We start from the raw sequence: 144,179 nt of genomic DNA on the forward strand, positions 1-144,179 counted from the left end.
GGCATTTTTATAGATTGTCACTATGTTTAGACTAGAATATTTAATTATTTTAATCAGAACCAGAAGCTAGATTGTAATCATACTTTCAATTTTATTTTTTAATCTCTTTCAGTTGAGTTACATTCTGGTTCTGAATAATTTAATCTTTCCATGGTAATTTACCAAGTTAACTATGAACACATGAGTATTTTAGTCACATTATTTGATAAATCTAGAATAAATTAGGTTTTAGGATAGACATCTGTTATACAACAACTTGCTCATTAAAATATTTTACTATTTTTAAATGCAGTCACAAGTAGCATGATTTTTATAGCTTGCTTTTTAATTGAGGGGAAGGAGCTTTGGATTTGGAGTTAGAAGCCCTGGATGGAAATACTGACTCTGCTATTTATTGCCTACAAGACCTTAGACAATCCCATCACAGTTCTCAGCCTTAGTTTTTTCATCAGTAAAATTTTGGTCAAGATAACTACAAGATCCTTTCCAGCTCTAAATTATGATGTAAATTTAAATAATTCTTCAACTAAAACAAAAAGCATTTTAGTTTTTTAATTTATAATTCTATCACTAGAGAGAAGAATGAACTATGATAACTTTAATGCATAGGTAAAATTAAAAAGAATGTATTCTGCAATTAGGAAAGAGAGGAAAGGATCATATGATTATTATTTTTACTACATAGATATCTTAAAATGGCATAAATAACTTCAAACATTAATGCCACACACATTTTTATTCACCTAGTGTGTATAGTTTAAACCTGCCAAAAAGGAATTTACAGTAAATTTAGGGTGTCCACATAAATACAAAAATGAAAGAACTCTTGAAAGTCAGTGTTAATTCATGGTAAAAGGAGCAAGAGGACAGAATATTTGCTTTTATTCTTCTACACTCTCTCTCTCATATGGATCATCCTTTCATTCCAATATCTTTATAAAATCCTCACAACCCTGTGAAACAGGTTATACAGACAATATAATACCTATTTTACTATAAGGAAGCTAAGATTCAGAGGAACTGTGTGTTTTTACCCAAATCCAGAGAGTTATGAAGTTTTTCATAAAACTTAGGATGCTTTCAATTTTTGATTTATTGATCAGGTCAGTATATTACCTTTCTTCTATTGAACACTTCCAGTAACAAAGAAAATCCAGTTAGAAAAAAAAATCAATACAAAATGGTCAATGCAATATTGTCTTCTGATTCCTCTACTTTTCTACCAGAAAAAAAGGAGATTTGTTTAATTATCTGTTATTTTATTATTAAATTTTTATTAAAGTTATTCAGATTTGGGGGCCCTACTGTACCTAGTAAGTGTATTATTCTTAGTTTTGTCTTCTTTTTATATGACACAATTAAGTTCCCACTCCACCCCCCCCCCCTGAATTTCTCATATTGGAAATATTTTGCAGTTAAGTGTTATATTCCTATACCATAGTTTGTTTGGCTATTCCTCATTGAAAACCCACTTTATTTTCATTTTTTTCCTAGACCCCAAGTCTTCTGACTCCACTGGAGGAGGAGGAAGAAGAAGGAAAAGTATGGAAATATTCACAAATATCACTTTGTCTCAAACAAATCATTATTATCCACATTAAATAGTTAAGGTAATTAAAGCAAAAGATGTTAAGTTACTTGACCAGAGTCATATGGCTAAGTAAGTAACTGGTGGGATTTGAGATTGCATTTAAACTCAGGGCTCCCTGAAGCACAGATCTTTAACCACTTCACCACTTAGTACTGCCTTGTGTTCTAATAATGTTATTTCCATCATAACACCTTACTCTTATATCTATAATTAGTTTCCTAAATCACAATAATTTGGGGGAGGGGATTGTTACTGCATAACTAATAACTCTACTCTCTTTTCTGGAATGGGGTGTGTCCCATGTAGCCCAGATCCTAGAACACACTGGGAAGTAAGAGGTTGAAATTAAGAAATCCTTTGAATGAGCTTGTGTAATCCTCAAAATTGTCCTCCTTCTGATCTCCCATGTTTTCTTTTTTGGTAGTAAGGGTCAGAAGAAACCCTATTGCTAGTCTTTTTCTTCCTCCAAGGATTCGAACCTCCTCTCCCCCCCCAAAAGAAATATACAACATTTTAAAAGCAAAAATAATAGTCCCACATTGATCTTGTCCAAAAATGTATGTCTCAATCTGCATTTTGAATCTATTACTTTTGTTTGAGGATGTTGGTAGCGGGGAGCACTGTCATCAGTACTCTGGAATCATTAAGTAGAATTCTTAAGTCTTTCAATGTTATTTTTCCTTACACTGTTGTTATCATATAAATTGTTCTCCTGGTTCTGTTCATTTCATTCTGCATCAGTTCCTACAAGTTTTCCCAAGCTTCTATGAAGCTGTCTCTTTCATCATTTCTGTGATGCAATGATTTCCCAACATTCACATACCATAATTTGTTCAGCATTCCCAACTTACCTCCACCTCCTTAAATTCCAGTTCTTTATAATAATTCCATTTCTTTTCTTTTACTCTTAAAGGTAACACATTTAAAAATAATTCCCATCAATAAATCAAGAAGGCACTGAGAATACAAGAACAAAAAAAAATCCCTAAAAATCCCAACCACTAAGAAGAAAAATGTCCTTGTCTCCAAGAAACAATATCCTATAGGGGAGACAAAAATGTACATATATTATGTATATCCAAATAATGCTAATATTAACAAGCATGGTATGGAATACATACCATCTGACAGGTTGGGGATGATGTTAATAGGGCTGGGATACTCTCCCTGCTTAGAGATCTGTCTTTAAGTTTAACCCTGTCCTCTGTCCACGGAAAATAGGGTTTTTTAGTTTTAGGTTTTTTGTGGGGGTTTTTTTGGCAAGGCAATGGGGTTAAGTGGCTTGCTCAAGGCCACACAGCCAGCTGCCCCTGTCCACAGAAAATGAAGAGAGAAATGAACCAGACTTGGCGCCCCCCACCCACAGAGCCTTGAGAAAGGAAGGGAGAGTAGAATACTGATCCTAAATTTAAGGTAGGGGTAGGGAACCTTTTTTTTCTGCCAAGGGCCATTTGGCAGAAATATAAAAATCAGTCCCAGGCCATACACAATTATAAATTTAAAAATTAGCCTGCTGGGTGGCTAGGTGGTGCAGTGGATAGAGCACCAGCCCTGGAGTCAGGAGTACCTGAGTTCAAATCTGACCTCAGACACTTAATAATCACCTAGCTGTGTGACCTTGGGCAAGCCACTTAACCCCATTGCCTTGCAAAGACCAAAAAAAAAAAAAAAACCCCTAAAAATTAGCCTGCTATATTTGGCCAAACATTTAATTCATCCCTAAAAAGTTCCTTCTCTACCACTGGCGATTACTGGTGCTGGTCTAAGGGGTGCTTCCGGCATCGAGGTGGCGCCCTGCGTAGAGCGCCCGCCCTGGAGCCTGGAGGGGGCCTGGGTTCGGATTCGGCCGCAGACGTGTACTCAGCTGCCCCCCATCTTCCTGATTCGTCTCTGGCCACTTGGACCCAGACGGCTCCGGGGGCTGATGACACCCTCTCATTAAAAGCAATCTCTGGTCGTGGCCGGGTATCTCCGTCCCAGGAGGAAGGACAAACAAGAAGCGCCGATCCACGCGGTCGCACAAATCTCTACGCAGTCGCTCTCTAGGTGAGCACGCCTTCCGGTCCGGATCATCCAATCCGAAGGGCTGCAGGGGGCACCGTGGGGCTTCATGGGGATTGTAGGTTTTGCTCTCACGTTCTCTCCGGACCACTATGGGAATAAAAACATCATTTCCCGGCAGCCCCTCCTACTACGAGGGGCGGGAGGTGGGCGGGGAAGAGCCCCGGGGCGGGACGAGGGGGAGGAGCCGAGGGCTCTTCCCGGCCGCCTCCCCCACGTGGAAGCGGCCGGCCGCGGCCGGTGGCCCGTCAGGATGCCCAAGGGAAAGTCGGTCACGAGCGGCCGGCGGCGGGAGCGGCGGGAGCAGAAGAGTGCTGGCGGTAAGGGGTAGCGAGGAGGGAGAGCCGGCCCTCTGCTCGCCTCCGCCGGGCCCGGGACCGCCCGCTCCTTCAGCGTGGCTTGGAGGCACGGAGGCGGAAAGCCGCGTGCCAGGCCCCGGCTGCCAGGCCCGGCTGCCCGGCCGTCGGGTGGGGCGACCCCCATCTCCAGCTCCCGCCACTTCCGGCACGGCCCCCGCCCCGCCCCTCCCCCAGGCCTGGGGCCGGGGTCCGCAGCTGGGAGGGGACCAGCCGCCCTCGGCTCCTCCGCGGGCCCCAGTTTCATGGAGGAATATGAGGCCGGCAGAGGTGAAGGAGAAGCCGAGGCCCACACCGATCCGAGCCTGGGTCTGCACTCGGGCTCCCGGGCCCCTGCCCCCAGTCCACGCGTTGGGAGTCGGGGGGCGTGAGTTCTGAGCTCCCCCCTCGTCTGGGGCCTGTATCTGTGACTAGAGGGGGCCGGGCTGGGGGAGTTGGCAGTCATGTGTCAGGACCCCCTCTCTGCCGCGTACCCTCTCTAAAGGAGTCTCTCGGGATCTCAGTTTCCTCATCTGTAAAATGAAGAGGTTGGACTAGATAATTCCTAAGGGCCCTCACAGCCCAAGTGTGATTTTATATGTGCAGCATGCCATCGTGGATGCAAGTATGTACTAGAATTGGAAATAAAGACTCCGGACATTATGTGCAGCTTTTTTTATCCATCATTTCATCTTTTTTAGTTTAGTTTAGTTTAGTTTCTGCAAGGCAATGGGGTTAAGTGGCTTGGCCAAGGCCACACAGCTAGGTCATTATTAATTGTCTGAGGCCAGATCTTTACTCAGGTCCTCCTGACTCCAGGGCGGGTGCTCTATCCACTGCTACACCTAGCCGCTCCCATCATTTCATCTTTTCTCTTTCTTGTTGGATGTTTCTTTACCTGTGAAGTGATAGGTGGACTAGGATCAGATTCCTTCCAGATCTGATGATTTCATAATTCTTTCTAATCACATTCTCTTATGGTGTTAGAGCTGAAAGAGAAACTTTATAGAAGACTTAATCCAACACTTTTATTTAATTGTTTTTAAAAATACTGACACATAGGGGCAGCTAGGTGGCTCAGTGAATAGAGCACCGGCCCTGGAGTCAGGAGGACCTGAGTTCAAATGCGGCCTCTAGCTGTGTGGCCTTGGGAAGCCACTTCAACCCATTTGTCTTGCAAAATCCTAAAAAAATAAAAATAAAAAATAAAATAAAAATAAAAATACTCACATATATGGGATAACTTGCTTGGTGGGGGAGAGGAAGGAATACTGATATAAAATAGTCATCTATAAAAACTGATTTTTTAAAAATAGTGATACATTTTGCTTTTACATTAACTTTGTCCATTTATATTCCTTCCTTCCTTCCCCTCCCCTACCCAAGGAGACATCCTTTTTTGTGTTTTATTTGTTTGTTAAGAAAGATTTTATTTATTTTGAGTTTTACAAAATTTCCCGCATTATTGCTTCCCACCCCCCACAGAAGGCATTCTGTTAGTGTTTACATTGGTTCCATGTTTTACATTGATCTCAGTTGAATGTGATGAGAGAGAAATCATATCCTTAAGGAAGAAAAATAAAGCATGAGACAGTAAAATTACATAATATAATGGGTGTTTTTTTCCTAATTTGACAATAACAGTCTTTGGTCTTTGTTCAAAGTCCACAATTCTTTTTCTGGATACAGATGGTATAGGAGACATCCCCTTTATTTATTTTTTTAGTTTTTGCAAGACAAATGGGTTGAAGTGGCTTCCCAAGGCCACACAGCTAGAGGCCGCATTTGAACTCAGGTCCTCCTGACTCCAGGGCCAGTGCTCTATCTATTGTACCACTTATCTGCCCCAAGACATCCCTTTTAACAAAGAATAAGAAAGATGAAAAAAAATTCAGTAAAACAAGAAATAAACCAACTGTCTGACAATTTATACAGTATTTCACACCCATAGATAATCCCTTTTCTCTATAAAGAGAAGTAGTGCTTTTGGGGGATCAAGCTTAATTGTTATAATATTAAATACTCTATTTAGATTTTTCTTTCCATTTACATTATTGTGGTCACATATAATTTTGCAGTAATTTCCATTTTCCTCATTATATATTTATATTACTTGTTTCTTAGGGAGTAGTATTATTGTTCCTTTATATTCACTCTTTTTTTAGCCATTTTCAAAAAAACAAGTAGATTTGGTAATCATTCCTCAAAAAGAGATGCTTCTAAATATTTCCCATATCATTTAGCTTTTTGGAAGTATCTTGCTCTCTCCTTTTCACTACTTACTTGAGCCAATGTTTGGTAATAATGTAAACAAAATCATAATGGCAACCATTAATACAATTATACAGAGTATATCAACCCCACAAAATACTCCTCAGGGTCTTTCTGTTTGTCAAATCATAATCTCTGTTTTCCAGCATTTGGGGTGATATAGATTTCATCCTGTAGTAAAAATCACCCTTTTTTGGTCACTGATTTTTTAATCAGTGCAACCCTTTGAATATAAATGATATGATGGCATAATTTGTTGTATAACACATTTGGTTTGTTGTTTCCTATAGGTGTCATGTTTAATACTGGACTTGGACAGCATATTTTGAAAAATCCTCTCATTGTTAATAGCATCATTGATAAGGTTTGTATAATTTGAATTTTATTGAAGATTGAAAAGAAAGTCAAAGTTTCTTTAGTGTTTCTTTTAAAGATTGTTGCTGGATACAGTGCTTTATGTTTCATATGCTGATAATATTTGCTATCAAGAAGCTTACATTCTAATGGGGCAACAACATATACACAAAATAGGATTGTTTGAAGAAGGGTATAGCATTAACAACTAGGAAAAACTTCTTTGGTATCTGAGTTGACCTTAGAAGGAAAATAAAAATTTTGCGATGTGTTATCCAGGTGTGGGGTATTTGTGTAACTACACAGAAACTGGAGATGAAATGTTGAGTTTGCAGAACAGTTAGAACTATTTTGCTGGAATGTAGAGATCATGAAAGGTAATGAGTAATTTGTGAGACTGTTGAAAGATAGGTTGAAACAGATCATAGAGGACTTGACCTGGATAAAGAGTTGTTTATCTTAGAGAATCAGGAGCCACTGGAGATTTTTGAGGAGAGGAACACAGGTAAACTTTTGGTAATAGCAGCTATGTAGAGGGTGGAAGGGAGAGAAAAGGAGACCATTTAGGAGGCTATAGCAATGGGCCAGATGAAGGTTGATAAAGTTCCAAATTCATAGTGGTCATATGAATAGAGGGTAGACAATTATGTAAGGGATGTTGTGGAAATAGAATAAACAAGATTTGGCAATGGGTTGAGTTGGGAGAAGAATGAGACAAGGATAATTCTAACCTTGTAACTTGAGTAACTGGAATGATAATATTGTCTTTAATGGAAACTGGGATATTTTGTGACTTTTTGATGTTACCTTCATTTGCATGGTTGTAATCGTTGTGCATGTTATTTTTTTGGTTCTGCTTTCTTTACTCTGTAACATTATATATAAAGGTTTGCATCATCAGTCATTCGATACATATTTATTAAGTATCTACTTAATTATATTAGGTTTACAGTAAGGGGCAATAGAAACACCCTACCCACAAGGAGCTTCCTATCTAATGGGGGAGATAATATGCAAACAAATATATATGAAGCAAATTATATACAGGGTAAATAAGAAATAATTAACAGGGAAGGCACCAGAATTAAGAGGAATTGGGGGTGACTTCTTGTGGAAAGTGGGATTTTATCTAAGATTTAGAAGAGGTTAGGATGTCATTGATTGGAATGAAGGAGAGAGAGCATTTCAGAAATGAGAGATAGCCAGAGGAAATGCTTGGAGCTGGACGGCTAGGTGGCGTAATGGATAAAGCACTGGCCTTGGAGTCAGGAGGACCTGGGTTCAAATCCAGTCTCAGACACTTAATAATTACCTAGCTGTGTGGCCTTGGGCAAGCCACTTAACCCCATTTGCCTTACCAAAAAAAAAACAAACCTAAAAAAATGCTTGGAGCTGAAAGATGAAGGGTCTTATTAGTGGAACAACCAGGAGGTCATTGTCATTGGATTAAAGAGTGTGTGATAGGGAATAAAGTATAAGAAGAATGGAAAGTTAGGATGGAGCTAGGTTATAAAGGGCTTTGAATGCCAAAGAGAGCATTTTGTATTGTGCTTGGAAGCAATAGGAAACCCTATAGTTTATTGAATAGGGAGATGACATTAGACCTGTGTTTTAGGAAAATCATTTTAATGGCTAAATAGATTTGCACATTCAGAAAAAAAAGGGAAAGAACTGAAACAGGCAGACCCACCAGCAAGCTACTGCAGTAATGGAAGTTTGAGGTGATGAGGTACCATAGACTGGTGGCAGTATCAGAGAAGAGAAGGGGATTATTCCAGAGATGTTGCAAAGGTGAAACCTACAGACTTTAGCAGCAACTTGAATGGGGAAGAGGTGAGGGGGTGTAAGAGTTCATGAAGATTCCAGGATGACTCTTCAGTTGTGAGCATAAGGACTGAGAGGATGGTGTTGTTCTGTACATTAATAAGAGGAAAAGGTAGGGGAGGGGAGGTAAAGTTTAGAGGAAAAGATAATGAATTTTGTTTTTGGACTTAATGAGTTGAAAAATTAGACATTCATTTCAAGATTTCTCATAGGCAGCAGGAGATGCAAGACTGGGGGGTCAGCAGAGAGATTGGAGCAAGAAAGGTAGAATTAAGAGTCATCCTAGAGATGATAATTAAATCCATAGGAGCTGATGAGATCAACAATTAAAGTAGTATAGAGGGGGCAAGAGAAGAGAGCCTAGGGACACCTACAGATAGAGGGCATGACATGATCTGGAGGAAGATTCAGAAAGGAGAGAATAGGAGTGGTCAGATGGTTAGGAAAGCCATGAGAGAATGGTGTGCTTTTAAAAAACCTTTTAAAGAGGAAAAATCACAGAGGAATCATCAACTCTGACGAAAACTGCAGGTTTCAAGGAGAATGAATATAGAGAAAAGGCCATTGAATTTGGCAATTAAGAGATCATTTATAATCTTGGAGAGAGAAGTTTGGGTGAAATGATAAGTTCTGAAGCTGGACTGTAAGAGGTTAAGAAGAAAAGTAGAGGAGAGAAATTGGAGTAACCTAATGTAGATGGCCTTTTGAAGAAGTTTTAAGGTACAAAGGGCAGAAGAAATACCTGGCAATAGTGAGGCTGAAAGGACCAAGTGAGATTTTTTTTCAGGAAAGGGAAACAAGAGCATGTTGTAGTAGCATGAGCAGTAGCAAATGGACCAGTAGAGAGGGAAAGATTGGAAATAAAAGAAAGAATTCAGGTGACAGAAGGAGCAGTCTGTTGGAGGAAATAGGATTGAATAGGATCACTCAGACATGGTAGAATTGGTTATCTTTTCTTAAAAAGCAATGTTTCTAAATAGTTCCCATATCATTTAGCTTTTTGGAACTGCATGTTCCATCCCTTTTGCTTTTTACTTGGGCCATGTGTGATAATAACAAAGGTAAACAAAATTTTAGTGGCAACCTTTAATAATATAATACAGAGTATAACACTTTTTTTGATAACCTCTCTGAGACTCTACAGGGTCTTTCTAACTCTTTATCAAGTCCTTCTCTAATGCCCCACCATGCCTATGTCCTAGTATATCCTTTTCAACCTGGAAAAGCTTCATGTTTGGATCTGGTAGCAAGCAGTTCTTGTTGTCCTAGGGTCAGCCTAAGTTTGGACAATCTTATTATTGTTGTTTTTTAGGTTTTTGCAAGGCAGATGGGGTTAAGTGGCTTGCCCAAGGCCACACAGCTAGGTAATTATTAAGTGTCTGAGACCAGATTTGAACCCAGGTACTCCTGACTCCAAGGCCGGTACTTTATCCACTACACCGCCTAGCCGCCCCAGGAGAATCTTATTATCAAGTTGACTGCATTTGATAAACATTTTTGACCGTAGCAACTCATAAACCATTTATTAAGTTGTTGTAGGTGATTTGTGTTGGTAGTAGAAATGTTTTCACTTCATCACAATCAGATTTTTGAAGTAGGAAGTAGATTTTTATGTCAAATTATGATTTGAGCCCAGTGGCAATGAATGTTGAGCTTTGATAACCAAGCTAAAATTCCCTGCAAGAGTGGGGTTATAAAGTCACTTGATAATTCAGTTTTGTACAGGTTAATACAAAAATGATGTAACATGATTATATATACGTATATCTTAAATAAAGTTCTAAGATTTTTATCTTTATTTTTAGGCTGCCTTAAGACCAACAGATGTGGTCCTAGAAGTTGGTCCTGGAACTGGAAACATGACTGTGAAACTACTAGAAAAAGCTAAAAAGGTCTGTGTTTTCAAATTTAAACCTTTAATTTTAAATTTTGTACATTTATTTTAACATTTTACTTTTAAACTTAAACATTTTGGTCTTAACAAGGACTATTTCAGCAAACTGTATCATATTTTTCAGCTTTAAAAAACTATCTTTACCTTGAAAAGATCATTCCAAGTTTTTTGTTCTGAAAATAGGCAAATATAATATACTTATATGTTATTGGTACCTTATACTGCTATATAAATAGTAGTTATTAGTATTGTCTTCATCAAGAGTATTAGCAGGACAGAAATCTTGTAATAATTGTAATACTAATGAGGAGCATTGTTTATTCACACCGTTCTGAGCCAGATTAAACAGTGTAGTGCTTTTGTAATTTTCTGGTGGAATTTCACAAGAATAATAATTGTTTCTCCATTTTTATAATTTTTTACATTTCATTTTTTAAAATACCTTTTTAAAATTTTAAGTTCCAAATTATCTCTCCCCTCTACTCACTGAGATGGCAAGCTGTACATGTTAATACCCAGTATATGTGTTAAGTCTTGTAAAACATTTCCATATTAAGTATATTTTTTAAAAAAGCAAGAAAAATAAAGTAGGAAAAAATAATTCATTCTGCAGCTCAGAGTTCATCAGTTCTCTCTCTGAATGTGGATGTCATTTTTCAACAGGAGACCTTTGAATCTATGAATCATTGCATTACTCAAAGTAGCTAAATCTTTCACAGTTGCTCTTTGTTTCAATGTTGCTTTTCCTGTTGTGCATAGGCTTTGCTTGTTTCTGCTCATTTCACTTTGCATTAATTCATATGTCTTTCGAGGTTTTTCTGAAAGCATCTTCCTCATCATTTCTTACTGAACAATATTATTTGGTCACAATCAAATGCCACAACTTTTTCAGCCATTACCTAGTTGATAGGCATCCCCTTGGTTTCTACTTCCTTGCCATTGTATAAATAAGTAAACTACAAAAAAAAATTTTTTTTTGAGCATATAGATCATTTCCCTTTTTCCTTTGTTCTCTTTGTCATGTAGATCTAGTAGGGGTGTTTCTAGATCTAAGGATAGGCACAGTTTTATAGCCCCTTGGGCACAGTTCCAAATTATTCTCTAAAATGATGGTTGTTCACAACTCTACCAAACTTCATTAGTGTCCCTGTTTTTCCACATCCCCTCCAGTGTTCATAATTTTCCTTTTTCGACATATTGTCCATTCTGATGAGTGTGAAGTAGAGTTGTTTTAATTTTCGTTTCTCCAATCATTAGTGATTTAGACCATTTTTTCATAGTTTTGATTTCTCGTTCTGAAAACTTACCTGTGTAAAGTCTTTATTTTTAAGGATACTTTTAGGTACTTTGGGTGGGTAGGTGGGGGATGAAGTACAGTGTATATGAATAAAAAAGTATTTTGGAAATATTGAAATAATGAATGCCCAATGACTAGTCCATGTTTAACTAAATATATTTTCTTATTATTTCTTTGTTTGCTCCAGGTAATTGCCTGTGAACTTGACCCACGACTAGTAGCTGAACTTCATAAAAGAGTTCAGGGAATGTAAGTATAAATAATAGGAGTTATTAGTTTTCTCTTCTGTAGTTATATTTGTGTAATAAAAAAATTTTTTTTCTCCAATTGTCAGGCCCCAGGCAAACAAACTTCAAGTAATGGTTGGTGATGTATTGAAAACCGATTTGCCATTCTTTGATGCATGTGTGGCAAATTTGCCTTATCAGGTATGCCTAGTGTGGTTGCAGACAAATAAGTAAGTTTTGTTTTGAATTTCCTAGAGTCTCATCATTACTCTCTTTTGCAGATCTCTTCCCCATTTGTCTTCAAACTGTTGCTGCATAGACCATTTTTTAGGTATGTCAAAAAACTGAATTTCCAGAATATTTTAGAAAGACTGAATGCTTCTGCTTGATTTATTTTCAATGTATTCCTCCCTAAAATGTAAGGCAAATGCTGTTGAAGTCAGAGAAAGTAGATAAATGCCCTTTGTTTTTCTATTCTTCCCATTCTACTCCTTAGTTCAGGACCCCATTTCCTCATCCTTGGACTATTGGAGGTTATCTCCTAACTGATTTTCTTCACTTCTTTCCTGGAATTTAGTTTAAATAAAGTGGTCAAACTAATTACCTAAAATATAGCTCAGAGAAAACTATTCTTCAGTTTAAAATTCTTCCAGATCTCTCTACTGTGACTTGATAGAAGTAGATACTCTTTAGTATATAAGCCCCTCACAAGGAGGGGTTGTTTGCCTTTTTTTTGTGTGTCTGTTTTCCTAGCATCTGACATTATACTCATATACTAGGCATGAGTGGTCTTCACAATATGAAGCAAAACTTACCTTTTCATTTTTCTTTACTATTGACTCTTTTATCCATACCCAACATTTTAACCAAATTAAATTACTCTTCCATGAAGGTTTTCCTTTCCTAAAACCCATTCCTCCTGAGCTAGAGAAATTTCATTAAGAAATTCAATATGGGGGCGGCTAGATGGAGCAGTAGATAGAGCACCGGCCCTGGAGTCAGGAGTACCTGAGTTCAAATCAGGCCTCAGACACTTAATAATTACCTAACTGTGTGGCCTTGCGCAAGCCACTTAACCCCATTGCCTTGCAAAACAAAAACAACCTAAAAAAAATGGTTTTGCTTTTCATAGGAGTTATTCTGGGTTTTTTTTTTAAATTTCCTTTCTCAGCTTAGAGGGGAGTAATATTGTTCTTGCTTTTAAATTCACTTCCAATGCCTTTCATCATGCCAGTTTGCCCCTGTCACACATTTGTCAAAATCAAAGATTGACTCTAACTGGTCTCCCTGTGGTCACTTTGCTATTATTATTGTCTTTGCCAGCTGTATTTATTCATCCCTCGAGGCAAATTATCACTTCAGTTATGGTTTTCTTTTTTTCTTTTTTTTTTTTTGCAAGGCAGTGGGATTTTAAGTGACCTGCCTAAGGTCACTGAGGTAATATTAAGTATCTGAGGCCTGATTTGAACTCAGTTCTTCCTGGTTCCAGGGTTGAAGCTCTATCCACTGTGCTACCCTTAGCTGCCCCTAAATTGGTAATTTTCTTTCCAATATTTTAATTTCTTTTCCATTTGTTTTTTTCCTCAAGCACTTATTTCATTAATAAAAAGATTTTTGACTCTTTAGGAATTCTAACTGGGTTTGTGCCTACACTATATTTTTCTCTCAGGCTTTGCATGCAGATTATTTGGAGTCATTATCTTCTGGGTTTGTATCTTGAGTTTCTTTGTCACCATAGTAGCTCATTATTGTTGGGATATTTTTGTTTTCTAGCCTATTTTCTGACTTTGGACTTAATGTTAGGGTCAAGCTCTGTGCACTTCTGGAGGGAAATGTGAATTGACTCTGTTGCTGCTTTCCAGAATCTGAGGGAGAGGCAGGGGACCTGGAAACTTTGAATGCTCCTTAAGTGGTCTGATATATGTTAAAGTTTGGCTCTTGCCCCTGACATTTGAGCTCTTCTAGTCCCTGACCTGGGTTTAGGGCTGAGCAAGAGTAGAATGCGGCCTTGTCAAACCATCTAAAAAGTTTTATTGGTTCAGACTTTAGACCCCTCTTTGAACTAGAATTTTTCCTCTCTATTTATTCCTTCACAGGCTGGGCTAAATGATGGAACCAAGACGGCCCCCACCCCCACCTCACACACATACACTTTTGTCCTGGGTGCTTGAGTCATACTACTGCTTCTTCTGAATTTCTTCTTTCTTAATACAAGGCCCAGGACCTCCCTACCTGGGAACATCACTCTTGATGTTGATGATGATGATGATAGGTCTCCTTCTTAAGTGTACCCTGGATCTGTGAACCAGAAATGGGTAGTGAATGGGTAGACTGCTAGTTGGCATCTGTTCTCATTGAAATGCCCTGGTATGGGTCAGGTAGTATCTCAGAATGGAACCTCCTTTTGTCCTGTACACAGCCTTTCTTTGTCCATTGGAGTTCTTCATGGGGGCAGTGTGGGCCTGGGCTGACCTCATTCCCACTCTTCAGACCCTTCTGTCTCTCTGCCGATTGAAGCTCCTTGCATTTGCCCATCAATATATCTTCTGGTACATTTTCTAAGCCTGTTTGGAAGTGTTTTGAGGAGGAGGGCTAGGCTGCTTTGATTCCTGTTTCTCTTGACTTTGCCCCATAAATAGCAAGTCATCTTTTACCTCTGGACTTTACCTTGTCTGGAATGGACTCCCTTGGCTCGGCTCTGCCTCTAAGGATTCCTTCCTCACTTTAAAACATAGATGTCAACTAATCCATAAGGCCTTTCCTGCTTTCTTTGCTGATCCTTTTTTTGCCTTTGAATTTCTTATGTGTAGCACAGTTTCTTGTATATAATGAATGAACATTTTATTGAATGCTATTTTTATAGTTTTGTATTTTTAATTAAAAAGTGGGCATTTTTCTTCTCATTTTCTTTTCTTTTCAGGTGTGCTATACTTATGTTCCAGAGAGAATTTGCTCTCCGTTTGGTTGCAAAACCAGGAGACAAGCTATACTGTAGACTTTCCATTAATACCCAGTTACTAGCACGAGTGGATCATCTGATGAAAGTAAGTGAACCCTGGGAACAAATTAGCTTGATTGCTTCATCTAAGATTGAGTTTCTGAGTACAATGATTTTGGTCTGTAAATAAAATGAAGCTTCTCATTCATTTTGTGATGAACAGGTTGGGAAGAATAATTTCAGACCTCCACCAAAAGTTGAGTCAAGTGTGGTAAGGATAGAACCTAAGAACCCACCACCACCTATCAATTTCCAGGTAAGCTGAAAACAAACGCAAGCCCCTCAGCTGCACAAGAGCCTAGGGCCCTCATTCAGAAGGAAATTGTAAGCAGATGCCAGATCTGGTAACATTAAGAGCTATGTGCCACTCATGCTCACTAGGAAATTCAGGATTTGTACAAACTGAATTGTTAAACCTTTTTATTGGAACCACATTAATTTTGAAAATAAATAACTTCTGAATGACTGCTTCTGTGGATTTTGGTTCTACCTTTTATTACACATTTGCATTGCAGTTATTATTAGCTAGGGAACATAACAAGGTTTTTTCATGGAGAAAGTATAATAAACTGCAGGTTTTTGGTGTACGAGAACAATATCAATCTGTTGCAGGAATGGGATGGTCTAGTGAGGATCACGTTTGTGAGAAAAAACAAGACTCTGTCTGCAGCATTTAAGTAAGTGCCTTCTTTGTGTTTCTAATTATGAGGTATAAACAACTACTTTATAGTATATAATTCGAGATACTGTTCAGGTTTTTCAATCACTGTGTAATTTTGAGGGACGTCTGAGAATTGCTAAAAATGGACATACTTTGGGAGTCACTGGTTCTTGGCCTGCCTCTACCACCTCTTCTTGAAACATTCTTCTCTGCCAGAGCTCCATATCCTGTGGTTTTTAACATAGCACCAACATGTTTTTGTTGCAAAGCCTCATGTTTTAGCTTGAAATGAAATAATAAGTGTGAGGAGGTTACTGGTATTTCTTGAAATATTTCAGGTTGCATTTGTCCCAAATAGTACCTTTGGGGGTGGGGGTTCAAAGGCAATGTGGTTAAGTGACTTGCCCAAGGTCACACAACTAGGTAATTATTAAGTATCTGGGGTCAGATTTGAACTGATGTCCTCCTGACTCCAGGGCTGGTGCTCTAATCATTGTGCCACCTTGCTGCCCCCCCCCCCCCATGGTACCTTTATCTATCTATCTATCTATTTAGCTATTTATTTAGATTTATTCTATTTATTTATTTATTTGAGGTTTTTGCTAGGCAGTGGGGTTAAGTGGCTTGCCCAAGGCCACACAGCTAGGTAATTATTAAGTGTCTGAGACCGGATTTGAACCCAGGTATTCCTGACTCCAGAGCCGGTGCTTTATCCACTGCGCCACCTAGCTGCCCCCAAAATGGTACCTTTAAAAAAAGTTTCATTTATTATTTTTCTTTTTTAATTAGTTTATTAAATGAACACAAATATTTTTGTTTCCCCATCTCTTCCATTGGGATTCATTTAGCAGATACAATGAAGAAAACAATTATAATTTTTACAGATGACATAATTATATTTATATATACCTATATAAATGTACTGTGTGTATATTTCTAAATTGGGTATATTTCTAAAAAGGTCCATCCTTTAATGGCAGGAAACAGATAGTATGTTTTTCCACTGGTTCTCTGGATTTATCATTGTATCCATCAGTATTCTTAAATCTTTTAGCGTTGTTTCCACAGTGTTGTTATTGTATCAGTTATTCCTGTTACTGCTGAATTCACCTTTCATCAGTTCACAAAAGTCTACCCTGGTTTCACCAAAACCACAAAACAAGCATACTTTTAAGCCTTGTTTCCTTTATTCTCTTTGTTATTATAGAGGTATCTGCTGTGTAAGAGAAAATTCAGTGGATTTGGAGTTAGGATGCCTGGGCTTGAATTTTAGTTCTTGTCACACATCTAATAATTTCACTAGCTACCTCACTAGGATGTTTTGAGGAACAAATAAAATAATAAATGTGGAGTGTGGCAATGTGGGGTAGTGGAAAGAACATAGTGTTTGGATTTAAAACACCCAAGTATAAATCCTAGCTCTACCACTTAGTGACCTTGAGAAAGTCTGCTTTTCCTTAAACCTCTGTAAAATGAGGTATTGGGTTAAATGATTTCCAAGATGCCTTCTAACTCTCAATCCTTTGATTGTTCATAAACATTTTGTAAAGTATTATGAAAACGATAGTCATTATTAATATGTGTGAAAGTTATATCAGCCATCTAAAATACAACCAGTTTGGTGACTTCATTAATTTAAAGGTGAAAACATGTAAAAGTTTTTACAAAAGCATAATATATGTTACCTTTCACTAAATAAAACTATAGAGAAAGAAATCTGTTGGAACTCAAAAGATAGCAATTGTGTATTAATAACATTTTGTATTGCCATAGGTCGAGTGCAGTGCAACAGCTTTTGGAAAAAAATTATCGAATTCACTGTTCAGTCCATAGCATTGTAAGTAGAAAATGTTTCTTTAGTGGTCATAGACCATCTTCTATGATGCAACTGTCTTTAGGCAAATTGTCTTTTAAATGTAGCAAAGCATTATAGTGTTTATCATCACTCACTGTAAATATTTTAATTTTGTTCTAGTAGGTTGATGCAGCTGTAATTATATAGTAATATATTTAGTTGTGAGCCAAAACATGCATTTTCCTTGTCTTTTTCATCTGTTGATTACAGTTTACCTGTAAGTGGCTTCAAAGTTTCAGGCTAGAATATTTGTTTGTAGATGTAATGAGCTTATACAGTCAGCATGTTAAACAAGCTTGTATTTTTTAAAATTCATTCAGTGTTATTCTTTGATATAAAATTATACTTTAGAAGTATAGAAATGCATTTTATCTAGAATTTATAAATTATTTCCATTTTAAGTATACATTCAATCTTCAATGGTGTGACTGAGTCTCTTGATATGGAGCTAGTAGAACCCAGTTAGCACCATAGAATCAGAGAATTTGAATTGGGAGGGATTTCACTGGACTTCTCATTATAACCTATTTTCAAAGATTCATTTTCTCTCTATAGTATCGCAAATAAACTAAAAGTTCTTTCTGACTTGCATGAACCTCCAAAAAAGAGTCAGAGTGGCTGCATTGCAAGATACTGTGTTGATTTATTCTGCATCCTGTGTTGATAGGCAATACCAGAAGATTTCAGCATTGCAGATAAAATACAGAAAATTCTAATGGATACAGGTTTTAGTGACAAACGGGCTCGTTCCATGGACATAGATGACTTCATTAGGTAATTACATTTTAATTTTTTTAAAATGGCTTAGACACATTTACATTTCTATACCTCCTGATATGTTCAGGTGCTGACTTTAAAGGCCATTGGAGAAGAGTGACACAGGAAGCTACATGGAAAGCCTATTGCATAGGACTTGCACTGCATGGAATAGTATTTGGTGTAATGGATGGAGGCTGCCTAGCCCCAGCACACAAGATTTATTCAGTAGCCAGTAAAGAAGAATAGTCAGAGCCAGTAGATAACTGCTGGATTAAGGAATTACATTTTAACTGACTTTCATTCATAATTTTTTGGTATTCCTTTAGGAACTTAGCAGTTGGAGGATGCTAAGGTGGCAGCTATTTATTTACAGTATTGCCTTAGCTGAGGTATAGGAATTTGATCCCAAGGAATGAACTCTTGGGCTTTCTCTATCTTGGTGCTCAGGAAACCGAGCCAGAAAGATGGCAGTCCCTGTGGTCTAGAGCTAGCTGACCTGGGTGGCTGTTCACTGGGCCACCAAGGCCAGCTCACAGCAGTCAGAGGGAGGCATGGGTGATCCTCTTATCTGGGTAATTCTGACTGAAATAACTTTTGCGTGAATCAGCCATATAGGTTTTGCAAATGAACAGTTGTGTTAGAGAAGAATTTTGCCCTTAAGCAAACCAGTAATTGTCTTAATTCCCTGCCTGACTTAGCTTTGGTGACAAATACAAATGGTGATAGTTATAATAATCAAATGTTACATTGTTTGTTGATTTGAGTGATGCTCTGGAATTGGATGTTAATTCTAGAAACTACCTAATAAGGTACACTTTCATCTTTTAGCAAAAAGTACTCATTTCATTCTCTACACAAAGTTAAAAAACTGGACCCAGGGGCAGCTAGATGGCACAGTGGATGGAGCATCAGCCCTGCAGTCAGGAGTCCCTGAGTTCAAATCCGGCCTCAGACACTTAATAATTACCTGTGTGGCCTTGGGCAAGCCATTTAACCCCATTTACCTTGTAAAAACTAAAACAAAAAACTGGACCCATGTTGTATGTACCCTAACAAGAGCTGGCATTTCCATAGCACTTTTTCTGTTTATAAAGCACTAGATATTCCCACTGAATTCTCATTCCAAATATATGCTAAGTATTAGAGGTGTTATCCCTACTCTGCAGATGGAGTAGGCTTTCTTACCTTTCTTGTGCCTAGAAAGTGGCAAATGCATGTTAAACCCACGGTTCTCCTAACTCCAAAAGCTGTTGTCTTTCCATCATGCCATCCTTTTTTTACAGTTGCCAAGAATAACAAGAATAATATTCTTCCTAGCCATCTGGAAGTAGAGCATGAAAATGGAGGCTTTACATAGTTGTTTGCTTGTTTTGTGTGGTTTATTGGAAGCCCTTGAATGACAAGTATTGTCTCTCACCTTTTCCTAGTACATAATAGGCACTTCATAAATGTTTGTTGACTGACCTCAGGATCCACCAAAGCTCTTGTGCAACTAGGTGGTGCAGTGGATAGAGCCATCTGCCTGGAGTCAAGAAAATCTAAATTCAAATGGGGCCTTAAGTCCCTTGTTAGCTGTGTGACCCTGGGCAAGTCACTTAACCTTGTTTGCCTCAGTTTCTTCATCTGTAAAATGAGCTAGCAGAACCACTCCAGTACCTTTACCAAGAAAATCTCAAATGGGATCATGAAAAGATGGACGATTGAACAAGCCCTTGTGAAAGATGGAAATTTTTTAGTTTTCCTTTTGTATCTGTATAGACAACCTTTTTCCCTTTCATTCCATTAAGAGGAACAAAAATTTCCTTTACATGGGATGGCCTTCCAGATCACATTGGGTCCTTATCCTGGGAGGTATCACCATATAATATAGGGCAGGTGATTTGGAATTCAATTGATGTTTCAATCCTAGTTCAGCCTGACCTTGGGCAAAGAAGTCATTGAACCTCTCCAGACCTGTTTCCTCCTTTAAAACTGACTTTTCAGTAATCTCTGATACATCTGTTAGCTCTAAATTTGTGATGATACTATGGTATCTCTAAATTTGTTTAAACTGTTTTTATGGACCAAGATGAAAGTTCTCCCATTGAAACACAAAATCTGAACCAGAGTAGCCCAAACTCAGTGATAAGTAATAATGAATCTTAGTTGTGTAGAAGAGAGCAGTTATTTTATGAATAAAACTGCTCTCTTCTGTTTGCTTTTAGTTCTGCTGTGTGATTTCATTTGGAAATTTAAGTTTTGATGTGGGAATTCCTTCTTCCATGCATATCAGAAACTTGCTTGTAACTTCTGAAGTCTTAGCTGATTGGGACACTGAAAATTCATGACTCGCCTAGTTACAGATAGCAAATATGTCAAGAAGGAATATTTGAACCTAGTTAAAAATCTAGTATGTGCCAAATCTAATAAAATGGATTATTTTTTTTTAAAATTGTACTATAATTTTTAAAAAATCAAATATTGCTTAAACTTAAGTGAGCTGTAAGAGCATAGATTTTATTCTCCCACACGTGACTTGTTTTGGTTGTTTGCCTTCTTTTTCATGTTCACTTTTTTCCAGATTGCTACATGGATTCAATGCAGAAGGCATCCATTTTTCTTAGGTGGACTAAAAAAGAGGATTCTTTCAACTTAAAAAGCTGTAATTTTACTTTCTTGGACTATTAAAATAATGAAGATGGACCTGTTTTTTACAAGAAGTACAAATACCTTGCAGGTTTTATGACTAAAACACCCTCTCAAGCATGAAATAACTTTCTTTAAAGACAGGTTTGTATTTAATAATGCTTAGACTTTATGGAACTTTGGGCATGGGATCCTTCAGATCAAATACAATTCTTCCAAAAGTTAATAGCCGCAATACACGCACAAACATGAAATTTTCACTTCTACCCTGTTTGTCTTCTAAAACAAACATCTTTATTGTGGTAATTCTATTTTAGGGGCCTTTTTCTTATAGGGATAAGTGTAAAATAATTATTCTTGATACCCCATTTATCTAATTCTCATTCTCATCATGAACTTTTCCTTTTCATTTACTAATTTATATCCATCTGACCCTCCTGACTTCTAGTGGGTAGAATGGTATAGTGGGAGAAATGATTCTGGGAGATTGGGAGAGTTGACTTCAGACAAGACACTTTAACTCTGGACCTAGCAAAAGTCTCAATGGTAGGATTCTCAACTGATAAAAATTATACCTTTCAGTGATATGTTTATGTGTTTCATACATATAAGTAACATACAAATTTTTGCTTAGCTTTTTTTTTTAACATTTATAGTAAAGTACTGTACAATATCTTAGAGGACACCTAGGAAACTACTTTGATTAAAACTACTTTGATTTAAAAAAAAAGGAATCAGAGGACTGAATCTGATTTCATTAGTCCAGTCTCCTGGGTGAGTAAAATCCCTTTACAGCAGCTAGAACCATTAATTTAGGGTCCTTAAAGCAAACTGCTGTAGTGAATCAATTCTTAGTGAAAGCACAGAAAAATAAATCTAAAATTTAGACTTTCAAATTATCTTTTTATATTTCTAGCTTTATGGAATCTCAGATTATTTTTTTCTACTTTACATGCAGTGTAAGAGTTACTTCCATGTCTTGAGAATTGTCAACATTTATGGACTCCAGATTAAATTAGTTTTTATCAAGAAGTTATTAGTCAAGAGATGTCAACTTCCTGATATATTTAGCAACATCCATAATTTTAGTGTTGTTTTGAATTATAAATTGCAAGGAAAAAAAGGATCTTTTGTGGGCCTGTTGTCAGAATCTTAATGGTAGTAATAGAGCCATACTACACATTAGAGCTATATGCCTAGTTTTTAAACTTATTTTAAATGTGTCAGGAGAAACCCTACTTTAAAATCTTAATGAATTGTAATGTTCTATAATGTCATGAAATGTCCCATAAACTAAAAATTTGTTTCAAGCAAGACTCACCAGTTAGGCAAACTAGCTTATCAGTGTAACTCAAAAAGCAGAAAGAGCTCAACAAAAAGTTAAATTAGAAATTGTCTCTTTTTGGGTTTGGTAAGATTTGAACAATAAGGAGAGCATACTGAATAGGGAATCATGTAGGTTTTTTTATTCCAACTCTTGTTGTTAGCTGTGTGAATATGGGTGAAGGACCTACTCTCTCTTAGCTTCAGGTCTGAACACAATGGTCTATTAATAGACACATGTCTATTAATTAGATTAATTACCCAATAAACCATGTTTCCTACCTAACCTTCCCTGGTGGTCTCACCACATTCCCTGCATAAAATGTTCTGAAGAACTGCATGTATCCATTAATTATTAACTCAGGTTAAATTAGGCACATATAGCCTAAGTTTTATTATTTCTTTACTGTTCTGAAGTTGCTTTAAGTCTTGATAATGAAACAAAAGCCTGTCATGATTGTGCCATTTTAAGTTACTATGAGATAGCCTTTAACTTTTCCCATGCAGAATTCTTATTCCCCAATTTAATGCAAAGCTTTAAATGCATTAAATTAATCTGTTTTTAATTAAAGACGATCTTTAGATAACTATCTTGATACTGTAATTAGCAAAAATGATTTAATACTAATAGCCCCTATTTAAGTTTTTCCCAGAACAGAGTGAACTTTATTCCAAGCATTTCTCAGCTCTAAACTCCTCTTCAGGCACACCTGAATCAAAAATGAAGGGAGAAATTAAATCAATTCACATGTATTTTTACAAGGAATTTCACAGAAGTAAATTCAGCTTAATTTATTAAACACATTATGAAAATCTACATTTGTATTTCAGCTTTTGTTTACAGTCTAGGAGTTTTTCCACCATGATGCAATAAGGGCTTCCCACAGCCTTCCTTCCTATAGGGGTTGCAAATACTGAAATGGAGAATCTGGCTCATTTAGCTCTCTACTCACTGCTTTCCCTTTTGCTGCTAAGCATTAAATGAGCTAGCAGTTTCCTGAAGTAAACTAAGTAACAGGACTTCTGAAGGACAGTTTGTTAATGTACTTTTTGAACTTTGTCTGGGAGACAGAGAACTCCTAGAGAGCTATACTTCTTCACCTAACATAATATTTACATGAAATGGCAAACCTTCCTCCTTCAAAAATTAATCTGCGCAAAAACAAAAGAAAAAAACATAACAAAGGTGCTGCCATCCAAAAAGTGCAGGATACCCTCACCTTATTTTGGTGAGAACGAAATTGGTGACTGACAGTGATCACAAAGTAGGTGTTGGAAGGAGCTAAATGTGCACGTGTTCTTCACGGCATAGCTGCCTCACTTTTTAGCTGATTTTCACTGTACAAGGTAAATATGCATTGGCTACTTTGCCTTAAAGCAACCATACAACTCCACAAAACTACCTGTAGACCATAGTTAACACACATGCATCAGAAGTCACTTTCTTTTAACAATATAGTATTGAAAAGGGTATTTGTCTAGATTGTTAGTTGTACCATTTAAATAATGGCACCCTAATTTGTAAGGATCAGAATTGCAGTATTATTCTCATTTAATTATACTGGCACACACATTGCTTATCTGTATTACAACTCTTCTTAGTATTTCATTACCTTTTATTTTACATCAACTAATTTATATATTTGTCCTTTACAAATAAAATGCTAAGAAAATTTAAACCACGTTTAACGTTATTTAGTCATAATTCCAGATTATTTTCTTTTTTACACATTTAAGATGGAATGGTCCAGTGGTTTTAGTCCACTGTCACAGATTTTAGTTCCGTTCAAGTGATATGGCACATCCTCCAAAGTGAACTAATCACACACAAAAAAAGTCTCACACATTAAAAATATACGCACGATAAAGGTAATTTACACTGACAAATAAGGAATGTAATTTATTAAGGCTGTGCTTCAATAAAGAGGAAATTTAGGGTCAATTAGCCTTAGTCAAGGCACAGAGCTGGAAGAGGTGAGCACAGCTGTCTCTAGGAGAGGACAAGTTATGTACAATCACTGATGAGGTATGCATGCACGCAAACACAATTTAAAACTGCTCAGTTGGTCTTTGTAGGAAAGTTGAACAGTTAAAATGAAATGCTGTGGCTTTATTTCTTTAGAGAAAAATCCACAGGTTTTTTTTACTTCATTATCAAAAACAAAATTGGCAAGGATTTCCAAATGTTAAGCTTCATAATTTGAGTAAATGAAACATTAAACAAAATGCTTCACAAATCCCAATTTTGTTTGTGCCTTCTTGGATTAGAAAGCATTTTGTAGACAAAGGAGTGTTACACACAAATTGAAATGTCATTTTGGTGGAGAACAGGACATTTCCACAGACACTTTAAAAAAGTTTTTAAATGTTCAAATGGCCCTTGTAGCCAAAGCAATAAATGTTAAAGAGTATGGAGGGCTCCAGGGATTCTTTAGCAGCACACGGCCATTTTAAAGGGCTCGGGGTCTCTTCGGATTGATCTGCTTGCTGGCCAGTTCTTCCTCTTGGAGAGCTGCACGGAAAGATTTCACTTTATCTTGGAAAAAGAAGAGAACAAAGGAATAAATATTTCATTCCATGTATAGAGAACACATTGCACTGTTTTACACAGGTAGCTTGCATTCAGAGAAACCAGGGGCTACGTGCTGCTCAAATAAGATTAAAACAAATGGAATACAGGAAAAAAAAATACAATGAAACATAAATAACATTACATTAAAAAAAAAACACAAACCCAAAACCCAAATCAGCATGTGGTCTTCTAGCATCTTTATGTATGGATTAGTAGCAACTATTTCTATTTGGGTCTGATCACCATTGGTTATCATATCCCAAACCCATAATTTTTAACCAATAGACCTCTGACCAATCCAACTCCACCCCCCCATTTTCCTCCATTCTCAAATGGGAAAGATATAATGAACAAATGATACTGACAAATCATAAACTACATGTTATTTTAAGGTTTAAAAATGGTATAACTAAATATTCACTGTCAAATTATAAATCAGTGATTTAAGAGTTTAAATTTTTTTTAAAAAATGTTATCCAAAATTAGAGGAAACAGTTTATATTTCCTGCTTCTTTACTATTAATAAAATTATTCAATACATTTTAACAATAAGATGTCACTTTCAAGGGAATGAAGCAGGGGAGAAGTATATGCCAAAAGAAACTTTTGGTCCCTTATCAAAAAAATTGCCTTTTTAAGCTTTGAAGGGTAAATCTATCTTAAAAGGACCATGGAGAGTAAATATACTATGAAAACAGTTTTAAGTTTTTACTAATAATTCCTCTGATCCCCATTACAGCATGAAATAATAATCAGTGTACATACAAATAATTGCAAAAAAAAAATGCAAAAAATTGCACTATTAACCAATGTACAAACGAAGAGAAAATTTACCTCGAAGTTCAGTAAGAATATCTATTTTTTGTTCAAGAATTGCTTCAAGCTGTGTAGCATATGAGTCTACGTCATAGTCCACTTCTTCAGTCATTTCTAGGAGGGCTTTTTCATCTTCTAACCATCGAATAGATTCCTATTAGGAATGAGAAATTAAACACCTCAGGCTTCCTTACTGGAGACAAGATTTTAACACATTCCCAGAATCAAACTTTTATCATCTGCTTGGAAAACTTTAGGGGAATACTGTGGGTGATTGGTGGGAAGAACAAGGTCAGTTCCCAAAGAGCCACAACCTCAGCGAAAGGAGTGCTTTAAAAACACCATAGATGCTAGGACCAACAATTATAGCTTTGGGGGGGGGGGGGGGGAAGAATTAATCTATTCAGGGCCGCTAGATGGCACAGTGGATAGAGCACTGGCCCTGGAGTCTGGAGTACCCGAGTTCAAATCTGGCCTCCTACACTTAATAATTACCTACCTGTGTGACCCTGGGCAAGCCACTTAATCCCATTGCCTTACAAAAACAAAAATTTAAAAACTACCACTCTCTTAGAGGCAATTTTTAATCAGCTAAATAAGAAACATCTATTACAATTACAATGGGACCTTGCCTACTGGCTATTTGTTGGAAAGCAATTTTATGTTGTATAGCCCTATGTTTCACTTAAACTGCACATAGCTATGCCTTTCTATTGTAAACACCTGAACTACAAAGAGATCTAAGTTAGGCACCTTTCAGCTTTTCCTCTAAGAATGTGGATGCTTATACCACTTGGTGCATATATGTTTAATAACGTATTATGTGTATGTGTGTATAGAAAAATACATGTGTATTTCTAAAATTAGAGAAAGAACAAGTTAAACCCCCCCAATATCAAATTCGAAATTCTGAAAATTAGTAAAATCTAAAATAAGAAAACTGAGTTGGTTTTATGAAAAAAGAAAAAAATCAAAAGATAAAGAAGAAAACCAAACTACCAGTATCAAAAATGAAAAAGGCGAATTCACCACCAATAAGGAAATTATAATAGTAATTCAGAGCTATTTTGCCCAACTGTATGCCAATAAATTTGACAACCTGAGTGAAATGGATGAATATTTACAAAAATATAAACTACCAAACTAATAGAAGAGTAGATAAAATACTTAGCCCATTTCAGACAAAGACATCGAAGAAAACCTAAATAATACTGGAAACGATTGGTTTAGCAAGAAAAAGAAATCGAAGTAATTAGAATTAGCAATGAAGAAGCAAAAAATTTCAACTCTTTGCAGATGATTGATGATATACAAGATATAAAATAAACCAACATAAGTCATCAGCAATTCTGTATATGAACAACAAAGATCAAAGGCAAGAGAAAGAGAAATTCCATTTAAAGAAACTCTTAAGTCAGAACTAAAACAACTGTAAAAATGTCAATTGCTTGTGGTTAAGCCGAGTTAATACAAGAAAAATGTCAATTCTATATAAATTAAATTACTTATTCCAAGCTATACCAATCAAACTACCATTCTATTTTTTTTTTTTTTAGGTTTTTGCAAGGCAAATGGGGTTAAGTGGCTTGCCCAAGGCCACACAGCTAGGCAATTATTAAGTGTCTGAGACTGGATTTGAGCTCAGGTACTCCTGACTCCAGGGCCTGTGCACCATCCACACTGCGCCACCTAGCTGCCCCACTACTGTGCTATTTTATAGAGCTAGAAAAAATAGTTCAAAATTCATCTAGAGAAACAAAAGGTCAAGAAGATCAAGGGAATTAATGAAAAAAAAAATGCTAAGGAAGGTGGTCTAGCTATACTAGATCTAAAGCAGCAGTCATCAAACTGCTTTCTACTGGTTATGGAAGAGAATGATGGACCAGTGGATTTGAATAGATACGAAAGAAACAGTAGCAAATGACTATAGTAATTTATTATTTGACAAACCCAAAGACATTAATTAGCTTCTTGGATAAGAACTCACTACTTGACAAATACTACTGGGAAAACTGAAAAACAGTATGGCAAAAACTAAAAAAATATAGCATAGACTCACATCTCATACCCTATACCAAAATAAGATAAAAATGGGTACAGGATTTAGACATAAAGGACATCACCAGATCAGGAAATAGTCCATTTGTCATATCTATGGAAAGGGAAGAAACTTATGGCCAAACAAGAAATAGAATATATTATAAATTGCAAAATGGGTTATTTTGACTACTAAATTAAAAAGCTTTTGCACTAATAAAACCAATACAGAGCACTGGCCATAGAGTCAGGAGTACCTGAGTTCAAATTTGGTTTCAGATACTTAATAATTGCCTAGCTGTGTGACCTTGGACACGTTACTAAATCCTATTGCTTTAAATAAATAAAACTTAAAAATGTAGTAAAGATTAGAAGAAAAACGAAGCTGGGAAACAATTTTCACAGTTAGGGATTCTGATAAAGGTCTCATTTCTAAAATATACAGAGAAATGAATCAGATTTATAAGATTACAAGTCATTCCACAACTGATAAATGGTCAAAGGATTTGAACAGGCAGTTTTCAAACCAAGAAATTAAAGTTATATATAATCATATGATAAAAATGCTCCAAATCATTACTGATTAGAGAAATGCAAATTAAAACTATCATGTGGTTCCACCTCATAAGAAGACAGAAAGATGATCAATGTTGGAGAGGCTGTGGAAGAATGCATTGTTGTGGAGTTGTGAACTGATCCAATCATTCTGGAAAGCAATAATGGAACTATGCCCAAAGGGCAAATAAATCTTTTGTTCCCAAAAGAAATCATAAAAAAAAAAAAAAACCAGCATAAGTTCCACATGTTCAAAAACATTTATAGCAACTCTTTTTTGTAATATCAAAGAATTGGAAATTGAGAGGATGTCTATCAACTGGAGAATGGCTGAACAAGTATTATTGTTCTATAAGAAACAGTGAATGGTCACTTTAGAGAAGCATGCTGAGTAAAGGGAGCAGAATCAAGAGAACATTGTACACGTTAACAACAACGTGAATTGATCAACCATAATGAATGGATCAGCTCCTCTCAGCAGTTCAGAGATCTAGAAAAAACTCTTGAGAGACCTGTTATGGACAAATGCTATCCATATCGAGCAGAAAAAAAAAACCCAAATCAAAATCTGAATGAATACTATTGGATACTATGTTCACTTTCTAAAAATTTCTTTTATGTTTTTCCTTCCTATCCTATGATTTTCTTTATTTTTCCCTTAGTCCTAATTCCTCATACACAAAATGGCTAATATATAAACATGTTAAACACAAATGTACATGTATAACCTTTACTAGAAAGCTCACTACTAAGGGGAGGGAGGGTGGTAGAAAGAGCCATAACTTATAAATATGCAAGTGATTGTTGAAAAACTTTTTTTTTTTAGGTTTTTGCAAGGCAAATGGGGTTAAGTGGCTTGCCCAAGGCCACACAACTAGATAATTATTAAGTGTTTGAGACTGGATTTGAACCCAGGTACTCCTGACTCCAGGGCCGGTGCTTTATCCACTGCACCACCTAGCTGCCCCTGAAAAACTTTTTTAATATGTAAGTGGAATTATAAAATATCAATTAAAAAAATTCCTCAAACTAATACAGAAGTCATACTGATTTTTGAAGCTTGTTCCTTATCTTCCTGTTTCCTTTCTCATTAGAGTCATTTAAGATTTCTATCTTTAGAATTTCAATTTTGAGAGACTGCTTTATTCTTGGGCCATTTTCTCTTTTGGAGTCAGTCTTTGGAGGAGCATGCCCATTTTACCTTTCAAAGTTGTTGTTATCTGCTTTCCTAAATTCTAGGACAGTGTTTTCTAAAACATGTCACAAAAATGCTGTTCCATGAAGTGTGAAAGAAATTCTGTGATCGCATAAACTACTGGCAAAGTTTTTCCTCTCAATGAAACTAAGTATTAAAAATAAATTCAGTAAACTTAACTGTATTGAAAAATATTTCAATTATCTTTGTTTTATCTGAGATAATCTGTATTTCCAGAAAGCAGTTGGTAGCATTGTGATTAGCATGCCGAGCCTAGAGTCAGACAAGACTCATGTTCCTGGGTTCAAATCTGACCTCAAACTAAATAGCTATGTGACCCTGGGCAAGTCACAATTTTGTTGGCTTCATTCCTCATCTATAAAATGAGCTAGAGAAGGAAATGGCAAGCTACTCTAATATCTTTGTGAGTCCTATTTGGGGGTTTACTTAGCAAAGAGTTGGATCTGACTAAAATAACTTAACAGAAACTAGATTTTCTGGAAGAGTTGTAGATTCTATCAACATAATTCAAGTTCCAAAACTGTTCTTCTGTAGCAAAATTTATTGGGCCCTGTTATTCTAACATTTTATATACCAAAATTCTTCTCTGTTGGTCAGAATGAGGTCTAGGTACCCAATCAATGATAGTAAGTGCCAATTTCAAAGGGACCTTTGCATTTCAAACCTATAATTCAACCTCCTAATTAATTTCTCTCCCTTAGCCAATTAGCAGTTTTGACAAACAGTCACAGTGAGCTTGTTTATCCTTTGGGATATTTTTGCTACCATGAACTGCTCTGACAGCCTTATTTTAAGCAGCTGTGATTATTAATGTCGACCCAAATCTTTAATAAAAATGGATATGTGTGAGGCAGATGGGAAGGAGAAAAATCTCTTTAAAACATGCCAAGAAATACAGGAGCAGTTAAGGAGGTGATATAAAATTAGTTTTTAATTCTATGATATAAAGAAATGAAATTGCTGGACATTATGTAACCTAGAAGTATTATTGACAAAAAAAGACAAGCTAAGTCTGAGTAATTCTACTTTTATCATTTTTTAACATCAAGCTGCTTTCTAAGCAGTAGTCTCATCCTTTCCTTTTCCTTTTGACCCTGCACAGTATTCTTATGTTACATATACATTTCAGGAGCCTAAAGATATATGGAAAAGCTTCTGGAACTTTTAAATCAGACTACTGTACTATCGATACATGACAAAAAAATGTGTCTTCAAAGTCTATAAGTCATATAAGAGGATAAAGTTTTGTTTTACCTGGAAGACTGCTCGGTGATCTTCTACAACTTGCTCTTCCATTTCCACCATCTGAGAGACTGCTTCATGAAAAGTAAATAACTGTGGAGAAACCTCCTCTTCCTAGAAATAAAAATAAATATCATATGAGATAATATTCATGCTCTGTGCTTGTTTTTTTCAAATAAATATAGTTTTCAAGTAGATAAGAATATTATCATACTATTATAATTGGCAATTACTAGGTTATTAAAAGAAATTTTCATAGTAAAATCACATTTGCTTCTGATAGACCAAAAGATTAAATTCATTTAGGCTATCAAATTTATAGCAAATTAACTACTAAACAAGATTTCACTGCAAGATCCTTTTACACAACATCCCTTAAAATCCTACCCCTCCAAAACCAGAAAATTTTATAGAATGTATATAAAACTGAGGCAGATGAGGAAATAGTCAGTTGCTACATTCTATACCTAGTACAAAAGGAGTTAACACCACTTTCTGAATCCATTATCATATTCTGATATTTCCTGTTTAAAAGATACTTCAGATCATCTTTGCACACACAGTTTAAAACTACCCTGAATAAAAAATGAGAACCAATTTTCATGTATTAAAAACAAAAGACAATTAACTAGGATATAGAATTAGGTGGTCTAATTTGTAGCTGGAGAAAAGATTAGGCATTTCCCAATCTAGGAAAAAGAGAGAACAGGTACAATTCTCTGAAATTAGGAAAAAAGGTGTGTTACTACTTCCTACTCCCCTCCCCACTGTCAACTATCTGAATTTAATCAAAGGTCACAATAACTTCCTGACCAGTATAGGCCCATGATTTCAGATGAGTTGCTTGAGAGGTATAATTGTAAGAAAACTCCTTCCATCCATCTTTAGATGTGACTGGATTACATAATTTAGGGCCTTAGTTAAGGGTCTCTGAGTATCAAAAGGAAGTGGTCCAGCTTCCAGACACACAAATTGAAAAAGTTTTCTCACAAGACAGAAACTGAACTAGACTCCATAATTGAATAGAAAAAAGAACTGTGTTAGATGCAGAATTGAGACAAAAGATCATTATGATTCACTAAATTCCTACAGAATATTAAGTAACTTTAGGGCACTATGCAGGGTTACCTGGAGTCATGAGCAACTGACTTCCCTGTCTGTGTCCCCCATTTTAACATACACTAGTGTCAGCTCCACCAGTTTTCAGAGAAATGATGGTTAAATTTGTAACTTGGGCATTTATGTCTCAAAATCAGCAAACTACAAATCAGGGTTTAATTTCCCTAGTTGTTGGACTGTCTAGACTAGGGGTAGGCATAACTACAGTACTCAGGCCATAAAAAGACAGGTAAAGAATAATTTTTACATTTTAAAGACTTTTTTTTAATCTAAAAACATAAATATTATTCTTAGTTCACTAGCTTGAATTTGGCTCTAAGGGAATGGTTTGTCAATCCATATCTCCACATATCTGATGGAGAAATTTATATAGATTAAAATCATAATTTAAAATTTTTTGATATTTTAAAAAACTCATCTTGAACAAGTTATTCACTCTTGTTAGACTACTCTCTTCCTTATCTCCTTTACACATGCTTTGTTTATCAATAAACATCTTTGTCCTTTTGCCAGTACTTTGCCATTACTTGGAATGCCTGCCTCCTCCATTCTATAATAGCCAAACCTCTCTCACCTTCAAGGCCTATATCAAATCCATTTCTCCATGAAACCTTTCCAGATTGCTTTAGTCCAGTTATCTAACTAACATTTAACTTTTTGCAATTATTTCATATGTATAAAACAGTAATCTCAAAAGAAGGCATAATTTTTTTGTCCTCCACAACGCTTGGCATAGTGATAGATAAAGATAGGCAGTCAACCTGACTGAATGTCAAATCTTACTCTTCTTTCTCTTTATCTACAGGAGTTAGCCATTACAGACCCAGTTGTCCCTTGAAATAAACAGTAAAAGAGGTGTAAAATCTAGGGTCCATACTCTCCTGCAATTGTGGTCTCTTTACAAGTCATGGAAACTAATAAAGATTTCCAGTTGATATATTTTTTTACTGAGTAAAACTCTTTTGATCATTTCCCACCTGGCTGAGCTCTTAGATTTTATGATCTCCAAAAACTCTTAATTCTGCAAACTCATACCTCCTCCTCAGCATTCATGCCCCTGGGATCCCTCTGATTGGAGAGGACATGCAGGGATATTATTATTTCATCACTTCCCACCGGACTTGACTTCATGTCAACTGCCAGAAACTTATCATTCACAATATGAAATCAACTGTCTAACCCACCTCCTTTGATCATTTCTTATTCAACTGCAGAATACCATATTCCTGCGCTGAGTACTCCTATTTTCAGATTCTTTTTATGTTGTCAGTCCTCAAATTCCAATTCATTTGAATCTAAAAACCAATGGAACTTCTGGTATACCACAATGATCTATTATCTATAAGACCCAACCAGGATGGGAAATTTACAACTGTCACAAGACACCCTAAGGCTTGCCGTCTTTTTTTTTTCTTATTAGCCCTTAAAGACAAAAAAAAAATCAAAGTCACTTTCCTCCATCTCTGCCTTTTCCAATGACTCTATATCTGGGGTTATCATGAAGTTCATAGTAACTGGAGCCATTTGTGGCTCTATGCCAGTCAGTAGCTATAGCTTTCTTCAGTGACTTACAATAGAGGGCCAGAGTAGGAAAGAGAAAGGAATTTGTTTTTATAACTATGGTATACTAAAAAGAGCACTGAATTTGGGAGCCAAATGACTCATTTCAGATGGAAATTCTAATGCATAATATGGGCAAGTTACCTTACCAGTTGAAGACCTCATTTTCCTTATCTGAAAAACTGGGGTGAGGTTGGACTACTTTGAGCATACACCTCAAAGATCAAGGTTCTAAAATGTTAAGGATTATTCAATCAGAGAATATATCTTGGAAACATGGCACTTGTAGATACTCTCTTATCACTCCTTTTCACTAAATTATTTGTCTCCAAAAATTTTTGAACTAAGAATCTGCCAGGAAGAACAAAAATTAAATGTTGGCAAATTGTATTAAATAATAAAACTGTTAGATATACCTTAAATTGATCCTAATTAACAAAGTCTTTTACATTAATGATAAATGAAAATGACATTAATGTAAATTTGAAATCACAAAATCAGGAAAAAAAAATTATCCAAAATAAATAAAGAATGGACCTGATCAGTACAAACAATGAAATTCCAGAAGAGGAAGCATTTATTCATATTAATACTATTTGAAGTTTTGTAAAATGTGGTTATTCCATAGGAGTTCCAACCCTATGGAAAAATAAGGTATAAATGGAACCATTATTTGCATTAATTGGGATTTTCCTGAACTCCTTAGAATTCTTTCAATTGCTTAAAAGGATATAATGAAATGATAAGGCATGACAATGGCATATGTCAATACTTGAAAGATTAGCTAAAAATAATATAAGAAAGTATTCTTCAATCTTATTTAACAGGTCATATTACCTGTTAAATTAAAACAGTTATGTTAAGTTACTCACATTTTGTTCACAAAGAAGTTTTAGGTCATCTCTTTGAGGTGAACTCCCTACACCCCACTGTGTCTCTATATCATCAATTTGATTTGGAGGATGATGCATAATTGGACGGACATCACCAGCAGCAGCTGGATCGACAGTCAATTCTTTTACCCTAAAAATACAGAGAATACTGTAAATGAGCAAAAATTCATTCAGTAGTACAATACCGAAGTTTTGTAATTTGAAGGCACTTTAATTCGCTTAGAATGATGATGATGGCAACTTCATGTTATTTTTCTAAAGTCTGGAAGAACACTAATAAAATGGTTATTTTACCTTTCTGATTTAATTTAGACTGTTTCCACAATTACTTTAATATTCCTATACCCTATAATCATTATAAAAACAAAATTTACTATAAATAAAAAGATGCAGGGAAGAGGGAGGTGGGACATCTCAATGACTACAGAATTCTAATGATAGAAAAAAAAGTGGAAAGATCACTGAATTTAAGAGTTATGAAACCTAAATTTTAGTTCTAGTAGACTATGTCTACTATGATTTTAAACAGATTATTTAATCTAAGACAAAGTTTTCTCATTTTTAAAATGAAAATAGCTCTCATTCCAAAATCAAAAACCCATTGTGAGCCTTATAGGAGATAATTTATGAGTACTATGTAAATAAGATTTTTATTGGTGGTGTTATTACCATTATTATACAATGAGGAAACATTTTAAATATCCAACTGATCAATAGAATTTTTACCAATACTACGGCATAGAAATATCATGGCAAAATTTAAAATTTTTTTGGAACTCAAATACTTATTTATTAAGACCATGCTTTTGCTTACAAAACGGCAAAAATACATTCGGCTATTTTCAAAAAAAGAAATCTTTTAAATTGGAATTTTAAAAATGAATAAGCTTAGGAATTACTTAGACATTAACAAATTTGGGGAGGTATGCTTTTCAAGTTAAGGGTATTATATGCTGTTTGAAGAAAAAATTCACAAAAAGGACAAATCGTAACAAACGGCATAAAATGGTTTAACATACCACTGCCATTTTAATTAAGATTACTAAAAGAATCTTATTATAAAATGAAGTAAGCCATAACTATTCTACTTAAGATATACAAAGGTGACATCATCATTTAAAACACAAAAATATGAAGGGAATTGAGCAAAGTTGTGTTCTATGGAATAATTTAGGCACATAAATGAACAAAAACAACAAAAAAGAAAACATCATGCAGAATCACCACAACAACCACCTGCCAAATGAAATAAAAAAAAACAAAATATATAATGGATTAAGACAAGGAAGTAAAATGTTTTGTTTTGAAATTTATCTCAAAAGAAAAATTTTAAACAATAAAGATCTTATGCATAGAATGATGTAGACCTGGTGATCGAAGGAGAAAAGTCGTCATACTCATAGGAAGGAGAGAGATCAGAGCGACTGCCACTACCCTGTGAGAAGGGAATGTCTGATGGACTAATTCCAAACTCCTTTACTCTGCAGCATCAAAACAGCAGCAAATTAAAAGAAAATGCTCTTGTAAAGACAATTACAGAAATGAAAATTGTATATTCTCTTTTAACACCTACTGGAATTGTTTAAAAAGTAAAATAAAACTTTTGTTATGTAACATATCAAACAGTAAGATTGTGCTCCTCTTCTGTTGCGCTCCAAAACTAAACCCTTCTTACCTAAAGACAGATCATTGTTCCCCATATTTTTTATATTTCATATTCTTCTATGATAAACTTTTCTCCTCTTTATGCCATTGCCACGAAGCATGCCTTAATCTGAAGATTCTGTTCTATTATTCCCTTTTCCAGCTACAGTTTTATTCTTTTCTTTCTCTTTCATTACTAATTCAAGAAACATGTTCTCTAAAACCATCAACATTTTTTTCAATTTTAGCACTGTTTTGGGGGGCGGCTAGGTGGCGCAGTGGATAGAGCACTGGCCTTGGAGTCAGGAGTACCTGAGTTCAAATCCGGCCTCAGCCACTTAATAATTACCTAGCTGTGTGGCCTTGGGCAAGCCACTTAAACCCATTGCCTTGTAAAAACTAAAAAAAAAAAAAAAAAAAATTAGCACTGCTTTTCTCACTATTGTATTCTATCTGTGACTGAAATAGAGGCAAGTATTCTTTGCTTGTAATGTCAGAGATGATGGCTGTGAATGGGGAATTCAAACAGAGGAAAAATCATGGAAAAAAGAGCAACTGTTTTCAGCATAACTTAGAACATCTCCAAGAATCTGGTCATAAATTCAGGAAACATCATGTGGATTTATGTGTATCAAATCATTATACCCAAGGAAAAAGCAAACCAAAAAACCCACACATACAAAAATGGCTTTTGCTAAAGACTTCTTTCTAGCTTTAGCTTTGAGTTCCCATTTCTTTCATCCAATGATCAAACCTTATTTTTTTTAAAAAAAATTCCTTGCCCTTGCTTCAGATTGTACCACAATCTCTGATTAATTATATTTTGCTTCATCATGGTTAACATTAACATTCACAGAATTTGTACCTAGACAATGGTACAAATACCCAGGGTTTTTGGCCCTTCAACCTTTATAGCATTTACTCTCATAAAAAGCTAATTTACCTCAATTACGTTCTGTCTGAAATTTACTACAAAACCTGTTATCTCCAACTCTTTGGTCTAACCATTATAAAATGAAACCATGCCAAAATCAGCACATCCAAAAACCAAACTAAAGTACTTTAAAGTATAACTAGACCCTTAGTAAAATTCAATGAGTTTATTAGGCAGACCTGCTATTTTGATCATTATTAAAACACATAAAATAGTAACCAATTATTTTCCATGACTTAGAAGAACTAAAGAAAATGATCATTGTTTTTGAAACTATAAGAGTATTAAAATAGTTACCAAAGACAATGGTGAGTTGTCTTGAAAAATCAACAGGGATGTAAATAATTAATGGACAAACATGCTGCAATTCTAGCTGTATGATTCACTAAACTTTTTAAACATTTAAAAAACTGACAATCAAATGTTAAAATGTTACAAGTCCATAAGAAGTCTCCAATCTTTAAGTAACATGTAAGTTGGAATTTTGTTGATTTTTTTTAATCTTTCAGAAAGCAATTCTGAAGACCCTCTTTTTCAAAAGTTGCATAGCATATGAAAAGATTTTTTTTAAATTGGAGCCATCCCAAAAGGCATGATGCTTTGTCAACTTCTACAATATGAAATAGCAATGTTCAAAAGTACATTTGTTTCCCTACCCCACATACAGATGTACCCCATGAGGATATTAAGAGTTTGAAAATTTATTTTAAATATTAAGATTTTTAGGTCTATTTAGGATTGAGCTAATATGAGGGCTAAATTTAGAAATGGATCTACAATTTTTACCTTATAAATACAATATGCTGATGATGGTAAGCTTCTGTATTTTAGTAAGATACTGATAGCTAACAAGTATTTGGTAAACAAACTTATACCAGGCACCAGGGATCCAAATATGAAAGAACAATTTTAACCTGATAGGGTTTATATTTCATTACATATGGAAGAAAATTAAAGTTATTTGTCTCTCAATCTCCAATAATTTTTTTTTATTTGTTGCAAATTTGAATTCGAAGTCAATTTATATGTATTCTTAGAAGTCAGGATATATGATTTAAAAAAAGCTTATAAAAGAAGCCAGTGGTTCACAAAGAGCTATCAGTAGTGACATGTTTTGCTATAACCAAGGTAAATAAATAGGCTCCAATCCAAATTCTACTTGAAAACATGCACATATCCAAATCACTAGCTTCCAAATTTAAGCAATGACTGAGAAGAAATCTTTGTTGATGCTAATGATTTATACTGCCAATCCAGACTATGTGAAGAAATCTAAAATGTCAGTATTGCTGTGCTAGCCTTAATGGGTATCTGGGCCTTTTCTTTCTGCCATTTACACAGTAAATGTTTGTTAACTGATTGTTTAAATAAACAAACAAAAGACTCATTAAAAATGCATTGACATTTCTACTGCTATCATTTGATTCCCTCACAATTATTTTGACACAGAACACTTTAAATTGTATAACAAATGTTCGGAAATTTAAAGAATAGATCTATCAGGAGGGTTTGTGAAACATATACTCACAAAGAATGAAGGAGTCTTAATATAATTAGGTAGAATTTTCATAACTGTGCTTTAAATGTAGTCAAATCTCTTCTACCCCCCCCCAATTCCCAAATGGAAAACTATTTGCCATACCTATTTGCGTATCTTAATGTATTAAGAGTATTTTCACAAGATGCCATCCCTGGAGAGATGGTAGCAATCTAGGGGAAAACAGAATACAAGTCAAGAAATTCTGTGGTAAATATTCAAATTAATAGAAATTGAACAGCAAAGTCTTACAAACTAATAAAGGTGAAGATTTTGCCAAGGAGACATGAAGAAATGAATTAAAATCATGATATAAAGTGTCCAGATGTCTGTTCTCATTTGTAGCTAAGTTTCCTTGAGAAAGTGGCTATATAAATGGGTGCCTCCTCTAATCTTCCTCTTACACAATTTCTGTCAGAAGATTGCCCTCTTATCCCTCTACTCTCTCATTAATCTTCACCCTCTTTCTGATTGTTGATAGCTTCCATATTGACTACAAACACATCCATGTTTCCCTACTCCACATAAGCTCTTGCCTGATGGATCTATCCCTATAAACTATTATTTTTTATCTCATTTCTGTGGCTAAAGTCCCTGAGAGATCATCTCCATTTGGTGCCAACACTTCCTTTCTTCTTTGCAGTCTGCTTTCCCAATATTATCATTCTAGTTAAACTATTCCCTCCAAAGTTAATGATAACCTTTTAAATAACAAATCTAAAAGCTTTTACTCAAATCCATATCTTTCTTGACTTCTCTGCAACTTGTGACATTGTCAATCACTAGCTTCTTGATATTCTCTTCCTTAGGTTTTTGTGACACTGTTCTCTCCCAGTTCTGTTTAACTGCTTCTCAATCTCATCTGCTGATCTTCATGTAAATATCACGCATATGCGGTTCCTCATGGTTGTTTGGGTTCTCTTTTCCTTCTATACCATCACCTCCCTTTCTTTCAATTATTTTCTTTATTTGGATTATTCAGATCTATCTATTTGCCCAATACAAAACTCTCTTCTGACCATCTTGAACTGGATATTTCATAGACATCTAAAAATAACAATGTACAAAACTGAACTCATTACTACTCCTTCCCCCCAAATTGCTCCTTATTAACTTCCTAATTATTCCTGGAGAGGGTACTATTAGGTACTAGTTACCCAGACTTACAACCTTAGTATCATACTGGACTTCTCACCCCCATCATCTCCTTCCAATTCAAATCAGTTGTCAAGTTTCATTGTTTCCACATTTTTCACTATGCTCCCTTCACTCCTCTGCACTGTCACCACCTGGGGAAGATCCCTTATCACCTTCATATCAAGACCTTTTGTAATAGCAAGCTGATGTTTCCCAATTATTTCAAGTATCAGATAGAAAATCTTTTGCTTTGCTCTCAAAGTCCTTCATAACTTGACTCCTCCCTAACTTTCAGTCCTCACACCATACTCCTTCTACATACTTTGCAACCCAGTGACACTGGTCTTCTTCACTATCCTTCTAATACAACTCTATCTTTCACCTCCATTTTTTGTTGACTGTTTCCTTATGACCTTAGAATGTTTTTTTCCTCATCTCCATCTCCTAGTTTCTTCAGCTTTCAGTTTAAGTTGCATCTTTTGCAAGTAGCCTTTTCAGGCCTCCTAAACCTTGGTCCTATCGCTTTGGGAAACACCCCAATTTACCTTGTTTACATCATTTACAAATTTTTTACATACAAGCTGTCTGTTTGTCTCCTACTCTGAAATGTGAACTCCTTGAGAACGGGGACAATTTTCTGTCTTTCTATGTACTTCTAAAATGTAGCACAGTGCCTGGCACATAGCTCTTAATGTTAAATTATTAACAACTGAAATGCTAATGTGCATTTCATGGTATTCCTTTGGAATGATATTTAAGTGTAATAGCTATAGAGAATGTGTGGGAGTGTGTTGTGTGTGTACATGTGAAATTTATAATTACATTGCTGTGGAGAGCTCTCAGTAAGGAAAGTTCCTCTAACAGTATATACAGCTCAATAACTGTTCTGCCACTTGAAGTTCTTAGAGAATTGCCAAATATACTGAGAAGTCTAGTAACTTGCCTAGTTTACAGTATGTCAGAGGTGGGACTTGAACTCAGTCTTTCTAAGGCTAGAGAGAGAGAGAGTGGGGAGAAAAGGGAATAAACCTTTATTTAACACAATGTGGCCAACATCATGCACTTTACAATTATTATCTCTTATGATATTCAAAACAACCTTTCAAATTAGGTTCTATTAATACGCTCATTTTACAGATGAGTTCCTTTTGCCTGGACCTTCAATGTCATTCATTTAATATAAAAAGGCATTTGCTATATAATTTGCTGTCTTGGACAGCCACCTATTCTCAATATTAATGATAACTAGTAAATGAAACCTAGTCTGCAGGGGGAAAAAAACCTGGATTTCGAGTTCTAAAAACTGAGGCAAATAGAGGTTAAATTATTTACAAAAGCGTCAATAAGAGTCATATAGTTATAAAACAGAGAAGACCAATTTGAACCTAGGTCTTCCTGTATAGATATAGGAACACACACACACACACACACACACACACACACACACACACACACAAACACACACACACACACAAACACACATGTTTGCATGTCTGTGAATTGATGTGGATTGTCAACTCACATTATTAAAAGTTATAGAGAGTGACTGAGGAAATTGAAAATTATTGGATTTGTCAGTAATAAGAGTGAATGTATGTATGAGGTAGGACTGGGACCCTGAGAATTCTTGGCTTCAAAGTCTAACTTCTATATGCTTTGCTATACTGCTTCTTAGGTACACACACACACACACACACACACACACACACACACACACACACGTAAATAGCTATTATAAACATGTCTTATTAGTAGCAATATGCCTAAGTATGTAAAGTGCTAGTCAGGAAAAATGGGTTCAAATCCTGGCTCACACTTAATTTACTAGATAAGCGATGATATGCTTGCTACCCTTGTTCTTCCCACAACAATTCCTTGTAAAATGTATACTTTCCTGAAGCAATTTCCTAGAGGGGGAAGGACTCAAGTAAGGCACATGCTACTAACATCACAGATCTGGCATGTGTTAGGGAATATTTTACTTAAAATTTGCTAATTTCAAACAGAAATTATAATACTTATATTTCCCAGGATATAATTTCAGCATAAAAAAATTTAAAATTTTTTCTTTTTTTGTTAATTAATTTAAATATTCATCTTTAGAAATGACTAATTTTCAAATACAATTTTATTATTTGTAAAGTTGCAATTGATGGTTATAGGTTTCATATTACAAGGTGAAAGCAAACTAGAAAATAAATTTGGAAGAATTCTACTCAGAAGTACCCGAGAAGATACAAAGTGCCCCAGAACGTCCAATGACTTTCAACCCTGTTGAAGGCAGAATGCTATGAATGGCAGGAGAATAAAAACTTTGATTATGCACCTATTCTATTTAAAATTACAGAAAGCAACTGAGGCTTAAAAAAATTCTTCTAGATGGAGCTTGCAATTAGTAGGCAATGTAGTTTTCTACAAAGTATGGCTCTTATCAGGGGATGGGGGGGGGCGCTAAATTCTTTTTGCCTGGACCTTCAATGTAATTCATTTAATACAAAAAGGCATTTGTTGTACAATTTGCTGTCTTGGACAGCTGCCTATTCTCAATGTTAATGATAACTAGTAAATAAAACCTAGTCTGCAGGGTGGGGGGGACCTGGATTTTGAGTTCTAAAATCTCAATCTGACTAATCCCAGCTGTTCCATTTCTATGATCTTGGGCAAGTCATTTCACTCCTCTAGACCTCAGTTTACAAATTAAGGGATAGGATTAGATAGTTTTTAAGTTTCTTCCCTTTCTAAATCCATGATCTTGTGACTAGGGAAAATGCTATTTTTTGGTACATGTAAGTGTTCCATGTAATGTATGATAAACAAAATGTACTCAAACATATTTTGTTCTGAGATTAGTCAACCATTTCACCCTTTAGTCTGATTCCCCTACCCCAAACAAAAACTTACCATGCATGTGCGGGAGTTTTCTCCTATGAATGAATCTCTTAGCACCTGAGTGAGTTTACTTGCTCTGAAGGGAGTATGAGGTTTATTTCTACCTAAGGCTCTGATGCACTCCTGAAAATTAAAAAATCAAAACTGACATTTCAATCAAATAAGAGATTTCTCTCCTTAAAAACCAAATGATATTTAAAAACTGCTCATGACATCACATCTAACATTTAGTGCTTAAAAGTTTCACTAATAACTACAAATAGTCTGAAATGTTCACAAGTGCTTCAATTCTAAGTAAATTGAAGAAAAGAAAGTTATTTTATAGTGAGGGAAAATGTTTCAAAGATGTTTTATTGAAATGATCCGTAAAACTAGTGTTTAGAATTTTAGAAATAGTAATAAAAATAACTTTTATATTATAAAAATGAAACTTCAAGTCTTGTAGAACCCTCAACAAATACTTTAGGTCACTAAAACCAAATATACTTCATAACTTGTTAACTTGAATATGTTTGAAAAAAATCTTTGTAGTAAATTATACAAACAAGGGTCACACTGCCATGATATATAAAGAACTTGATTCCAATTTATGAACTGGCAGTTTTTTAAGGAATCTGAGCAATCAACAGCTCCACAAAAAAGAAGGCTCCAAATGACTAATAATTAGAAAAACTGAAAATTAAAACTATTCTGAGGTTCCACATTACACTCATCACTTGGCAAAGCTGACCAAAAAAAGAGTAAGGACTAAGAATTTCCAATCACTCCAGAAAAAAATAAGAACAAAAAAATGTTGATTAACTGAGTATATTCACAGACTTAATAACAACATTATCTGGTCTATGTCTCAAAAAGATCAAAGAGAAAAAAATATCTGCATATGCAAAAATATTCATGGAGGCTTTTTGTTGTGACAAAAACTTGGGGTGCCCACCTATTATGGAATTGCTGAATAAATTATGGACTATGAATATAATAATAGTGTATCATAATATATTATGAAAGGGATAGCTTCAGTGAAAGCAGTCTGTATGAAGTGATACAGAATGAAGTGAGCATAACTGGGAGAACAATTTATGTAAATACTATTATAACATATAAACTTCTGACAGTCTTAAGAACTCTGATCAAAGAAATAATCACGAACGATGCAATCAATATAAGCCCATGATGCAGAATAAGACGATTTTTTGGACATGGTCAACATGAGAATTTGTTGCATTATGCATGTTTGTTTGTTACTAGAGTTTCTTCTTTCTTTTTTTTTTGCAATGGTGGGGAGATGCAGATAAAAAAGTAACTAAGGAAAAAATCAAATGTATATTATGAGCAATAAAGATAATTTATTTGGTAGAAAAATACATTCTGTCACAAAATATTTTCTATTGTCTAATCACTACTTAGTGGAGAAATTGACTGTAATGGATTTAGTAAATATTGCAAATATTAGTAAATATGGTAAATATTTAGTAAATCATGTTCTATTTACTTGTTATAAAAACCAGAATTTTTGTCTCAAATACAGCATGTTACATATAATAAGTATTTAATTGAATGAATTAAATGCAAATTAATATTTGTTAAGCACATCTTGAGTGAAGGATACTTTTTTTAAACAAGCTGCACAGTGGGGTGGGGAGAGAGAGAGAAGTCTCTGGTTATTGGAATATATTGTTATTTAACCTTCTTTCTCAAAGATGACTTATAACAAGTAGAAAAAATATCCACAACTAATCAGACAATAGATCCATCTAAACAAATCTTTAAAATGTTATTTAGTTTCAATAAATACCTTCAAATGTCCCATTTCCAATATTAAAAAATTATGTAAGGGTGATTTTATATAAAGATTGCTTCTGTTTTATTTACCAATAGCATTAACTTTCAGTCTTGGAAGCAGAGAACAAAAAAGGTCAATAGGAAAGTAAAACCCAAGATAAATAACAAGTTGATCAGAGTATACTCAAAAGTACTCCTAGTTAGTTACTCCAGTGAGTTGAAGTATTTAGACTTGGATAATTGATATCCCAAGTAACTGAAAGAACTTGGAGACAAGTGCTACTGATGATCTTTGAGAAATCTTGACAACAGAGTAAGTTGTATGGAATTGGAGGTGGGCATGTCTCAATTTAAAAGAGGAAGGTCGACTAAACTATAGACCAGAGAACTTAACTTTTTGACTCTACAAAAATCCTAGAATACTTTCCTGGTGCTTAAAAAGGAAGTGTTGATCATTAAGAGAGCCAACATGAATTCATTAAGAACAAATCACCCAGAGGAACTTCATTTCTTTGGCTGGGTGGAGGAAGAAGCTGACAGTTTTTTTTTAAAAGGGTACATTTCTACACAGACTAGTGTAACTGAATGTTACTAAAGACATTTAGCATAACTCTTACAGCAATATGGAAAGTTACAAACTGAATAATAATAAAGCCAGATGGATTAGGAAGTAAATCAGACCAAAAGAGGATGATTAATGGAATGTGTTAAAAGTGGGAATCATTTAATACATTGTCAAAGGGCACTGTCTAAAGCTGTAAATACAAAATGCATATTTTTTAAGTTTTGTCTTATATTGTGGGGGGAACTCCAACCCCAAACTGTGTTCTGAAATAGGGAACAAAAATAAAAGATTTTCACTTTATTATTTTACTTACCTTGAGTGCTAAAAGGCTTTTATTAATTTCAGCACCTTCAAGCCGAGTTTGCCTATCTGCACTAGAAGTATCTGCTCCTCTTTCATTTCCAGCCAAATCAATGAGAGAAAATTTGCCATGTAATTTTCCTTTTCTTCTGAGGATAATTTGAAAGACTGCATGGCTTCGAGATGAATGTGCATTTGCAGATGTCTGACCTGACGTTCTAAATTTAGATGAGGTAGAAAATTATCAGCCTCATATTACATGAAAATATTTTAATGACAATATTTTAATAATGAACACTCAATAGAAATAAAAACCTGAACTATTTTCATTATTTAAGAAGTAGTAATCAAGTTTCTCTACCCTATTGGAAACAAATGTCCAAATAAATTGGGATTGGTATGATGGTATTTTATGTGTAAGAATAAAGCTGTTGGGGGAAAAAAAAGCATTGAATTCTGAAAAACTGAACATTACAAATTAGTAACAATTTTGAAATAAAATACTTACTTCAAGTTTATAAAATTCACCTGTCATCCTTTCAATGGCATATTAAGACCATAAAAATCACTGAATATAAATGCATACATCCATCCATCTGTGGTCTCATTAATGGGTTTCCTTGAAACACATCATCATCTGTGCTTGACCATATAAGAAATGGCTTTCCCCAGAAGAAAATGCTTCCCTAATCACCCTTCTCCAGTACTAAATAATCCTCTGAAGCAATGGGTCAAGAGCAGGATGTATACTCCTTGGTCATCATTTCCATTTACAGATTATCCCTTTGCTATCCTAAATGGATAATCTCTCTTCTTTTAAGGTTTATTTCATCAATCTTTATCACTCAGTTCAAAAACATTCTCATTTTTTTCTACAAGGAGTTTAGTACCTCAATTCATAGACTCTTATCTCTGCCCAAACCTCCCTACTCTTAGGGATTTTAACATACAGGTCTAAATCCCTTTCAATAACCTGGCCTCCTTCCAATTAAATCATCTACCTCCTCAATTACTCCCATTTTCATTCCACCTTAACCATTCACTGGGATGAGCAAATCCTCATCTAGTCCCATAACTTCTCCACCTTCAAGATCCAGATCACTAAAATCCTTCTCCACCCACAACCTTCAACCTCTCTTTCTTTTTTTAAAATTTTTTTAGGGTTGTTTTTTTTTTTTTTGCAAGGCAATGGGGTTAAGTGGCTTGCCCAAGGCTGCACAGCTAGGTAATTATTAAGTGTCTGAGACCAGATTTGAACCCAGGTAACTCCTGACTCCAAGGCCGGTGCTTTATCCACTATGCCACGTAGACGCCCCAACCTCTCTTTCTTAAACCTATTCTTCATCCTCACTAGGATCTCCAATCTCTCTACAACATCCTGTTCTCCCAGTTCATTATCCTACTCTGGCATCACCCCTACTCAAAATTAATCTTCAAAGCTCCCCATTTACTTCATCATAAAATACAAAATTCTCAGTATTACATATAAATCTTTCCTTCCAGCTGAATTCCATAGTACTTTTATGTATTTGTCTTCATTCAAAATGGCACTGCTAATTGTTCCTCATAAAGAACATTATCTTGATGCCTTGCAACCAGTGATCCATTTTTCTTAAAATCCTATTCACTTCTGCCTCAGAAGTCCTGCGTTCTTTCACAGAACAACTCGAATGTCATTTATTACTCATATCTCTCATTTTTTCCATTTCTTCTGAAATAAATTTATTCTTTATTTTTAACATTCTTTTCGAATTCTGAATTCCAAATTCTCTCACTACCTTGAAACCCTCTCATTCCCAAGAAGGCAAGCAAAATGACAAAATGACTTTTACATACACATATCTTTTTATAATCATAAATATAATATGCATTTATATAAAATTATAAATACACGAATATACAATTATAAATGTGTCTTCATAATTTATGATAAATATATATATAAGTATGTGTACATTTATATGTGAAATCATGTAAAATATTTTCATATTGGCCATATCACAAAAAAGGACAAAAAAATTATTTCTTATAGCACAATAGCATTCTATCGCAATCATATGCTGCAATTGTTTATTCATTCCTTAATTGATAAGTACCCCCCCCACAACTTCCAATTCTTTGCCACCACAAAAAGAGCTGCTATGTTTTTGTACAAAAAGAACCTTTGTCTTTTTATTTCAATCTCTTTAGGGTACAGATCATAGTTTTATAGCTCTTTGCCTACAGTTCCAAATTGTTCTCCAGAAAAATTAATCAAATTCACAACTTTATCAACAGTTTATTATTGCAACTATCTTCCCTCATCCCCTCCAACATCTATCTTTTCTATTAAGTGTAAGGTGATACTCCTGAGTTATTTTAATATTAATTTCTCTACTCTATAGTGATTTACAGTATTTTTAGAGCAGCAAGGTGGTAAAGGGGGAAGAGCACTGGGGCCAGAGTCAGAAGACCTGAGTTCAAATTTGATCTCAGATACATGCTAGCTTAATCACTTAACCTTCTCTGCCTTAGTTTCCTCATCTGTAAAATGAGCAGAAGAAAATGTTATCTTTCCCAAGAAAATCCCAGAGTCACAAAGAGTAAGACACAACTGAAACAACTGAACAATAATGAAGGGGAGCTTTTATTTCCTTCTTATGAAAAAAGTCCCATTCACATTTCTTAATCATTTCTCAAGTAATGGCTTTTATTTTTCTAAATGTGCCTTAGTTCCCAATATAGTTGAGAAACAAGGCGTTTTATTAGTAAAACATGCTATAAAAACTGCTATTTCTTCACTTTCTATCTTATCTCTAAGTAAAATGTAGTTTCCCTGATTATATCTTTTAATTAAGCCTGGTTTTGCTTTTGCTTTTTTTTCTGAGACATGACTGAGACATTACCTTTTTTACTTTGGCTAAATGAAGTCTAATAGATATTGCTCCAGCCCTTTACTTTTCTAAATCTTTCTGTTTTAAGTCTGTTTCTTATAAACAACATATATTGTTGGTTTTTTGGATTCTAATCTAATCTGTTATTCATTTATATTTTATAGGTGAGATCATCCCATTCACAGCTATGACTATTGAGCATTTTAATTCCATCCTATTTTCTTCTGTTTATCCTTCTGTCTCTTTTTATCCTGTCGCTCCTCAAATGAATGTTTTGTTTCTGACCAATAACCTCCTATAATCTGCTCTCCCTTTTCTTTCCTTAAGTAGTTTGCCCAATGCCACACGGCTAGGTTCCTTTTTTAAAATTCCCTGTTAGTTAGATTAGATAGATTTTTATATACAACTGAGTATGTATATATATTATTCCCACTTTGAACCAATTTCCTTGCCTTAATCTGTAGTCCTATGAGCCACATGGAAAAACCAAAGAGATGAGGAATGTTTATGTTTCACATATACAAAGCTGAAAGGATACTGCAAAAAGCTGGGTCGGAGAACTACAAATGAGTCAGTAATTGAATTGGTGAGACTGTCTTTGGAACTCTCAACAGTGCTTTTAATGAATTATAGAACACTACATTATTTAGAGAAATAAAATACAGGTGATCCAAGAGCAAGCACAACTTATATATGATGAGTAGGCTGCGATATACCACCAATTAAGAATTCTATCTGAGAAGCAATTTAGATCAGAGACAAGCTGGATTAAAAAAAGTAGGCTAGTTATGAATGGAAAGTGAATAACTAATGGATGTTGCTTTGAGTTCTAGTGGCTACCTCAAAAAAATGTCAAGAGATCTAAAAGTGGAGTTGTTGGGCAGGTCAGTAGACACCTTGTGGAGAATGTGGACTGAAGTGGTACATGATGACAAAACACTGAACTGTAATGTAAGTGCTTTGACACCACAGAGATCATAGCCTACTGAAGTATCTTATTTTTATACACATACATACATACATACACACACACACACACACATATACACAACATACTCACTCATGGAAAGTAACAAGAATCTTGAAGATTATGCAAGAGAAGTTCAAAGGTTTGGTAGGTTATGTCAAAGTAGAAATATTTGGAATAAGGGTAAACAGTGGACTATTGTCACAGGGTCCAGTCTAATTACATTTGGGGAAACCTAAAAGGTGAATTTCTATAGTCATAACTTATGAAAACTTTTTATTAAGGTGTTTTGATTTCCTTTGGTGAAGAAAGTTTCCATATAGTAGAGAAAATATCCATATATTTCTGAAATAAAGGATTACTTTATGGATTTTTGATACTATTAAGCACTTATGTACTTAATAAACAAACCTTTATTGATTATACATTTGTTCAATTGTGTCAGATTCTTTATGACCTGATCTGAACTCTTTTCAAGTTCAAGTGTATTGTGTTTTCATGACACCACCTATCCATCTCATCTTCTACCATTCCTTCTCCTTTCTGAATTCCATCTTTCCTAACATCAGAGTCCATGCCAGTGAATCCTATCTTCTCTTTATGTGGCCAAAATATTTATGTTTCAACTTTAGTATCTGACTTTCTACTGAATAACCTGAATTAATTTCTTTATATGTTGACTGATTTGATCTCCATGCTGTCCAAGGGACTCCACCACATTTCAAAAGCATTGATTCTATGCCTGCCTAACTCTCACAGTCATATACTGCTAATGGAAAAACCATAACTTATATGAATCTGTTGGCAAGGTGATAACTCTTGTTTTTTTAAAAATACGCTGTCCAGAATGGCCATAGCTTTCCTTCCAAAGGGCAAATGTCTTTTAATTTCATGGCTGCAATTGCTATCTACAGTGATCTTTGAACCCAAGAATATAAAGTCTGACACTGCTTCCATTTCTTCCACCTCAATTTGCAGGAAGTGATGGGACCAGAGACTGAGTTGTTTTGGGGTTTTTTTTTGATGTTAAGCATACATATCCATACATAAAATATATCTGCATAAAAAAGATAATTAAGAAAATATATTATATATTTTGAATGTACAGTAATACCTGCAACTGTTTCCTATTTCAATGAGTTTCAGGACATCTTCAACGCATTTAACCTCCCGCTCTTGTAATCCCACAACTTGAACTTGCTGTTTACCATCCTCTAACACTCTCAATTTTGTCTTCCTATTAAGCAAATCAAATACCTAAAAAAAAAAATTATGTTAGATAACTTAATGTTAACAGAACTGGGGGTCTCAAAGGACACAAGAAAACTATTTGAGTATATTTTAAACAATCTAGCTAGAAATGATTAATGTTACAAGAGTCAAATTTTTAAAATGAGTCAATTTCTATTCAAATGAAATTAGCAGTGGAACTTCATGAAAATACTATAAGATTATCCTTACCTTTCCACTATAAATTTCAAAAAAAGTTGCATAAACTTGAAGTTCTAACTTCTTATAGTTTGGTTTCTTTAGCATTAAAAAGACATCTCGAGCTGTTGAATTTCATATAAATAGAAAAGTTAAATTTCAATTATTAACACAAAAAACTAGTACAAATTTCTTATTCATAATAAGAAATTATTATTCATACAAAATTTTTAAAAAATATTTTGAATTAAATGAACACCAGTACCAAAGTCCCAAATAAAAAAACAGAAAAGAAAAATTGAATTATGTGAAAATCATAAATCTCTATCACATAAAATTTTCTATTAGAAATACATGTGGTGCAGTGGATAGAGCACCGGCCCTAGAGTCAGGAGTACCTGAGTTCAAATCCGGCCTCAGACACTTAATAATTACCTAGTGTGTAGCCTTGGGCAAGCCACTTACCCCTAATGCCTTGCAAAAACAAAACAAAACCTAAAAAAAAAAAAAAATACATGTGGGGGTAGTTAGGTGGCACAGTGAATAGAGCACTAGCCCTGGAGTCAGGAAATCCTGACTTCAAATCCAACCTCAGATACTACTTAGCCGTGTGACCTTGGGCAAGTCACTTAACCCTACAGCCTTGCAAAAATTGAAAATAATAATAATAATAATAATAATAATAATACCATATGTTATGTTAAATGAACATAAAATAAATTCAACATGTTTTTTTAAAAAGCTGTCCCAACTGGGTTTTCCTCAAAAGTTCCTTCTGTTCTTTTCTGAGCATTTAAAAAGAGGTTTTTATTTCTTTTCTTTTTTTTTTTTTTGGAGGGTGGTAAAGGGCAAGACTGTTGCTAGTTTTCTTCTCTCCCACAATGCTGCCTCTCCTTCACTAAAAAAGGGGGAAAATAATTCTTCTAACCAATAAGATTTATTCTAATTTTTGAAAGAAACCAATCTTTTATAGAATAATGTTATAAGGGTCAAAAACAGACACTTAAAAACCTAAGATACAAATTCCAGTTCACAAAAATTATATCTTATATTAAAAAGTGATCAAATAATAATTATTTATTATGCTACTTATTTAAGATTTATTTATTGGTACTTATTGCCTTATTATATGCTATTTATTTATGATACTAGTTTGCAATTTTAATGAACAGAAGGTTTTTCCATAATCTTTAAAAACAGATACATCAAGCATAAAACGGATTAAAGTATCTGTAAATCAAATACAAAAAGATCTACTTACCTGCTAACGCATATATCCCTTTAGAACAATCTTGGTTCTTTCCTGAAAAGTCACCACCCATGGTCTAGAAGTTTTAAAATAAAGAGCAAAAGTTACATCTTAAGTGTTCATATCTGTATTGTGGTTTCCTTAAGGGCAATCATTTAAAAAAATGAGTCATGACTTTAATGCTACCACACAACTTCTAGGAATCACTTACATGAGTTTTTCCACTGCCTGTTTGACCATAAGCAAAACATGTGGCCATTCCCCTTTCAAATATGGTTTCTACTAATGGTCTAGCTGTAAACCTAGAAAAATGCAAAAACAGAATAACTTTTTATCATTGTATTCTCAAATTTATTTGGAAAAACAACTATAGAGAAAATCGGTCCAGATTAGTTTATCAAATTTTTTCCTTATTCCTACATTCCAGAATCATTAGAAAATACTGAAATTAGAAAATATCACAGTTCTCCCTTCACTCCCCAGAAAATTCTTCTAAAAATGATGCCATCTATGAATGAAGGAAATAAGGAAATGGAAAGAAGATTAGTGACAAATATAAAGAGCAAGGAGAAAATACAAAACATCAAAGCGATGGTAGTCTGTGATAAATAATGGATGAAAGGTTAATTTTACTTTTACACACACACACACACACACACACACACACACACACACACACACACACACAGAGTATGCACTACAGAACAGATCTCAGAGTCAGGAGACATGGCCATAAGTCCTACTTCTGAAACATGTGAAATGAGTTACCAGGGAGAAGTTACTTAATCTTAGTATCTCAGGCAACTCTAAGACAATAAGTTATCTATAATTCTGCTGATCTGCAGCAAGATTTTCTACACCACAAATTCAAACTAAAATTTTTTAAAATAAAAAGTACAGCTAAGTATTTTTGGAAAAGACCAAACATGAATGCAAATAACTAAGTTTAATAAAAAAAAAAAAGATAAAAGAGGGAAAAGTTTCAGTACAAGAAAGATTGAATCACTACAAATGGCAAAACAGAATGAAGAAAGACTTGGATAACATTAGGTGAATAAACAGAAAAGCAGGTTATGAGCTTTAATCTGGATAAGAAGGTAAAAGCCGTTACATTAAAATAATACAAACTTATATGAATAAGATAACAAACTCCAAGTTACTGTTTCTGACTTAGAAAAAAGAGAGTTTTCAATACATATTATTTCTGTACTGCTAGTATCAAAAAAGGTAAACTGAAATTGTTCATCAAGTAAACGAATAAAATAAAAGTTAAATCATGAGACTTGGAAACTTAAAGTGCTAGGCACTTAAAACTTTTAGGACCTAGGTTTAAGTTAATTAAAAGTAAGTTTAGAGAGAGGGCTTTTATACAAAGGAATAATAAATACCTAAAATAAAAACTCTTATGAAAATGTCTAAAGAGGCATGGAAAAACTTGTTTCAAATCCCACTAGCAAAATTTACTAAGTAACTACCCTGTGTTTAAGTACTTATGGGCCAGGAACCCCCCTCCCAAGGAGAAGTCCCCAGACATTACTCTAAAGGAGCCCATAATCTAAAAGAGGACACTATGCAATAAACTTTGTACAATTATATATCTTACCTACCTTTTTATTCATCCATCCACCTTACTAATTATATGTGCAGTACCCTGATAGAAGCTGGAGATATAAGGACTAAAGGAAAATTAATCCTGACCCTAAAGGAACTTAATGTTAGCGAGAAATATATAATATGTATCTAAATAAACCCAAACTGAATGATAAAGAGTTCTATTTACTAGTACTATGTCAAGGTAGAGGAATGTCAGAAATTGCTTCCTGTAAGTTATAGTATCTGAGGCGACAGCTAATGATTTTAAGAAGTGATTAAAAGACAGCTTCTACAAAGGCTATCTCAATTTCTTCATCCTGTTACTATTAAATACAGTACTCTATAAATTTTAAAGGACTATACAAAGCATTTAAAAACATCTAGTTAGCAGAGTGGATAATGCTGAACCCGGAGTTAGGAAGAACTGAATATAATAAATCCTGGCTTAAGGCACTTACCAGCTATATCACCTAGGGAAAATCATTTGACTAAGCTTCAGTTTGCTCCTCTGCAAAATGGGGATGACAACACTTACTTCAAGAGGATTGCTGTGAGGATCAAGTATGTGTATGTGTACACATATATTTATGTTACCTTATATTATAAATGTGTATATGCAAACCATACACTCATTTGATCCTCACAACAATCCCTTGAAGTAGGTGTTATATGTGGGATACAAACATACACTTACTTTTACACACATACATATAAGAGTGCTTGCAAACCTTAAAACATTATATAAAAGCATTATTATTTAAATCACAGATGACTAATGGATTAGATCAATTAAGAAATCTGCAAGAAGTCTTTTAAGGTGAATATTAGGACAAGGAAAAAACAGAAATTTTTTTTTTTAAATTACATACCTATAAACCATTTCATTAGGAGCCGAGTCATCAAAGGCATAGTCAAAACGAAACGTTTGGTTTTCTAGGTACCTTGTTAAATCAACTTTTTGTTTTGGTTCATGTACCATTACAACATCTTTACTAGGAATTGTGATCACATCAAGGTCTTTCATTACTGTTTCTAAAAGAGTAAATGACACAAAATCAACATTCAGTCATTTTCATTGGACATGTTCATATAACTATAAAATACAAAAAGAAAAGATAATTGTTTTAGGCACTAAGGATTTAGAGAGAAAAGTTTCATTAAAATCTTCAAAAACAATCAATAGAACACTGAATTATAAACCACATGCACATACACAAAGATCAAGTTAACATTTTAATTTGGGTAAACATTAAGCAACAACTTCAGTAATGAATTTGACACTCATGATCTTTTTGTTAAGATGGAGACATATGGGTGAGAGACTGAAAAAGCTGAATGATAAAGAGTTCTGTGTACTAGTACTATGTCAATTTCAAAGGTTTAGCCTAGAAAACAAAAGATTAATGAGGAATACAGCATATCACTTCAAAAGTTTGAAGGGTTGTTTGTTGAAAAAGGCAAGGGAGATGGTAGTTCATTCCAACTCAAAGTTCTCTGAGTCACTGTGTCACCTAGCAGATTGACCTATAGGACCAGAGGGGAGAAAAAGGTTGTAGGGAGGTAGAATGAACAGAAAGTCAGCCTTGAAATCACAAAAAGTTGGGTTCAAATTCTGACACTACCATAAAAATGAATTAATCTCTCAGTGTCCCAAATTATCTAGCAGGATCAAATCTTCATTATGCAGAGGCAAAGTTTTTAGAAGGAAGTTCCTTATACCAAGGAAATCCCCCCAAACAAAATGCCACATCCTAACTGAAGACACTCACATTAATGGATACTTACTAACAAGAGCTTCCTCTATTTCATAAGGAAGAATATTTAATATATATCTCCAGAGAAATATTGTGGAATTGAGGCTAATTTAGCTAGGTTGGCTAATTTTTCTAACCTTTCAAGAATTTAGATTGTAAAGCAACAACAAAACCCAAATGATCTTCTAGAGCTTAGAAGAGCATGCAGCACAACAGTGTTTTTATTTGCAATGCACAATTTATAAACAGAGAGGCAGCAGGGAAAGAGGATCTCTTTCTGAGATGTCTGCCATCTAAGGAAAAGAGCCTCCTCATGTAATAGTAAAGTGAAGTCTTTTAGAGATAACTCCAGATAAAATGCCCCATCATCACAAAATTTTAAAGACATAGATATGTCCTCCAACCCCAAGGTTCTTAACAGTCTTTTTTGTTTTGTTTTGTTGCTAGGCAAATGGGGTTAAGTGACTTTGCCCAAGGTCACACAGCTATGTAATTAAGTGTCTAAGGCCAGATTTGAACTCAGATCTTCATGAGTCCGGGGCCGGTGCTCTATCCACTGTACCACCTAACCATCCCATGGGTCTGATTTAAAAATGCTCATCCTAAGGGGAAAACAAACTCAGAATAGGGATCACTGATGGAAGGGTTAGAAAAACAACTTTGTAGGGTCATGCCTTTGCCATTTAAGCTTTTTTAAATTCCCTATATATTTCGCATCTTTACATTTCACTTTTAGGAACATACAAAAGAAAGCCATTCAGAGCTTTTAAGTCTACCAAATGAATTGGCAACAACAAGAGTAAAACAAAATTACCTTACCTTTTTTATTGAGTGGTCGTTTCCTTACACAAACACATATCCTGTGTTCATCAATCTGTGACAAAAATAATTTCAATAATGGCAGTTTTATGATGTCGTACATAGAACATTTCAAAGCATTCTAAAACTTCTATAGTTTTTTTTTTGGAAATTTATACTAAGCATTAAAAAAAGTAGCTGTAAAAAAATAATGCATACAACTAGCTCATCTTAAACTACAATTTTAGAAAATAGCTCTGTGGAGAACAGACATTTTTGCATTTGGTTCACTTAAAGATCTGTGCTTTATCTGATTTTGGAAATACATGAAATCCTAAATCTAACTGAAAATGAAAACTTTATGAAGTAGCAAAGATGTTTGGAAAATTATATTAGGGAAACACTCAATTTCATCATTGACTATTCTAAACTTGTTTCATTCTCTTCAGAACCCCATTCCCATAGCTCAGCAATAATGGATCCTGTCTCCTATTTCATGAGATGACATCCATTGTGAATTCTTTCTTATGTATTTTAGCCTTTATAACAACCATTCATTTCACTATTTCCTCTATTTTTAATCTGAAATAAACCCTTCCACCATTTTCCTAGAGACCATAGGAAAATGACTCCATAGAGACTCACACAAAACATCCCTCTGATATAATAAAGTAAGGGGAGGGAACCTGCTACTGAACTACTTTAAAAAGTTATTTACACCTGCTACTTCTATTTTATAACCATTAATTTCCTCTTTCAAGAGGTAACTTGGTACAATGGAAAGAATACTAGATTAGGAATCAGAAAAACTGAACTCAAATCCTAGTTCTATTACTCAGTAGTTGTATAATCCAGAGAAAGTCAATGTAACATAGACTCTCAGGTTACTCTTCTGCCAAACAAGAATATTTTCACTCTCTACCTTATAGGACAATGAGAAAAAAGTTCTGAGGACTAAAAAGTACTTTGTAAATGTGAAAGGAAACAAAACCTAGAGCCCAATCCCTGCACCACATCAGTGAAGAAAGTGCAGCTAAGACACATGAACCAGCATTCATTCTCAATTGATGGCTAGTTAGTAAGCTGGTTTTCCATTACAACACAATGACCTATCATTTGCTTTTGTCTTTACTACTTAGTTATTACTTTCCATGGCAAAAGTTACCAATCCTTCTATATCTTAATTCAGAAAAATGGAGTTGAAGTTTCTAATGTAAAATAAGGTATATTACCTTACCTTGTTTTTGATAATGTAGACCAGTTACTTTTCAATGACATGATATTTCCAATTTTTAAAAAAATTCTTTGGGTTCTCACAAGAGTCACCTGACCTATGGTTTTAAAACTTCAATACATACTTTAATATCACTGCTGGAGTAATCTTTTTTAAAACATTAGTTTATCATGTTATTCTCTTATTCAAAACTGCTTGTCAAACTCAGCTGCTTGAATCTGAGCTTGTCCCCATTCCCAAACTCATGAGTTGCCCAAGTCTCACCAAGCACTATCATTTCCAGTTTCTGACTAACTTTGTAAATATCTCAAACTCTCCGTCCCTCCAGAGATTCCCAAGTTTTCTCTATGGACTTTTGCTTGTTATGCAAAACAACTTCCCTGGTGAAATTGTGAGATGCCCCTAAGCCCTCTCATCTGCAGCCTGAACATTGTCTCTGCTCTGGGACCATATAAAAACCCTGTTCTGAGCCCTCTCCCCAAGTACTTCAGCATTTACTGTGTAGAATCCCAAGCTGCAGCTCACGTGACCCAGTGAAAAGTCCTCCATTTTGCTATATTGGCTGTTTTCTCTTGAATTTGGGAAGTCATGCTTAATCTAACAGCAACTCTAAATCTCTTAGTTTTTAAAATTTTTAAGTAGTAAGTTACTTAATACAATTGTTTCCACTGGCTAGTAGGATTATCCTAAACATATTCAATATAGTAGATTTGGTAGAAAGAGAACAAAGTCCTAATCAGACAGGGATCTTGGAATATACAGACACAGTATTTACAGTATATGTAGTGTATATATATATATGTATATATATATGTATATATATATATATATGTATATATATCAAATTAGATATCATTAGGCCCTAACAGTTTTCTTTTTTGTAAGTTAATCCAATACGAAATACACATTTCACGATTCCACAAACACATTCAAACTAGGTGTTCAGTTGGATTCTTCTGAATAAGTGCCACTGTTAGTTACACAATTTATCTTTCTATTTGTTCTAATATTTTCACTATAAAGCTGTGAGAATTGTAGAGACTGAATAGAAGTGAATAAAACATCTAGGTCCAAGTCTCCTCCCATCCTTTGTATTCTTCATTAATTTGATTTATCTCCATTTACATAAACAAAATGTTAATTAAATGGAAAATTAACTGGAATATATTAACAGACATAAAAGGCTTGGAACATCAAGCACAGAAGAAAATAAAATTAAGGCTGGCTGGGAGGAAAAGTAAGATGAGATCAGACATAGTTATATAGAAGATTAAATTCTAATTATTTCTTCTTTATACATCTCACCCACTACTGTCACTCCATTCCTTCCCTCCCCCTACATTCACTATAACTATACTACTTATCTGCCCCAGCAAGAATGAAGGGAATTTTACTTAAGAAAGTCCACTGTGGTTATTATTTCAAGTTGGAAGAAAGCAAAAACTACAAGGGGAAATAGTGTTCTTCTTTTAAACACGTAAGAGAAAATATGAGAAGAAAAAATGAATATATATATAGTATTAATTTAATGAGCACTACATTTATGAACTTAAAAATTAATGGTAACTATAAGTTATTCATGTACATATTTAAACAAAACCATTAGTAATTATCGTCAAGAAAACTTACAGGATCTGCTGTTGTAAGTGGTCTATAATCCAAGCTTCCTCTAAAATCTCTGATCATACACATGATTTCATAATTTGGATTTGTAGCATCAACATCCTAAAAGTTGAAAAAAAAAGAGGCTCATCAACTATAAAGCTATATTTATTGTCTCTATGTCTATAATTTTTAAGGATTGTAAAGGCAAATGAACAAAATCTCAATCAAGTTTAGTTTAGGCTGCCCTACTGTGATCAAAAAATACCTCTAAATATAACCAGTAGGTGGAGTGTGTCTACTATTTTTTGGTCTCTACATACATATATATGTATGGTTATGTTTATATTATGCATATATTGAACTAAGGCAAAAATTTTCCTGAATTTCTCCTATCTTTTCCAGATCTCCCTGGAGTTTACCATGACTCATTTCAAAGCTTCTACTTTATGTAGGAGAAAGAGCCCTGGACATGGGAGATAATTTGGGTTCAATTCTTCCTTAGTTCTAGAATGAATTAATTACGTGACTGTTTAATCTTGTTTAATCTCTTCCACATTAAGTTTCTTCATGTGTGAGACCGAGATACTAGTGCTTCAAGTACCTATTCCAAAGGGCTGCTGTGAGCCCTAGCATTATGCTTGGCACATAGTATACATTAATAACTGGCTCCTGATAAGATTTTTTTCCCCCAACCATCCTCCTATCATCATTGCAATGATGCAACCTTCTATTCTCTTTTTAATACTGTGACCTTTTAATATTTATAACATGTATCCATTTGGAGTACATTCAGAATGTCATAGAATTAAAGTATAAGATGATCTAAAGCTACAGTATATACCAGGGATTTTTTTTCCTTCTTTTTGACTAGATGTACAGAATTCTAGGAAAATACATTGCAACAGCTTTTTGTGGGTATGTTCCACTCCTCAATCTCAAACAGTCCTCCTAGTTTTGGGTTCTCAAAAACCACCTTCTTAACTAATTGCTCACTTTCTATAACTTTTCTGATGACTTTGGCAACAAAAGGCACTTGTGTCTCTAAGGTCTTCAGTTTCTTGCCCAATACTTTGTAATCTTTAGCAATAAGATCTAGCTGTCATTCATAGCCACTTGAAATCCCAGTTTTACAATTTTGAAGTAGTTCTGTAACAAACTGAATACATACTTTGAAAAAGATGCTCAGATGTTATTATACTCAGCAGAAGTTCAAACCCTACCTCTCTCTGACTGTATTACTTTCACCTAATAAATAACACCTAGGAAGCCATGCACTACTTCATCTTCAAAGGATCAAGTTTCATCCTTTTAAAGGTCCTCATAGTAGAACCAAGAGAACATTACACATAGTAACAGCAATATTGTACAATAATTAATCAACTGTGAATGACTTAGCTATCCTCAGCAATACAATAATGATCCAAGACCATTCCAAAGGAATCAATGCTATCCACCTTCAGAAAAATGATTTAAGTCTGCAGATTGAAGCATATTATTTTTTTCTTTTTTTGGGTGTCTTCTTTCACAACACAACGAATACGTAAGTTTTACATTACTACATGTGTATAAACCTATATAAAATGATTTCACAAAGGATGGGAGAGAGAAAATATGGAACTCAAAATTTTGTTTTATTCATTTTGTTTTTATTTTTGCAAGGCAATGGGGTTAAGTGACTTGCCCAAAGTCACACAGCTAAGTAAGTAGTGTCTGAGGCTAGATTTTAACTCAGGTCCTCCAGACTCTGGTATCAATCAGCCCTCTATCCATTGCATCAAGCTGCCCCACTGAACTCAAAATGGAAAAAAAAAAAAAAAAAAGAATGTTAAAAATTGTTCTTACATGCAAATGGCAAAAAATATTTTTAAGTAAAAAGGCTTTCATATATGATGTTAATTAATTCCAGATATTTTCACTTTTCTCCTCTACATCCTGTTCTGTCCTCCATTTTCCTGACATAGGTCTTGTTTACTTTTCTTTTACTTTTCAAAAGAATACTTCATTTTGACATTCTAGAGAACTGATAGGTGTTTCTCAAACACTTTTACCATTTCTTTTAGAAAGGTGACCAAAGTATATATATTTAACATCCGTAATAGTCATCAAGTATTGACCAAAATAAATACATTAACCTATTTTGCTTAAATTGATGCAAATTGTTTCGTATTCTTTTTTTTTTTAGGTTTTTTTTTTTTGCAAGGCAATGGGGTTAAGTGGCTTGCCCAAGGCCACACATCTAGGTCATTAAGTGTCTGAGTCCGGATATGAACTCAGGTACTTACTCCTGACTCCAGGGCTGGTGCTTTATCCACTGCACCATCTAGCTGCCCCTTGTTTCCTATTCTTAAAACATGTGGAAGGTGATGTTCCAGATATTTGGTCATTTTTTCCTTGTAGCTACCTGAGAGAACTCATCAAGCAAATTATTTGTGGCTATCATCAACTCTAAAAGTATCACTCTCCTTATCATCATATATCTACAAAGATAACTCCCAATACTACATATCTCTTATCTATCTACTGTGCTCCAGTCTTACTTGACCTGCAGTAAAATGGATATCTCTACCATAAAGTCCCATAGGTATCTCAAATTCAATTTGTTTAAAACAGAACTTATCTTCATTGAATTCAGGTCATAGTATTGTCTACTCTATCTTGTTGGTAGCCTCTAGCTTGTTTAATAAAAATATATGAAGTGATCTCTTTTTTTAAAGGAAGGCGAGTAGAATCTTCAAGCAAAAGAGCTAGTGACCTTGACCAAAATTACTGGCAAAATTCTATAAGGTATCATTTAAAAAATAGTCAGTGCATATCTGGAAAAAGTTAGTGTGCATCTGATAATGAAAAGGCAATATGACTTTGTTAAGACTAAACCAAGGGGGCGGAGCCAAGATGGCGACATGAAGGGATCTAGTCTTAGGAGCTCTCTGATAAAACTCATAAGCTAAGGACTCTAACTAAACTTTCGAGAGACAGAACCCACAAAGGGACCCAGTGAGGCAGTTCTTCTATTCAAGGTAACCTGGAAAAGAGCAGAAAGGCTCTGCTCCCCGGGGTCGGAGGGGTGGCCCGCCAGAGGGGAGGCCTCCCGGAGGCAGCCCCAGGGCGCTGGGAGCCCCGGCTCACAACAGCAGCAGCGGAGTCTCCTGAGCTGCACCCTGAGGAGCACGGGGCACAAAGTGGGGGAACAGCAGGGGACCTCTGCCAGAGCAAGCACATGGAGCCCAGCCCTTAGGGCACACAGCAAGCAGCTTGGTCTTTCCCCAGCCCTGATCCAGGAAACAGAAGCAGGTGGAGCCAGTAAGCAGGAGCCTCCAGGGCATGAGCCCATTGAGCTGAGGGAGGGGAGTGAAGAGAGACTGCAGAGTTCTTCTGTCCTCTGACCCTGGAACAGGACTCTGGGGCTCTGACCACATTCAGATCCTGATAGCAGTCTAGGCCCCCCCCATAGAACAGCAGGGTCCCCCCCACCTCACCCCTGTGGCAGAGGGAGGTGCTTATGGTCATTCACAGACCAGGAGGGAGGACAGAGCCTCACACACTGAGACCCTTGTGGGAGTGCCCCAAAAGCTCAGGAAGCACCCCAAAACCAGGCCCAGGCTGGGAAAATGAGCAAGCAGAGAAACAAAAGGAAGACTATTGAGAAATATTTTGCAAATGAGCCCAAAAAGGATCAAAATACTCAGTCTGAAGATGAGGAAGCACAAGCTCCTGCATCTAAAGACTCCCAGAAAAACAGAAATTGGGCTCTGGCTATGACAGAGCTCAAAAAAGACTTTGAAAATCAAATGAGGGAGTTGGAAGAAAAACTGGGAAAAGAAAGGAGATGCAGGAAAAACATGAAAATGAAGTCAGCAGCTTAGTCAAGGAAATCCATAAAAATGCTGAAGAAAATAGCAGGCTAAAAAACAGCTTAGGTCAAATGGATAAAACAGTTCAAAAAGTGATTGAGGAGAAGAAAGCTTTAAAAAGCAAAATTGGCCAGATGGAAAAAGAGATAAGAAAACTCTGAGGAGAACAAATCCTTCAGGCAAAGAATAGAATTCAGGGAAATTGATGAATTTACCAGAAATCGGGAATCAATACTTCAAAACCAAAAAAAAATGAAAAATTAGAAGAAAATGTGAAATATCTCATTGAAAAAACAACTGATATGGAAAACAGACTTAGGAAAGATAATTTAAAAATTATTGGAATACCTGAAAGTCATGATCAGGAAAAGAGCCTTGACATCATTTTCAAAGAATTACTACAGGAAAATTGCCCTGATATCCTAGAAGCAGAAGGAAAAATAGAAACGGAGAGAATCCACAGATCCCCCTGAGAAAGAGATCCCAAAAAACCAACCCCTAGGAATATTATAGCCAAGTTCCAGAACTCCCAAGTCAAAGAGAAAATATTACAAGCAGCCAGAAGGACACAGTTCAAATATCGTGGAGCTGCAGTCAGGATCACACAGGACTTAGCAGCAACTACATTGGAAGCTCTTAGGGCTTGGAATACAATATACCGGGAAGGCAAAAGAGCTTGGAATGCAGCCAAGAATCAACTACCCAGCAAGGCTGAATGTCCTCTTCCAGGGAAAAAGATGGACTTTCAATGAACCAGGGGAATTTCAAATGTTTCTTTTGGAATAGCCAGAGCTGAAAAGAAGGTTTGATCTTCACATACAGGACTCGGGTGAAGCATGGAGGTTGGAGGAGAGGGGGGAAATATGAGGGACTTAATGAGGATGAACTGCATGTATTCCTGCATAGAAAAATGACACTGATAATACTCATATGAACCTTCTCAGTTAATAGAGCAGGTAGAGGGAGCTTTTATAGTTGAAGCACAGGAGAAAGCTGAATTAGAAGATAAAATATGGTGTAAAAATGGAGTCAATAGAAAAAAAGGGAAATGGAATGGGAGAAAGAAAAAGGAGAGGGGGAATAGTCCAAGATATTTCACATAATAAGATTTTTTATTACAATGAGCTATTGCAATGATATGGAAGTGGGGAGGCAAGGGGGGAATGAGGGAACCTTTGCTCTCATCAGAGATGGCTAGGAGAGAAAACAGCATATATACTCAATGGGGTATAGACATCTGGAGTAAGAAGGAGGGGGGAGCAGGGGGAAGGGGTGGGGATGTGAATAAAGGAGGAGAGGATGGACCCTGGGGGGAGAGTAGTCAGATATAACACGTTTTCTTTTTTACTTCTTGCAAGGGGCTGGGATTGGAAGGCCTGCCCAGGACCATAGGACCAGGTGGATTCTGGGCCTAAGGAGTGGTATGGGGGCTCAGGACTTCTTGGCCCCAGGACCAGAGATCTGTCTGCTGTGCCACTCAGCGACCCTACAGCAGAATCAGGAGTGAAAGGAGAGAGAAAATATAGTACATGGTAGTGGAGAAATAAGAAAGGAGGGAGTTGCGATCAGCAATGGCAACGTTGGAAAAATATGGAAGTAACTTTTGTGATGGACTTATCATAAAGAATGTGATCCACCCGTGACAGAGTTGTTGGTGTTGGAACAAAGACTGATGCACATTTTTTGTTATTATTATTTGGGGGAGGGTGCAGGGCAAGTGGGGCTGGGTAGCCTGCCTGGGGTCACATAGCAGGGTGATCTTTGGGTGTCTGGAGCAGGATTTGGACCCAGGTGCTCCTGGCTCAAGGGCCAATGCTCTGTCTGCCACCCAGCCACCCCTACTATTATTACTATTTTATTTTGGGTCTTTTTTTCTTCTTCTTCTTTTTGGTTTTTGCAGGGCAGTGGGGATCAGGTGGCTTGCATGTCACATGGCTGGGTGATTGTTGGGTTTACGAGGTTGGATGTGGGCTCGGGTGCTCATGACTCCAGGGCTGGTGCTTCATCCATTGCGCCACCTGGCCATACCTACAATTATTACTATTATTCTTTTTAATTTTAATTTTTTTCTCTCCCCTTTACTTTTTTCGCCCAAGCAAGTCTATCTATATTCATGGGGGGGAGGGGTGTTTTGTTTACTTGTAAACAAGAATATTTTATTAATGTAAAAAAGATTTGTACAAAATGAGAATAAAAAATAAATAAATAAATAAAAGACTAAAACAAGAGGGACGGCTAGGTGGCGTAGTGGATAAAGCACCAGCCCCGGAGTCAGGAGTACCTGGGTTCAAATCCGGTCTCAGACACTTAATAATTACCTAGCTGTGTGGCCTTGGGCAAGCCACTTAAGTTTGTTTGCCTTGCAAAAATCTTAAAAAAAAAAGAAGACTAAACCAAGAGAGAACAAGAAAATTTCCTTTGCTTACATTTAAGACCAAGAGAAGACATTTTTTCATTTCTCCTAGCTAATTTACACTGAAGAATGGTATCCGATCTCTTCCCCAAACTTATGGCACATGTCAGACCGTATCTGACTTTCTTTCCCTTCTCTATGCCAAATCCCAATATGGATAACAATTTCCAATAAGAATCTGATAAAGAAAAGTAGTACCACTCATTAGAATGCTGGACTTAGCAGTTCAGGAAGATCAGGTTTGAATCCAAATATCAAGTCACTTACTAGCTGTGTGACTTGCCTTATTCATTATTTAACTTCTAAGTGCTGTAATATGGGAAAATAAGGTGATTAGAGCTTTTAAGTGTAAATACCAGTTATTATTATTATATTTAAGTTTTTTAGGCTAATAATTCAAAAGTCTCATGATTTTTTAAAAAAGATAATAGGATGTGCACTATAAGATAACATGGCTGAGTAGTTCTGACCTTGCTGAAAGGTTAGCCCCAAAGAATAATTTGTGCCTTGCCATAAAATTGGAAGGTGATATCTACTAGAATTTTAAAGATCTGTCCATGGCCTATGCTGTTTATCATTTATGATACATATTATTATACAACATAAAGGAACAAACAATATACTTATAAAACTTGCTGATGAATCACACAAATACAATCTAAGATCTCATTTGTTAGAGAACTCATAGAAATCTAAGAAAAAGAAAATGGAGATAAAACATAAATTTTTACATTTGGGTTCCAAAAATCAACTTTATAAATGACTGGGTTATATGGGGTTAGAATAGCATTTAAAGGGGCAGCTATGTGGCACAGTGGATAGAGCACCGGCCCGGAGTCAGGAGTACCTGAGTTCAAATCTGGCCTCAGACACTTAATAATTACCTAGCCGTGTGGCCTTGGGCAAGCCACTTAACTCCATTGCCTTGCAAAAACTAAAAAACTAAAATAAAAATAAAAAAACAGAATAGCATTTAATCAAAAAGATTTGAAGATTCCAGTAGAGTTTAAAGTCAATGTATTAAGAGAATGCTATAGCAGTTATAAAAGCTAAGGCAATTTGTGATTGCACTAAACATAATATCTAGGATATGAGAGATAATCACTCTTATATAGTCTAATCTGGTCAGATCATACCTAAAGTATTGTACTTAAGTCTACATTTTAATTCACTGATAAACGAGAACTCAAGGCGAGAACTAAACTGATGGCAACTAGTACTGTAAAGGACATGGAAATTCTGACATATTTGGATGGGGTGGAGGGTGTGGGGATATTTAACCTGAAGAATTAGGGTGAACATGGTCACTGTCTTTAAGTATTTAAAGGGATATCATATGAAGAATGACTAATCAACTTAAATGCATTAAGTATCTAGTCTATATTAGCTACTGGAGACATAAAACCAAAAGGAAAGTAATTTCTACCCTAAAGATTCTTATATTCTATCAAGATAAATCTATCTAACCAACATAAACACACACACAAAGACAAATAAGGCAAATTTGTGAGGGAAGGTATTAGGGAGTTTAGGGCATCTAGAAAGACTTCATTTAGAAGGTGGTGTTTGAGCTGAGTCTTAAGGAAACTAGAGATTCTAAGAGAAAGAGGTAGGGAAGAAAAGAAGTACATTTTAGGGTCATGAGATGACTACACAAAGGGCATGGGGATGGGAAATGGGAGTGGCAGGCATGCTGCATAGTAAAACAGAATGACTGAACCACTGTATGAAGGAGAATAGTAAGTTATATGATAAGAGTGCAAAGGCAGGTGGGGCATAGACTGTTAAGTGAAATTTACATTTATTCCTCAACTGGTGTTGATAAAGCAAATAACATGGTCAGACCTGTGTTTTAAGAAAATTATTCTGGAAAACTATGCAGAGGATAAACTCAAAAGGAGAGTCTTGAAGCAAGGAAACCAATTAAACTAGGTCAGTTATAGGTGGCCTTGTGAGTAGAAAGGAGGAAATGATACTGAGGTAAAAATGACAGATTGGGCAAGTTATGCAATATATGGACAAAGGGGAAGAGAAAGTGTTGAGGATGATATAAAGATTGCAAAGTCAAGTAACTAGAGGAATAAGGAATACCTGATAAAAATAGTAAAGTCAGAAGAGGGATAACTTCTGTGGAAAAGATAATGAGATCTAGTTAAGGTATGTCAAGTTTCAGGTGCTTAATGGACATCCAGTTTAAAATGTTTACAAGGTAGGTAGTGACATGGCACCAGGCTTTTGGAGAGAGACTAAGATTAGACATATGGACCTAGGAGTCAACTGTTTATAGAGTTAATAATTAAATTCATTAACTAATTAGAAATATTTTACTTGACCCTGGAAGGCAAAATCAAGAGGAATGGATAAAAGTTGCAAAGGAGGCAAATTTGGGTTTGATATAAGAAAAACTGCCTTCCAATCAGAGCTGTCCAAAATTGGAAGAGAGCTCATACAGTAGTATGTTCCCCTTAGTTGAGATGATTAAACAAAAGATGGATGGTCACTAACTGGTTATGCTGTAGAGAGGATTTTGGTCCAGTAAAGGTTAAATTGAGATCTCTTCAACTTAGAAATTCTGTGATTCTCCATAGGGAACAACACTATTAAAGCTTTAGGTTTCAGCTCTAAAGTGAAAAAATTAGGTTATTGTTCTCCCTTAAATTTTAAGTTACGACAAAGTAAAATGGATCAGAAAACTAATTTGTATAGATCCTGAGAATAATTTGACAAAAAGTGGTCTCACTGATGTATAAAAAGATTTCATAACAAAGATTACAATGTATTATTTCAGGGAGATCATCTATAATTCACCAGATATGATAAATATTTAAAAACATAATTTAGGAAAAAATGAATGTTATAAAATGACAGCCTGATGAACAAATCCCTTGAGAATAAAATTTGAAGAAAATTGGTTTATATGGAATACAAAATAGTACAAATCTCAATACAAATCAATGCTCACAGTGGCTGAACAGGTGATGACAACTGTATTCTAATACAAGCAAAAAAAAGTTTAAAGCTTTACTCATCAGAGAATAAAGAATATTAACTTCTGGATCATAAACATTTGGGGCATTTAGCAAAAGACAGTCCTGAAAGAGTTGGAAAGTACTCAACCAAATACACAAAGAAGGCAAAGGAAAAAAGTGAGATTCACTTCTAGAATACAAATGTCTCCCCTATGCACTTTACTTTTCATAATAAAGTTGCTGACAAAATTATGACACTTTTTAAAATACATGTCCAAAATAGAACTGATTATTTTTCTGAAATGGCCTCTTCTCTTTCAAACTTTCCTATTACTGTTGAGGATATAAAGATCGTCAAGATTATCTTTTTAAAAAGTCAAAAACAATCCTCAAGTTGGAAATTTTAAAAGTTGTATTTACATAGTCAAATAATGTTATAACTTTAAGTTGACTAGTTATGGACAGAATAGATACATTTTCTCTTAAATGTCCAGTTACTAGTAGCTTATGAACAGTTCTGGTCTTTCCTTTGCCTTCTTCCTATATTGGCGACTGTTCCCATAGTATATAGGACAAAGAAAAGGAAGAGGAACTTTTAGGTGAGAGCAGAAAAAGACATTCATTGGTATGAATATTTAAAGCAGGTGGGGAACCTCTGGTCTGCATATTGGTCTGGCATTGCCAAGGCATCCACAGGTGGGATTTGAAATTCAATAAATCTATAGTAGCTGCTTAGGGCTGAATTAAACAAATGTTTGATCAAATATGCTTCAAATGATGTTATATTCAAGTGGCTTTAAAAATTCTACTTTCAAGCTATTTTTTGGAGGGGAGAGAAGGGAAAATCTGGATTAGTGCTTCTATTAGAATAGACACTTCTGGTGAAGAAACTTCATTTTCAAATCTGACTAACAACTGCTCTGGACTGTATAATCTTACAGAAGTGCCTAAGGCATAGAGAAGCTAAGTGTATGTGTTAGAGGCAAGACTGGAATCCTGACCTTTCAGACTCCAAGTTGAGCTCTATATCCATCATCTCACACTACTTGTGAAAGATATTACCAGTAAAAAATAGAAGATGCTATATACGTTCATTTGTAAATAGCCAATAGATGATTTAAAAAACAACAAAAAAAAAAGCAACAATTTAGATTTATCTCAGTGAAAACTATCAGTTTTACAAATAAATTTTATTAAGGAACAAAATTTATTGAGTGGCAGCTAGGTGGCGCAGTGGATATAGAGCACGGCCCTGGAGTCTGGAGAAACAATTCACATCCGACCTCAGACACTTAATTGCCTAGCTGTGTGACTTCTTAACCCCACTGCTTAAATTATTTTAAATTTATCAATAAATGCATTAAATCATTAATTTTGCTTAAGCTTGAACATGCAACTTTTTTCTCCATATTAGCCAGATTTCTTTTAAGTTACCAAAAAAAGTACCCAAAAAACTTTGTTAAAGTTAAAAATTTTAATAGCATGGTATAAATAGGGATTTTCTAGTTCTGCCTCTCACACTGTCAATATGGCTCTGAGTTTGTGTCTTCATCTGTAAAATAAAATAAAGGGGCTGAGATAGCTTGAAGTCCTTTCTAGCTTATATAAGAACCAATAACTCACTCAAAGACCAATGCATAAATGTAATTTATACAGATACCAGTATTTAATAAACTTAAAAAGTAATAAAATATTGTCTGTCAAATGCAAGTTAATAATGAAAGATACAATGAAATAAAAAATGCATCTCTGTAGCACTTGCATTGTGACTTAAGGATGGGCACTAAAAGTTTAACTTGTTCAGGTCACAGCTAATCTGTAACAGAGATGGGCTTGAACCTAACTCCATGCCCAACTCTCTCTATGCCACATTGCCTTATCACTAATACAAATGCTTAATACATAACTAAGAACAGTTAGATAATTGTCACACAAAATACAAGCAAACTATGATTCAAATCACATTCCATGAAATCTTAATAATATATATATATATGTATGTATAAGCATGATAAAAAAAAAACTCCATGTTTGTATTGTTCAACTATCCTCAATATTTCACTTAAAGAATACTAGGGTAGAGAGGGAAAGAACTGCCACCACCATCGCCATCACATCAACTCATCAGGCTTTGGAGTCCAGCATTACCCTAGGATTCCATTTTTAGAGTTTAAGTCCAAAGGGGATGTAAACAACTTCTAATTCAATCCTCTCATTTTACAGTTTCTATTGCTGGATGAGGATTCAGAAGAAAGGAGACAAGCCAATTTGGGAGCAGGTTCATGTAATATTACTATCAGTTATTACATAATGAAAGGTTCTAATCAGGAGTAATATACAATTGATGTGTCTTATCTTATATGGGAAGGATAGTAATTCCAAGGCAAAGCAACCATCATCGAGAAATGTTGTGGCCTTCCATTTCAAAATATAACATGACATCATAGAACAGGTCCGCCAACCCACTTCTGACAGCTATATATACACAGTATGGTTGTGGGACAGCTAAAAGCTGTTCAGAATCTCAGATACAAGGACTCCATCAGATATGTCTATTAAAGAACATTTGGAGACTAGTGCTCTACAACTTCAGCTGAGTTGTTTTCAATCCCTCTTCTTCCTGTTATTATTCACCTTACCTTCTTTCTCAAAATACTCCAAACACATACAAGTCCACAAGGCCTCAATGGTTGGACAGCATGGTGGTAGTAGTATGTGTTTTGTGCAAGATTTTTCGAAGTCAGACTGACTGCATCTGCCAGGAGAAATCTGTATTGTACTAGCTCATGCCTTAGTCTTAGAAAAAACTATGAAATGCAAAAGGCTGTTTAAAAAAAAAAATGTAGACAAGTTGCTCCAGTAACCCAAAGAAGCAGAAGTCCAGATACCAATTCATTCAGATATTCCAATGTCTCATTAAGCAATAAAAACATGAAAATTTTCATTTTATTAAGATAATTTAAAAAAAAGAAAAAGGAACACAAAGTATGGAAAGCTGTAATGTAAATGAATAATATATAATTTTATTGATAAAAGCAACTTTTATAAATAAGGCCTTCTAACCTCTAGATTACACATGACATATATCCTTTAACTTTATAATTTAGAATACAAACCTGAGCTCTCTTTTCTCTAAGTTCTTGTTGTTGAAGCCTCCTTTTCTCACGTTTTTCTTGCAATTTCTCTACTTCCTTCACGCAATTGGATTTTCTTCGTGCTAAAAATTGAAAAAAAAAAGGTTAAGATCTATAAGTATCTTTTTCCATTTTATTAATGATTTATAGCATTCACAGTGATATTTACTAATATTTTACCACTTAAAACATTTCCTAGTTTTCACTTTCATGCCATTAAAAAAATAGGCTCACATGACAAAGGATACCAACTGCAACTACTTAAACTTTATTTACAAGCTGCTTCACAAAAACGAGGAACAGGACAATAAATACGCCAAAAAAGAGTCAAAAAAGATTCTACAACATATTGATACATGTCATCTCTTGGTTTAGAATCACAGAGTCTTGAATTGGAAGAAAAAAGAGGTCATCTGATTTCCAAAGGGAATGGGAATTCCTTCTATAACCTCCTGGACAGATGATTACCTCAGTCTTGGTTCAAACAGAAATTTAAAACTAAAAGTGCTGAGATATCATTAAAATTTGCTGTTTACAAAAACCAAATTAAATTATCATATAGAGAAAAATAAATTTAAGTCCCAATTGGTAGACCAAGAATGTGAGATCACAAAACTTAATTCTTTAGAATAAGAATCTCAACACAATGGAGACATAGACAATAATCAATTGGGTTTGAAAACTGACCCTTGACTTTGAGGATTTATATGTTAGACCAAGAGAGAATACATGTATGTCTGAAATCAATGAATCCTTGATATATGGTTTACATACAAGGGGGTCCAAATTCCTTTTTTGCAGCTTGAACTGGAGATATATCTGAAACACTACCATTCTGTTGTGTAGCAGAAGACTGTTCAGGAAACTGACTAGGCCGTGAACGCGCAGAACCAACCACTGCAAATGAAACAGGAATTATTATTCATGGCTTTAATAAAAACAATTTCTACATAGTATTCTAACTTATTCATTAGTGTAGATCCTTCATCTGACTACCAGACTACAACCTTATTCATGCCTTAGTAACAGTTTTTCATGAACTGCCAAAAAAAAAAAAAAATCTGGCAACATTTTTCAAACTTGGCTAGGTTGATCCCTAGTTGACAGTTCATTACCAGGGCCTAGCAGAATGTACCAAAGTTTAAATTACAAAAGCCAATCTTTAAATGGTGGAGAGGGGGGAGTATTTATTAAGTACTTATGACATAATCTTTTGAGGACTTTGGGTGACTCAGGATCAATGACCCACCAATAATTCTACTAAAACAGAATTTTAGGATAAGGATACATGCAAAGAATAAGCAAGTAGGCCTCTGAAATGTACTATCTGTGAGACCAGAGGCAAGTCACTTGACCCCTCAGTGGCTCTGACAATTCTCCAGGACTTGCAAAAGTCATTCATGAGATTCTTCCTATACTGGAATATAAAAAATGAACTGATAGGACGTAGGTTAATGAGGCTGTAAAAATTATCACATTTTTTACTGTCATCAATCAAAAGTAACTACACGTATATTTAAAATTTTAGAAATATGATGAGATATGCCAGTTTTATTCAATAAGAACTGGCATAGGGAGTTAATTTTTGAAGTTTATGAATGTTTTCAAAGTGATACATGTGGATTCAGAAATAAAATTTCCAATAAAGTAATTACACCTTGGAGCTGATAATTAATGATTAACATAGTGACACCAATTTAGTTTTATTTTTCTATAGGGGCTATTTTACACAAAAAGAGTATAAAATTCCATGAGCAACATCAAAATATTTTAATATGTAAATTATAATTTTCACTAACTATTCTGAAGGTTAAATTACAATGTAGACAATCTCCCTCTTTCTGACATATTCAATCCAATTATAAGAAATAGGCTTTTTAATTCTCTCTTCCTTCTTCACCAGATATTCTAATATCGCAGCAGTACTTGTAACAGAAAGACAACATATTTAGTGAATATAGGCTGAGTTGAATCAGGAAGAGAGACCTGTCACTATGTGAAGTAGAGCAAGTCACTATGAAACCTCACTGAAGCCCAGATTGCTCAGCCATGAAATGTGGTAATAATATCTACCTACAGAGTGGGGTAATGTATATAAAATACACTGCAAACTTTAAATGTCAGTAGTGAGGTACTTATTTTAGTTGTTAAAATTAATATACACATATAAATAAAACTGGGACAGTTATTAGTTTTAAACTTTGCTAGTTTTCAAAAGTAGTTGAAAAATAAATGAACTGTACGTTAAACTTGATGTCTAAAAATAAATGGTGTAGTGTTTACCTGTTCTTTCAGTTATTATTTTCAAGGCTTGAGGGGCAATCTATGAGTTATCTAGATATACTTATTCCTCAATTCCCTAAATTTTGCAAAACCAATGGCCAAACATATAATTACTATATTAAAATACTAACACTTTGAATGAGAAATTACATAATTAGGTAGTTTTACACAAAGCATATCATTCTTTGACCTAAAAACAGCATTTTACTCAAAACTTAAATGGATTCCAAATGTTTTTTAAAATGGCCTATCTAAAACAATCTCAACCCCTAAAGAAAAACCTTTCCTATTTATTTTCTATATCCATAATAAAATCAATATTAATAGCAGCCTAATTCATATTTACCCCTATTATCTCTTGCAGGGGGGTCATTCTTAATAGGGGCCACAGTTCGACGATTCTAGAAAAGAAAAGAATCACCATTATTGTTTTCTCTACATTCACTCATGCAAAACACAATTCCAGATACTTTTACATTAAAAAAAAATTAGTCATAAAAATTACAAGAACCTAAAATTACAGGTCACCTAATTTTATAATTAACATTATCTATAAATCCACTGAAAAGGTCTGAAAGTAACACATATTTTATGGTTGAATAACAACACATTATCAGGTCAGATTTGGAAATGGAAAGGATCTTGGAAGACAGAGTCCAAACACTCCATTTTACAGATGTAGAAGTTACAAGGCCAAGAGAATTTAAATGATTTGACTATGGTCATACAACTAGTAAGTGTCCAAGGCAATATATAAATTCAGGTCTTCCTGACTCCAGTCTAGTGACCTATCCACTAAGTCATGATATTTTTTATTTTGATATTTGCAATGATATTTGAAATAAAATTTTGCACCAATTTAGAGACCCAGATAAAAATGAAATCACAAATAAAATTAAAATTTTGGTTCAAGTAATAAACTGACTTCCTTTATTATAAAATCTACCTGAATGTCTTTACTTTTCTATGAAACTAATATTTGCAACTACCTCATAGAAAGCATTAACTGGAGAAGAAATTTCCAAGTAGTTCAACAATGACGATAAATCTATACTGATCACATTGTTAAGTTATAAAGCTGTCAGAACTCCTTAACAAGTCTTCATTTCAGGATGAAGAACCTGATATACCACTAGCCATTCTTTGGTGTAGTTAAGAAAATCAATATTAATAGAAGAAATAACCATGGCAAAACTACCAGTTAACTTGGTACCAAAGAAGAGAGGAGAAGACACTTGACTCCTTTTGTGTGTGTGTGTGTGTGTGTGTGTGTGTGTGTGTGTGTGTGTGTGTATGTGTGTATGTGTGTTTGTATGTTATGTGTTTGTTTTATAGATGATATTTGTCTCACAGGTATGGAACAAGTGTATGCAATATCAACTTTTTTTGATACAGTGATGGATTTTGCTATTTTTTTCTTTATTCTTTTTTTAAAAATTCTCTCAAAAAGGGAAGGGTTAAAGACATAGAGGAAAAACAAAGTAATATAATGAGAAGATGGGATAAGAAGGAATAAGTTGTTCCTATGTCAGGTAATATAGGAATAATAGGAGATGCAGTGGATGACAGATGAATCACAATACTTAAGCATATTCAATGGGTATTTGATGCAATAGAGAATATAAGACTGAGCCTAGGTTAGTGGCTCTGCCACATCTTAGTTCTATGATTGAGGTTAAATAAATCACTTTACTTTTCAATCTCAGATTCCTCATATGCAAATAGGACTAAAAAAGATTGGCATTACTTACCTTATGGGGGGTTCATAGTATCTTAGCTTCAGGACTGGAAGACACCTTAGAAGTCAACTTGTTCAACTCTTTTAGTTTACAGATGGGAATAATAGGGCCAAGAAATATGAAGGGACAGGGATTAAGGTGTAGAAATAAAATTCAACACCAGAGCCTCTATCCATCTTACCAAAAATAAGAATCAAGCAACAAACAAGTAAGCACATAGGGCTTTAAATGGGCTAGAACCACCACCTACTTTTTTGCTTCTAAGAGTATTATTGTAAAATTGATGCCATTTAAAGATAACACAGGAATGAATAAAACCACTTATCTTTTCCTGTCTTCATTTTTAAAAATGCATGTGTAAGAAAACAATATTTTAATAAGAAAAATTAGAAAATTCAATTTCCTAAAAGTCAAAGAAATAAAGAACCAGGATTTATTACTTTTTAGGTCCCTGAGAAGAAAATTCAACATGCATTTATGAAATGTCTACCATGCACAGTGTTGGCTATACAAAAAACAAAAAGTCCGTGTTCTGGGGTTTACAAATATATCAGAAAATACAGAGCAAATAGCAGCTAGGTGGTATAAATGGATAGAATGCTGTCCCTGCAGTCAGAATGTCCTGAGCTAAATCTTTTTATAAATTGTGTGACACTGAGCAAGTCACCTGTTATTATTGCAGTAGGTGATACCTAAGTTATGTGCTTTGAAATGAGAAACCTTAGGGTTGCATACTTTTTAAAAGGACTTAAGTTTGCAGCTAACACCTCATAAGAAAGAAGTTCTGAGGGTGGCGCAGTGGATAGAGCACCAGCCTTGGAGTCAGGAGTACCTAAGTTCAAATCTGGTCTCAGACACTTAATAATTACTTAGCCACATAGCCTTGGGCAAGCCACTTAACCCCATGCCTTGAAAAATCTAAAAAAGATAGAGAAGTTCTGAAGTATTTTTGAAAACTAGACATCTTTAGTAATTTAGGGATAGGAGGAAATTGGTTATTTTCCAAAACACAAGCTTTAATATACCAACATTTCTGAATCACAAATTCAAAAGGTAATGCCTTAAGCATTCAATAAAAATTACAAACCTTCACAATTTTGTTTACTTTGGCTGAAGGGGTAGGAGGTGGAGGTGTTTCAGGGCTAGGTTCAATTTCTTCATCAGGTGCAAGATCAGGGTTAAGTGAAAAGATGCTCTCCAAGTCAATCTGTTTATAAGAAAAAAAGATAGGTCTGAGGAGTATATTTAAAGTCATTTTTCAAGTGGATTTAGAAAACAAACAGATAAACAGTGATTTTAGCTGAGATTGGCACTATTTAACTTGGAAAACATAACATCTAAAATTATGGTCTTTAAACATGTAAGAAGTTAGTCTTGATAGCATTTATGATTTTTGAATTTCCTTGATTATTTAGTTATGCTACCAGCATCAAGAGAATAGGAAAATACAGTAACTACTAGAGCAGGATAGTGAGGTTTTTTTTAATTAAAGATATTATTTGAGTTTTACAATTTTCCCCCAATCTTGCTTCCCTCCCCCCACCCCCACCCCACAGATAGCACTCTGTCCGTCAGTCTTTACTTTGTTTCCATGTTGTACCTTGATCCAAATTGGGTGTGATGAGAGAGAAATCATATCCTTAAAGAGAACAGAATTCTCAGAGGTAACCAGATCATACAATAAGATATCTGGTTTTTTCCCCCCAAATTAAAGGGAATAGTCCTTGTACTTTGTTCAAACTCCACAGTTCCTTATCTGGATACAGATGGTACTCTCCTTTGCAGACAGCACAAAATTGTTCCCAACTGTTGCACTGATGGAATGAGCAACTCCTTCAAGGTTGAACATCACTCCCATGTTGCTGTTAGGGTGTACAGTGTTTTTCTGGTTCTGCTCATCTCACTCAGCATCAGTTCATGCAAATCCCTCCAGGTTTCCCTGAAATCCCATCCCTCCTGGTTTCTAATAGAACAATAGTGTTCCATGACATACATGTACCACAGTTTGCTAAGCCATTCCCCAACTGAAGGACATTTACTGGATTTCCAGTTCTTTGCCACCATAAACAGGGCTGCTATAAATATTTTTGTACAAGTAATGTTTTTACCCTTTTTCCTCATCTCCTCAGGGTATAGACCCAGTAGTAGTATTGCTGGGTCAAAGGGTATGCACATTTTTGTTGCCGTTTGGGCATAGTTCCAAATAGGTCTCCAGAAGGATTGGATGAGTTCACAGCTCCACCAACAGTGTAATAGTGTCCCAGATTTCCCACATCCCTTCCAACAATGATCATTATCCTTTCTGGCCATATTGGCCAATCTGAGAGGTGTGAGGTGGTACCTCAGAGAAGCTTTAATTTGCATTTCTCTAATAATTAATGATTTAGAGCATTTTTTCATATGGCTATGATCTCCTCAACTGTAAATTGCCTTCGCATATCCTTTGACCATTTGTCAATTGGGGAATGGCTTTTTGTTTTAAAAATATGACTCAGTTCTCTGTATATTTTAGAAATGAGTCCTTTGTCAGAATCATTCATTGTAAAGATTGTTCCACAATTCACTACTTTTCTTTTGATCTTGATTACATTGGTTTTATCTGTGCAAAAGCTTTTTAATTTAATGTAATTGAAATCATCTAATTGGTTTTTAGTGATGTTCTCCAACTCTTCCTTAGTCATAAACTGTTCCCCTTTCCATAGATCTGACAGGTAGACTAGTCCTTGATCTCCTAATTTGCTTATAGTATTGTTTTTTATGCCTACGTCCTGTAACCATTTGGATCTTATCTTGGTAAAGGGTATGAGGTGTTGGTCTAATCTAAGTTTCTTCCATACTAACTTCCAATTATCCCAGCAGTTTTTATCAAAGAGGGAGTTTTTATCCCAGTGGCTGGACTCTTTGGGTTTATCAAACAGCAGATTACTATAATGCTCTCCTGTTTTTACACCTAGTCTATTCCACTGGTCCACCACTCTGTTTCTTAGCCAATACCAAACAGTTTTGATGACTGATGCTTTATAATATAATTTTAGATCCGGTAGTGCTAAGCCACCTTCGTTTGCATCTTTTTTCATTAAGCTCCTGGCAATTCTTGACTTTTTATTTCTCCATATGAATTTACTTACAATTTTTTCTAACTCATTAAAGTAATTTTTTGGAATTTTGATTGGTAGGGCACTAAACCGATAGTTTAGTTTTGGTAGAATTGTCATTTTTATTATATTAGCTCTCCCTATCCATGAGCAGTTGATATTTGCCCAGTTATCTAAATTTGATTTAATTTATGTGAGAAGTGTTTTATAATTGTTTTCAAAAAGATTCTGAGTCTGTCTTGGCAAATAGACTCCCAAATATTTTACACTATCTGAGGTTACTTTCTCTTTCTAGCTCTTTCTGCTGTTTCTTGCTAGACATATATAGAAAAGTTGAGGATTTATGGCGGTTTATTTTATAACCTGCAAGTTCGCTAAAATTGCTAATTGTTTCCAGTAGTTTTTTAGATGATTTCTTGGGATTCTCTAGGTAGACCATCATGTCATCTGCGAAGAGTGAGAGTTTTGTCTCTTCCTTCCCAATTCTAATTCCTTCAATTTCTTTTTCTTCTCTAATTGCTGATGCTAACATTTCTAATACAATACTGAATAGTAGTGGTGATAATGGGCACCCTTGTTTCACCCCTGATCTTATTGGGAATGCCTCTAGCCTCTCCCCATTGAGTATAATGCTTGTTGATGGTTTCAGATAGATGCTGCTAATTATTTTAAGGAACAGTCCATTTATTCCTACACTCTAGTGTTTTTAATAGGAATGGATGCTGTATTTTGTCAAAAGCTTTTTCAGCATCTATTGATATGATCATATGATTTCTGATAGGTTTGTTATTGATATAATTGAGTATGCTAACAGTTTTCCTAATATTGAACCATCCCTGCATTCCTGGAATAAATCCTACTTGATCATAATGTATTATCCTAGTGATGACTTGTTATAGTCGTTTTGCTAAGATTTTATTTAGGATTTTTGCATCTATATTCATCAGGGAAATAGGTCTATAATTTTCTTTCTCTGTTTGAACTCTTCCTGGTTTAGGTAACAGTACCATATTGGTACTGTTAGTTAGTTAGTTAGTTAGTTAGTTAGTTAGTTAGAAAGAGTTAGGCAGAGTTCCATCTTTCCCTATTTTTCCAAAGAGTTTATATAGGATTGGAACCAATTGTTCCTTAAATGTTTGGTAGAATTCACTTGTGAATCCATCAGGCCCTGGAGATTTTTTTTTTAGGGAGTTCAGTAATGGCTTGTTGAATTTCTTTTTCTGAGATAGGGTTGTTTAGGTATTTAATCTCTTCTTCATTCAACCTGGGCAACTTATATTTTTGTAAATATTCATCTATTTCACTTAAGATTATCAAATTTATTGGCATAGAGTTGGGCAAAATAATTTTGAATTATTACTTTAATTTCCTCCTCATTGGTGGTGAGTTCACATTTTTCATGTATAATACTAGCAATTTGGTTTTCTTCTTTTTTTTTAATCAAATTGACCAGAGGTTTATCAATTTTATTGGTTTTTTCATAATACCAACTTTTGGTTTTATTTATTAATTCAATAGTTGTTTATGCTTTCGATTTTATTAATTTCTCCTTTAATTTTTAAAATTTCTACTTTGGTATTTGGGGATTTTTGATTTGTTCTTTCTCTAATTTTTTTAGTTGCATGTTTAGTTCATTGATTTCTTCTTTCTCCAATTTATTCATATAAGTATTTAGGAGCTATAATATATCCCCTGAGAGTTGCTTTGAATGAATCCCATAGGTTTTGGTATGTTGTTTCATTATTATCATTATCTAGGATAAAATGGTTAATTCTTTCTATAATTTGTTTTTTGGTCCACTCATTTTTTAAAATGAGGTTATTCAGTTTCCAATTTGCTCTGGGTTTATATCTCCTTGGCCCAGTATTGCATATGACTTTTATTGCATTGTGATCTGAGAAAGATGTATTCACTATTTCTGCCTTTCTGCAGTTGATCGTTAGGTTTTTAATGTCCTAGTACGTGGTCAATTTTTGTATAAGTTCCATGTATTGCAGAGAAAAAGGTATATTCCTTTCTATCCCCATTCAGTTTCCTCCATAAGTCTACCATATCTAATTTTTCTAACAATCTATTTACCTCCCTAATTTCTTTCTTGTTTGTTTTATGATTTATTTAGATCTGATAGCAGGAGGTTGAGGTCTCCTACTAGTAGAGTTTTGCTGTCTATGTCTTCCTCTAATTCTTTCAGCTTCTCCTCTAAGAATTTGGGTGCTGTCTCACTGGGTGCATATATATTCAATATTGAAATGACTTTATTGTCTATGGTACCTTTTAGGAGTATAAAGTTTCCTTCCTTATCTCTTTTAAGGCTATCTATTTTTGCTGCTGCTTCGTCTGAGATAAGGATTGCTACCCCTGCTTTTTTTACTTCAGCTGAAGCAAAATATATTTTGCTCCAACTTTTAACCTTTACTCTATATGTATCTCTCTGCTTCAAATGAGTTTCTTGTAAGCAGCATATTGTAGGATTCTGGTTTTTAATCTACTCTGCTATTTGCTTACGTTTTAAGGGAGAGTTCATCCCCATTCACATTCAAGGTTATGATTACTAATTCTTTATTGCTCTCTGTGCTATCTTCCCTCTGTATTTTTCCCCCTTTCCCCCCTTTTATCCATATTCCCCAATATTTTGTTTTTGAATGCCACTCCCTTCAGTGTGTTTGCCCTCCTATATCACACGCTCCCCTTTCTTTCCCCTTTCCCTTTTTCCCCTTTCCCTTCCCTTCCTTTTGTTATTTCCCCTTATTTCCCCCCTCCCCTTCCCTTTCTCCGTCCCCCCCTCCCCTTTTCCCCTTTTAATACTTGAAAGGTTAGATATTTTATAAGTTAACTGAGTATGTGTAGGTTGACTTTAAGCCAAGTCTGATGAGAAGATTTAGGTGTTTCTCCTCTGCTCCCTTCTTCCCCTCTATTACCATAGGTTTTTTGTACCTCTTAGTGTAATGAGATTTGTCCCATTCAATCCCCTCCCTCCTCCCGTCTCTTTCCTGTCCCCCTTTTCAGGGAGGTAGTATTTTTTTTTAGATCATTCTATCTAGGTCATAGAAAATTCTGAGTGTCTGACCCTTCTAGTTCAGTATATTCTGTTGAATAGAGTCCAAATTCCTGAGAGAGTCTTTCTCCCAAGTGGGGTTAAAGCCAGTTACATCCCATTAGATAGCAGTCTCATGGATAGGTCATGGATGTCCATCATTTCTGGCTAGGTATATTCTTTCTGTTAGAGTTACATTTCTCAGGATTTATGAGAGTCTCTTCTCCCCCCCCCCCTCCCCAAATGCTGGGATATAGCCAGTTTCATCTTACTGGATTGCATTTTTTTTTCCTTTTACCGCCCCCCCCCCTTTTTTACCTTATCATGTGTCTCTTGAACCTCCTGTTTGATGTCCAAATTTTCTGTTTAGCTCTGGTCTTTTCATCAGAAATTTTTGGAATTCTTCCATTTTTTTAAATGTCCATCTTTTTCCCTGGAAGAGAAGGCTCAGCTTTGCAGGAAAGTAGATTCTTGGCTGCATTCCAAGCTCCTGTGCTCTTCAAAATATCTGGTTCTAGACCCTTTGATCCCTTAAAGTTGATGCAGCCAGGTCCTGCGTGATCCTTACTGTGGCTCCTTGATATTTAAATTGTTTCTTTCTGGCTGTTTGCAGGATTTTCTCTTTTATCTGATAGTTCAGGAGTTTGGCCACAACATTCCTTGGTGTTTTCATTTTAGGATCTTTTTCTGGTGGGGATCAATGTACTCTTTCAATAACTACTTTGCCCTCTGATTCCATGATGTCAGGGCAGTTTTCCCATCACTAAATCCTGTAATATTAAGGGCTTTTTTTCCTCTTCAATGTTTTCAGGAAGTCCTATATTTTTCAGGTTGCCCCTCCTCGATCTATTCTCGAGGTCAGTGGTTTTGTTGATGAGATATTTTACATTTGCTTCTATTTTTTTATTTTGTTTAACTGACTCTTGCTGTCTCATGGAGTCATTAGTTTCTGTAGACTCCATTCTTTTTTGGGGGGAGGAGTTTTCTTCATTAACCTTTTGCAACTCCTTTTCCAATTGGTCAATTCTACTTTTGAAAGAGCTTTCCATTTGACCAATTGAGGTTTTGAGAGAATTAATTTCTTTTTGCATTTGCTCATTTGAGGATCTGAGAGATTTATTCTCCTTTTGTGTTTGTCCAATTGTACTTTCTAAGGTTTTGTTTTCTTGTTGCAAGGTATTAATTGTCTCTCCCAAATTTTTAAGCTCCTTCCTTATTTCTTCAAGGAAGTCTTTCTGTGCTAGAGACCAGATTGTATTATTCTCCTCAGAGGTTCCAGGTCTCTCTGAGTTGGAGTCTTTCCCTTCCAGGAATTTTTCTATGGATCCACCTTTCTGCTGACCCTTCATTATGCAAAGACCTTGAGTTGGGGGGGCGCTGGTTCACCTGAGTTTGGGATTGCTAAAGGCTTTACTGAGTGCAGTTTCTCTGGCTGGCCAGTAGGAGGGGCTGGTTGCTTTCTCTGAAGTGTCTGTGATCTTAGTTGAGAGGCCTTCTCCCTTTGCTGGAAGGGAGGGGTTGGAGCTATTGAATTCTTTTGCCTTCAATCAATGGTGGGCTTTACCCTGGCCTGAGGTCATTCCTCAGCTGGGCTGGTTCTTCTGCTCACACACCTGGGCCTGAGGCAGAAGTAGTTTGCAATTGTTTGTTTGTAAGGAGGCCTCAGTGCAATGGAGGCGTGGGCTCAGAGTTTCTCAGACCTGAGGAGCCCAGGGATAGGGTCTGCAGCTCTCCTGCACCAGACCTCTACCCGCAGCCCCTTCCCCAAGCTCCAGGGGGACAGCACCAACACCGGTGCCTCTGCTTCCCCGTGGACCCAAGCCCCCTTCCTACAGCCCTACCACTGATCCAGCAGGTCTGGCTCTCGGGCCCTCAGATTCCCGGTTCAAATTCAGCTGTTAATCTGGCTGATCCCTGGATGATCTTTCCATGGAGCCCAGACTCACCAGCTGTTAATCTGGCTGATCCCTGGCTGATCTTCCCTCGGAGCCCAGACTCACCAGCTGTTAATCTGGCTGATCCCTGGCTGATCTTCCCTCGGAGCCCAGACTCACCGGTACTCAGCCAAGGCTGCTGCAGGAGGCAAATCCTGAGGTAGATTTTCCTCTCCTGGCTTTTCTTTCTGGGTTTCCTGGTTTGGATTTCTTTTAAGAGGTTTATTTCATATGACAGATGGGGAAGAGATCAGGAGACTTTAGAACTGTGCCTGTCTCCTCTCCTCCCTTGGCCGGAAGTCAGGATAGTGAGTTTTGTATTCAGGTTCATGAAAGGTTTGAAAAAGTGTCATTTCTATCTGACAAATATAATTAACAATATACCCAATCATAAATATGAGAAGGAATGTACTTCTCTTAGACTAAAAATAGACAAAAATCCAAATTTTACAGGAAAGATTTGAAAATACATATATACTAAAGAGCATTAGTATTTTTGCTATTTAATGTTTTTGTAGTCAACACCATTATAATAATTCAAACATAGAGAAGTTTTAAAAAACCCAATTTTCTGACCTCATCATTTCAAACAATTTTTTGTATGAGAATTCATACTTAGGAAATCAATATAGTAGCAAATAAATTTCTCTTTTTAAAAAAACCCAATCATACAATAAATAAAACCTACAACTTACTTCAGAAGAAAGATACTGATTGAATTAAAATTAAAAAATACAGCCTTGGACAAGTCACTTAATCCCACTGGCCTTGCAAAAAACAAACACAACAAAACAAAAAAATTAAAAATACACACAGCTTTTTAAAAGCATCTTTAATGGGGAGGCTAGGTGGTACAGTGGATAAAGCAACGGCCCTGGAGTCAGGAGCACCTGGGTTCAAATCCTGTCTCAGACACTTAAAAATTACCTAGCTGTGTGGCCTTGGGCAAGCCACTTGCATTGCATTGTAAAAACCAAAAGGAAGAAAAGAAAAAGGATCTTCATCACAGAACTATAAATGAAGTTTAATATAAGGAATATATATATATATATATACCTCTTTGCCTTTTGTATCTCCATTTTCTATCCATTCAACAGTTACACTTTCATTATCTTCATTTAAAGATGTTACCATAGCTTGATGTATTCGACCTAAATGGGAATAAGGTACAGGGCATAAAATACCATTAACATGTTATAAATCATTTTGTAATATTTTAATAAGAGTTTTGAAAAAATAAGACAATAATCTTTATTATAAATTTAGAATGAATAATAACTATCTATGATGCAACATCAGATAATGCCCATCACAAGCATGGCTTTACCATTCACCAATTTAATAAACATTCAGCATCTATTCTATAGAATGCATTGTACAATAGGGAAATACAAAGATACAACAAGGGGAATACAAAAAGCATTCATTACGCATCAATTTCTGGAATAATACAAAAAAATCCCCAAAGCAAAAAACCTATCAAGAAATTTACAATCTACTAAAGGAACAACTTCCACATAAATAAATGCTAACTATATAATATGGCAACTGCATAAAGAGTATAAATTAGATCATAGATTTAAGACTTGGAGGTAACTTGCTTAAAACTAATCTAGTCCAAATCACTTATTTTACAGGAGAAAACTGAGACCTAGGCAGATAAAATTACTAATTGACCTAGGACAAACAGAAAATCAACAATAAAGTCAAAATAAATCTTAGGAGCTGAATGGGATTTAAAAGATCCTCAAGTTCAGGGGTTAAGGGTCACTGACCTAGGTTCTATGACTTTTCTTTTAAAAATATTTTCATAAATACATTTCAAAATCATTGATTTCCTTTTAATTCTATGCATCTGGCAAATTTACAGTCTGAAAAGGGTTTGTAGTTTTTCACCAGACTGCCAAGAAGATATATAACAGAAAAAAAAAAGTTAAAAACTGGAGCAGAGTTCAATCTCTCATCTAATTCATGAATATCATCCAGATAACTGTAACAGTAGTAGTAGGATCAATTCTTAAGATATTTGAATAAAGAAAAGCTAACAAATAATTGCAAAAATTCCTAGACATTATCTACTCCCTTTGAGATTACCAAGAAATTATCAACAGCTGACTCATACACCTAGTTTCCTAGCTCTATAAAATTTTTATAAGACTAATCAATATACATATTGAGAACACCCTAATGAAGATAAGGAAAGGGGACTGACAGGTCATCTGTAATTGATAGCATAGAGGAAGCCATAACTATTCAGTCACACAAATGAATGAAAGGTATAGGTAATCCAAATACTCACTCTTCTATAACAATGCATTTTGCTAAGGATAAGTGCAACCCTTAAAGGTTTTCCTCCAGTAGGATTCCTCCCATGCTTATGTCAAAATCACATAAGGTTCCTTAAAAGATGTAACACATTAATTTTGTTCAAAGATCTTTGATACCTATTATCACAAAAGGCACAAAACAGGGATCTTTCTCCCCCTCCCCTTATATATACACACCCAATAACATAATAAAATGAGTTATTCGAATCTTTATCACTTCTTTTATCATTCAAATGATACACACATATTAAGAAATTTCAAAGATACTATACATAAGGATTTTTCAGATATAATAAAAAGTTGTAGAAACTGTAAGATTGCTTTATTTTTCATAAGAATTTTCTATCCCTAAAGAGTAGTTGATTATAAGAGTAGTAAGATCTGACAGCAAGGTTTTTTTTTTTTGCTTTGGTTTTAATACTGTCACACAATGACTAACAGCAAACCAAAAAGAAAACCATGTTTAAATCCTCAAAAATATTTGTCATGCAGTTTAACATGTTTTAAAAGAATTTCTTTGGTAGTTTTATTTCAAGAAGATTTTTGTTTGAAAACTAGATTTGTTTTTAATTCAGAATAATTTCTCTTCAAGTGTGGGGAAAAAAACTTTGCTGAAGTCAACCTATTATTAGACAATGATGCAATCAATGTATTCTCTTGATCTAATTTCTTCTTTCTCATTTGAGAATCAAATCAACTTCAGCTTTTTTTAAATCATCATGTGTAGACAAATCTGTTGTTTCATTTAATATTATTTTTTATAACATTTAGCTACACTTTCCCTACTCACTTAAAAAAATCATCTTATTAATATCTTTAGTTATCAGAAAGAATACTTCACTTTAAAAACACTAGTTATTTCATGAGTGTTGGTACCACTTCTAACCAACAGAAATTATGAATACGTAACCAAAAAATTTAACAACCTAGTGGTCAATTCTCTAGTAAAAAAGCACAACAGTAGAAGGGCCTTATGGAAAAGCTTCCAAGCCCCCTCTACTATACTAATAAATGGGGGTGATGATCAAAAGAACAAATCTTTAAAACTAAGACTACAATAATTAAAATAACTATATAATATCACTAAAAGATGAATAGCTACGACCTGCTGTTAAATGATATGCAACAACCCAAGAAACTGAGTACTGACCAGTTTAAATCAACTCCATTAAATTATGGCATAATTTACTTTGTCAAGAGTTAATTTTTTTGTTATGGACCTTGAGGAACAATGTCTCATAAGTTTGTAAAACTCTGAACTCGCAGTTTAAAAATATCAGTTAAAGAAAAGATTTTAAAGAAAGGGAGTTAGGCAGCCAAAGTTTTGATTTCTCAGAAATTACTCTATCAAGAACATGAGGTTGGAGAAAAATGAGGAAAAGGAGCTATATGTATAAAAATATTTAATCTTTTTGTGGTGATAAAGAACTGGAAACTAATAAAATGCCAATCAACTGGGAAAATGGATGAATGAACTATGGCACAGGAATTAATGGATTATTATTAAAATATTGAAGAAGATGGTTTCAGAGAAATGCAGAAAGATTTATATGAACTGATGCATAGTGAAATGAGCAGAACCAGAAGAGTAATTATACAATAACAGCAAGATTAAAAAGGATAAAAAAATTCTCAGTCTTAGGAATTCTGATTAGTGCAAAATTAGCCATGATTCAAACAATTAAATGTGCTAACTATTTCTCCTGAGAGGTAAAAGACTCAGGGCACAGATTAAGACAAATACTTTCTGAATATAGACACTGCAGGAATTTGTTTTAATTACATATGTGTGTGTGTGTGTGTGTGTGTGTGTGTGTGTGTGTATTCTACAGGGTCTTTCCACCCCTTTCCTTTTAAAAATCGGAGGTATAAGGGAAGAAAGAGAGGGGAGAGAGAAGGTGGCTTTTTGCTTATTAAAAAAAAAGACGTGTTTACCAACTTATACTCATGAAATTTGCAAAAATAATTTAAAAAAATAAAACAATGTTGCTGAAGCTATTGAGAATCAGGCCAACTGATGGACTTACACATTTGTAGAATTTTACTGAAGGAAAAAAAATTATACTGACACAATAGTTTAGAAATGTTTTCAAAAAGAAAAATGTTATCTGTTCAGATTTTTCATAAAAGTACTATATGCAAATTAAAAAGAAATAAAAGTCTACATTTCAAATAATAGGGATATGGTTAAATAAACTGAAGTATGATAATGCATCACTACAACACAATAAAGAGGAAGTCAAAGAACTAAAGATGCTTTTATTAAATAAATCAAAGTGTAAAAAAAAAAACCTGGTCATGAGGAAAATGAGTAACAGTAGAAAAATGATTCCAATTAGAAGGAATGACTGAAAAATGATATTTGCTGTATATGGAACTAAATCTTAATAAGTAGATAACAATAAATAAATTTAGTGGGCTACATTGATGCTCAATGTTAAGTTTCAATAAAACATTTAATTTTTAAAAGGGACAAATTCATGCTAACTTTTTGATGCTTTTGGTCTTTATGCCAAGTCATTTCTCATCCAATTTGGGATCAGGTTATCACCACCATAAACTATAAAAGGATTAGCCTTAAATAAGCTGTACTTATTGATCACCACAGGTTGTGTAAGGATATGATGAAAAGGGAAAAAACCTGTACAACACTGAAGGCTGAAACAATTTAGCACCTATAGACACAATCTCCTGACTATAAACAGATGCAATAAAGGCTTGCTATCTTTTAGAAACTGTAAAAGACATAAGATTCCTATACTTCAATTTCTAAAATAAGAATATACCTGAGAATTAAATAAGCTATACTGGATCTGGAACACCATCATGGAAAAAACTACTGCCCACAATTGTCTGGATATAATATTCAAAACTGAATCTCAACAGCATACAGTGGTGCTATGAGGAAGTTCCTTCCTAGCATTTCTGGGGAAATGTATATAGTTCCCCTATTCCCACCTCAAAAAAGCCTAAGAAAAGTTAGCAAAGAAATCCAGAAGAAGTACTGTGGTTCTCCTGCAAGAACTCAAAATTAACAATTAACAGAATGACATTATTGATGTCAACTTGAAAGCAAGAACAGATAGGGAGGAAGGAGTCAGGGCTCCCTGTAGAAAACTGAGTTATTTTTGCATTTAAAACAAGTTTATATGCAAATAATATTTTAATTAATTCTTATGATTCTAAGAATTAACAAATTCTGGAACCAAGATTAAGGATTAAATTGACAAGTTCAACATGTGATCCTCTGTAATATTATTAAGCTTCCTTGGAGCATGATTATATTGTTAAAATAATACCCAAAATATTCCCTGGCATTTTCTAGTGTTTGAATATTTGTTACAAGCTATAATTACTTCTAAATACTATTAAATGAAATAGTTATTAAACATTTTTAGGGGTGGCAAAGTTGCACAGTGGATAGAGCACTGGCCCTGGAGTCAGGAGTACTGAGTTCAAATCTGGTCTCAGACACTTAATAATTACCTAGCTGTGTGGCCTTGGGCAAGCCACTTAACCCCCCATTGCCTTGCAAAATCTAAAAAAACAAAACAAAACCAAAAACTAAAAAAACAAAAACAAAAAAACCCCAAAACATTTTGAAAGATATGCACATGAAAGAATAAAGTGTATGAAGAATGCTGGAAAATTTTATAAAAGATATAGGAAAAGTGGTTTAAATTCCTGTCAATATATTGAGTCAAAAATAATTAGTAATGCATTTATTATATATTTCTATTAAACACAAAATCTCTGAAACTTCTGGTATAACTGTGGCATAGAAAAATGATTCACTATTGTTTTATTGGGTGACTCATTATTTAAAAACATTAAAATGTTATGAAAAGTAAAGACTAACTTAGGATTCCAGAAATTCTGATTTCTCATTCCTTTTTCTTTAAAAAAACAGTAACAACAACAACAACAACAACAACAACAACAGGAAAATGCAATTTATTTACACCAACAGCCATGGGGGGAATAACAAATACACAGCATTTACAAAGTTAGCTATCTGTACAAGATGAATTACATATGCAAAAATTTCAAAATCATTCCTGTACCTTAAAGATTAATAATAACCATAAAAATATTGTACACCATTTTTCTAATAATATTATTTCTTCTTTTTTACAAATTCTGATCTTTGCTCTGATTACAAATGGCTAACGAGTTAGGAACTACTGTTTAAGTAGTTTTTCTATCTAGTAAGATATAATTTATTTCATTTTGTGCATAGGATTTATAGAGTTGCAAAAAAATTGAGACTTTGCTATTTAGTTGTACTGTCAAGCACCTACCAATTTTTTCCTTAAAAAAAAAACCCCGCTCATATTAAAGGTTTGAAGCTTCCATAGTCTATTAGAGATTTCTAGCTTCTCTTATTCCTTCTTTCTGAACCACTTTTCTATTTAATTGTCTCTATCTTCAACCTTTTTCCACTTTCCTATTTGAGAACCTGAGTATCAGAGAGTATATATAATTTGGATTTTTTTATTTATATAAATTAAAATTTTTTATAGAATTTCTCTACTTCATTCTCAGAAAATGGTGCTGAAATATAAGCTATAATGATTTTCATGATGGTGTTTTGGCAAATATTTATCATCAGTACCGCAATGATATGACTAAATATCTCACAAAATAACATTTCTTTTGCCTTTGGATATTCAATGAAACTAATTCTGCTGAATCCTTTCTTTGCATAAGGAGTACCTTCCATTTATCTGCAACTTCCTTCTGATTTCCTTTACACATACAATGTCAAGATCAATGATACATCTCCTCTAGCTGTACATTCATTTGTTGGTCATTGGAAGTGCACACATTTGTAGTATTAGTAAAGTATAAACAAACTTTTAACAAACATCTCTGACCCTTTCCCAATACTCTGCCACCATCACTAAAGAAACTAAGGGCCATTTAAAATTTTTTATTTATTTCACTGGTTACCATGGCTAAAAAAAACTACTGCTGAGTAATCAGCAATAGTTTATGAGCCTTTACACACTTATCAAGTTGTGAAAAATAGCAGTCACAGAAATTGAGAACAGAAGGATGTTGAAAGATTATAAGTAAAATTGCCTCCTAAAAGACAATGAGAAATGGTGGAAAGAAAAAGAAGTTTATGGAAAGCTTAACAAGAAATCCAATTAAGTCAGATTACCTTAAGACTATTTATAATCAAAACCAGAAGGACAAATGGATGAAATATGAATTCTGTCAAACTCAAAATAATACCACCACTCTTACTACACAGTCCCTAAAATGCTTCTTGAGAAAGCAGAAAATGGCCTTGAAGAAAACTAAAAATGGCACATACATACAAGCAGTTGAACTAGAAAAAATATATATTATAGTATTTTCCATTAGAACATCTGCTGACTAGGATTAAGGATTGTTTCATTCTTTACAATTGTATTCCCAATTGTATAATTATGTAATGACTGGCACATAGTAGATGTTTAATAAATACTCGATTGATTGAGATGCTAAAGACAACACAGTTTTGAGGAATCAATTCTTCTAGTATTTAAAAGAGCTGATGGAAAAAACTTTTGACCAAATTCATTATCAAATGACTAAGAGAAAACTGAAAACTAATAATTATATACACCTGTTTTCCCTTCTATATAAATGTTTTTATAATATACACACAGATAGACTACAACTTTAACATTACACAATTAAATGAAAAATGTAGACTACAAAAGCTACTGTATATATGGTAACCAAAAAAAATCTACAAGCATTTTAGCAACATCTTTTAAGATGCTCCTTCACCAAGTTGTGCCCCATGCATATTATAACATTCTGATAGAAAGGAAATAACTTCTTTTTATCAGGAGAGGTTTAAAATAGGGAGAAACATACTTGCCAAAGGTGTCAGTCAGTCATGGAGGAATATCCAACAGAGACCAAATTGAATGATTCCCTAGTTAGAAGGAATGAAAAGGAGTTCCTACAGATGCTGTTTCTAGGTGACCCTATACTGATTGTTATAAAACCTATAACAGACATGGAAGATTCTTCCAAATAAAATTCGTAATCATTATCCAAAAAGGAAAAACTAAGTAGATAAGGAATGCCTATTTGATATGCAGAAAGGTGAATAGGTGACTACAAAGTTTGTGTTTCAGTGTATCTATTTCAGGCAGATCCTACAAATGGATGAGATGAGAATGAGGTGATAAAAGGGAGAATAGGTGAGAAATTGTCAAGTTTTTTTCAGTGACTGAATTTCTTCCAGAAACAAAATTCCACCTTTTATCATCAGTATCTTTTCAGTGATACTGTATGGTTTTCAAGTCATAGAACAGTACAGCTCTCAAGCACAAAAATCTGAGACTCGCCTAACATGAAACAGGTGAATAATCAAAACAAACCAGCTACATCATAAAACATGCAGAAATGGCATAAAGGGTGTTATCAAGAAAATTATGATCAAATAAGATACAATGGCTATGGGAAGTAAAGGAATAACTAACTGAAGAATAGCCTATGAGCTCCTCTAACATTGTGATGCCACAAGAATGCAATAAAAAGTGCTTCCAATACATTAGATGAATACTTTCTAAAAAACTTATGGAAGAATAGGGATCAAAGTTCATAGGATAGGTATATAGAGATGTAGTAAGGAATATCCAAATCAATTTAGATCATATCCTCTATAGTCTTCAACAGCTTGCTTCTTTTTCATGAACCCAGTTTCTTTCCTAGAATGAATATATAATAGTTAAAATATATCTATTTCTTTAAGATTTATAAAATCCTTAGACATGAAGTACAATAAGGAAAATGAATAAACAGTGGTGATGATGTTGGTCAAGGATATTACAGTATGCCATGAAACATTCTGTTTTTCAAATCCTGAGTAAGCAATTACTCCTTACCTTGCCGAAAAGAAATGAGAGCAGCCAATAAAGGATTAGCATAGAATGTCCAGGCAAGGAACTAGAACAATCTAAGATTCATTAACTACCTTTAAGTCCTTACAATCACTCTCATTCTAATTTCAAGCAGTTCCCTAGCTAAGTGCTCAATATAAACTTGAGGTGTAGTAATTGTGAAAATTCTGATCAGTCATTCTGATCTTGAGTAGGAGTTATCCAGATTGTAATAGCAATTCTGACTTATTTATAAATATAAAGTCCCTTTTTATAGAACTCACTGATTTAGCATGATTAATCCCACTTTACAGATTGAAAAACTAAGATGAGCTATAAACTCACTAGTCCAAAGATGTATAGTTAGTAGCGTCAGAGCAAGAATGTGAACCTAGGTCTCTTAACTCCTATCTACTCTTTCCATTATGCTACACTGCCTTGCCTTACATATGCCAAGCTTGTATGTTTAACTGTCCAGATCTTTTGGCTCTTCAGAAGTCATGCTGGAAGTCAAAATCAGGGTGTGCAGGTTCATTTTATGATATTTCTATAGTTGAGTAAGCACTGCTACAATAAAATAGTTAAAGGCCATGATCAGATAGTGTATATTTAATACCAATCCAAATAAAAGAGACAAAGCATTAACTAGTTAGGTAAGAAGGATATGTTATATGCTACATAATTACATCATATATTTATTTTACTTGATTGTGAAATAAGAAACATCAGGATCATGAAGAAATGATTTGTCATATGATTTCCTTCAAACGTATTATCTTGGGGCGGCTAGGTGGCACAGTGGATAGAGCACCAGTCCTGGAGTTCAAATCCGGCCTCAGACACTTAATAATAACCTAGCTGTGTGGCCTTGGGCAAGCCACTTAACCCCATTTGCCTTGCAAAAATCTAAAAAAGTATTATCTTGTACAAAAATATTCTGAAAAATGCTATAGGTATAAATAAAGCCATAAGTGTCTTTGACTGTACAGTCTGACAAGCAACTTGTTTCTTGCTTAGCCTAACAAGTGATTGCTGAACCTATTTATCACAACAAGGGAAGTTAGGTACTCAGTGGAAAGAGGACCAGGTCTAGAGTCAGTAAGACCTGCATTCAAATCCAGACTCTCAGATACAGACTAGTTGGATCACCATGGACAAGTCACTTAACCCTGTTTGCCTCAGTTTCCTCATCATAAAATGAGCTGGAAAAGAGAAAGGTAAACCACTTCAATACCACTGCCAAAAAAAAAAAAATCCAAATGAAATCATGAAAAGTCAGACACAAAGGAAAAACAACAAAAATACAAACAGGTGCTACTTGATTGACTGGAACTTTATGTCATTATTTCCCATAGCATTTGTTTCTATCACCCTGTGCCATCTCCAGGAAAGCGTTAACTCTCAAACTAGTCAGAACCCACTGACAAGGAAATTGCAATTTCCCTAATATTGAAAATGTAAGATTTCAACAGAAAGTTTTTACATGTCGTGTCACTTTGATCTTATATATATATATTACTGTACCACTTAATCATTCATGCTATCAAAAAATCAGTTGTATAAAATCACCTGAAGAAACAAACACAAAAAAGAAGAAAAAAGAGGAGCCAAAGTTCATGGATCTTTAAACAGAGCCAGACCTGTTGCTACTAATGCACTGTGTAGCCCTGGGCAAGTCACTTCCTCTCATCAGGCCTCAGTTTCCCTTTCTGTAAACTGAGGGGCTTGTTCTTTGTGGTCTCCAAGGTCCCTTCTAGTTCTGATGTTCTGTAATTCTTATGCCCATTTCTGCCCAATGAAACTTGTTTAATTTATGTTCAGTACTAATCAAAGGCAGTCCTGAATGGAGACAGTCCTAGAATTTTGTACCTATAGTTCATTTGTAGAGTGTATTTCACCCCTAAGATATTTTCCCCTTTAGTCTTTCATCTCAGCCTTAGAATCCATCCCTAAGAAGTAGGAAGAGCAGGGTTGAGGTAGAGAAGGAACCTTTTTTTCCTTTGCCTCAGGCCTCTTTTAAGTTACCAGCTCACCTAGTACTTGTGTGATCTCATTTGGGAGTCACTTCATCAAAATGAAGGGTCTGGACTAGATGACCTTTTGCTACTTCTGGTTTTAAATACAATTGCTTATACTTTACTTTACTTTCCAAATTGTGCCCTTATAGATGGTACAGTGTTTTCTAATAATCAATGGGATATGGAAGTGTCTCTGTTAAGACTGGCTTGGTTAGTAATAACACATTACAACCTCTGTTAAAAGCTATTCCATCTTGATGGTACTAAATCTAGTTAATCCAATGTGCCTTGCTGGTCCCACTCTTTACATCTGTGGAGGTGGTTTAAATGCAATACTGTTAATTCAGCTATTTTTTTTTATTAAGCACCTGCCTAAGGGTAAGGTGCTTGTGGAATCTACAAAAATGAATGCAGTTGGGCGGCTAGATGGTGCAGGGTATAAAACACTGGCCCTGGAGTCAGGAGTACCTGGGTTCAAATCCAGTCTCAGACACTTAATAATTACCTAGCTGTGTGGACTTGGGCAAGCCACTTAAACCAGTTTGCCTTGCAAAAAAAAAAAAAAAAAATGAATGCAGTCTAGTAGAGTTAAGCTACCACTACACTACCAGACCCTAGGTAAAGTGCCACAAGAGAAGGAAATGAGGTATTCAATTCAGTTGTGAAGGAGATATCACTTTCACCTTTGGGGGAAGTGAGATTAAGTTGGGGCAAGCAAATCAATTGCATTTACCTAATTTATTTAAATGGTGTGAAACTCCTCCATGAATGGGTTTGGACAGGCTTCTGCAGGAGCTAACCATTTCTTTTTTGAATGGTGTTACTAGAATGTCTGATGTAGGGCATATATCTTGGAACAAGTCTTCTCGAAATCCAAAGTTTAAGGATCCACAAATTTCCTCAATATGGATACACCACCTCCACCAACACAGATTTCTGCTCTAATACTATGTGGCCCTGATCTTATAATTTAGAAAGATTGGTCTTGAGATGAGAATACAATCTGTCACTGGGTTACTACTTCAAGAACCTGGGATCACCATCATTTGTTACATGATGTGGCAAAATGTGGGTTGGATGGGTGATCATGTGGCTAATTAAAGCTGGTTGAACTTTAAAAAAAAAGAAAAAAGAGCCACTGGCTCAAAGGCTTAGAAAAGTGGGAGGGTCCTTCAAGGTCATCTAATTCAACCCTCTAATTTTAAAGATGAGAAAACTCAGGCACTTCAACATTAAGTTAACAGTTAATCAATTAGTATTTACTGCCACTTACTGAATGCTAGGGAAAACCAGAGATAGGATTTGAACCTAAGTATTTTTGGCTTTTAGGTCAGGAACAGTTCATCTTGCTTTATTTTCCTCTGTAATATATTGCAAATGATCTTATAATTTAAATCAATCCAGTTCTACTACATCTATTTGTCAAAAATAATTAAGTTTCTGGGATCTTATAGTCTATTCCTCACGACTTCTAATTTACATTGATTAAAGTTAACTAAAAAATTTATCACTGAGTCATTTTTCCTAATTAAAAGCAATACCTTGTTTAAACAGGTCACAACATCTATACTGGTATATAGCATCTTTTATTTTGTATTTTAATACAGTCAATTTTGCTCTGATCTGTGCTCCAACCTAATCTTAGTACAAACAACTAATTCCTAAATGAATGTTAAACCAATCTCATTTGCCTAATTAATTTATTTAATTAAATTACTTAATATCAGCTTTCAATTCTTGCTTTAAGAAGTTTTCAAGTAGGTTACAAAGGTTTTTTACTCATTTCTTAATTCTCATATTTTTCAATATAGTTTTGCCTTCTCCGTGTGTCCTTTTTGCAATAATTTTCAAATTTTCTCTTCCTGCATACAACCTCTTTCAAAATCCAGTCTCTATACAACAGTCAAATTGATACTTCTAAAGCACAGGTCTAATTATGTCACTGTCCTGCTCAAGAGGCTTCACAATGGCTCCTTACTGTCTCTGGTTTAAAATACAAACTCCTGACTGGCACTGAAAATCCCTCATGATTTGGTTACAGCATATCTTTTTCCCTCCTAGACTGATTATACTACTTTCCTAGCGGAATGACCATGCTATTTCTTATATACAGCATTTTATCTCCCATATTCTCTGTCTTTACATGATTGTCCCCTGTTCTTTTTAATGCTCTCTAACAACACCTCTACCTCTTGGAACAGCCAGTCTGCTTCAAGGTTCAAATAAAATGATACTTCTTTTCTTCTTCCCTTCAGTTTTTGATGTCTCCCTAAGCTGCTTTTATTTACTCTGAATTTTTGTATATATCTTTACATATGTAGTCCTACCACCCCAGTCCTATCTCCTTCCTCCATTAAAATTTAAAATCCTTGAAGAAAAGGACTATCTTGCAAATGTCTTTGAATACTTAGTGACTAAAACACATAAAGTGCTTAATAAATGATTCTGATTGATTTCACATCAAAGCCAACAAGCACAAAAAGTATGTTGTGATTGTTTGGATGTTCTTGTCTGAAGATATTTTTCCTCTCTCTCTCTTTTTTTAATTCCTTTCTGTGGAGGATGAAAAATAATTGCAGTTATCTTCATTGTGATCTGGGTAAGCTCTTATGAATGCTTCAAAACAATATAAGCAGGTATCACATGTTTCTTGTTGCCTTTGGGGACATAAAACCAACACAGCTCATTCTTTTTTTTTTTCACCTTCCTTCCTACAGAAGCTGCAACTTCTTTATTCTTCTTATTAAATTTACATTGAGTAGGGGGTGGCTAGGTGGCGTAGTAGATAAAGCACTGGCCCTGGAGTCAGGAGTACCTGGGTTCAAATCTGGTCTCAGACACTTAATAATTACCTAGCTGTGTGGCCTTGGGAAAGCCACTTAACCCTGTTTGCCTTGCAAAAAAAAAAAAAAAAAAAACCTTAGAAAAATTTACATTGAGTATTATGGATAGGTTCAGTTCCTCTCAAAGTGTTCCAATTCTTAGGTCTCTGGATAAAAATAAGCTATAAGTACTGCAAAAAGTTAAATTAATTCTTCTAGATAGTCCGAGAATTAAGGATTCTTAGCATTCCCTATTCTGTTCTCTGCCACCATCATTATAGAAATGAAAGGAAACCTCATTAGCAAAATTATTTTGTATTTTTGTATATATTATAAATTATAAAAGCCAAAAAAATTTCCATTCCTTGGAAGATGAAGGTCTACATGCTTCACTATGCTGTTCCTCAGACAGCAATCTGTTGTCAGGAGTTGTAATGGAAGTCTTTCCATCTTGGCAGAAGCTTGTGCTCTGTTGGTCTAGTCTTAGAGAACCCTGGATAAGATGCCTGGAACAATGAGGCATTGGTGTTGGAAGACTTTTGCAGAAGTTTACATACACTACACAGGAAAAAATAAACCAAAATGTGATGTACATAGAACTCAATACCAGTAAAAAAAATATATTTACATTTTAAAAGATTTCCAATTTTGTTGTAAATCCTATGTGATAAATTTAATATCAAACATAATCAAAACCCAGCTAACATCTTTTATCCACCTGAAATATTTCTCAAGTAGGAATTAAAGAACTACTTTACTTCTACTTTAAATTTTTAAAATTTTAAGTTTAGTCTATTTTTAAGAGTTAAATTCCAGATCCATGCTAAATTATAAACGTTAGATTTCAAAAGTATAGCTGTTTTGGCATGATTTTTTAATTTAGCTAATGCCAAAGTTAATATTTAACCTTCAAATAATTTCAGTTGAACTAAAAACGCATATTTAAGATATGTGGCAGAGCTATTCAAAGCTTATATATTACTGAACTGTTGAAATCTAGTTGTACATGTTGACAATCTCCTCTTGCTCCCTGAAAACAGTATTCCATTATATTTTTCTAGTACACAGCTGAATCCAGCAGCTGTGAGGCTAAGAAATGCCAACAACTAATTAGGCTGGCATAAACCTTGTCTAGCATATAAAATAAGATTCAGTTTCAAATAGAAGAGCACAAAAACCAAATAAATCAGCAGGGGATGCTAACAAAATCTCAAAACTCCATTTATAAAAGTCAGAATGCTTAAAATTTTAGCAAATATAAGTAAACTAATAAAAGAATACATTCATAACATTAGAGAAAGGTAGGAAAAAGCATTTTGTCTTTATCTGGTCTAGTAATTTGTCTTTAAAAGATTCAAGTTAGCTCTGAAAATAGGTAGCAGCTGCTTTTTTTTGGACCTTAGGACTACTAACTTAATAGTTCTTTATTTATAATTTTAGTATCATAGGGTTAGGATTCACTTCAGTAATCAAACAACTTTCCATAAAGTCATGACTTCTTTTTAGTTAACAAGTTTATTTTAACAAATTTCATCTTGGACTATCTATAAGAACAAGAGGGTCTTATAAAAAGATGTTAATAAAGTAAACATGTAAGAATGTTCCTGACATGCTAGAAATGCCCAACCCTTTTGAAATCATGACATGCTAGACTGTTTGTAACATTTACCAACTTGAAAAATGAACAGAAAAAAGTACTGAATAAAATTTTACAATGAAATTAGTCTTAACTTAGCATGGATTTATAAGTTGCACAACATTGATAAAACGTAAAACCAGATCTGGGAATAATTGATTATATAAATGGTGCTATAAACTCAAAAAAGGTATATATTTTTAAAAATTCAGATTATTTAATCAAAATATTATAATTTCTCTAATAAATCATTGTTAACTATTTGTTTAAATAATCAAAAGCCTATTCCAGTTTCTACAGAACAACAAACTACTTAATATTTCAAATCATTATATGAATAAAAAAGTGAAAGGTATTTTAACAGGAAATAAGAAAAGTATAAGAATATGATTACAGTAATGCAATTGAGTTTTCTCTCCTGATAGACATAATCCTCAAGCATTTAGAGAGAAGCAAAACAAGCTATTTTTCACTCTCAGAACAAGGAAGGATTAAAGTGGCAAAATTTACTAAAATTCAGGCATCACTAAATAACAGATATTTGATAAGTCAATACTGTTAACACAGGTTTGGTTTAAAATAAACAAGGTTATTCTGTATATATATATATATTTGGAAAAGGCAGCATACTACAGTGGAAATAACAGGAAATAGGAGTCAGAAGACATGAGTTCACATCCTAGGCTTGCCACTTCCCAGCTAAGTCATGAGTATATTATATAATCTTTCTAAACACCAGTTTACTCATTTGTAAAATTAGGATATCTCTTTAACCTGATAACATCACAGATTTGTTGTGGAAAAATCAAATAAAATTATATGCTTTAAAGAATTTTATAAAACACACTATTGAGAGAATATTCCTGATTGAAAAACCTAATACTCTAGAGCTATTAATTTCTAAACAATTTTTGGATTTATGAGTCTGTCTTTAAATTTTGCCTTTATTTTTCTCCTAAAATTAAATTATTAATATATAAAATGTTCATTAGTTTCAATAATGCAAAAAAATTCCGAATAAGCTGCCAATGTACAACATTAAACCAAAGTTTTCTATATCTCTAGGTAGAAGCATAATAAATCAGGATATTTATGCATAATTTATCTTACTAAATTACATTACCAGTAGTCTACTAAATTACCAAAAGAATTAGCTATAAAATGAAAATGGAATTGGAGAGCAGGAAAAAGTAAAATGAAGTTTCCAAAAGACTTAGTATACACATGAATATATTTAAACTTTTCAAAGACTGCAAAGCAGCCTATAGGTACTAATTTAAAAATAATGATAGCTAGCATTTATACAGCACTTTAAGGTTTATCTCCATTTTACATATAAAGAAACTGAAGTATACAAGGTCACACTGCTAACTAGTGTCTGATGTTGAATGTAAACTCCAGACTTGCTGATTTCAGTTTTTGTGCTTTGTTCATGGCACCATCTAACTGCCAATTTATTAACATCACATAACCCTACTACTGGGTATTATGAGGAAAAATATCACTCTTGTATTTCACCAATGAACTTGAGAAAGTTATTAAGAAGTTATCAAGAAAGAATCAAGAAGGAAAGATTTAGAAGTAAAACTCCTCTGGTTCTCATACTAGGTAGGTTCTAGCTATCTGACAATAAATATCAACACACTAGGTAATGTTGAAACAATCTCTTTAAAAAATTTAAAAAAAAGAATCTTTTTAGTTTTACGTGGGACCTATACCTTCAATAGCTATGCCGAACATGGAACCACTAGGGAAGAACACAAATAATGGATCTGCTAACTAAACAGCACTGTTGCTGTTTAGCAACTCTCTAAGGGTGCAGAGATGCTAAACCTAGATACCTGGCCCTAGCTGATCAAACTTAAGGTGGTAGTGTTTAGCATCAAACAAAATGTTATTCTACTATTTCTTCTCAAACAAATGCTGGAATTTAAGGTTTGTTCCATATATAAATTTAGTAATTTGGGGGGGGGGGGGTTAGGGTTTTTTTTTTTTGCAAGGCAAACGGGGTTAAGTGGCTTGCCCAAGGCCACACAGCTGGGTAATTATTAAGTGTCTGAGACCGGATTTGAGCCCACCCAGGTACTCCTGACTCCAGGGCTGGTGCTTTATCCACTACCTAGCTGCCCTTAAATTCAGTAATTTTTGAAGTGTTTTAATTCAAATATTTTTAAATGTCATGACAATTTAATACTTCATTGTGCCTTTGGGAGTAATGAAAAAAACTACAGAATCGTGTATTGCTTTTATCCTTACAGAAATATCTAGCGCACAATAATAAGTACACTTGTATACAGGAGTTATATAAAAAACTCTAAACTAATACTCTAAAGAGGTTCTGGAAAATGATCTCCCAAGACTTTCCTTTTATATCTACATTTCCCAGGGTAAATGATTCCCAAGCCACAAATTTTTATTCATTTACCTCTTAATGTAAAAGACTTGTTTAAATGTTCTGACTTCAGGACTGGAGTATCCTAATATTCCATTTAATACTCTCAAAAAAAAGTCTCTACATGTAAGGTAAATAAAAGTGTTAAATATTTAAATTATCACATGTTCAAAGGTAAATTCCACACAAATATGAATGTGCCTAATTGGAACTTTTTATGACTTAACATGGCAGAAAACCTCTTTATTACTTTAAATACTTCATAAGAAAATGAGATAGAAGTCTACTGATTATATACCAAACAGAAAAGCCCAACAATAATTAACAATGTACACGTGTGAAAAGAATCATTAATAATTTTAAATAGACTTAGGAATGATGGTCTTAAATTAATGTTTCCAGTCATTCCAACTAGATCAATCACCCTTCCCAAATTTCACCAGGAAATTCTATGCCTGGATTCAAGCCAACAAATACAATGAATAAGTGTTTTAGCAAAAGTCTGAGGAGCAATCATGAGGATGCCAAGTAAACAGAATAGATATAATCAGGAATCTTTCAAAAAGACTTTTCTACTTCTTAGTAAAGAGGTCAAGAAACTTAAATCATCTACATTGGGCAAATCTGGTACTGTAACTTATGCCATGTGGATGGAAACTTTGTTTCAACAGCAATAAAAGTGACAGCATTGGGGGAAAAAAACCTATGATGCTCAAAACTTGGGACTGCTCACCTGTCCCTGAATCCCCCTGCAATAATGAACATAAGTTTCCCAGAAAAAGGCATTTTTCAAAGAACATTTTTTCAATGTGATATAGCAATTAAAGAGTTTTCAAAAATGGAAAATGAGGGCAGCTAGATGGCACATTGGAAAATGCACTGACACTGAAGTCTGGATACCCGAGTTCAAATCTGATCTCAGATACTTAATGCCTACTAGCTCTATGACTTGGGAGCAAGTCACTTAACCCCACAGTCTTGTAAAAACAAACAAACAAAAATTCAAAACAAAAAGCCAAAAGCCAAAAATGGAAAGTAACAACAAGTAATACTGACTTATAAATGTACTCCAAAACCCAGGTACAAGAAATTTTTAAAAAATTTTGAATGGACAAATGCTAAATTTTCCTTATCCTATAACAGAGGTCAAAGTCAAGATCAATGATTCATATAAATTTCCTTATACTAGTCACTATTAAAGGTGCTAATGGAGGCAGCTAGAAGGCACCATGGATACATTTGGAGTCAGGAAGAACTGAGTTGCAATATGACCTCAGATACAACCTAGCTATGTGACTCTTGGCAAGTCTGTATGCCTCAGTTTCCTCGTCTACAAATGGAGATAATAGTAGCTAATTCATAAGGTTGATGGGAGGACCAAATGAAATAATACTTGTAAAGCATTTAGTATAGATATACTTGCACATGTTATATGTAGGTATCATTATTAGAAAATAAGTATTTAAATAACACATGTGTTCCAAACCACACAAAACTATTGCACCTGGGTCACACTGTGGATCTGATTAATTGCTTTGAACACAGGAAAAAGTCACTGTTCAGTCAAGAAAGAAATCACTCAAATCAGAAGACACAGGAACTCAAATGTTAATATAAAGTTCTCCTGAGCCACCTGCTCATCCCCCAGTCCTCATTTGGATTAATCCACATTAGTTAGTTGGAATAGTGAGATCCTTATCTAGCAGTTGGTGAAAAAAAAAATAGGAAAAATCATGCTAAACTGGAACATCCTGAAAGTTAATTTCACAAATTATGAACTACAACAAATTCAAATATAATTAGAGGACTTTCAGGAGTGGATAAAGACAAAAAAATAATGTGAAAAGAGAAAATATGCTTGCTTTCTACTTTTTATCCTAAAGTCACTTTGTAACATTTCACCAAAAACCCACTTTTTTTGTTTTTATAGAAAAGCACAACAAATTGGAGTGGTCATACATGCCCAAACACAATGGTCACTCACATCCCCATCTATTTTGACCTGTTGCTGCCCCCTTCTCCCCACTAGCAACTTTCAAACTAACCCTCCAAAGATTCTGCCTTTCTTCTTGAGATGAGCTAAGGTGTCTGGGTTGGTAAGTAGTATCCCAAATCAACTTACCTAACCCATTACATCTGACTCCAAGTCAACTATTTTTTTTTTTTAGGTTTCTGCAAGGCAAATGGGATTAAGTGCCCAAGGCCACACAGCTAGGTAATTATTAAGTGTCTGAGACCAGATTTGAACCCAGGTACTCCCGACTCCAAGGCGGGTGCTTTATCCACTACGCCACCTAGCCACCCTTCAACTATCTATCTTAAAATACCCTCTCTTCAACCACTTCTGCTGGGGTCAGGAATTGATCCAATACTATCACTGCTTCTAGAAAGGGCCTGGCAACTAGTTCCCTTTGGCTTCTGAAACCAAAACTTATTTGGCCTATACATGTAAGCTCCCTGAGGTAAGGGATTTACTTTTGTATTTGTATTCCCAGAGACTAGCACCAGTTCCTAAGGAATAGCAAATCATTCATTCACACAATTACACTAAATGAATAAAAATATATGTATGTCTAAAAGCTCCTAAAAGAAGCCATTGGAAAAATTCATAAAACCTCAAGGGGGGGGGGAAGCTGAGAATTTTTAAAAAATAGCAGTTAATAGGACAGAAATATTGAGTAATAATATATACATTAAGCATATATCAGAAAGAGAAAAAATACAAGGTAATTCAAAAAGTTACACAGCATCTGATTCCTAGCCTCTCACTCATATCTATAGAAGATATCCCCCTTCCCACTCCTATCATACTAATTTAGGTCCTTTTAAAATTCCAACCCTGGGATACAGCAATTGCTGTCTAATCAATCTCCATGACTAGATTCTCCCCCAATATACACTCCAAATACTGTCACCTATCCTCATTAATTTTTGTTTTATCATTAAACTGAGTCCCAAAATGCTATTTCCATCATGTTCATCATTACAAGGGATTTAAAGAATTTTAAAATAGTTTTGTAGTTTTAATCCTTTCAAATCTTCAACTTTTGATTTCAATAATGGAATCTGGATAACAAAAAAACAATATCTGGATGTCAAATTTAAAAGAAAATAGACCGTGGCCAAGCCACTTTAACCCCATTTGCCTTGCAAAAAAAAAAGAAAAAAAAGAAAAAAAAAAGAAAATTGAATTTCCTTTTAACAGCTGAAAAAATTTTTTCAAGTCTGTCTGCCAGAAGCATTTACTCATGTTTACAGGACAATTTTTCATTTTTTACTAGATTTGAAATAAGAACAAATTATACAATTGTGTTCTTCAAAATGCACTAAATACCAATTTAAAGTAGATAGTTTTAAAACTCAATAAAAGTGTATGTTTCATGCTGTGTAATTTATGGATATGTTTCTTCTACCCTAAATGAAAATACATTGTTTCTAATACCACAAATCGGACTCTACACTAAGGAAATTCCTACCTATCAAACTACATCTTCAATTAGAATGCTAACTATTTGAAGGTAAAATATACACAAGCACATAATCATAGCTATCTGATTAGTCCAAAAAAAAAAAAGTAGTAAATTAAAACCACTCAACAAGTAAAGAAGTACAATTTAGGACGCCCAAGTAAAACCACAAAGTAGAGATAGATAGCACATGGTAAAGTGCAAAGAGTCCTGGACTTGAAATCAAAAGAGGTGAGGTCAAAGCTGGATTTGCCCCTTCTCTTGGATTAGTCATTTCATGTTGGAGCCTCAAATTTCCTCACCCGTAAAATGAGAAGTATTGGCCTAGATGATCTTTAAGGGCCCTTCCAATTCTAACATACTTTGATTCTCTGGTCCCTCTCATCACAGACCTAATCAAGAAGGCATCACACAGGTGTTACTAGCAACTTCTGGTCTCCTATTACTCTTCTCAAAAACAATGGACAAAGGGGGCGGCTAGGTGGCGCAGTGGATAGAGCATCGGGCCTGGAGTCAGGAGTACCTGGGTTCAAATCCGACCTCAGACACTTAATAATTACCTACTCGTGTGACCTTGGGCAAGCCACTTAACCGCATTGCCTTGAAAAATCTAAAACAATGGACACAACTGAAAATACAAAAAACACATTTAAGTTTATCTAGGATAAAAAGGTCCCATTCAAAAAGACTACTTTCTCAAATTAAATTCTTTCTAAATAAATCAGAACTCCCAGTAGAGGTTGCATTTGGGAAAAAAAGAAAATTAACTAAATCACACAGCTTAATTAAAAGAATAGTAAAAAAACAAAAATATAATTGATAATTTACAAAAGTGAGACAAGGACAAACAGCTTTAAGCTGAAAAAGAAACCCCAAGATTTTATTTTTGTCTAGATAGGGGTTCTATTTTTTATGCTGTGGACCTCTTTAGTTGGGAAGCCTATAGATTCTTTCTCAGAGTGTTCTGTAAAAAATACATAGGAAATACATAGAAAACAATTATAATGAAATAGATTTTCATTCAAACAAACAAAAAGACCAAGTTCCTAGACACCAGGGTAACTTATACTCATCTATGAAAACATCATGACTTGGTAGACCATGGTGTTCGTTCCAAATCATCTTTTTTCAAGTGTTCTTTCCATTCATTATAGTCCACTATAGCACAATATGGTTTATTATTATATAATAGCTATCATATATAAACATTGATTGGCTTGGGATGCTAGAATCTAGGGACTTTTAACTATGTCTGGATGAATTACTAAAGCATTCCTACTAATACAGTAAAAGTCACAAGCTATGCGGTCTATAAATTCTGATGGAAAAGTACTGAAATTTTGAAAAAACTGAAAATATGTTAGGTCCAACTTGGATCTGTTTAGACTTTACTTTATAGAACTATGAGATGAAAAAAGTTACAGGATATGTTGTATATACCTAATTGTTTTTCCTTATACTGAACCCAAATTTATTTTTCTGCTTAACTTCAACCTGATACTCTGATGTGTGTTATCTGGGACCAAACCAACATAAGAGTGTTTCAAATAGTTGGAAACAGAAATCAAGGCATCTCCCTATGTCTTTTCTTCAGGTTAAACATGGGATATGGTTTTGAGTCCTTGACTATTTTGATGCCACTCTTTCCCTTTTGCTGGGAAGCTAGGTGGTACAGTAGATAGAGCGCTGGTCTGGGAGTCAGGAGGTTAGGAGTTCAAATTAGACACTCAACAATTAGCTGTTTGACCTTGAGCAAGTCACTTAGCCCTGATTGCCTTGCAGCCAGGGTCATCTCCAGTTGTCCTGATTCATATCTGGCACTGGATTCAGATGGTTCTGGAGGAGAAAGTGAGGCTGGTGACTTAGCAAAGCATCTCTCACTCAATCCAATTCATGTGCTTACCATGATGGCATCCCCTCCCTGATGTCATGGTCCTCTCTGAGAACGAAGGACAAACATTATTATCATTCCCCTTTGCCAATATCATTCTTAAAATGTGGAGCCTGGAACCAAACAATACTCCAAATGAGGAATGACTAGGACAAAACCCAATAGAAACCATAACACACTTATTCACCTCTGATCACATGAGCTTTTTAGATTGCTTAGTTAATCAGAGTTGACTCATTTTGAATTTGCCATTCACTAACTTTATTTTCAGTCAAAACTACTGCTTTGAAACATCATCTAAATTGTAACCTCAAGTAGATAATTTTTTTTTTTGGTTTTTGCAAGGTAATGGGGTTAAGTGACTTGCCCAAGGTCACACAGCTAGGTAATTGTTGTGGCGCTCTATCCATTAATTTTTAAATCCAAGCTGAACATTTTACATTCATCCCCATCTTGAAAGATTTATTTCACTGCTCTAACCTATCAAAATCTGTATCAACCTCTCTCCCCACTTCATGTCGCAACTTAATTGAAAAGAATACAATTTATAGCTTTATCAAAGTCACTGCTTAAAAATTATAAAAGTATAAGAAAAGAGTCTTATGAGGGTGGCTAGGTGGCAAAGTGGATAGAGCACCAGCCCTGGAGTCAGGAGTACCTGAGTTCAAATCTGGACTCAAGACACTTAATAATTACCTAGTGATGTGGCCTTGGGCAAGTCACTTAACCCCCATTGCCTTGCCAAAAAAAAAGTCTTATGCTATTCTAGTAAAGAACTTCAAAATTAAATGCACCTAGATGATGCAGTGAATACAGCAATGACCCTGAAGTCAGGAGGACCTTAGTTCAAATCCGACCTCAGACACTTAACAACTAACTAGCTGTGTGACCTTGAGCAAGTCATTCATTACTCTCTGGATCCAGTAAACCAGTTTCAAACTGGTTGATCATTTAGTCCACATCTCTCATCTTGCCCATGAGGATACTATGAGAGACTTGAAATGCCTTGCTAGAATTCTGGCATTTCTGTGATTTACCAGTCTAGTAATCCTGTGAAAAAAATAATGAAATCAGATTAGTCGGGCATAATAGAATATATAGCCCACACTACTTCCCTTTCTATGTTCTCATGAACAACCCTTTAATAATGTATACTAGAATTTTGCCAAAGGGTCAACAAGTTCAACAATCTATAGTAATTCAAAGACTACCTAATTCCTCTTTCTGAGGTCCAGAAAAACTAAGTCCATCTTTAATTCTGCTGTACCTGACACATTTTATTACCATGGAATGAAAAAACTTTGGAAAAATTGACAAGTCAGGGATCTACCTTACTAAAGTAGTGAAGTAAAGCTTAATATCTGTTCAATATATTCACAGGTGGGAATGATTTCACTGCATTTTTCTAATTAATCAAGTCATGACCACTAGTATAACTTACTTGTAGTTCTTGCTTGCCAATAACTATTTTGTGACTAAACCAACCCCATCCATAAGTTTATTGATGAGTGAGAATACTGACCTTGTTTTCATTCCCCCAAAATAACAACAAAGGATTCTAATAATTTTTCAGCTGATCTTAACAAAATTGTAGGTCTAAAGAGTTTTATTGTATTTGGATTCCATCTCACTTTTTTGAAGGATCATACCCAAAGATTTCTGTATTTCTTACTAGGGTCTATTAGAATAGACTACAAACCAAGTCCCTATTAGGGAGCATCAGCCTCTGACCACAGTCTCCTTTTTGCAATTTGATGTGACATTTTAAGTGTTCATCAGATGAGGGGAAGGAGGAATAGTTAGAAACCATTCCTTCCAGTAGTAGGTCAACAAAATTTTGGCACAGGCCTTTCATATTCAAATTAACTAACTCCCAGATGCTTTAAGTGCCCCTTTATGGTAATCCTGATTTTGGACTTGGAAAAGAGAGCAATTAGGGGAGGGGGAAAATGGCACTAAAGAAATCACAATTGTACTCATCACTTAAGCAGAACATACATTATTAAACACTCTTTAAGGCCTAAAGTACATTTTAGAATGGGGGGGGGCGGCAGGGGGAGGGGAATCAAAATCTTGAGGAACAGAAGCACAAAGATATAAGGAGAAAGATTAAAATACTATCAAGGAGAGAAAATAGGCAAACAATTACATTTCAGAAGTCTAGCAGTTAATCTTAGGATTCCAAAGGGATATGAGTTGAAAAAATGCAGATCAGTCTTAGAAGAACATGGTTTGTATGGTTTGTCTGCTTACAAACGGCAACCAAAAACAAAATTAAAAAAAAGGTGTATGCCATAAATGCCTCTTTGTCAATCAAGGTCACATGGGTTTACCATCAAGAGGAGAAGCTGTCAACTCCATAAGGAATTTCTCTACTTGAATGTTACACATGTTATAAGCCTTTAGTAAGCATTTTCTAATTTGGATTAACTTAAATAAACAGTCTTTATACAGCACTTACATTAGCAAGTTGGATTTTTTTGCCTTTCTCTTCAACTCATTGATCTTGTATTCTGACTTGTCTGACCTGTCAGATCATGTAGCTTTGTCCAGTTGTGTCCCCTTGTATTCAACACTTTATGCTTACGTCTACCTATACCTCTCACTAGTCTTTGGCAGCTTTATCACTGCTACTTATGTCTGTCTTTCATTCTAAAAGAAGGCCATGACATCAGGGAGGTAATGCCATGACAAGCAATGAAATGGATTTGAGTGGGGAGCTGCTCTGCTAAGTCACCAGTCTCACTTTTCTCCTCTAGAGCTATCTGGGTCCAGTGGCCAGATATGGATCAGGATGACTGGAGATAGTCTTGATGCCAGGCAATCAGGATTAAGTGACCTGCCAAAAGTCACACAGTTAGTAAGAGTCAAGTGTCTGAGACTAGATTCAAACTTCCATCCTCCTGACTCCAAGGCCAGTACTCTATCCAGTGCACCATCTAGTTGCTCAAGCTATACTTCTACACTAAGGCAGTCTATCCTAAACACCTTTACCCAAGTTGAATTCTCTACCTTGCTCTTCTTTCTGCTTGAGTCCCATCTTTCCTGCCCCTTTCAACCCATTATTCCCTTTCCCTTCAACCCTTAAGTGAACTTTTTAGTGCACTCCAAGTAAGGTCCAAAATCTCACCTTTTGTTTCAGAATGTGTGAATCTACCTCATTTTCTCTGTCTCAAGGTCTGTAATAAATTTTCATTCCTTGCTTGAACTTCTCTAATTGAAATAATACATGCATCAAGTGATTTCCTTGGACCCTGATAATCTATGTCAAAAAGTTCCTTCCTTCACTCTCAAAATCCAAGATTTCTCTCATCATTTAAATAATTCTTAACATCATTTCCAGAAAACCTCAGATAAGAATTAAAATCCCTTCCATCTATAACAAAATTTCATTTATATGTTAATTGGACCTTGTCTTATACCCCTAGCAGTCACTTTGACTAGTATACTTTAAAGTCCATTCACATACTGCTTAATATTTTATACTTTACAAAATCGTTTCCTTTAAGTATAACACAAATAAAATCAAACAGGACTCAGGGCATCCCTGAAGAGGAAATCAAAAAAAAGTCTGAATATAGCCTTCATATCTACATCAACTCTCTGCTCTATTCTTCAATACATTGCTGATCAGTACAGTACGGTTCACATTGACTTTTATACCAGTAATAAAATGTTTTCTCCTAAATGAATGTGTAGATCAGCAGACATTTCTATATTCAAATTTAAATCTGGAAACTTAATGGCTTTAAATATTTAAAAAAAGATAAAGAGAACTCAAGGCAAGTTATCAATTACCTTAAAATAAACGTGTCTACTATAAATCCTAATAAACAAGAAAGACAGACCTGAAGAGGAAAAGTCATAAGTCAACATATAACCTGAGGGTTATTGCCAGGTTTCTAGCCTTTAAAAAAAGGGATTTAAAGCTTTTCTATATGAATAAAAGCTTCAGAATTATTTTCTTGGGGGGGAGGAGAGGATGGAAGCTGCCAATCTTAGCCTTCTTAAACCACAGTGGAGATTTTTCTACCATCTTCCCAAGCTCTACACCCCACCCAGAATTTCAAATTCCAGTCCTGGCATTTTTTAAAAGTGATTCACCAAAAGTAGTCTCTGAAGTCTTTAGGTAGCCTTTTTTGATAGAATTTTATCCAGACATCATAAAACAAACATTATTTCTTCTGTTAAGTAGAAAGTAATGAAAAAAATTGCAACAAAAGTTTTGGCTCAAAGGCCATTATGGAAGTGAAAACTGTATTAACGCAAATTAAGAACTGATATTCATTTGACAAAAGTATCTCCAAAAGTCAATTCTGGTTATGAAACAGAGGTAGTAGGAACGAAAAATTCAGAGTCCTATAGCGAAGAAATATAGCTCATGAGTTAGAAAATGTTTTGATGAGTAAGAGACACAGAAATTACTCCAAGGAAACTGTTTTGGATTTTCCAGGAATAAAACTCCAATCCTTTTGGAGTAAAGTACTCTGTTAAACTGCTTCTGTCTTTATTTCACATTGCTAACACTGGCAAGGAAAAGATTAGTATATAGATTTTTTTCCTAGAACCCCATAATCTCTATTTTTTTAGCACTCTAGAAGTAAAGTGGTGTAGCAGTAACAAGGACAGGTCTTGAGGTTCCTTTCAAATTTCTGGAGAGAGCAGCTTTCAGAAAGCATTGCTTTTAAACAAAACCTATAAAGTATTAAATAAAAGTGAGTTGCTCCCATTTAACCCTTACATTTAAATTTCCTCACATTCAAATAAAATTTAGTTGTATGCCTGAGCCAAATATTGGGCTGCAGTGAACAAGGGAAATGGAACAAGTATTTATTAAGAACCTACTGTAAGCCAGGCACTGTGCCAAGTGTTTTACAAATTTGAATTCATTTGGACAAGATGAAGAGGAATATTGCTGTAGAAAAGAAGGCACTTTGGGGAAGCAGAATCCAGAAGCACCTTTAACCTAGAAATCTCCTTGGGTGATGAAAACATTAATTTCCAGGTCTACAAACAGCAGTCAATCCTACATAAACAATTACATTAATGCTATCAATGTTAGATGCTAACCTAGATGGGTAGAATCTTAAAGTGTAAGATCTAGAAAAACTTTTTAAAACATGAAACTTTTGAATCATCATATAAAACTGAGATAGTAAAATTTAATTTCACTACTGACAGCAATCACAATGTAATTACTTTATAAATTTTACATGCTGGATTGTTGTTAGTAGGGAAAAAAAAATCACCCAGTTCTTAAAGGAATCAAAGTATTATCAACAAAAAAAAAATGTATCTGACTTACTGATCCTATGATGTGGGGAGCAAGTCTAACATCTCAGACCTTCAATTTCTTCATTTGCAAAATGGAATAACTGCTTATAATTGCCTACATTCAATCACAAGGAAAGCCTTGTGCTAGGCAGCAAAAAAAAAGAAATCCCAAAAACCTTACATTCTAAACAGCAATTCAATAATCACAGTAAGTTCAATACCAAACAAGGCTATTGTGGAGATCAAAAAAGATTGATGTAAAAAAAAGAACTTGGAAAACAAGCTATTCAAATAAAAGACTTTTTTGGATAACAAGTAGAAATTGTACAAAAAAGTTAATCCACTAACACTATTACAGTTATCCCCTTTCTTTTACATTCTCAATAGTTGTCCTGCCCCCCCCAAGAAAAAAGATAACATGGATATCTGAAGTGTAACTAACATAATACTTAGCTCCTATTCATGTAACATAAAACATTATCTCCATTTTTCTAAAGTCCATCTAGTTTGGCTTCTATAATAAGATACATAAGGAATAAACTTGTCAAAGTATTATTGATAGATCAAAGGAATAGCCAGCTGTATGTGACATAAGCACTTTTTAACCTTTCTAATCAAAGAAGATTCTCTGTCCATGGCATCACATTAATAACTGATGGCTCCTTTAGGATTCACAATTGCTACTGGTAGTAGTCAAAAACATTATTTTCACTACACTTAACACAAATGTTATTAGGTTTTCCCTTAATGTAAAAAACAGAGTAATGTTTCCTTTGTGATCTTCTAGTACCAAGGCCACACCAGTGTGGTACAGTGGAAGAAGCACAGGATTTGGAGTCAGTGCACTTGGACCTGAAATACCTATGAGAATTGGGACAAGTCACTTAACCTCTCCAGGACTTGCTTTCTTCTTCTGTAAAGAGGAACTTTGGCTAGATGATCTCTAAGGACCCATCAAGTACTAAGAGTTAGGATCCATTCAATGTACATACAAGTACTATTCTTCCAAGGACAAGATAGTCTTAAAATCTCATCACACAATATCCCCAAGTAGACTGAAGCATTTGCTACTTATTTCACTTAAAGTAACACAACTTTACCACCCATTTTTCTAAGTCTCGCCTCCCTACCCTAAGCTGTACAGAGTACAGAGGCACTCTCCTCCCTCCAGCTTAAGACAGTATTAAATAATTTAAATTTAGGCCTTTGTTGACTTTCCTAAGTGGAAAGATAAAAAAATAGGTCTGGAGTCTTTGTCCATGCTGCAAGATTCACTGGTTTTCTGCAACTGAGAGAAGTCAGCCTTGTGACAGAGGCTCCCATAATAAAATCCTACCTCCACAAAAGTTCTGGACATTCCTTTTATGAAATTCCTAACCTTTTCCACATTCCCATAAAAACCAGATGTTACCAATCCTTATCTCTTCCCCCTCAGGGAAACAAACAGAAAGAAGTCTACGGCTCTAAATAAAGAAGCTTTTCATATCCGACCAAAAGTTTTAACAAATGCATAGTTATCCCTAAAAACACAGAAACACATCAATATATGTATTCTGCTTACATCTGGATTTTTAAAATAAATACAAAAGGAAAAAACTAGGCTGCAAATGAAAGATGGGGTATATGTGCCAATATACCAGTTCTATACCCTCCACCCTAAAGGGGGGGGGGGGGATATAATATAACAGCTCAAAAAAAGCTACTTAGAAAGCACAAAAAACAATTTTGTTGATCCAATTGTTTTTCAAACATGTCCAACACTTTGTGATCCCATTTGGATTTTTCTTGGCAAAGATACTGGAATGGTTTGACATTTCCTTCTATAGATGAGTCTTCCCAAAGAGGAATAGTGATCACAATTAGGAAGATGAGAGGCCCACTTAACTCTGCCTTGGTTGGACCACATCTGTAGCTCTGTATTCTGTTCTGTTCACGTTTCTGGAAGGGTATTAATAAACAGTCAGTAAACTGGTAAACCTTAGGACTGTGCTATTTGAGGATGGATTAAAAGAACTAAAGATTCTGGAGAGAAGACTTATTGTGCATACAATAGTTGCCTTCAAGTACAAAGACCAGAACTAGAAGCAATGGGTGAAGTTACAGAGTCAGATTTCAGCTCAACATAAGGAAACATTTCCTAACATTTAGTTTTCAGAAATTAGAATGCCTACTGAAGGTTGTGTACTCCCTTTACCCATAAGTCTTCAAAAGGAAGGCTATAGGGGCGGCTAGGTGGCTCAGTGGATAGAGCACTGACCCTGGAGTCAGGAGTACCTGAGTTCAAATCCAGCCTCAGACACTTAATTGCCTAGCTGTGTGGCCTTGGGCAAGCCACTTAACTCCATCACCTGAAAAAAAACCTTAAAAAAAAAGGAAAGCTGTATCTCCACATGCTGCAGATGCAATTAGAGGGAAGGTTGCAACTTAGACTAGATGATCTTTGAGGACTATACCAACTTAAATACTGTGATTCTGTGGGTGACAAAAGGTAACCTAGCAAATCTATGAATTCACAAATAATTTTTCTAAACACTTAACTATGCCTTATTTAGTATCTCCCTTAAAGACTTTTGTTCAGTAGTATCCAACTCTTCAGGATCCCATTTGGGGCTTTCTTGGCAAAATAATGCAGTGGTCTGTCATTTCCTTCTCCAGCTCCTTTTACAGAGGAAACTGAGGCAAACAAAGTTAAGTGACTTGCCCAGCATCACATTGCTAGTAAGTGTGTGTGAGACCAGATCTGAACTCATAAAGAAAAATCTTGATTCCAGAATCAGCACTCTATCCATGCACCACCTCACTACTCAAATAACTGTTAGTAGAGCTGAATTTTTAAATTGGCTGGGAAACAAAATCTGGAAATTATGCTTCTCTATCTACCAATCCCAGTTCTGGCCTTTATTCTTGACCTCAGATCTACAGTGATAGTCCACTCCAAATGGAATTGCAGTTAACTTTAGAACAGTCACAGTCATATCTAGCTTGTAGTATCTTAAGGGTCTCAGTCCTAGAAATGCTACAAGGATTCTCTTCAAAGTGTTCAACAAATGTTTGCTTCAGTCTGTTAAGGGACTCCTTGGGGGGGGGGGGGGGCTTTAAAAAGGCCTACTCTCTATATAAATGGCACTTTATTTCTCCTCAAAGTGCTAAAATCTAATCTAAAAGTGACCTAAGAACACAATTTTCAAAAGAGGCAAGAATAATGTACCAGAAATTCTGTATTAGTTTTACAAAGAGTCAGAGTTGTTCAGAGAAAGGAGGAATTGTTTCTGGCTGGGGTACTCTGGCCAAAACTTTCTGGAAAAGGCTTTATTTGAGATATTGCTTGAATGATTGATGATGTGTGAAGACTGGGGTTCAGGTAGAAGATGCCTCCCTCTTGCAGAGTTAATAGGAACATTAAGGTCAGTAATGTTTTACAATTTTTGTCATTTTGATTGATTTAAATAGGAAAATATCATCTGCTCAAATGATTTCATGAAAATTACATAATTATACTTCAAATGTCACATGCAAAACTATGTAAAGGAATTAACTCGTTACCCATAATATTTCATTTTAATATAAAAAAAGATTTTCAATCAAGTTATTTGAGGGGAAAAAATAGCTACTGGTTTATATAAAAATTAGGCAACTTTTAGTTTATTGAACCAAAAAATGGTTGTGTAGAGCATTTTATTCCTTTTCTTTTTTTTCCTGTTAGGCAATGGGGTTAAGAGGCTTGCCCAAGGCCACACAGCTAGGTCATCATTAAGTGTCTGAGGCCGGATTTGAACGGGTACTCCTGACTCCAGGGCGGGTGCTCTATCTGTTGGGCAACCCACAGCTGCCCCTTGTGTAGAGCATTTTAAAAATCCTATTTATCCTGTCAGTGAACACAAATTCAATCTCAAAGAAGCAATGAATGACATTAAAAAGTGACTTCAGGGGCAGCTAGGTGGCACAGTGGATAAAGCACCCGCCCTGGAGTCAGGAGGAACCGAGTTCAAATCCGGCCTCAGACACTTAATGATGACCTAGCTGTGTGGCCTTGGGCAAGCCACTTAACCCCATTGCCTTGCAAAAAAAAAATAATAATAATGACTTCAGAAAGAGTAAATACTACCCTAGCCTCCAGTAATATCCGAGTATTCCTTTCCCCAGTAGAGCTCTTGGTGGTATGCTTTTGCTTCTCACACACAGGATGACAAGACCTCCAGATGCTGAGACAAATGACCTCAGAAAAAAGGGAAAAAAAAATGCAACTACAGAGGGTTGAGCAATGTTACTATGAAACAAAAACTCTGCTTTATATAGTAAGGATAAAGACAAAGACTTAGAGGCTCTATCACTATATATGTGATAGTGTATCATAATCCCGGTCAGAGTGAAAAGAAAGGAGTAGGCACATATATATTTTTATGTATTATATATATGTATATACATATGCATACACACATATACGAGGAAGCTACCACTCACCACTCTTCCCAACGTGGGGATTCAGTTTCACCAGTGGTTCCCCCCATACTGCCCTTTCATCCACTCCTTACAAAGCTAAGGAAACGTTCCATTTACTTTCCAAAGCGGGACTAAGAAACGACAGGCGCAATGTCCAAATCCATTCACGAGGTGAGAGGACGCCCAATGCCCTCGGATCCGCCACCCTCGACTCCTCCCGGGGATGGAAAGCCCGGGGCTCACCCCATTTCCCATGGCCCCCAGCACGCCTCTTCCTAGTCAGTTATCCGTCATTATTCCCCGATCCAGGGCCGAGGGGCTGCCCTGCAGGAGCCGCATCCGAGGCTCCTCCACCGCGGTGTCTCTCCGTGACAGGTGGGCACCCCACGCCCGGGGAGGCCTCGGCGCGGGGGGCGCCCTCCCCTCCCCCACCCCGAGCGGCCTGGGCCGGGGCCCCCCGCGCCGCCCGGACCCGCCCAGCCGCATCTGTCTCCATCTCTCTTTCTCTCGCGGCCCCGCACTTCCCCCACCCCGGGCCCCGCTTCCGCCACGCCTGAAGCGCGCCCCCCGCCCCTCCCCCACGGCCCCCGCAGGCGCTGCCCCCCGCCGCCGCGGCCACACAAAGCCCCCGCCGCCTCCCCGCCCCCTCCCAGCCCCCCGGCCGGGCCCGCCGCAGCTCGCAGCCGGGGCCCCCGCGGCCGGGCCGGAGCTCACCATCGCTGCGCTTGATCTCCACGTAAATCCCGATCTGGATCTTGCCGAAGTTGGCCGCTGCCATCACCTCATCGGGAGGCGAGGCGGAGGGCGAGGCGGCGGACGCGCGGCTGGCCGGGGCCGGGGCCGGGGGCGGGAGGGGCGGCGCGGGCCGCGGAGCGGGGGACGCCGGGACGGCGGCTGCAGCGCGCGGGGACGGCCGGGGGGGCGGGGCCGGGCTGCGGCAGCGGCGGGAGGCCGGGGCGGGGCCGGGCCGGGCCGCGGCCGGGAGACGAGGGCCGGGGCCCCAGCTGCCGCCCAGTGCGGGAGAAAGCCGAGGCGGGCCAGGCCGCCGGGAACGCGCCTGCGCGGAAGGGCTCTCCCATCGCCCGCCTTTCCCTCCCCCCCCGGCGCCCCCGGCCGGCCCCGCCCCACTCGGCGGCGAGCCGCGTCACTGCGCCCCGCGGTGCCCGAGAGGCGGCTGGCGGGCCGAGCGCGCAGGGCGCGTGCGCCGGGGGTCGGGGGGGGGGCGGCGCGCGGTCTGGGAGAGGCGGCGGGCGGCCGCGGCCCGGGGCTCCGGGCTCTCGGCAGCCGCGGAGGCTGCTTAGGCTCCCATCCGCTTGGCGCCCCGGGAAGGGGGCGGGCTGATTAGGAGTCCGCAGACGGGAGGCCCGCTGCTCCAGGACCAGCTCCGAGGGAGCCCACCCCGGGGCGCCCCCGCTTGTCTTTAGTTCAGATCTTTTGCTCTTCAACGGTCCTCCTGAAGCCTCCCTTCCCGCCCTGACGTCTGCCCGCGAGGGCGGGAAGCGCTGCGGGGAGGTGTCCCGGCCTGATGCTGTGGCCGAGCCGACCTCTCCAGGTCCCTAATGCAGACCCGGCCTGGACACCTTGGACTTGGCCTACCGTGGTTTGATGTGTGGGGCCAGAGGGGCCGCATTTCTGCCGACCATCGCGGATAGCTGAGGGAGGCATGGAGGCAGGAAGACCTGAGTTCACACCGCCGACCGGCAGAAATAAGGAGTTGAATTCGATGGCATCAAAGATCCTTTCTGGTTTTTTTTTTTAATTTGTACAAAAATGTTATGATAGTAACATGCACTCTGCCCTCCCCCCACACACACACACACAGATGTAGCATGTTTGCTAGATAAATCCTTACACTAAGCTTAGGTTGGGAAGATACCTTGGGGTATCTACGCCTTAAGCTATGAAAGCTGGATCCTGAGATTTCTAGGGCTGTTCTGACCTTTTAAACTCCCAGAATTGTAGATGTCATTCCCTACACTAAGAACAGAAAAGAATGAAAAGAAAGGCAAACAGCCCGTGCTTGTTCCTCATGAGTGACTATATGACTTCAGCGGTCCTGAAGCATGCATCTCAGCATAATCTCATGGATTTCATTGAGAGGAAGTTACTAAATTACCCCAAGGTGCTGACTCAGTCTTTTTTTTGAAGATCCTTACAATTCTGGTTACATAATCAGTGGAGGAAGACTCCTCCCAACTAGTAATAGAATGCAGATACATATTCTACAGTTCCTCAAAGGTATTTTCCTTACATGTCATGATTATCCTAGAAGCAGCTCCATATAGAGAGACATCATTTTAGCAAGCTAATGGGGTCAGTTTGAATCACCTAATCTCAATTACAGATTTAAAAAAAAAGCTTCAATTGTATGCAATGTGGCAGGAAAGACTATACTTGTCACTATATTTAAAAGTCAACTTTTTTATAGGAGCGATATGGATTGCTCATGGATAGGGCACATCAATGACAATTCTTAGATTAGTTTTTTAGTGTTAAGCCAAACTATCAGAAGACCACTTTTTAGAACTAGAAAACATAGTAAATTTCATCTAGAAAATAAAAGGTCAAGAATCCCAAGGTAAGTCAAAAGTAGGAAGATAGGAGGCCCAGCAATATCAGCTCTCAGACTTTTCCGTAACACCATAATAAAACAACAACATATAGAAGCAAACCAATATAGTAGTAGCATGGTGTTCAATAAACCCTAGGACCCAAGTTTCTACAATAACTCACAATTTAGGTTGGAAAACCATGTGGCAGAAACTAAAATACAAACCAACATCTCATACCATATTCCAAAACAAGCTCTAAATGGATGCGTGATTTAGAAATAAAGGGTGTTAACATAAGCAAACTAGAGGAGAAAGCAAGAAATTACCTTTCAGATCTCTGGTGAGGGGAAGAATTATTTTTTGAAAAATCTTTCCAGAAATCCAGTGTACCTAAACATTTTTAAAATTCACAAAGCAAAAAACTATAAGCATTACACTAACATAAAACAATCATGAATCTAAAAAAGATATATAAAACAAAACTTATTGCCAGTGAGAGAACATTATTCCAATTGAATTCATTTCCAAATGATCTTAAATGGAAAACTCATTCCATTCATCTACAGGTTTTGACAATCTATATTAGTTCTACACAGTAACTAGTATAGAATAGGTATAACTTTTCCTCATATAGATGTAAAAGTTCAACCAAAACCAGCAGTTGTTTTTAATAATATTTTGTTTATTAAATGTTGACAATTTTTAGCATTTTTATACATTTATATTTTAGTTTCCAAAATTTTCTTCCCCTCTACCCTTCCCTCTTCTGAAAATGGTAGGCAATTTGATATAGGTTATACATAAACTATCAGAAAAAAACATGTTTACAAGTTAGGAATATTTGTCATATTAGCCGTGAAAGAAGAAACATCAACGGGGAAAAAACAAAAAAGAAAAAGCAAAAAAAGTACGTCGCAATTGGGATTCAGATTTCATTAGTTCTTTATCTGGATATCTATAGCATTTTTCTTTATGAGTACTTTGTACTTGTCTTGGATGACATTTGTTGCTGAAAAGAACTGAGTCATTCCTTTTTTTGGTTTGTTTTTTGTTTTTTGTTTTTTCAGGGCAATGGGGTTAAGTGGCTTGCCCAAGGCCACACAGCTAGGTAATTATTAAGTGTCTGAGGTCGGATTTGACCTCGGTTCCTCCTGACTCCCAACTCCAGGGCCAGTGCTCTATCCACTGTGCAACCTAGCCACCCCCTGAGTCATTCCTTCTTGACCATCATACAATGTTGCTGATATTGTGTATATTTTCCTGGTTCTGCTTATTTCATTTTTCATCAGTTTATATAAGTCTTTCCAGGTTTTCTGAAATCTACCTGTTCATCATTTCTTATTGCACAATAGGCATCTCAATTTCCAATATTTTGCCACCATGAAAAAGGCTGCTATAAATATATATATGTGTGTGTGTATATATATATATATATGTATATATATATGTATGTATGTATGTATATATACATATATATGTATATATATTTATTTATATATACATATATATGTATATATATTTATTTATATATATATATATATATATACATAGGTCCTTTTCCTTTTTTTATTTCTTTGGGACACAGACCTAGTAGTAGTATTGCTTAACCAAAAGGGATGCATAAATTAGCTACCTTTGAGCATAGTTCCAATTTGTTCTCCAGAATGGTTAAATCAGTTCACTTGAACAACAGTGCATTAGTGTCCAAATTTTCCCACATCATTTTTTCTGTTTCATTAGTTAATCTTATAGGTAGAATCTCAGAGTTTTAATTTGCCTTTCTCTAATTAAAAGTGATTTAGATCACTTCTTCATTTGTCTATAGACAGCTTTGGCTTTTTTGTCTGAAAACTGCCTGTTCATATTCTTTGACCACTTATCAATTGGGGAATAATTTATAAATTTGATTTAGTTCTTTATATATTGAAGACATTTGCTATAAAGATTATTTCCCAGCTTTCTGCTTTTATTCTAATTTTGGTTGCATTAGTTTTGTTGGTACAAAATTTTTTTAATATAAGCAATATAATCAAAATTATTTGTTTTATATTTCATGTGTTCTATCCCTTGTTTGGTCATAGATTCTTCTCTTCTCCATAGAGCTGACAGACTGTTTTGATAGTATTGCTATTACTTCATTTTTCTTGTTACCTTTTAGCAAGATGTAGTTTCCTTCCTTATCTCTTTTAATAAGGTCAATTTTTTTTTTTAGGTTTTTGCAAGGCAAATGGGGTTAAAGTGGCTTGCCCAAGGCCACACAGCTAGGTAATTATTAAGTGTCTGAGGCTGGATTTGAACCCAGGTATTCCTGACTCCAGGGCTGGTGCTCTATCCACTGCACCACCTAGCCACCCTCAATAAGGTCTATTTTTGCTTTTGCTTCATCTGAGATCAAAATTGCTACTCCTGCTTTGTTTTATTTTACCTAATAAATGATATTTCACCTAATAATAATTTTTTGTTATTTATTTTATTTCACTTAATGATAGATTCTCCTCCAGTTCTCCTACCTTTACTCTGTGGGTCTCTCTGCTTCAAGTGTGTTTCTTGGACATAACTTAGTAGGATTCTGGTTTTTTGATCCACTCTGCTTTTCATTTTATAGTAGAATTTGTCATATTCATATTCAAGTTATGGTTACTATGTATTTCTCTCCATCATACTTTTCCTCCTGTTTGTACTCTCCTTTTTTACCCTTTGCCTCTTCAATAATATTTTGCTTCTACCTCCTCTCCAGTCTGTGTTTTCTTCTGTCAGTTCCCCCCCCACCTTTATTTAATTTCCTTCCCTCCTACTTTCCTATTAAGTAAAAAGTCAATGTTCTTTTAACAAAGCCTACAACCTAGAAATACTTCTTAAAAAATTTTTTTTTGCAAGGCAATGGGGTTAAGTGGCTTGCCCAAGGGTACACAGCTACATAATTAAATGACTGAAGCTGAATTTGAAATCAGTTCCTCTTGACTGCAGGGCCAGTGCTGCATCCACTGCTCTGCCTACCTCTTAAAATACCTATTTGAAAACTGAACAAAGTAGCTGTATGAAAAAAAGTATATAAGTACACACAGAGACCTGAAATTTTAAACTATTAAAGAGGAACAGCTTGGCCTTGGATCCAGAAAAATCTGTGTATAACACATTATAACACTATATATATATATATATATATATATATATATATAAAGACTATATATAAATATATAACTACAGCTTCTATATTGCTTGTTATTATGCCTTGGTGGAGGGAGTGTCTGGCTCAGAGGTTCCCCATATGTATAAAGTTCTCTAAACCAATGGAATCACAAATCTGGAAGGGACTGATTTTAAACTTTCAAGCAAGCTTGAAACCATTTTTTTAATACTTTAAAACAAAATTTTGTTTTCATATCATATGCATTTTTCCTTCTACCCTTCTTATAGAAATATCCTTTATGAAAATAAAACAAAATTAACCAAAACATTGATAAAGTTTGACATCTGTAGTGTTACACATCAGCAGTTCCCATCCTCTTCCAAGAGGGAAGTGACTTTTTCCACTCTTTTATTTGAAGTTAACCTTAGTCAAAAAAAATTTTTTTTAGGTTTTTGACAGGCTTGCCCAAGGCCATGCAGCTAGGTAATTATTAAGTGTCTGAGGCCATATTTGAACTCGGGGTAGTCCTAACTCCAGGGCCAGTGCTCTATCCATTAAGCCACCTAGCCCCCCCCCCCGCCCCAGTTAACCTTAGTCATAAGCTGAAAGCCATCAAGTTTCATTGTTTCTTTGTTCATTGCATTTTCATGGTTGTCAATATGTATATATCTTTTTTCTAGTTTGACTTACTTCACCTTCTTTAAGTTCATACTGTTCATTTCAATTCATAGTCTTCCCATGCGTCTCCGCATTCATTATATTTATTGTAATAAACACAGTTAATTTTCTATACTACAATTTATTTTATCATTTCCCAATGCTATTTGTTTCTATTTCTTTGCTACTTAAAAAAACTGCAACTGTAAATATTTTGTTGTCTACAAGGACTTACTTTGTATCACTGATCGTCTAGGAGTACATGATTCAAGGAATCTCTTTCAGAGGATATGGACATTTTAGTAATTTTCTTTGCATAATTGTAAATTGTTTTCCAAAATGGCAGGACTAATTCACAGCTTTATCAAAGGAAATTAATGTGCTTTTTCCCCTCAATTCTTTTGAATTTGACTATTCTCTACTTTTGTTTTGTTTGTTTTTTTGGTTGATGTGATGTGTGAAAGGCAAGACCTAAGAATTATTTGGATTTGGATTTCTCTATAGTAGTGATTTGGAACATTCTTTTGTGTAGTTACAGCATGCACTTTTTAAAAAGAATTATTTGTTCATATTCCTCAATTATATCTGTTGGGGAATAAATTGACCTTAAATTTTGCTAAATCATTATTAGAAAATAACAGTAAATATTGAATTGAAACAAAAATATAGACAGTCTTAGAACTAAACTAATTGCTAAGGTGCTTCTTGAAGATATTTATATAATATACAAAATACCTTCTGCTTTTAAATTTTTCTGTTAAGATTATCACCCTTAAACTGTCCTACATAATGTATAATATACAAAAATACTTTAACATTGATGTTTGTTTGAATAATCAAATGTTTGGAATCTACATAGAATTTTATTTTCCCAGTAGTGTTTGACTCAGGGTATAATCACTTTTCTCTATAATATCGAAGGAAAAATAATTCCTGAAATCCTGTGAAGATTTGCTAGATAAAAAGTATTGATTCTATAATTGTTGCATAAATTATCCAGTTATTGACAAATATTATTGGTTTGTTATCATGGTAAATGCACTTAGAATTTGACTCTGCTATTTTCAGTATGACTTTGAGCTCTTTAGGCCTCAGTTTTTTCTTCTATAAAATGGGGATAATGATACTTCTATCCTCTTAGTTCACTGGTATGCTTTGAGGATCAGATGAGATAATGTGTATAAAGCTCTGTAAAAATGCAAGCTTATTATTATAATTGCCTCTCTAAAGTCTTCTGTACCATTCATTTACGTGGACACGTTCTTTGGAAACTTCATGTTGTATAATTAAAAGGTTTTAGCCTCTCATTCATGTAACCAGATGAAAAATATACTTATTATAAAGCATCTGCATCTACATATCTCATTAAAATGTGACACATACTTGTAGTCATATTGCATAAACTTTTAAATTACATATCAGAACCAAAAGGTCCCTAGTTCAATGCCTCACCATGGTATATGGTAGCAACTCAGTGTTCTTGAAGCTATTCTGCTATAGTACAAGAAAATTCCAGCAAACTTAAAAGACTTTGAATATGGTCCCAGACATATTTGCTTTCCAAAGACCATTTAAAAGATAAGTTTATCACCAGAAGGTAGACCATTTAGTTGAAATGTAATATACATATTTTTAGGACATATATTAAGATTTACTTGGCTTTTGGTGCTTTATACATTAGATTCTTGTTCAGTGATCAAGGAGTAAACACTGGGAGAATTATATAGTATGATTCACAGATTCTCTTTGAGGAGAAAAATACAAGAATTGATAGAGTTTTATTATGTGTACAGGAACAAGAAGAATCATTTCATAGGACTTTGGTCATTTTATGTTAAAGTGTTTAGGATGGGGGCAGCTGGGTGGTGAAGTGGATTAGAACACTGGCCCTGGAGTCAGGAGGACCTGAGTTCAAATCCAGCATCATACACTTAATACGTGCCTAGCTGTGTGACCTTGGGCAAGTCACTTAATCCCATTGCCATAAATAAAAAAAAAATTTTTTAATGTGTTTAGGATAAACATTATGAAGATATTTGCAATTTTATATGCTAATATCTGCTGGAAACAATGTTGTAGAAGAAAAGTTCTGTGAAGATGTTCATAAGACATGCCAAGTTAAAAGAACTCATACTCCAATATACTTCTCTTTAGGGAATACACTGTGCTGATTTCATCAAATCCCAGAAGTTTTCAGAGACTATTCAATGAACTCTATTATCATTCAAAAATATTCAGTCTGACTTTCCAAAAGGAAAAAACCAAGTGATTAAAGAAAGCCTATTATCCAGGTTAGGATATACATTTGGTAGACAATTCATAAAACTGATTCCCAGTTCATATATCTTTGACAGACCCTGCAAACAATTAATGAGCTAATCTCAAAGAATAGGAAACTTGAATTCTAATCTTGATGTTGGTACTACTTTAATAAGAAGTAGGATAGCAACACCTATTCTGATTAATATCATTAAAAATTATCTGAAATGTATAAAGCATTATCCAAAAATATGCTAGAAATTAATATTAAAAATCCATAAAAGAAATCATATTTATACCTATAGAGAGGTAATGTGAAATAATGAGTAAATAATCTAATTTGGAGTCAGAAAGACTACTGCTTCTGACACATATTTTAATTGTCACATTCATTTAGTTAAACTCTCTGTACCTCAGTACCAGGAAACTCACTGATAACAGATTCTTACTGTGGCTCATTAGCATTTGAATTCTTTCTTTTGGTTGGTTGGTTGGTTGCTGAATCTTGTCTTTGTCCAATGGTTGTGGATTTTGATTATACTGTTCCTGGGAGTTTTCATTTCTTTCAAGAGTTGACCATTAGTTTCTATATCTGGTTCCAAGAGATTTAGGTAATTTTGATTCATAATTTCCTAAAATTTAATGTTTAGGTTCTTTTTCGTTCACAATTTTCAGGTACACTAATGATTCTTGAATTTTTCTCCTTTTCAAAACATTTCTAACATAATCTCATTTTTTCTTCATTTTTCCATTCTCATGTCCACATTTAATTTATAAAAAAATTAGTTTTTTTTTTTTAACTCAGTACTAAGTTGTGGCAGACAGGTGATGCTATCATTAGAAATGAGAAAGTGAGGGAAAAAAGATAATTTTTTAGAAGTAAAAGAAAATGAAAAATTGAGTTTGGGAGAGTGAGTTTGAAGTGCTGGTTGGATATCCATATGAAGAGTAGGCAGTTGGAGATTCTGTTCTAGAACTTGAGGCGAAGACTGATCTCAGTACTTTGATCTTGTCTTTTCTGTGTTCAAAATATTTTAATGACTCCTTATTGTCACCCATATCAGATCTAAATTCTAGTCTATCATTCAAGACCCTCTTTAATCTAACTCTTTTTAGCTAAACTAATTGTCCAGTACTGATCCTTTCTGACTGGTCCCTTCTATTAGAGTTTGAGTCTTCTATTCAGGATTCTGTAAACTGTATATGACCTTGTTTATTCCCTCTTTGGTGGTTTTTTTTTGGGGGGGGCTTTTTTTTTTTACTCCTGGTGTTCTTCTCAGATAAAATTCCCTCTCCTGCATTCTATTTGAATCTTACCTAATCCCTCAAGGTCTAGTTCAAGTCTTATCTGCTCTAAGAAGTCTTCTTTGACTATTCCTACCCTGACTCTCCTTCACTAACTTTCAGTATTTACATGACATAAGTATCATGAAGATTATTATGAAGAGATCAAGAAGAATGTTACTTGAGAAAAAGTTATTACATTGGCACTCTGGAGTGGTTGGTTTCAGTTGAATGATAAGGTTGAAAGACATTGCAGAGATAGAAATAAGAGGAAAGAAGGGAGTGGCACCTTCTCAAGAATAACTTAGAAAGGGAGAAAAATATATAGACTGAACAATAGATCAAGTGAGAGGTTTTTAAGAATGGGAGAGAGAGAGAGAGAGAGAGAGAGATGAGAATATTTGTGGGGAGCAGGGAAGGAATCAGTAGATATGGAGAAATTGAAGACCAGAGAATGGTGGTGATGGTGGGGGCTATCTGATGGAAAAAATTGGAAGGAGTTCAATCAAGGATACACGTTTTGCTTTGGCAATGGAAAGGACCACTTCACTAAAGATACCAGTGAAGGAGTCTCCTAAGGGATTTCTGGACTTTGAGGCAAGAGGACTGGTTTTCAAGTCCTGCCTCAGATCCTATTAATTTCTTAATCCTGGGTGAATCACTTACTATCTCAGGGCCTTAATTTCTTCATCTATAAAATAAGGGTGTTGGAATGAATAATAGCTTTTTTTTCCAACTTCAAATCTTGGGCCAGTGACCTATTAGTAATAAGGATAGGGGCTAGACTGTGATTTCAGTGATAAAGAGAAGGAAACTCCCTCTACTAATACAGATCAACATATAATTTAGAAGATTTCCTGAGAGAAATGACTTTTCCATTAATAGCATGTATTTATACAGGGTGTCCCAAAAGTTTTATTTGTTAATTAAGCTATTAAATTTTTTTGAGGTAATCTGGGTTAAGTGACTTACCCAGGGTCACACAGCTAGTGTCTGAATCTGGATCTGAACTCAGGTCCTCCTGACTTCAGCACTCTATCCACTGTTCCAACTAGATGTCCTATTAAATCTTAAATAAATTTATAAAGGGCATCCCAAAATTCTGAGTGCAATAAAAGTTTTAATATCTATAGCAAAGTTTTAAATGTATAAAACTGCATTAAGATTTTTTGGATATATCTGATAAACTCTCTAGAGATTAAAAAGTGCTTTTTTGATGACAATTCTATAAGGTAGGCAATACAAGAATTATTCCTATTTTAGAGTGGTGAAATTCAGGCATAGAGAGGTTTAAAGACATGTTCAAGTTTACATGGTATGAATGAAAGGGCTTTGGTTTGAATTTAGGAGACTTTCACCATTCCCAACTCCATAGCTCATCTGATGTTTCCCTTATTGTACAAACTGGAGCTTTTCTGGAGCTTCTATGTTCTTCTCTGAGCATTCTTGTATGAAGGACATGGTTTTCAAATATGCCTGTTATATTATGGGATTTAGTTCTTTCATAGTGTCTTTTCACTGCTAACATCTCTGTATTATATAATACCTCTGTAACTTCTCTTTTATTCATCTTCTTCACTCTTTTCTAGTCCTGTTGCCACCACATTAATTGAGGGATAAGAAAGGCTAGGACCTGGACCTATGATTTCATTAATATAGGAAATTCTGAGGTGAGGAAATTGTCTATACCAAGCCAAGTCAGTGTTTTCTGCAATTTACAGTATTAGAGTTGTCTAGATTGTTGAGAAGTTAAATGACTTGCCCAGGATCACAGTCAGTATATATCCAGGTAGGTCTTGAATCTATGTTATCCTGGTTCTGAGATTGGCTCTCTATCCCCTGTACTATGCTACCTCTATATTAATTCAAGCACTTCACTATTGCAATTACCTTAACTGGCCTTCCTTCCCCAATTTCTTACTGTTTGATTCATCATATTCAATGGTCAAAATAACATTACTTCTCTGTTCAAAAATCTTCAATGGTTCTCTATTTCCTGTGAAATAAAAAAGTTAAAGGACTTCATCTGGCATTTAAGTTTCTCAACATCAATCTCCAGTATAGCTTTGCAGTTTTAGATTGCCTATATATTCTCTCTTTTTTTGGCAAGGCAATGGCATTAATGACTTGCCCACACAGCTAAGTATCAAGTGTCTAAGTCTAGATTTGAATGCAGGTCCCCTGACTCCATAACTAGTGCTCCATCCACTGCTGCCTATATATATATATCTTCTCTTTTCATGGAATATTAGACCTTTATTTCAGTCAATTTGCCCCATATCCTTCTGTCTCTATACCTTTCTTAAATACTATATTCTATATCTAAAGTTCTATAATTCTTTCTCCATCACTACTAATGAAAAGTATTTAATTAAGTTCTCTATTTCTTTAGTGATGAATGCTGTGTAAGTGCTCACATAAGAAAAAGTAAGATTATAGCTTCAACATTATTATTTTGCTGTGGTGAACCATCTGTTACGCCTACCTCCTCATATCTTGAAGACACTAGTAATAGACTTATAGACTTACTAATAACTGATTTCAATAGTTTTTCTAGGAATTTAATATCTGTTTTCAAACCCAATTGTTCTTTTATGTTATGTCCTTTTCCTTCCCTATCATTTAACAATGTGGAAAAAAAGAAAATTATCTAAAGAGTAGAAGAACTTCATTGAGAGATGGCAAAATTGAACAAATAAGTCAATAAGAGTGTAGTAGAAACTACCTAGATTTTAAAATGAAATACTTATATGCTGGTATGATATAATTTGCAGTATAAATGAATGATCAGATGGAATTCCTTCACATGTCTCCATATTCTATCCATATTAATAACTTCCATCTCTATGACTTTCAAGTAGACTACATTGTAGATGCAAGAAAAAGTGATCTTCAATACCAACTCCCTTCACTCACTTCTGCCTTAGTGAATATAGTGAGAAGGTATGATGTATGCAAAGTGTCTTTAGGCAAATATAATTATAAATCTGAGGCTATGTGTCCTGCACCATGTCTTTTCCTTTTCCCAGCTTTGGGATCTTTTACAGTTCTGGAGTTGTTGGCAATTCACTCTTCTGCTGATCCTTTACCATTTTACATCCAAAATCTTGTCATCCATTCATCTACTTTACTTGAAACTATAAATTCATCTACCTTACTTATAACTGCAAATGCCAACCATTCCACCATTATTAATTTTTCATGATGTTACTAGTTATTCCAGTTGAGAGAGATAACTCCATAAGAATGTACCATGTAAATTATTTCAGATTTTTATTTTCCTTCTTTTCCTCTCACTTTATTTTATTATCATAAAATTAAATATGCTTTGAAAAAAAATGTGTGTGCTTTCTTCAGGGCCAGTTATTAACTTCTATTGGTAATGAGGAGTAGGAGGAAGGGAACCAGGTTGAAAGCCAGGAGACCCAGTTCTAGTCACAGTTCTGCCACTAATTCATTGTGTGACCTTGACCAATTCTTTTCATATTCCTGAGAGTCATTTTCCTATTAAAAAAAAGGAGGTTCCAGATAACCTTTATGATCTCTTCCAGATCAAAGACTCTTTGATTCCATGAACTATGTTCATGTTTTAGAGACAGCTAGTTACTGTTAGCAGCTTGACAAATTAAGCAGCTTATCTAAATTTCATTGGACAGAAGCATAGCAGGACTAAAGTGAGGCAGTAATTTCCAAACCAGTACTTTGCATCAGAAGCAAGCAGGATCCAGACACACTTATTATGCTAATGATCAGTTATACCCTAATCTTTCTCACCAAGGAAACAGTTAAAAGAAACTTAAGGTTATTTGCAGCATTTGTCAGGCTACCATCAGCCTTGTATTACACAGACTAGAGCCATTTATTAAGAAAATTATATGACCCTGAAACATAGCCAAGGTTACAAATTCTTCTTGGGAGCCTGTATAGCAATAATACAGCCAAAAGTCAGAGTTGGCAAGCAACCATCTTCTGAAAGATGCAAGCCCAGCCATAGAGAGTATCAAATAGGGTTGTCTCCAATCTCCCAGGCACTACAGCTGAATGATGACTGGAACCAATCTCCTTTGTTGAGTTTTCATCTGAGTCGTGCCACTAACCCCAATTCTCTGCCTTGGGCCTGCTTTGTTTTTAATGATCTCATTAGCTCCAAAGGATTCAATAATTATCCTTATGCCAGTAATTCTCAGATCTACTTTTCCAGTCCTAATTTCTGTCCTGACCTCTAGTCTTACATTTTTAATTGCCTATTGGCTATATTGAACCCAGTGTCTCGTATTCATTTTAAATTCAACTTAATGAGAATCAAATTCATATCTCCTATAAAAACCTTCCCTCTTCCTAATTTTTCTCTTACTGTAGAAGGAATCATCTATCTCCTGTTCACCCAGGCTTAAAATCCAGGTATGATCCTGAATTCCTTACTCTCTCACCTCCTATTTCCAATTTGTTATCAAGTAATGTCAATTCTAGCTTCACATCTCTTCTATACCTTCCCTTTTCTACTCTAACAATGCCACAACCCCAGAATAGTCCATGCCTGGACTAGTTCAATAGTTGTCTTGATCTCTGTACCTCATGTCTCTCCTCATTCTGGTCTAAACCCAGGTCTGACCATGTCATCCCCTATTTAATAAATTCCAATGGTTCCCTATTCCCTTCTGGATCAAATAAAAATTCTTTTATTTGGCATTCAAAGCTCTTCATAACCTGGACCTCTCTGACTTTTCCAATATAATTCTTCCTTATTCTCCTCTAAGTGCTCTTTGTTCTAGTAACGCTGGTCTTCTTACTGTTCCTCAAATAAGACTCTCCATCTATTGACTCCATGCATTTTCTCTAGCTACCCTCCATGCCTGGTTTGCCTTCCCTCTTTGTTTGTGAATTTTTTCAGTTCTCAGATAAAATTCCACTCTGCAAAATGTCTTCCTAGATTCTCCTTAATACTAGTGTCTTCTCTTTTCTGAGAAAAATTGTAAAATTCAAAACCTTACAAAAATGATAGGCAGAAACTACTATTGTATATAATTGGAAAGTAAATATTGATTTAAAAAAAACAAATTTAAAAAGGACAACAATGTCAAAATTGCCTACATACAAAACCTCAAAGAGAAATATGAATTTATCTCAGGTCCAAAAGTTCTCCTAAGAAGAGTCAAAAAGGATTTTGAAAATCATAAGAGAAGTAGAAGAAAAACGAAAGTTATGCAAGAGAATCATAAAAAGAGCCACCTACTTGGAAAAGGAAGCCCCCAAAAAAACAGAAAAAAAGAAATTTAACTCCTTAAAAAGCAGAATTGATGAAACGGAAAAGGAAATGCAAAAGTTAACTGAAGAAAATAATTACCTAAAAATTAGAATTGGGCAAGTGGAAATTATTGACTTTATGAGACATTCAGAATCAAAAGAAAGGAATGGAAAAAAAAGAGAAGAAAATGTAAAATACCACATTGGAAAAGCAGCTGACCTGCAGAATAGACACAGGAAGAGATAATTTAAGATCATTGAACTATCTGAAAGCCACAATCAAAAAAGATCTGGATAGTGTCTTTCAAGAAATTATCAAGGAAAACTGCCCTGATATACTAGAACCAGAATTTGCCAATCACCTCCTGAAAGAGATCCCAAATTACCAGAATTTTTATAGCCAAATTCCAGAACACTCAGACCAAGGAGAAAATATGGCAAACATCAAGAAAGCAACAATTCAAATGTTGAAGCAACATAGGATTTAGCAACTTACACATTAAAGTATTGGACAACTTAGAATATGATATTCTGGAAGGTAAAAGAACTTGGATTACAACCAAGAATCAGAAAAACTGAGCATAATCTTTCAGGGGTAAAAACTGATATTCAATGAATTCATTCCTAATGAAAAGACCAGAATGAGATTGAACATTTGCTTTTCAAAAATAAGACTCAAGGAGCATAAAAAGATAAACTGAAAAGAAAAAAGTAAGTTATTCAAAAAAGATTAAACTGCTTTATATCTCTACACAGGAACATGAGACTTGTAACTCTTAAGAACTGAATCTATTAGGGCAGGTTGAAGGAGTATACAAAGAAAAGGGTACAGGTATAAATTGGTTTTGATGGAATGATAGAAAAAATTAAGGGATGAAAAAGAAGTTTGCACTTGTAGAAGATGGAAGAGAGAGCAAAATGAGTGTATTATCTTACATGAGACTTGAAAGGTCTATTACAGTAGAAGGCAAGAAAGGAGAAGGTATGAACATTACTTGACTCTTACTTTCATTGAATTTGACTCAAAGAGGGAATAGCACACACACACTTAGTTGAATATAGACCACTATCTTACCTTATTGGGAAGTAGGAGGGGAGAAAAACAACAAAATGGGAAGGGGACTGATAGAAGGAAGGGAAGACTGAGGCAACTGGTAGTCAGAAGCAAAACACTGGTGAGGAGAGAAAGGGTGAAAGGAAAGAGAAAAAATATGAATGGGAAAATAGTATGAATGAAAATACAAAGTAATCATAACTATAACTGTAAATGGGATGAACTCATTCATAAAATGGAAGTGAATAACAGAAGCAGAATTCTACAATATATTGTTTAAAAGAAGCACATTTGAAGCACAGAGTCACAGAGAATGGAGGTAAAAGATTGGAGCAGTATATATTATGCTTCAGTTAAGTAAAAATAAAAGGTAGGTATAGCACTCCTGATCTCAGACAAACCAAAAGAAAAAAGTAGAACTAATTAAAAGAGACTACGAAGGAAACTACATTTTTCTAAAAGGTACTATAGACTATAAAATAATATAAAATCTAAACATATGTCTCAGATGGAATAGCATTCAAATTTCTAAAGGAGAAATTAAATGAGCTGCAGGAAAAAATAGTAAAACTATTTAGTAGGGGACCTGAATTTTCCCCTCTCAGAACTAGGTAAATCTAACCACAAAATAAACAAGAAAGAAAGTAAAGAGATGAGTAGAATTTTAGAAAAATTAGATATAATAGACCTCTAGAGAAAAGTGAATGAAGATAGAAATACACCTTTTTCTCAGTGGTACATGTCACCTACTTAAAAATTGACCATATTTTTAGGGGATAAAAATCTCATTCAAATGAAGAAAGGCAGAAATATTAAGCAACCTTTTTAGATCATGATGCAATAAAAATTACATTTAATAAAAGGCCATAGAAAGATAGATTAAAAATTAATTGGGGGTGGCTAGGTGGCACAGTGGATAAAGCACCAGCCCTGGAGTCAGGAGTACCTGCATTCAAATCAGACACTTAATAATTACCTAGCTATGTGGCCTTGGGCAAGCCACTTAACCCCATTTGCCTTGCAAAAACCTAAAAAAAATTAATTGGAAACTAATCTAATCCTGAAGAATGAGTGGATCAAAGAACAAATCATAGAAACAATTTCATCAAAGAGAATGACAGCAATGAGACAGCATACCAAAATTTATGGAGGTAGCCTAAGTTGTACTTGGGGAAACATATTTTTTTATCTCTAAATGCTTATATCAATAAAATAGAGAAAGAACTGATAAATGAGTTGGGCATGTAGCTAAAAAAAGCTAGAAAAAAATTTCATTAATTAGAAATTTTTTATTTTTTTTCTAGATTTTTTTTTGATTACACCAAAATTTTTTTTCATTATTTTGAAATACTGAAAACCAAAAGAGAGACTGATAACACTGAAAGCAAGAAAACCATTTAACTAATAAAATTTAGAGCTAGTTTTATGTAACAAAAAACAAAAATATAGTATATAAACCACTGGTTAATTTTATTTAAAAAAGAAAGAAGACTGAGCGAGATGAGCAGAACCAGAAGAACATGGGAGTGATGATCAACCTTAATGGACTTACTCCTACCAGCAGGGCAACAATCAGGCACAATTTTGGGATATGTACAATGGAGAATGCCATCTGTATCCTGAGAAAGAATTTGGAGTTTGAACAAAGATCAAAGACTAGTACCTTTAATTTTAAAAAAAGTTATCTTATGTAATTCTGCTATATCTCATGCTACATGTTTCTTCCTTAAGGATAGATTTCTTTCTCATCACATTCAATTTAGATCAATGCATACTATTGGAACAATGTAAAGACTAACAAACTGCCTTCTATGGGGGGTGGGGGGAAGGAAGCAAGATTAGGGGAAAAATTGTAAAATTCAAAATAAAAAGCCTAAAATTAAAAAAAGGAAACAGCATCATTTTTCAAAATGTTAGTATTATATATTAAATGTTCTAGTCACAGAAAAGAAAGAAAACCAAATTTCCAGTATCAAAAAGGAAAAGGGTGACTTCACCACCAATGAAAGGAAATCATAGCAATAATTAAGAGCTATTTTCCCAGTTGTATTCCAACAAATCTAACATTTAAGTGAAATGAATGAATATTTACAAAAATATAAATTTCCCAGATTAACAGTAAAGGAAATAGAATACTTAAATAACCCCAATTTAGGAAAAGAAATTGAAGAACCCATCAGTGAACTCCCTAAAAAATTATCTTCAGGACCAGATGGATTCACAATTGAACTTTAACATTTAAAGAGCAGTTGCCTCTAATACTATATAAACTATTTGGGGAAATGGGCAAAGAAGGAGTTCTAACAGATTCTTTTTATGACATAGAAAAAGAAAATTATGGATCAATTTCCCTAATGAATATTGGTACAAAAATAAAAAAAACACTAATGAAGTGATTATAGCAATATATAACAAAATTCATCCACTATGACCAAGTAGGATTTATACAAGGAATTCAAGGATAGCTCAATATTAGAGAAACTATCACTACAATTGGTCATATTAATAACAAAAATCATATGATTATCTTAATATATTCGGAAAAAGCTTTTCACAAAATGCAATATCCATTCCTATGAAATGAATCTTTTCTTAAAATAAGTGAAATATATCTAAAACCTCCAGGAAGCATTATCCATCATGAGGATAAGCTAGAATGTTTCCCAATAAGATCAAGTGTGAAGCAAAGACATCCATTATCACCACTATTATTCAATCAGTGTAGTAGAAATGTTAGCCATAGCAATAATTAAAAAAAGAAATTAAAGGAATTATAATAAGCAACATGGAAACAAGACTATCACGTTGTAGCTTATATAACAGTATGAAATTTGTAGATTATATAATGGAAATGAAGTAATTAACAACTTTAGCTAAGTTTCAGGTGATAAAATCAACCCACAGAAATCATCAGCATTTCTAGATATTACCAACAAAGTCCAGCAGCAAAAGAAAGAAAAATTTCATTTAAAATAATCTTAGACAGTAGAAAATACTTGGGTGTCTATCTATCAAGACAAACTTGGAAGCAATATGAACACAATTGCAAATCACTGTTAACACAGTCAGATCTAAACAGTTGGAAAAATATCCATTGCTCATGGATAGGCTGAATCAGTATAATAAAAATGACAACTCTACCTAAATTAAAAGGTTTTGCATAAGCAAAACCATTACAACTGAGATTAGAAGGATGTTATTTTATTTTTTTCCCAATTATATTCTGATAGCTTTCAACATTCACCTTTTTTGTAAGTTTTTGAGTTACACATTTTTCTACCTCCTTTCCTACCCTCCTCCTTTCCAAAACGGTGAGGAGTTTGATATAGGTTATACAAGTACACTCATGAACTGAGATTAAAAGGAAAGCAGAAAGCTTTGAAAATAATTTTACAGCAAGAGTCTCTAATTCAGGCCTCATTTCTTAAATATATATAAAACTGAGTCAAATTCCTTAATTGATAAATTATCAAAGAATATTAACAGGCAGTTTTCAGATGAAGACATCAAAGCCATCCATAGCCATATAAAAATTCCCTAAATCACTATTGATTAGATATATAAAAATTAAAACACTCCGGTAACATTTTACATTTATTAGATTGCTTAATCTGATAGAATAAGAAAATGATAAATGTTGGAGAGGATGTAGGAGGATTGGGACATTAATGTATTGCTGGTATAGTTGTGAACTGATCCAACCATTCTGGAGAGTAATTTGGAGTTGTGCCCAAAAGAGCAATAAAACTGTGCATCCCCTTTGATCCAACAATACTATATTCCAAAGAGATCATAAAAATGATATACATATACAAAATATTTGTAGCAGCCTTTTTCATTATGGCAAAATACTGGAAATTGAAGGGATGCCCAACTATTGGGGAATGGTTATACAAGTCATAGTATAGGAATGTAATGGAATATTATTATGCTATAAAGTATGTTGAACAGTTGTATTTCAGGAAAAAAAATATGTAATTAAATAAACTATGTTGAGTGAAATGAGAAGAACCAGGAGAACATTGTATACATTAATAGCAATGTTATGTGATTATCAGCTAAGAATAACTTAGTTCTTCTTAGAAATACAATAATTCCAAAATACCCTGTTTTTCTTAAGGAGTTTTAGTACTCCCAGTATTCCTTTTTTTTGTGCAAAATAATGGGGTTAAGTGACTTACCCAAGGTCACACAGCTAGGTAATTATTATGTCTGAGGTTGGATTTGAACTCAGGTCCTCCTGACTCAGTGTCCGTGTTCTATCCTCTACTATCCACTATCCATTATCTGCTTAGCTGCCCCTCAGAATTCCTTTCTACCTCCAAAGCCACTCATACTTGGAGATTTCAGTATATTCACTGACATCTGTTATCCTAGGAAGTTTGTTATCATCAAGTTGTCAATCAACTCTCATGACCAGACTTTAATTTAAGTAGTTGGTGGTCACACTTTGAACCTAACCATCACCTCAAATTGTTAAGTTGCACAGTGGATAGAGCACTAGCCCTGGAGTCAGGAGCATCTGAGTTCAAATCTGGTCTCAGACACGTAACAATTACCTAGCTATGTGGCCTTGGGCAAGCCACTTAACCCCACTGCCTTGCAAAAGCCTAAAAAAAATTGATATATTTCCATGACCTTGAACTCTGAAATTTTGATCAAAGTTTCCTGTCCTTCCATGTCTGTCTATCTGTCTATCTGTCTGTCTCTCTGTCTCATTCCTCCTAAACCTTTTTATTATTATCTTTATCACAACCACTAATTTCTCATGTATATTCCTTCCCTGGTTCTTGAGTTCCTACATTATCCTGATTGTTATCTCACTTTCACCCCTTCATGGTTTTGACTTTATAATGAACCAGTTTAATTATTAATTTGTTTATTAATTATTTATTTATTAATATTTCTTTAACCTTGAATTTTTTGCCCCCTTGTCCTTCCAAGCTTCATCCTTAGATTGAGACTAGTTCAAAGCTTCTTAGCAACTCCAAGGACATTACATAATCATCTGGAATGGGTCTGTTTTTCTTTCCAATCTTATATTTTTCTTTCTTTTCCTTTAATCCTAATTCCTTATACAGAAAATGACTAATCTGTATGTTAAACACAAACATATATATATATATATATATATATATATATATATATATATACATATGTACAATATTCATCAGACTATTCTCTACTGAGGGGAGGGAGGTAGGAAGGGAAGGTGGAAGGAAATTATGTAACTTATAAATATACATATGCATGTGTATGAATGTTGAAAGACATTCATAACAAATCATTGGAAATTTTTTCTTATCCTTTGAAAGCCCCCTTCACCATTGCCCCACCAAAAACTTGCCTTCATGAGTTCAAATTTGGCTTCAGACATCACTCTATCTGTATGACCCTGGGCAAATCACTTAATCCTTTTTGTCTCAGTTTCTTCATTTGCAAAATGATCCAGAGAAGGAAATGTCAACTACTATAGTACTCTGCAGAGAAACCTACAAGTGGGGTACAGAAGAGTCAAGCAGAAAAGAAAAATGACTACTCTAAAACATCCCCAGCACCAGTTTGGCTCTTTGTTATGTGCTTAAATATTTTTACAATTGCATAAAATTGGAACTGACTACTTACTGTGAAATGATTTAGGCATTTATTTGTTTTTAAATGAACACTCTTAAATTCATCCAAAACCTCCATTCAGTTTCTACATTTTTTTGGCACTTAATTTATCTATCTTTTCCTACCAATATGTAATTCTTATAAAAACTGGACAATTCCAATGTCCTACTGATAGTCTTTTTATTAATGAATGGGTCAGTTAACCTTTGAGCCTTTATCCCAAAGTATTTCCAAGCTTTATAGATCAGAACTCGAGTCACAATCAAATAGCCCAAATAAGTCTTTGAACCAACTTTTTTTTCTTTATTGCCTTAGCTAACAGGAAACAGTCAAGTTCAGTGTCTAAAAGTAATAATTAGCTAAACTCAGACTGCTCTTAGCATATATTTCCTATTCTTTAAGATGACCTTTGTTCCTCTCTGCCTTTAATTGTCCTATATTATCTTGGGCTTATTTTTAAATTTTCTTTTTTTAATATTTATTTATTCTCTTCTTGTACAAATAATTTTTTTATACATTAATAAAATATTCTTGTTTACGAGTAAACAGAATACCCCCCCACACACAAAATATAGACTCGCTTGAGCGATAAAGGGTAGAAAAAAAAATAAAATTAAAAAAATAATGGTAATAATTGTAGGTATGACCAGGTGGCACAATGGATGGAGCCCCAGCCCTGGAGCCAGGAGCACCCGAGCCCAAATCCAGCCCCATACACCCAACAATCACCCAGTTGTGTGACATGCAAGCCACCCCAACCCCACTGACCTGCAAAAACCAAAAAGAAAAAAAAGACATAAAATAAAATAAAATAAAATAGTAATAATAGTAGGGGTGGCTGGGTGGCGGACAGAGCATTGGCCCTTGAGCCAAGAGCACCCTGGTCCAAATCTGGCCTCAGACACCCAAAGATCACCCTGCTATGCGGCTCCAGGCAGGCTACCCAGACCCATTCGCCCTGTACCCCCCCAAATAAAAATAATAAAAAATGTGCTTCAGTCTTTGTTCCAACACCAACAACTCTGTGGCAGGTGGATCACATTCTTTATGGTAAGTCCATCGCAAAAGTTACTTCCATATTTTTCCACCGTTGCTATTGCTGATCGCAACTCCCTCCTTTCATATTTTTCCACTACCATGTACTATATTTTCTCTCTCCTTTCACTCTGACTCCACTGTAGGGTGGCACAGCAGACAGATCCCTGGTCCTGGGGCCAAGAGGCCCTGAGCCCCCCTACCACCCCCTAGGCCTAGCATCCACCTGGCCCTATGGTCCAGGACAGGCCATCTAATCCCAGCCCCTTGCAAGAAGTAAAAAGGAAAATGTGTTATATCTCACCACTCTCCCCCCATGGTCCATCCTCTCCTCCATCACTCACATCCCCCCCTTCCCCCTGTCCCCCCCCCCTTTTCTTCTTACTCCAGATGCCTATACCCCATTGAGTATATATATGCTGTTTCCTCTCCTAGCCACCTCTGATGAGAGCAAAGATTCGCTCATTCCCCCTTTCCTTCACCCCTTCCATATCATTGCAATAGCTCATTGTAATAAAGAAAAAACTTACTATATGAGATATCTTGGCCTATTCCCCCTCTCCTTTTTCTTTCTCCCATTACATTTCCCTTTTTTTTTTTTCTATCGACTCCATTTTTACACCATGTTTTATCTTCAAATTCAGCTTTCTCCTGTGCTTCAACTATAAAAGCTCCCTCTACCTGCTCTATTAACTGAGAAGGTTCATATGAGTATTATCAGTTTCATTTTTCTATACAGGAATACATGCAGTACATCATCAAGTCCCTCATATTTTCCCCTTCTCCTCCAATTTCCATGCTTCACCTGAGTCCCGTATCTGAAGATCAAACCTTCTGTTCAGCTCTGGCCATTCCAACAGGAACATTTGAAATTCCCCTGGTTCATTGAAAGTCCATCTTTTTCCCTGGAAGAGGACATTCAGCCTTTCTGGATAGTTGATTCTTGGTTGCATTCTAAGCTCTTTTGCCTTCCAGTATGTTATATTCCAAGCCCTACGAGCTTCCAATGTAGTTGCTGCTAAGTCCTGTGTGATCCTGACTGCAACTCCATGATATTTGAACTGTGTCCTTCTGGCTGCTTGTAATATTTTCTCTTTGACTTGGGAGTTCTGGAATTTGGCTGTACTATTCCTAGGGGTTGTTTTTTTGGGATCTCTTTCTCAGGGGGATTGGTGGATTCTCTCCATTTCTATTTTTCCCTCTTCTTCTAGAATATCAGGGCAATTTTCCTGTAGTAATTCTTTGAAAATGATGTCAAGGCTCTTTTCCTGATCATGACTTTCAGGTATTCCAATAATTTTTAAATTATCTTTCCTAAGTCTGTTTTCCATATCAGTTGTTTTTTTCAATGAGATAGTTCACATTTTCTTCTAATTTTTCATTTTTTTGGTTTTGAAGTAATGAATCCTGGTTTCTCATAAATTCATCAATTTCCCTGAATTCTATTCTTTGTCTGAAGGATTTGTTTTCCTCAGAGAGTTTTCTTATCTCTTTTTTCCTTTTGGCCCATTTTGCTTTTTAAAGCATTCTTCTCCTCAATAATTTTTGAACTGTTTTATCCATTTGACCTAAGCTGGTTTTTAGCATGCTATTTTCTTCAGCATTTTTTTGGATTTCCTTGACTAAGCTGCTGACTTCATTTTCATGTTTTCCCTGCATTTCTTTCATTTCTCTTCCCAGTTTTTCTTCTAACTCCCTCATTTGATTTTCAAAGTCTTTTTTGAGCTCTGTCATAGCTTGAGCCCAATTTCTGTTTTTCTTGGAGTCTTTAGGTGCAGGAGCTTGTGCTTCCTCATCTTCAGACTGAGTATTTTGATCCTTCTTGGGATCATAGATAATGTTGTTCCTCTTTTTTCTCTTCTTGCTTATTTTCCCAGCCTAAGCCTGTTTTGGGGGGTGCTTCCTGATCTTTTGGGACACTCCCACAAGGGTCTCAGTGTGTGAGGCTCTGTCCTCCCTCCTGGTCTGTGAATGACCATATGTACCCCCACCTGTCACGGGTCTGAGGTGGAGGGGGCCCCTACTGTTCTATGGGGGGACCTAGACTGTGATCAGGATCTGAATTTGGTCAGAGGCCCAGAGTCCTGTTCCAGGGGCAGAGGACAGAGCTTGGCAGTCTCTCTTGACTCCCCTCCTGGGGGCTCCTGCTTACAGGCTCTGCCTGCTTCTTTTCCTGGATCTGGGCTGTGGAAAGACCACATTGCTTGCTGTGTGCCCTGAGGGCTGGGCTTCTTGTGCTCTGCTTTGGCAGAGACCCTGCTGTTCCTCCAATTTGTGCCTGGTGCTCCCAGGGGCATAGCTCAGGAGACTCCCCTGCTGCTGGGAGTTGCGGCTCCCAGCGCCCTGGGGCTGCCTCCGGGAGGCTGAAGTTCTTTCACTCTGGCGGGCCGCCCCTCCAACCCCGGGGAGCAGAGCCTTTCTGCTGTTTTCCAGGTTACCTTGAGTAGGAGAATTGTCTCACTGGGTCCCTCTGTGGGTTCTGTCTCTCAAAAGTTTAGTTAGAGTCCTTAGTTTCGAACTTTTATGAGAGAGCGCCTAAGACATGATCTGCTCTTGTTGCCATCTTGGCTCTGCCCCCTCTATTTTTAAATTTTCTTCCAATATAGGCAGTATAAATCAGAAGTAAGAATAGCTTAATATGATTTTATGTGAAGAATAGAAGCTGTTCTACTTTTTAAGTGCTTAGTCCCCAGCTATCCATTTTGATTGGTTGGATTATCCTTATTTTTTAAAAAAGTTTTATTTTATTTTAAAAATTGCTATTGATATCTTTTGTTTTTACACTCCCTAAATTTATCCTACATAACTTCTCCCATCCCTTCCCAGAAAGTCATTTCTTTCAAACAAATTTTTTTAAAAGAAAAAAAATCAGCAAAATTCATACATTGAAAAATAGGAAAACATATACAATGCTCCATAATCATAGACTTTCCATTTCTGCAATGAATAGGAGGAATTGTTTCCTCACATCTCTTCTTGAACAAACGTTTACTAATAATTTTTCATTTTTTCATTACAATCATTTCCTATTGATTCCTCACAGCATGATGTCTTTCCCCTCCCATTCTCCTTTGTTACAAAAAATCTCAACCAAACAAAAGAAATAAACATTTTGCCCAGGGCAAATAAATGTTTACCTTGTTTTGTAGTTAATATATACTATGTCTCTGTTAAAAAGAGAGAATCATTCTTTACTGTTACTTACCTATAGTAAGGAGTTTTTATTTTTTGTCAGTGTTTTCTTACATTATTTTGGTAACTGTGTAGACTTCTGGTTCTATTTAATTTTCTCTGCATCCATTCAGACAAGTCTTCCCTGTTTTGTTTGAGTTCTTCACATTCCTTGTTTCTTATAGCAGAATAATACTCTATTACATTCATATAGCAATAACAACATATTTTATTAAACTATTCTCTAAACAATGGATACTTATTTTGTTTTCAGAGTTTTTGTTATTACAAGCACTGCTTTAATATTTTTAATACAAGGATCAGAGGAGTAGATTAAGCATATTTCCTTAGGACCTTTCCTTCTATTTTTACCATATATACTGGGTATATAACCAGTAGTAGTATCACTGAATCAGAATGATATAGTTTGGTGACTTTTCTTCTCATGATCTATATTTACCATTTATTTACATCTTTTGCCATCTCTTCAGGTAGTCCTCTCTTTCTCAGATGTTGTTTGTTGTATATAGTTTCTTGGTACTATTAAGGGTCATTATTTTTTTAAAATAGAGATATATTTTAAATAATGAGTAAAGTTATTATATCCCTTTGTGTATTTTTAATAGTCCCTGTACCAAACTAAAGTATTTGAATATTCGTTAGGAATTTGAAAAATTAAATTTTAGTCATTCAGTACAACAGCAGCTGTAACAAAACTGTAACAATTTTTGAGACTGAATTAGGTCCATTGTTTATATTGATTAAATTCACCAGATAATTGCTGAGTCTTCTCTTTGCTTTATTTCCATAGTGTCTAATGATTTTTAAAATAACTGATTTAGTAAATTCAGTAAAAAATCCATCCAAAGAATAAAAATTTGGAACTTAAAAAAAATTTTCAAAAGCAATTGACTGATTGAAGTTTTATTTTTTAACTTTTCAATCAAGTGTATTGACATCTTATTGGTACAACCTTTGTTGATAATGTGTCCATTTCCCATATTTATAAATTTGTAGATCTTCAAATTGAAAGATAAAGTATAAATATAAATCACCACTGACTAGACTACTAATACTTCAATGAAGAATGCCTTTTGTCTAGACTACAAGTACAGTTGGATTGGTAACCCATAGAGTGGTCCAGTACAGATGGATTATAAAGTGAGTTTAGAAGTCAATAAAAGGGGGCGGCTAGTTGGCTTAGTGGACAAAGCACCAGCCTTGGAGTCAGGAGTACCTGGGTTCAAATCCAGTCTCAGACACTTAATAATTACCTAGCTGTGTGGCCTTGGGCAAGCCACTTAACCCCATTTGCCTTGCAAAAACCTAAAAAAAAAAAAAAAGAAGTCAATAAAAGAGAGGATTCTGGATTGTATATGTAAATGGAATAGTACTTTCCTACCAAAGGTTTCCCTGAGAAAAAAGGCAATACCAATCCATCTTTTCAACAGCAGTGTTTTACCTCTGATGCTCTATGTGAGTGTGAATCAAAGAATATCACAATCTCCCCCAAGGAATTAACATCGTAGGTCATCCAAAGGTTGTAGCACATTATGATGGACTGCACTGCATTCCCAATGGTGATCTGGACACAAAAAGTGAGGCAAAAGATACCATTGAAAAAGGTGCATGACCAAAAAAAAGTGGATTTTGCTGTGTAGCAAGATTGATGAATTTCAGAACAGATTGTGTAAAGCATTGGTACTCATCCAATATTAAGAGATATAGAAGAAGACTATCAGAACATCAGCAGGCTCCCCATGAAAGATGGTGGCAATATTTACTGTTAATAGGAATACCCATGTTGATAAGACCATGGTTCCATTGAATTATTAAAATATTAAGTATGGGACTTCTGGCCAAGATGAAGAAGAGAAGCCTGGCACTGTGCTAAGGTCTCCTGGTTTTCCCTTAGAAATAATATGAAAGAAACCTCTTAACAGAAATTCAATGGACAAAACCCAGAAAAAGAAGCTAGGAGAAGAACATCTACCAACATGGTCTGTCTCAGGGGACCATGGGTGAACTGGGGTCAGAGAGCAGAGAGCCAGCCCAGGAGTGGCAGTCTGAGGACCAACCTAAACCAGCTTTGGCAGCTTGAGGGCAAATTCCAGCACAGAGATTCAGAGTGCAGCTGGACATCTATCCACTCTGCTCGGCCATGAGCTCCTCAGTGGAGCCCTCTTCCCAGAACAAACACAGT

At 35.3% G+C, this 144,179-nt stretch overlaps 2 protein-coding genes across 9 annotated transcripts; one reads left to right on the plus strand and one right to left on the minus strand.

The window, feature by feature from the left end:
- The first annotated feature begins 3,793 nt into the window (after window positions 1-3,793).
- Window positions 3,794-23,754, plus strand: DIMT1 (DIM1 rRNA methyltransferase and ribosome maturation factor). Of its 5 annotated transcripts, none has more exons than XM_074201453.1 (12): window positions 3,794-3,972; window positions 6,549-6,622; window positions 10,242-10,328; window positions 11,815-11,876; window positions 11,962-12,055; window positions 12,136-12,185; window positions 14,775-14,898; window positions 15,016-15,108; window positions 15,465-15,529; window positions 17,287-17,350; window positions 18,036-18,142; window positions 20,688-23,754. In XM_074201453.1, exons 1-12 carry the CDS (start codon window positions 3,906-3,908, stop codon window positions 20,728-20,730), a joined length of 930 nt encoding a protein of 309 aa, XP_074057554.1. In that variant the 5' UTR covers window positions 3,794-3,905; the 3' UTR covers window positions 20,731-23,754. The 5 variants fall into 5 exon arrangements, with proteins under 5 accessions (XP_074057554.1, XP_074057555.1, XP_074057556.1 ...); XM_074201454.1 differs by lacking the exon at window positions 3,794-3,972 and adding an exon at window positions 4,131-4,317; XM_074201455.1 differs by lacking the exon at window positions 3,794-3,972 and adding an exon at window positions 4,131-4,278.
- Window positions 22,853-116,827, minus strand: KIF2A (kinesin family member 2A). 4 transcript variants are annotated; one of them, XM_074201452.1, is made up of 21 exons: window positions 116,692-116,827; window positions 83,880-83,974; window positions 75,848-75,967; window positions 73,368-73,422; window positions 71,513-71,635; window positions 70,721-70,821; window positions 58,396-58,491; window positions 55,554-55,608; window positions 53,850-54,012; window positions 51,599-51,689; window positions 51,400-51,463; window positions 50,172-50,263; window positions 49,825-49,967; window positions 44,884-45,088; window positions 42,239-42,349; window positions 38,306-38,373; window positions 35,453-35,566; window positions 34,065-34,215; window positions 30,526-30,627; window positions 25,482-25,617; window positions 22,853-24,611 (listed from the first exon to the last, which is right to left on the minus strand). In XM_074201452.1, exons 1-21 carry the CDS (start codon window positions 116,753-116,755, stop codon window positions 24,526-24,528), a joined length of 2,235 nt encoding a protein of 744 aa, XP_074057553.1. In that variant the 5' UTR covers window positions 116,756-116,827; the 3' UTR covers window positions 22,853-24,525. The 4 variants fall into 4 exon arrangements, with proteins under 4 accessions (XP_074057553.1, XP_074057550.1, XP_074057549.1 ...); XM_074201449.1 differs by lacking the exon at window positions 35,453-35,566 and having other exon boundaries at window positions 71,570-71,635; XM_074201448.1 differs by lacking the exon at window positions 35,453-35,566.
- Between the last annotated feature and the right edge of the window lie 27,352 nt (window positions 116,828-144,179).

This window comes from Macrotis lagotis, chromosome X (assembly GCF_037893015.1).
Source record: "Macrotis lagotis isolate mMagLag1 chromosome X, bilby.v1.9.chrom.fasta, whole genome shotgun sequence".
NCBI lineage: Eukaryota > Metazoa > Chordata > Mammalia > Peramelemorphia > Peramelidae > Macrotis > Macrotis lagotis.

What these genes read in the sequence shown, in the direction of transcription:
- KIF2A (XM_074201452.1), bottom strand. Translation starts at nt 116,755, where the DNA reads ATGGCAGCGGCCAACTTCGGCAAGATCCAGATCGGGATTTACGTGGAG. An exon ending in ACATTAAGATACGCAAATAG is followed by an intron (nt 35,567 to 38,305) that starts GTATGGCAAATA and finishes TTGATGCTGCAG; the next exon opens with AGTAAAGGAGTTTGGAATTA. An exon ending in ATCACCGAGCAGTCTTCCAG is followed by an intron (nt 25,618 to 30,525) that starts GTAAAACAAAAC and finishes CATTCCTAATAG; the next exon opens with GAATCTATTCGATGGTTAGA.
- DIMT1 (XM_074201453.1), top strand. Translation starts at nt 3,906, where the DNA reads ATGCCCAAGGGAAAGTCGGTCACGAGCGGCCGGCGGCGGGAGCGGCGG. An exon ending in ACTGTTCAGTCCATAGCATT is followed by an intron (nt 17,351 to 18,035) that starts GTAAGTAGAAAA and finishes CTGTGTTGATAG; the next exon opens with GCAATACCAGAAGATTTCAG. An exon ending in GACATAGATGACTTCATTAG is followed by an intron (nt 18,143 to 20,687) that starts GTAATTACATTT and finishes ACTTTTTTCCAG; the next exon opens with ATTGCTACATGGATTCAATG.